The sequence below is a fragment of the Ciconia boyciana genome, chromosome 30 (assembly GCF_034638445.1).
Source record: "Ciconia boyciana chromosome 30, ASM3463844v1, whole genome shotgun sequence".
In the NCBI taxonomy this organism is placed as follows: domain Eukaryota; kingdom Metazoa; phylum Chordata; class Aves; order Ciconiiformes; family Ciconiidae; genus Ciconia; species Ciconia boyciana.
The window spans coordinates 1638463-1762326 of NC_132963.1; the positions used below are offsets into that span (position 1 = coordinate 1638463).

At 70.0% G+C, this 123864-nt stretch overlaps 9 protein-coding genes and 1 long non-coding RNA gene across 23 annotated transcripts; 7 read left to right on the top strand and 3 right to left on the bottom strand.

Annotated features, from left to right (window-relative positions):
• The first annotated feature begins 10988 nt into the window (after nt 1-10988).
• Nucleotides 10989-14904, top strand: ERFL (ETS repressor factor like). Its single transcript, XM_072848189.1, has 5 exons — nt 10989-11052; nt 11446-11680; nt 13941-14130; nt 14218-14341; nt 14621-14904. Exons 1-5 carry the CDS (start codon nt 10989-10991, stop codon nt 14902-14904), a joined length of 897 nt encoding a protein of 298 aa, XP_072704290.1.
• An 831-nt stretch (nt 14905-15735) lies between these two features.
• Nucleotides 15736-26837, bottom strand: ARHGEF1 (Rho guanine nucleotide exchange factor 1). Of its 7 annotated transcripts, none has more exons than XM_072848223.1 (34): nt 26652-26836; nt 25724-25907; nt 25240-25317; nt 25031-25120; nt 24821-24934; nt 24426-24524; nt 24270-24312; nt 23832-23937; nt 23624-23764; nt 23075-23104; nt 22726-22828; nt 22514-22607; nt 22280-22318; nt 21870-22031; nt 21679-21793; nt 21474-21482; nt 20846-20926; nt 20470-20654; nt 20257-20403; nt 20099-20181; nt 19591-19716; nt 19368-19482; nt 19162-19262; nt 18993-19070; nt 18832-18907; nt 18578-18745; nt 18278-18365; nt 18089-18190; nt 17922-17992; nt 17670-17822; nt 16798-16989; nt 16561-16712; nt 16358-16438; nt 15736-16164 (listed from the first exon to the last, which is right to left on the bottom strand). In XM_072848223.1, the coding sequence occupies exons 3-33, from the start codon at nt 25264-25266 to the stop codon at nt 16364-16366; spliced, it is 3165 nt and encodes a 1054-aa protein (XP_072704324.1). In that variant the 5' UTR covers nt 25267-25317; nt 25724-25907; nt 26652-26836; the 3' UTR covers nt 15736-16164; nt 16358-16363. The 7 variants fall into 7 exon arrangements, with proteins under 7 accessions (XP_072704324.1, XP_072704323.1, XP_072704326.1 ...); XM_072848222.1 differs by having other exon boundaries at nt 21474-21485; XM_072848225.1 differs by lacking the exon at nt 22280-22318 and having other exon boundaries at nt 21474-21485; nt 26652-26837.
• Nucleotides 26838-26885: 48 nt separating this feature from the next.
• Nucleotides 26886-28941, top strand: CD79A (CD79a molecule). Of its 2 annotated transcripts, none has more exons than XM_072848233.1 (5): nt 26886-27365; nt 27778-28236; nt 28310-28428; nt 28524-28589; nt 28678-28941. In XM_072848233.1, exons 1-5 carry the CDS (start codon nt 27305-27307, stop codon nt 28789-28791), a joined length of 819 nt encoding a protein of 272 aa, XP_072704334.1. In that variant the 5' UTR covers nt 26886-27304; the 3' UTR covers nt 28792-28941. The 2 variants fall into 2 exon arrangements, with proteins under 2 accessions (XP_072704334.1, XP_072704333.1); XM_072848232.1 differs by having other exon boundaries at nt 26899-27365; nt 28521-28589.
• PRR19 (proline rich 19) lies at nt 28883-33380 on the top strand. The gene is made up of 5 exons (XM_072848231.1): nt 28883-29023; nt 31349-32038; nt 32112-32251; nt 32348-32416; nt 32488-33380. The coding sequence occupies exons 2-5, from the start codon at nt 31357-31359 to the stop codon at nt 33325-33327; spliced, it is 1731 nt and encodes a 576-aa protein (XP_072704332.1). The 5' UTR covers nt 28883-29023; nt 31349-31356; the 3' UTR covers nt 33328-33380.
• Nucleotides 33381-33717: 337 nt separating this feature from the next.
• LOC140644998 (uncharacterized) lies at nt 33718-36657 on the bottom strand. Its single transcript, XM_072848190.1, has one exon. The coding sequence runs from the start codon at nt 36655-36657 to the stop codon at nt 33718-33720; it is 2940 nt and encodes a 979-aa protein (XP_072704291.1).
• A 1008-nt stretch (nt 36658-37665) lies between these two features.
• On the top strand, nt 37666-45133 carry TMEM145 (transmembrane protein 145). Its single transcript, XM_072848191.1, has 15 exons — nt 37666-37839; nt 38982-39056; nt 39125-39202; nt 39735-39821; nt 39903-40004; nt 40072-40156; nt 40444-40515; nt 40582-40650; nt 40736-40816; nt 41005-41083; nt 41373-41466; nt 41542-41714; nt 44060-44180; nt 44249-44449; nt 44762-45133. The coding sequence occupies exons 1-15, from the start codon at nt 37666-37668 to the stop codon at nt 44987-44989; spliced, it is 1719 nt and encodes a 572-aa protein (XP_072704292.1). The 3' UTR covers nt 44990-45133.
• Nucleotides 45134-46085: 952 nt separating this feature from the next.
• On the top strand, nt 46086-76493 carry MEGF8 (multiple EGF like domains 8). The gene is made up of 43 exons (XM_072848220.1): nt 46086-46177; nt 48278-48489; nt 49188-49351; nt 49605-49814; nt 50416-50596; nt 51095-51183; nt 51266-51479; nt 51733-51913; nt 52170-52315; nt 52524-52643; nt 53293-53456; nt 54410-54517; nt 55859-56006; nt 56128-56291; nt 56372-56572; nt 57148-57348; nt 58460-58699; nt 60045-60163; nt 60242-60373; nt 61610-61723; nt 61842-62090; nt 62852-63099; nt 63193-63403; nt 65546-65774; nt 66303-66429; nt 66509-66720; nt 66904-67014; nt 67901-68019; nt 68099-68303; nt 68387-68558; nt 68758-68921; nt 69228-69372; nt 69603-69837; nt 70023-70158; nt 70237-70447; nt 71840-72054; nt 72877-73084; nt 73287-73449; nt 73875-74067; nt 74264-74434; nt 74636-74766; nt 74860-74992; nt 75344-76493. Exons 2-43 carry the CDS (start codon nt 48318-48320, stop codon nt 76373-76375), a joined length of 8088 nt encoding a protein of 2695 aa, XP_072704321.1. The 5' UTR covers nt 46086-46177; nt 48278-48317; the 3' UTR covers nt 76376-76493.
• Nucleotides 76494-78759: 2266 nt separating this feature from the next.
• Nucleotides 78760-88597, bottom strand: LIPE (lipase E, hormone sensitive type). Its single transcript, XM_072848281.1, is given in 11 exon segments — nt 78760-80225; nt 80545-80642; nt 80645-80811; nt 81204-81353; nt 83207-83339; nt 84609-84903; nt 85243-85428; nt 85623-85768; nt 85845-85905; nt 86488-87001; nt 88567-88597. Coding segments are annotated over 10 exon segments (3168 nt in total). The 5' UTR covers nt 87001; nt 88567-88597; the 3' UTR covers nt 78760-78806.
• A 3157-nt stretch (nt 88598-91754) lies between these two features.
• On the top strand, nt 91755-106510 carry LOC140645000 (uncharacterized; the record flags this gene model as incomplete). The annotated part of the gene is made up of 15 exons (XM_072848192.1): nt 91755-92080; nt 92352-92717; nt 93344-93619; nt 94285-94542; nt 94675-94950; nt 95479-95739; nt 95895-96130; nt 96175-96460; nt 100252-100423; nt 101501-101609; nt 102016-102224; nt 103866-103953; nt 104203-104280; nt 104775-104942; nt 106439-106510. Coding segments are annotated over exons 1-15 (2913 nt in total), but the record flags the coding sequence as incomplete, so codon positions are not given.
• Nucleotides 106511-114752: 8242 nt separating this feature from the next.
• On the top strand, nt 114753-120388 carry LOC140645016 (uncharacterized). 7 transcript variants are annotated; one of them, XR_012039901.1, is made up of 6 exons: nt 114780-114844; nt 116719-116792; nt 117399-117520; nt 118713-118811; nt 119185-119322; nt 120364-120388. It is a non-coding gene; the product is annotated as an uncharacterized lncRNA (long non-coding RNA). The 7 variants fall into 7 exon arrangements; XR_012039902.1 differs by having other exon boundaries at nt 119213-119322; XR_012039895.1 differs by having other exon boundaries at nt 114781-114844; nt 119182-119322.
• Nucleotides 120389-123864: the final 3476 nt, after the last annotated feature.

Consider the following 123864-nt stretch of genomic DNA (forward strand, 5'->3'; position numbering starts at 1 on the left):
GGAGCCGGTGCGCGGCCGCCCAGAGCCCGATCGATCGGCGCGAGAGTTGCATCTTGTCACAATAATTTATTGCTCTCATCCCGCCTGATCGATGCTGGGAATTAGCGCCCGGCTCTCGGCGTTACCCTCCGCCACGGCCCCCCGGCACCACCGGGACCCTCCAGCACCCATCGGCACCCCCCAGCCCGAGCGCTGCCGGGGCCGCTTGCCCCTCCGGCACTGACAGCCGGCACCGGGGCGCTGCCGGAGCCCCCCCCACCCCGTGCCGCAGCCGAACCCCGAAACAGTCGGTGCCGGGCACCCACAGGCAGCAACGCTTGGCCCCAGTCCCCCCCGCCGGCACCTCATCGGCGCACCGGCACCTTGGCTTTACACCGGTGCCTCGGCTTTGCGCCGGTATCTTGGCCCTGCACCACCTTTGCTTTGCACCACCGCTGCGGCTTCGCACCGGTGCCTTGGCTTTACACCGGCATCTTGCTTTTGCACCGGCATCTTGATTTACACCATCACCTTGGCCTTGCGTCGGTGCTTTGGTTTTTGCACCACCACTGCGGCTTTGCACCGTGCTGTGGCTTTACACCGGCACCCTGGCCTTGCACCGGCATCTTGGCTTTGTATCGGCGCCTCGGTGTCGTACCGACCAGCAGCTCGCTTTTGCACCGGCGTCTCGGCATTGCACCGGCATCTTGGCTTTGTATCGGTGCCTCGGCTTTGCACCGGCATCTTGGCTGCGCGCTGTCAACTCGCCTTTGCCCCGGCATCCCGGCGTTGCACCAGCACCGTGTCTTTGCTCCGGTTTCTCGGCTTCGCGCCACCGCGGCTTTGCACTGGTGCTTCGCCTTTACGCCGGCACCTTGGTCTCGCGCCGGCATCTTGCCTTCGGTTCGGCTTTGCACCACCGCCCTGCCCTTGCACCGCTTGCCCTTGCACCACCGCCCCGGCGCGCCAACAAGCCGCTGGCGGGCGAGCGAAGGGCGCGGGTGTCCCCGGGGCCGGGGGGGGGGCGCACACGCCGGTTCCCCCCCGGCGGCAGCGGCTTCGTCTCGGGCCGCACACGCGAAACGCTTAAATAAAAGCGGTGTCAGGAATAAAGTGGCTCCAAATGAAGAAATATGGAGCCGGGGCCGGCTGCGGCACCGCGGCACGGCCGGGAATTCTCCATCTCGCAGCCGGGGGACCCCCGGGGCCGCGGGGGCTGGCGAGGGGTCCGTGACGGCCGCGGGCCCTACGGGCACGTATGGACCCGGCAGCCAGGGGTCAAGGGTCGCCTGTGCCGGCACGGCCTAGGCCTCACGGCGTGTCGCACGCCCCCGTGCACAGCGTTCGGTGCCGGCTGTGGGGTCCGGCGTGTGCACGCGTGTCGGCGTGTGGGCGCCCGTGGCCGGGTGTGACCACGCGTGGGGTTAGGCCACGCGTGGGTGCACGCCTGCACCTGTGTGCCGGGAGCCGTGCCGCCGCGCAGGCGCTCCCGACACGCGTGCACACGCGTGTGCGAGGGGACGCTCGCCCCTCCGGCCCCTGCCCACCCCTTAATTAGCGCCTTAACGGCCTCTGCCGGGGAGGGCTCCCGCCAAACGGGGTCCCCCGGGGGGGACAGCGCTGACCCCCCCCGTGGGTGTGTCCCCCCCCTCTGCACACGCGTGTGCAATCCTCCCCCCCCGCCCCGTGCAGGCTTCCCCCGCCGCATTAATCACCCGGTAACGGCTAATTACGGCGGCCCCGTCAGCCCCGCCCCCCGCTCCCCCTCCCCCGCACCCCTCCCGGGAGCCGCCGAGCGCAAACAGCCCCCGGCCACGCGTGTTCGCGGCGCGGCGGGACCGGATCCACCCGGCGGCGGCGGCGCTTTGGTGGGGCGGGCCCCGGGCCCCCGCCCCTCCCCCATAGGGACCCGCTCCTGGCGCCCGCACCGTCCCCTATGCAGGGCCATATGTCCCCCCGTGCAGGGGCCGCATGGGCACGCTGCCACTGCTGCCTGCACCCCCGATGCATGCTCCCCCACCCCTATGCACCATCCGTACGGTCCCCCCATCCCATATGCGTGATCTGTACGGCCCCCCATCCCCTATGCACCATCCGTACGGTCCCCCATCCCCTATGCGTGATCTGTACGGCCCCCCATCCCCTATGCACCATCCGTACAGTCCCCCATCCCCTATGCGTGATCTGTATGCTCCCCACATCCCCTGTGCATGATCTGTATGGTCCCCCCATCCCCTATGCGTGATCTCCATGCTCCCCACATCCCCTATGCACAGTCCATACAGCCCCCCATCCCCTATGCACCATCCGTATGGTCCCCCATCCCCTATGCGTGATCTGTATGCTCCCCCACCCCTATGCACCATCCGTATGGTCCCCCTATCCCCTATGCGTGATCTGTACGGCCCCCCATCCCCTATGCGTGAGCTGTACAGCCCCCCATCCCCTATGCACAGTCCATACGGTCCCCCATCCCATATGCGTGATCTGTATGCTCCCCACATCCCCTGTGCATGATCTGTATGGTCCCCCCATCCCCTATGCGTGATCTGTATGCTCCCCACATCCCCTATGCACAGTCCATACAGCCCCCCATCCCCTATGCACAGTCCATACGGTCCCCCCATCCCCTATGCGTGATCTCTATGCTCCCCACATCCCCTATGCACAGTCCATACAGCCCCCCATCCCCTATGCACCATCTGTATGGTCCCCCATCCCATATGCGTGATCTCTATGCTCCCCACATCCCCTATGCACAGTCCATACAGCCCCCATCCCCTATGCACCATCCGTACGGTCCCCCATCCCCTATGCGTGATCTGTATGCTCCCCCATCCCCTATGCACAGTCCATACAGTCCCCATCCCCTATGTGTGACCTGTATGCTCTCCACATCCCCTGTGCATGATCTGTACGGTCCCCCATCCCCTATGCATGATCTGTATGCTCCCCACATCCCCTATGCACAGTCCATACAGCCCCCCATCCCCTATGCACCATCCGTATGGTCCCCCATCCCCTATGCGTGATCTGTATGGCCTCCTCATCCCCTATGCACTGTCCATACAGTCCCCCCATCCCCTGTGCATGATCTGTACAGCCCCCCATCCCCTATGCATAATCTGTATGCTTCCCCCATCCCCTATGCACCATCCATATGGTCCCCCCATCCCCTATGCATGATCTGTATGCTCCCTGCATCCCTTATGCACAGGCTATACAGCCCCCCATCCCTTATGCATGATCTGTACTGTCCTCCCATCCCCTATGCTTGGTCCTTATGGTCCGTACAGACACTCTGCTATCACCATCCCTGTCCCCTATGCATGATCTGTATGGTCTCCCCAACCCCTGTGCATGGTCCATACGGTCCCCCCATCCCCTGTGCATGGTATGTATGGTCCCCCCATCCCCTATGCATAGTCCATACGGTCCATATGGACATGCTGCTATCACCAACCCCATCCCTTATGCACAGTCCGTATCCTCGTCCCCTACGCATGGACACGCTGCTATCACCATCCCCTATGCACAGTATGTATGGACACGCTGCTGTCACCATCCCTGTCCCCTATGCACAGTCTGTATGGTCTGTATGGACGTGCTGCTACCACTGCCACCTTCCCCTACGCACAGTATGTATGGACACACTCCTATCACTGTCCCCATCCCCTATGCACAGTCCATACGGACATGCTCCTGTCCCCGCCGTCCCCGTCAGCTCTATAGGGTCCACAGGGACGCATCCTTGCCGCCGGATGCTCCAGCTGAGCTGCAGGAGCAGCCCTCGATGTAGGCGCATCCCGGCAGCCGCAGTATAGAGACACCTATACAGTGCGTATGCCGCCTTTGCGGGAAAACAGAGGGGCCGGGGCTCCCGCATCGATGCCGGCACCTCAACAGCCTGCACGCGCGTATATAGGGGAAGGGATATTCGCTCTGTAGCCATCCCTATAGGACTGGGGGTTTATATCAATGCCTACGTTTATGTTGGCTATACGGACGCATCTCATACAGACCCAATGTACAGCGGCTGCTCAGCCCCTGCAGCCAGCTACAGCCGAATTGTATAGGGGACACGTTTCCCGCGCAGATCTCCCGGCTCTCGGCTGTTGTTTCTGAAGAAAGACCTATAGGAGCATTACATAAATACTATGGCTATACCGGGACGTGCGGTACTGGCTGCGCTCTCCCACCTCGGTGTGTTCGCAAGGCACGTATAGGCATGGTGCTCGAGCAGCCGTGCTGCCCGCGGGATGTTATCCCTCTGCAAATAGCTATAGGGTACGACTCCTATAGCGATATCTCTATTTATGCTGTTTATTCAGAGCGCAGGCAGAGGCGCTACGGAGAGCCGGTGCCCTCTATAGAGGGATGTATAGCTGCTGCGGGCATTCACCTTCATCCTCCCCTTAAAGATATATTTATATAGGCACGCTTCCTCTATAGGCTGATGCTCTTTCTGTACCAGTATCTATGTTTACAGAGTGTGTGATAATACACTGCGTATACAGGCTGCTCATCCTGTTCGGTATAGACTGCTCCATTCCCCTATAGACACGCCATATGGACCCCTCGTGCCGCTGTCGCTGCGTCCCTGCAGAGCTCTGGCCGCGCACGCTTGCCCGGTGGGGCTGTATACCACTATATGGAGGGGCTGCATATCTGCATATAGTGGGGCTGTATACCACGGTATGGTGGGGCTGCGTATCTGCATATAGCGGGGCTGTACATGGCCGTATAGCGGGGCTGTATACTGCTATATGGTGGGGCTGTATATCTGCATATAGCGGGGCTGTATACTGCTGCACGGTGGGGCTGTATACATCTATATGATGGGGATGCATTGCCTATATATAGCTGGGCTGCACAGCTCTATAGGGGTGCTATAGGGGTGCCCACGCTCCCCTCGGGGTGCCAGTTCCCCTCGCGGCTCAGAGCCAAGAATCTGCCCCGTGCTCACGTGTGTGCACACACGTGCCCGGTGTTGTGGGTTGTTGCACACCCATGCCAAGCATTGCACGGTGTTGTACACGCGTGCCGAGCACGGCAGGACCCTGCACACGCGTGCCCAGCGTTGCACACACGTGCCTGGCGTTGCTCGGCGTTGCACACCCGTGCCAAGCACTGCAGCACTCCGCACACGTGTGCCCGGCGTTGCACACCCGTTCCGAGCACTGCAGCACTCCGTACACGCATGCCTGGCGTTGCTCGGCGTTGCACACCCGTGCCGAGCACTGCAGGACCCTGCACACTTGCGCCCAGCGTTGCTCGGCGTTGCACATCCGTGCCGAGCACTGCAGCGCTCCGCACACGCGTGCCCAGCGTTGCACACCCGCTCCGAGCACTGCAGGACCCTGCACACGCGCGCCCGGCGTTGCACGGCGTTGCACACCCGTGCCGAGCATTGCAGGACCCTGCACGCACGTTCCCGGCGTTGCACACCCGTTCCGAGCATTGCAGGACCCTGCACGCACGTTCCCGGCGTTGCACACCCGTTCCGAGCATTGCAGGACCCTGCACACGCGTGCCCGGCGTTGCTCGGCGTTGCACACCCGTGCCGAGCACTGCAGGACCCTGCACGCACGTGCCCGGCGTTGCACACCCGTTCCAAGCATTGCAGGACCCTGCACGCGCGTTCCCGGCGTTGCACACCCGTTCCGAGCATTGCAGGACCCTGCACACGCGTGCCCGGCGTTGCACACCCGTTCCAAGCATTGCAGGACCCTGCACGCGCGTTCCCGGCGTTGCACACCCGTTCCGAGCATTGCAGGACCCTGCACGCACGTGCCCGGCGTTGCACACCCGTTCCGAGCATTGCAGGACCCTGCACACGCGTGCCCAGCGTTGCTCGGCGTTGCACACCCGTGCCGAGCACTGCAGGACCCTGCACGCGCGTGCCCGGCGTTGCACACCCGTTCCGAGCATTGCAGGACCCTGCACACGCGTGCCCGGCGTTGCTCGGCGTTGCACACCCGTGCCGAGCACTGCAGGACCCTGCACGCACGTGCCCGGCGTTGCACACCCGTGCCGAGCACTGCAGGACCCTGCACACGCGTGCCCGGCGTTGCACACCCGTTCCAAGCATTGCAGGACCCTGCACGCGCGTTCCCGGCGTTGCACACCCGTTCCGAGCATTGCAGGACCCTGCACACGCGTGCCCGGCGTTGCACACCCGTTCCAAGCATTGCAGGACCCTGCACGCGCGTTCCCGGCGTTGCACACCCGTTCCGAGCATTGCAGGACCCTGCACGCACGTGCCCGGCGTTGCACACCCGTTCCGAGCATTGCAGGACCCTGCACACGCGTGCCCGGCGTTGCTCGGCGTTGCACACCCGTTCCGAGCATTGCAGGACCCTGCACACGTGTGCCCGGCGTTGCTCGGCGTTGCACACCCGTGCCGAGCACTGCAGCGCTCCGCACACGCGTGCCCGGCGTTGCACACCCGTTCCGAGCATTGCAGGACCCTGCACACGCGTGCCCAGCGTTGCTCGGCGTTGCACACCCGCTCCGAGCACTGCAGGACCCTGCACACGCGTGCCCGGCGTTGCACACCCGTGCCGAGCACTGCAGGACCCTGCACGCACGTGCCCGGCGTTGCACACCCGTTCCAAGCATTGCAGGACCCTGCACGCGCGTTCCCGGCGTTGCACACCCGTTCCGAGCACTGCAGGACCCTGCACACGCGTTCCCGGCGTTGCACACCCGTTCCGAGCATTGCAGGACCCTGCACACGCGTGCCCGGCGTTGCACACCCGTTCCAAGCATTGCAGGACCCTGCACGCGCGTTCCCGGCGTTGCACACCCGTTCCGAGCATTGCAGGACCCTGCACGCACGTGCCCGGCGTTGCACACCCGTTCCGAGCATTGCAGGACCCTGCACACGCGTGCCCAGCGTTGCTCGGCGTTGCACACCCGCTCCGAGCACTGCAGGACCCTGCACACGCGTGCCCGGCGTTGCACACCCGTGCCGAGCACTGCAGGACCCTGCACGCACGTGCCCGGCGTTGCACACCCGTTCCAAGCATTGCAGGACCCTGCACGCGCGTTCCCGGCGTTGCACACCCGTTCCGAGCATTGCAGGACCCTGCACACGCGTGCCCGGCGTTGCTCGGCGTTGCACACCCGCTCCGAGCACTGCAGCGCTCCGCACACCCGCGCCCGGCGCGGCAGGACTCCGCACACGCGTGGGGCCCCCGCGCCCCCGCCGGGGCTCGCCGGGCTGAGGACAGAGGCGGCGGGGGTCGCCCCCCCGCCCCTCCCCCCGCCCGGGGCGGCCCCTCGTTATCCTGCCGGGGCCGGCGGATCAAAGCGGCCCCATTGATCCCCGCATCGATCCGGGCCGGGCCGGGCCGGGCCGGGGGGGCCGGGGGGGCCGGGGGGGGCCGGGCCGCGCTCCCATCGCCGCGGGTCATGAAACAACGAGCCCAGGCGGGCCGGCGGCCGGGCGCTAATTGGGGCCATGAATAATGCAGGGCCGGGGGGGGCTGGGCGGGGGGAGGGGAGGGTTGGGGGAGGGGGAAGGCAAATCACCCCCCGCCGCCCCCCCCCCGGCCCCGTGCGGCCCACGCGTGGGCACAAGTGCGTACGGGGCGGGGGGGGGCGTGTGGCTGAGCGTATAGGGGTGTATGTGAAGGGGGTGAGGGTATGGGGGGTGCACGTGCAGGGAGTGAGCGTATAGGGGTGTATGTGAAGGACCTGAAGGTATAGGGGTGTACGTGAAGGGCTGAGCATATAGGGGTGTACGTGAAGGATTTGAGGGTAGAGGGAGTGTACGTGCAGGGACTGAGTGTATAGGGGTGTACGTGCAGGGACTGAGCATATAGGGGTGTATGTGAAGGGGGTGAGGGTATAGGGGTGTACGAGAAGGATCTGAGGGTATAGGGGGTGTACGTGCAGGGAGTATGTGCATAGGGGTGTATGTGAAGGATCTGAGTGTATAGGGGTGCATGTGAAGGATCTGAACATACAGAAGTGTACACAAAGGGCTGAGCGTATAGGGGTGTATGTGAAGGATCTGAGGGTATAGGGGTGTACATGAAGCATCTGAACGTATAGGGGTGTACGTGCAGGGACTGAACGTATTGGGGTGTACGTGAAGGATCTAAGGGTAGAGGGAGTGTACGTGCAGGGACTGAGCATATAGGGGTGTATGTGAAGGGGGTGAGGGTATGGGGGGTGTACATGCAGGGAGTGTGTGCATAGGGTGTATGGGAAGGATCTGAACGTATAGGGGTGTATGTGCAGGAGCTGAGCATATACAGGTGGACATAAAGGATCTGAATGTATAGGGGCTGTACATGCAGTGAATGCCTGCATAGGGGTGTATGGGAAGGATCTGAACATATAGGGGTGTACGTGAAGGATCTGAGGGTATAGGGGGTGTACGTGCAGGGACCGCGTGGGTAGGGGTGTCTGTGAAGGATCTGAATGTATAGGGGTGTACATGAAGGGCTGACTGTATAGGGGTGTATGTGTCGGGGTGTGCGCATGCTGTGCTGCCCCTCTGCGCAGGGGCTGCGTACGGGGGGGGGGGTGTCGGTGAGTGTATAGGGTGTGTGCACAGCGCGTATGCAGCGTGCGTATAGGGGACGTGTCTGCAGGGACAAGCGGTGTGCGTGACCGTACATGCAAGGGATGTCCGTGGAGTGTATAAGGTGTGTATAAGGTGCGTGTCGTGTCTATAGGGACGTGCGTGGCGTGTCTGGGTGCATGTCTAAGGGCTGCCCGTGCGTACCAGGGCGTGTGCCGGGTGTGTCAGGTGTGTGTGCATTGGGAATGAGCATGGCAGGTATGAGGAGTGTGTATAAGGGCTGGGTGTGTATAAGGGATGTGCATATGAGGGAGATGTATGGCTATAAGGGAGGTGTATAAGTGTATGAGGGAGGTGTGTGTGAGGCAAGTGTGTATAAGGGACGTATGTGTAGAAAGGTGGTGTATATGTGTATAAGTGGTGTATATATGTATAAGGGAGGTGTACAAGCGTGTGAGGGAGGGGGGTGTGTGCTGGGAAGGGGTGCGGGGGGGTATAAGGGGCACATACACGTGTAAGGGAAGCGAGCGGGTGGCAGGAGTAGAAGGGAGGGGTGTGTGCAAGGGACACATACACATGTGTAAGGGCGGTGTCTATGTATGTGTAGAGGGGCTTGTGTGTATAAGGGATGTGTGCATAGGGGCTTGTGTGTGTAAGGGATGTGTGTAAAGAATGTTTGTGTAAAGGATGTGTATATAAGGGATATGTGTATAAGGGCTGTGTATATAAGGGCTGTGTGTTTAAGAGCTGTGTGTATAAGGGAGATGTGTATAAGTGCTGTGTATATAAGGGAGATGTGTATAAGGACTGTGTGTATAAGGGCTGTGTATGTAAGGGCTGTGTGTAAAAGGGCTGTGTATATAAGGGATATGTATATAAGGGCTGTGTATATTAGGGAGATGTGTATAAGGGCTGTGTATGTAAGGGCTGTGTATATAAGGGATATGTGTATAAGGGCTGTGTATATAAGGGAGATGGGTATAAGGGCTGTGTGCATAGGGGCTGGGGGGGGGGTGTGTGTCTGCAAGGGCCGGGTGCGGGTGTAGGTGTCGGCAGCGGGCGGGTGGGATGTGAGCAGTGAGGATATCTGTGTGTATCATGGATGTGCATATAGGGGCTGTGCATATAGGGGATGTGTGTATAAGGGCTGTGTGTACATGGGGATGTGTGTGAGGGATGGGTGCCAGCAGCGGGCGGGTGGGATGCGAGCAGAGGGGAGATGTGTGTGTACCATGGATGTGCATGTAGGGGATGTGTGTATAAGGGCTATATATATACGGGCTATATATATAAGGGCTGTGCGTGTAGGGGCTGCGTGTGTAGGGGCTGTGTGTGCAGGGGGGTGCGCGTGCGAGGGCCGCGTGCGGGCGTAGGTGCCGGCAGCGGGCGGGTGGGATGTGAGTGGGATGTGTGTGTGTGTGTGTATCATGGATGTGCACATATGGGATGTGTGTGTAAGGGCTGTGTGTATAAGGGCTGTGTGTATAGGGGCTGTGTGTGCAGGGGGGTGCGCGTGCGAGGGCCGCGTGCGGGCGTAGGTGCCGGCAGCGGGCGGGTGGGATGTGAGTGGGATGTGTGTGTGTGTGTGTATCATGGATGTGCACATATGGGATGTGTGTGTAAGGGCTGTGTGTATAAGGGCTGTGTGTATAGGGGCTGTGTGTGCAGGGGGGTGCGCGTGCGAGGGCCGCGTGCGGGCGTAGGTGCCGGCAGCGGGCGGGTGGGATGTGAGTGGGATGTGTGTGTGTGTGTGTATCATGGATGTGCACATATGGGATGTGTGTGTAAGGGCTGTGTGTATAAGGGCTGTGTGTATAGGGGCTGTGTGTGCAGGGGGGTGCGCGTGCGAGGGCCGCGTGCGGGCGTAGGTGCCGGCAGCGGGCGGGTGGCCGCGGGCCGCAATTCCCAGCGCTGCTCGTTAGTGCGGGCTGCGGGAGCCGCCGCCGAGTTGAAAGCGCCGAAACCCGAATCAAAACTAACAAGGAAACGAGCCGCTGCCGGGGGGCAGGGGAGGGGGCTGGGGGGGCAGGAAGTCTCCCCGGGCCCTAAATCCTCCCCGCGCCCCATCCCTGCACCCCGAATCCCCCCGTGCCCCGGCCCTGCACCCCCGAATCCTCCACGCACCCCCAAATCCCCCCGCCCCCGTCCCTGCACCCCTGAATCCTCCACGCACCCCCAAATCCTCCACGTACCCCATCCCTGCACCCCGAATCCTCCCTGAACCCCGTCCCTGCACCCCTGAATCCTCCCCGCACCCCCAATCCTCCCCGCACCCTGTCCCTGCACCCCTGAATCCTCCCCGCACCCCCAATCCTCCCCGCACCCCCAAATCCTCCCCACACCCCGTCCCTGCACCCCTGTCCCTGCACCCCCAAATCCCCCCAGCCCCGCAGCCCCTTTGTCCCCGCTCGCCCCCCAGCAAGGCTGCACCCCCAAAACCTGCCCTCGCCCCCCCGCAGGTGTGACCTGCGCCATGGACTGCAGCTGTGTCTCCGACCTGCTCCTCACCTCCCCGGTGCCGGCCCTCTGGACCCCAGGTACCCCCCGGCACCGCGGACACACGGACGAGGGGACGGACACCGTCGGGGACCCCGCTGCATCCCCGACCCCTGCGCGGCACCAGCTCCCCCCTCCCTGTACGCAGCGCGGCCCCCACTTGCGGCGCAGCTGGCGGCGGGGAGCGGGGACACGCGTGGCAGACGGGGACCTCGGCCGGGGAAACCTGCTGCCACCGGGGCCCATGGGGACGTTGTTACCCAGCGTCTCCCAGGACCCATGGGGACACCATCCCGGGCACCGCCCCCTTGTCTGGGGAACGCTGCTGGCACATGGGGACATTGTCCTGGGCACCCCGCTGTCCCCCAGCACCCCCAGGCCCCCACTGTCCGGTCACGCAGCCCCCACCCACGGTCTGTTGTCCCCCTCCGCAGGCTTCGCCTTCCCGGACTGGGCGTACAAGCCGGAGTCGAGCCCGGGCTCGCGGCAGATCCAGCTCTGGCACTTCATCCTGGAGCTGCTGCGGAAGGAGGAGTACCGGGAGGTGATCGCCTGGCAGGGCGACTACGGCGAGTTCGTCATCAAGGACCCCGACGAGGTGGCCCGGCTCTGGGGGGTCCGCAAGTGCAAGCCCCACATGAACTACGACAAGCTCAGCCGGGCCCTCAGGTGAGACCCCCCCGGGACGCCAGTCTGGGCCCGTGAGGCCCCTCGTTGCTGGGGACGAGGGCGGCAGGCGCTGGGGGTTAGTGGCAGGGGAGCTGGGGGATGCTAGGGTGACTGGGTGCACTGGGGGTACTGGAGATGCTGGCGGTGCTGGAGATGCCGGGGCACTGGAGATGCTGGAAGTACTGGGGATGCTGGCAGCACTGGAGATGCTGGGGGCATGGGGGATGCTGGCAGCACTGGAGATGCTGAGGGCCCTGGGGATGCTGGGAGTACTGGAGATGCTTGGGGGCACTGGAGATGCTGGGGGCACTGGAGATGCTGGGGGTACTGGAGATGCTAGGGGTACTGGGGATGCTGGGGGCACTGGGTATGCTGGGAGTACTGGGGATGCTGGGGGCACTGGAGATGCCGGGGGTACTGGAGATGCTGGGGGTATTGGAAATGCTGGCTGCACTGCAGGTACTGGAGATGCTTGGGGGCACTGGATATGCTGAGGGCACTGGAGATGCCGGGGGTACTGGGGAACTGGGGGCACTGGGTATCCTGGGAGTACTGGGGATGCTGGGGGCACTGGGGATGCTGAGAGTACTGGGGATGCTGGGGACACTGGGGATGCTGGGGGCACTGGGGATGCTGGGAGTACTGGAGATGCTGGGGGCACTGGGGATGCTGGGAGCACTGGGGATGCTGGGGGCACTGGAGATGTTGGGTGCACTGGAGATGCTGGGGGCACTGGGTATGCTGGTGGCACTGGAGATGCTGGGGGCACTAGGGGTCCTGGGGAGTACGGGGGGCAGCGGGGGGCACCAGGGGTACTGGAGATGCTGGGGGCACTGGAGATGCTGGGGGCACTGGGGATGCTGGGGGACACCGGGGGGCACCAGGGGGTACTGGAGATGCTGGGAGTACTGGGGATGCTGGGGGCACTGGGGATGCTGGGCGTACTGGACATGCTGGGGGCACGGGGTATGCTGGGAGTAATGGGAATGCTGGGAGTACTGGGGATGCTGGGGGACACTGGGGGCACCAGGCGGTACTGCAGATGCTGGGGGCACTGGAAATGTTGGGAGTACTGGGGATGCTGGGGGCACTGGAGATACTGGGGGCACTGGGGATGCTGGGAGTACTAGGGATGCTGGGGGCACTGGGGATGCTGGGAGTACTGGGGATGCTGGGTTTACTGGAGATGCTGGGCGCACTGCAGGTACTGGAGATGTTGGGGGGTACTGGGGATGCTGGGGGTACTGGAGATACTGGGGGTGCTGGGTATGCTGGGAGTACTGGGGATGCTGGGGCGCACTGGGGGGTACGGGGGGCAGGGGGAGGCACCAGGGGGTACTGGGGATGCTGGGGGAACAGGGGATGCTGGGATTACTGGGGATGCTGGCAGCACCGGAGATGCTGGGAGTACTGGGGATGCTGGGGGAACTGGGGATGCTGGGACTACTGGCGATGCTGGGGGTACTGGAGATGCTGGGGGCACTGGGGATGCTGGGAGTACTGGGGATGCTGGGGGCACTGGGGATGCTGGGGGCACTGGAGATGCCGGGGGGCACTGGGGGGTACGGGGGGCAGCAGGGGGCACCAGGGCATACTGGAGATGCTGGGAGTACTGGGGATGCTGAGGGCACTGGGGATGCTGGGAGCACTGGGGATGCTGGGGGCACTGGAGATGCTGGGCGCACTGCAGGTACTGGAGATGTCGGGGGTACTGGAGATGCTGGGGGAAGTGGGTATGCTGGAAGTACTGGGTATGCTGGGGGACACTGGGGGCACCAGGCGGTACTGCAGATGCTGGGGGTACTAGGGGGCACGGGGGCAGCCGGGGGCACCAGGGGTACTGGAGATGCTGGGAGTACTGGGGTGCTGGGGGCCCTGGGGATGCTGGGAATACTGGGGATGCTGGGGGCACTGGAGACGCTGGGGGCACTGGGGATGCTGGGAGTACTGGGAATGCTGGGGGTACTGGAGATGCTGGGGGGTACTGGGGATGCTGGGGGTACTGGAGATACTGGGGGTGCTGCGTATGCTGCGAGTACCGGGGATGCTGGGGGGCACTAGGGGGTACTGGGGATGCTGGGGGCACTGGGGATGCTGGGCGCACTGGAGATGCTGGGGGCACTGGGGATGCTGGGGGACACCGGGGGGCACCAGGCGGTACTGGAGATGCTGGGGGGTACACTAGGGGGTACCGGGGGGCACGGGGGGCAGCGGGGAGCAGCGGGGACCCCCGGCGCCCCCAGCCCCGCGCCCCCCCCAGGTACTACTACAACAAGCGGATCCTGCACAAGACCAAGGGCAAGCGCTTCACCTACAAGTTCAACTTCAGCAAGGTGGTGCTGGTCAACTACCCGCTGCTGGACGTGGCCGGCGGGGCCCCGCTGCTGCTGGCCCCCGGGCCCTTTCCCGGGGGGGGGCACGGCCCCGACTGCGCCCCGCTCACCCCCGAGGTACGGGGGGGGTGGGGGGGGGCACCGGGCCGGGGAGGGGGGGGCACGGGGTGCCTCCCCCCGCCCCGCTCACCCCCGCCTCCGCAGACGCTGCAGTCGCTCTTCTGCGGCCCGCGCCCCGCCGACCCCCCCGGCCGGCCCCCGCTCTTCGAGCGCCAGCCCGAGGCCGAGAAGCTGCGGCTGGAGGTGGCCATGCCCTTCCTGGGCTCCGGTGAGCGCGGGGCGGCGGCGGCGGCGGGGCCGAGGATGGGCGCGGGGCGGCGGCAGGGGCAGCGGGACGGGGAGGGGGAGGCGGGGGTGGGCGCGGGGGGAGAGACCCCGGTCCCGGCCCAGGGAGGCGGCGGCGGCAGCGGGCCCCGGCCCGGGGGAGTGCGGGCGGGTGCGGGCCCCGGCCCCGGCCCCGGCCCCGGCCCGGCGAGGCCGCGGGGGCCAGGAGGGGCGGCAGGGCCCCCCCCGTGGCCGCCCCGCCGCTGACGCCCCCCCGCCGCAGGTCTCTCCGGCTACTCGAAGGCGCCGGCGCTGCTGGGGGCCTACGGGCGGCCGCCGGTGCCCGAGTACCCCTGGGGCTGGGGGCCGTACGTGCCCGGGGCGCTGCCGCTGCCCGGCTCCAAGCTGCCCGCCGCGCTCTACCCGCCGCCCTTCTACCCGCCGCTGCCGCCGCCGCCGCCGCCGCCGCCGCCGCCGCCGCCGCGGCCGCCGCCGCCGCCCCGGCACCGGTACCGGAGCCGCCGGGGCGGCCGCTGGAGCCGGGCTCCGACTCGGAGCTGGAGGTGACGGACGGCGGCGGCAGCAGCTCGGGGGACGAGGCCGGCAGCCCCCCCCCGCCGCCCCCCGCCGCCCGCGGCGGGGGCCCGGCGCGCAGCTGAGCGGCCCCCGGGAACGCGGGGGGACCCCGGCCCGCGGGCCGTGACCCCCCGAGGCGGGGGACCCCCCAGACGCGGAGGGACCCCAGCGCCCGGCCCCTGACCCGCCATGATCGGGGGCGGAGGGGGGCGCCTGGCGCACAGGGCCTGACACCCCCCGTCCCCGTCCCCGATGTGGGGGGACCCCAGTGCCCGGGGCCTGACTCCCCCACCCCATGATCCGGGGGGACACCCCCCAGCGTCCAGGTCCTGACCCCCTGCACCCCACGGGGGCAGGGCCCGGGGGGGGGCCCTACCCCCCGCCCCCCCAGGTGTCCGTGCTGTTTGGGGGGGGGGGGAAGGCCGCAGCGCCCCCCCCTTTTAACCCCCGGGCGCAGGAGACGTCGCCCCCGCCACTGGAAGTGCAATATCGTCTGTGCCCCCGTGCCCCCGCTTGTGCGTCGTTGTGCTGGAGGAACGAGCCCCCCGCGCCCCCTGTAAATACCCCCGGCGTGTGTCCGAGGCGGCCCCCCGCCGCCCCCCGGCGGCTGCTCAAGCAATAAAGTCACCTCGCTCGGCCTCGCCTCCGCTCTGGGGGGGCACGGGGGGACCCGCGGCCGGGGGGGGGCACCCAGGCGGCCGGGGGGGCCCTGCGGAGCCCCCCCCCCCAAAAGGACCAAGCAGGGCAGAAGCAACGACGGTTTATTTGGCATTTTCCCAGATTCTTTGGTTCTCCACCCGACGCACCCCAAAACCCCCCGGGCTCGGGGGAGCGGGGACAGACACCCCCACCCCCCCCGGCGCCTGCTGACAGCGGGGGGGTCTGGGGTCCCTGCGGTAGCAGGGGGGGCCGCCTCGAGGCCCCCCCATTTTCTGTACAAAGGTTAAAAAACCCCAACCGGCCCCACAGCTCGGGGGGCCCCCCGCCCCCTATATGGGGGCCCCCCCAGCGCCCCCACCCTGCTGCATTCCCATATATATATATTTATATAAAATCCCAACAAATGTATAAAACCGAAAAAACCAGCTTAGGGGTGGGGGAGGCGCGGGGGCCCCCCAGAACGGTACCGGGCAGGTGGGGCGTCCCCGGCGGCGTGGCGCAGGGCTGCAGACGAGTCGGGATACGGCCCGCGGCCCCGAGCTGCTGCCCCACGGCGTGGGGCGAGGGGGGCCCCGAATCCGCCGGGGGGGTCTGGGGGGAGAGAGACAGAAACGGGTCACGAGCCCCGCGGCGTGATGTGCCCCACGTGAATCACGTGCCCCACGTGAATCAGGCACCCCACGGCACACGGCAGCCCCCTTTCCCTCCCGCTGTGAGGCAGCCCGCCCCACGGCACCCCCAGCAGTCGCCCCACGGCAGCCCCAGCCCCACGGCAGCCCCTTACCTGCCCTCATGTGAAGAGGCAGCCGGCGGAGCTGCGCTTGGCCAGGAGCTCCTGGAGCTGCCAGTAATGCTCCTCGATTTCCTGGGGACCCAGACCCACGGCCGTTAGTTGGGGGTCCCGACCCACACCCCGCTGAGGGGGGGCGCAGCCCCACACGCCCCCTTAGGGGGACACAGCCCCCCACTCCCCCTGCCGCCCCTCACCTTCAGCCGCTGCAGCGTCTCCTCCAGGCCCTGCAGCTCGTCCCCCAGCCAGGCTGCCTGCTGGGGCGGGAGCGCCAGGGGGGGCACGGGCCCCCCCGCCTCGGGCAGCTGGGACCCCCACTGTGGGGAGCGGGGGCCGTTGGGGGTGCCCCCTGTGAGGGAGAGAGGGAGCGAGGGGGAGGGTTACACCCCAAAGTCCTCTCGTGCCCCCCCAAACCCCGTCCCCCCCACCCGTACCTGCGGCCCCCCCCTCGGGGCGCTGCCCGCGGCCCTCGCCCTCGCTCTCGGCCCCATCGCCTGCGTCACGCCGCTCGTCCTCGGGGGGGGCCAGGCCGGGGCCCCCCCAGGCGTCCTCGGGGGGGGAGGCGGCCCCGTCACCGTCCCCTGCCGCCGGCATCGACCCCGGCAGCAGCTGCCTCAGCGCCGACACTGGGGTGGGGAAAAGGAAGGGTGAGGGGGCAGCGTGGGGAGGGGGGGGCGTGGGGAGGGGGTGGCCACAGAGACTGGGGTCTGGGGACACAGCAGCAGGGTGGGGGTCTGGGGGGGGGTCTGGGGGCACAGCAGCGGGGTTGGGGTCCGGGGCACAGCAGCAGGGTGGGGGTCTGGGGGGGGGTTCTGGGGGCACAGCAGCGGGGGTTGGGGTCCGGGTTGGGGTCTGGGGGCACAGCAGCAGGGTGGGGGTCTGGGGCTGGGGGCAGAGCAGCAGGGTGGGGGTCCGGGTTGGGGTCTGGGGGCACAGGAGCAGCGTGGGGGTCCGGGGGCACAGCAGCAGGGTGGGGGTCTGGGGGGGTTCTGGGGGCACAGCAGCGGGGTTGGGGTCCGGGTTGGGGTCTGGGGGCACAGCAGCAGGGTGGGGGTCTGGGGCTGGGGGGCAGAGCAACAGGGGTTGGGGTCCGGGTTGGGGTCTGGGGGCACAGCAGCAGGGTGGGGGTCTGGGGCTGGGGGGCAGAGCAGCAGGGTGGGGGTCTGGGGGGGGGTCTGGGGGCACAGCAGCAGGGTGGGGGTCCGGGTTGGGGTCTGGGGGCACAGGAGCAGCGTGGGGGTCTGGGGTTGGGGGGCACAGCAGCGGGGGTTGGGGCGGGGTCTGGGGGTCCGCACATCCGTCTCACCTCTGCCCAGCGCGGCGGCGGCCAGGCCCCCCTCGCCGCCCGGCCGGGGGGGTCTCCGCAGGGCCAGCAGCTCCGCCAGCGCCCGCTCGGCCTCCCTCTTCTCGGGGCTCCCCTCGAACTCGGTGCCCTCCACTGCCCCGTCCTTCTCGCGCTCTGGGGGGGTGCGGCCCGTCAGACCCCCGCTGCCCCCCCAGACCCCGCATGGGGCGAGGCCACCCCCTGGTGGCGCTGCGCCCCCGGACCCCCGCTCACCGTCCAGGGGCAGCGGCTCCTTCAGGGACCCCCCGTTCTCCGAGCTGCTCAGCAGCGGCTCCCGGTAACCGCTGGGGGGGAGGAAGGAGGGGGCTCAGCAAAGAGCTCGTGTGTCCCCCCCCGCACCCCAAAACCACCCTCCGCCCCCCAAAACCACCCCCACTCACTAGATGGGGCTGTGGGGGCTCTGCCCCACGCGTGATGTCTTCGCCCGGTGGGACCCCGGCAGCTTGAGGGAGCCGGCCGTCTCGCTGATCATGGCGCACCAGCTGGGGGAGAGACGCGGGGTGAGCGCCCCCAAAATCCCCCGCCCCCCAGAATCCCACGCCCCCCCCAAATCCCCCGCCCCCACTCACTTCTTCCTCTCTGAGACCGTCTGCGCCACCAGCTCGTAGATCTGGGCCCCGTTCTCCCAGCTGATGATGACGTAAAAGGCCTTGTGGTCTGGGGGCAGCAAAGGGGGGTGTCGGGGGGGGCATTTTGGGGTGCCCCCAGCCCCCACACTCCGCTCTGCCCCACACGTGTGCCCCGCAAGCACTGCCGGCGAGCCCAGTTCCTGCCACTCCCGTGGGGGCCCAACAGCCCTGCGCCCCCCTTGCCCACACAGACACCCCGCGCCCCCAAACCGGCCCCGCGCCCCCAAACCGGCCCCGCACCTGTGGCGACCTCGCGGGTCATGGCGGAGCTGAGCTTGATGATGGGGCTCAGCATCTGCTTGCCGTCGGGCGTGGGCGTGATGGTGCGGCTGTGGCAGCGCAGCACCAGCCGCTCCTCCTGCCGCTGCAGCAGCACCAGCAGGTCGTCCAGCAGCAGCACGTGCACGTCTGGGGGGACCCCAAAACCCCGGGGGGGGTCAGCGGGGTGCCCCGCTACGTCCCCGTCCCGTCCCCCCACGGCCCCCCTCGCTCACCCACGGCCTTGTCCCGGGTGACGCGCCAGGTCAGCGGCCCCTCGTGCACCAGGTTCCTCTTGGTGATGTCCGTGTTCTGGGGAGAGCGGGGAGTTGGGGGGGGCTCAGGGGGGGGTTGGGGGCGGGACCCCCCGAACCCCGCAGCAGCCCCCCCACCTCACCTTGAACTCGCTCAGCAGCGGGTCCATGCTCTGCTTCAGGTTGGAGAGGTCCAGGCGCCGCTGATAGTCCTTCAGCTTCTGCCAGGGGGAAGGCGGAGTGAGGGGGGAAGGGGGAGTGGGGGGAGAAGGGGGAGCAGGGGGACATGGGGGGACACGGGGGGGCCCTTACCATGAGGTTCTCCATGTCCCGCACCTCCTGGTTGACGTGGTTGAGGATCTGGCGGCAGCACTCGGCCGCCTGCTCCACCTTGGCCCGCTCGCCCGCGGCCTCTGGGGGGGACAGATGGACGGATGGGGGGGCGGACGGGCCGGCGGGCGGGGGTGGAGGGGGTTTGTGGGTGCGGCGCGGCCCCCCCGGCCCCCCGCCCCCCTCACCAGTGCACTTGGTGATGTTGTGCAGCAGCAGCGGGTACTTGGTGAGGCGCTGCATTTGGGTGGGGATGATGTCCTTCAGCTGCAGCCGGCGGCAGCGGGGCTGGCTCTCCGCCTCCTGGGGGACGGGACAGCGCTGGGGGCGTGGGGACGCCGGGGAGTGGGGGGGGAGCGGGTCTGGGGTTCAGGGACCCCACAGGGGAGCATGGAGCATGGGGGGCGGTACCTGGATGAACTGGCTGAAGCGGGTGTCCTTGCGCTGCTTGGCCTTGAGCTGCTCCAGGGCGAAGGACTGGCGGCTGCAGAAGCGCGCCGAGATCTTCTGGAACCAGCTGCCCTCCGTGCCCTCGAACTGGGGGGGGACGCGGACGGACGATGACTCACGTCAGCCCCGCACGCTCGTCCCGCGCGCTCCTCCGTGCCCCGCACGCCTACCCTGCGCGTTCGCCTCAGCCCCGCACGCTCGCGTCAGTCGCGCGCGTTCGCGCCGCGCGCTCGCCTCAGCCCCGCGCGCTCAGGCGAATCCCGCGGGCTCGCGCGCGTCTGCTCGCACGTGCCCCGCGCGCTCCCGCGAGTTCGCTCCCCTCAGCCTCGCTCGCTGCCGTGGGTCCTGCGCGCTCGCGCCAGCCCCGCGCGCTCCCGTGAACCCGCTCGCGCCGGCTCCTCCCGCTCCAGCGGCTCCGCACGCGTGCCGGCGCGACGCCGCGGGCTCGCTCTCGCGCACGGCCCCTCACCCGCGCCAGCAGGACGTCCCCGATCTCCGAGATGACGTAGCCGCTCTCCTCCCGCAGCTTCTTCAGGCTGTCGAGGAAGACGGCTGGGGCAGGGCGGGGGTCGGACCCCCCGGCCCCCCCCGCCGCCGCCGCCGCCCCCCCCGGGCCCCCCGACTCACTGTGCACCTCCACCAGGTCCTCCAGGCTGGGGAAGATGTTGGAGAGCTCGTGCTCGTCGAAGAAGGCCTCCCGCAGCATGGGCTGGTAGAAGACCTCCAGCAGGACGCGCAGCATGCGCACGTGGGCGTGCTCCGTCAGGAACAGCTCTGGGGGGCGGCGGGGGTCAGCCCGGCGGGCGCGGTGGGGGCGCGGCGGGGGGGGCGGGGGCTCACCGTTGATGACTTCTTGCCGCTTGACTTCGCTCTTCTTCAGCCTGAGGAGGGCGTCGGGGGCGGCGAGCTGCCGCCAGGGCGGCGGCTCCAGCTCCAGCTCCGCAACGCGCGGCTCATTCTCCTCAGGCTGGGGAAGCAGAAAGGACTGCGGGGGCTCGCCCCCCCCCGGCCCCCCCGGCTCCAGGCTGGGGGGACAGAGAGGGAGGGGGGCTTCAGCGCCGCCGGAGAGGGCGGGCGGCGACCCGGGGGCCCCCACCCTCCCACCCCGAGCCCCACGGTGGGGGGGGCGGCCGGGCAGCGGTCCTGGGGTGCTCTCCCCCCACCCCCAGAGCCCCCCCGCGGGGCGGGGGGGGGCTGCAGGGCGCTCGCCACCTACGTGGGTCGGCGGCGGCCGGGCTGGGGCGCGGGCCCCTCCTCCGGGCGGGTGGCGTGGGTGGCCGCCTGCAGGTCGACGTCGCTGCGGGAGCGCGGCTGCTTGCCCTTGGCCGAGCCGCGCTGGGAACGCTTCCGCTCGTACACGCGCAGGCTCTCCGAGCGCCCCAGCTTCCCCGGCAGCCTGCGGGGCGCGGCGGGGCGGGGGCGAGGGGGGCGGGGGGGCGCCCGCGGCGGGCGGGAAGCCAAGGGGCGGACGCGGACACGCGGACACGCGTCCCCAGCGGGACGGACGGACGGATGGACGGGGACAGGCAGCACAGAGAGCACGGGGGGAGCGGCGCCCGGGGCGGGGAGGGGGAGCGTGCGTGCACAGACGGGGTGGGGGAAGAGAAACGGCGTGAGATCTCCTGGGGGGCCGTGCATCCGATTCGGGGGTGTGCAGAGCCATGCGTCAGCCCGGGCGGGGGGCCTGGGGGAGGGAGGGGGCCGGGGCGCCCCACCGGCGCTTGGGCCGGGCCGTGGGGCTGGGGGGCCCGGTACTTAGCTGAGTCGGCGGGTGGCTCTAAGTGACCGTCCCCCGGCACCGTCGCGCCCCCCAGGCATGCAAGGGGGGGCCGGGGGTCACCAACCTGATCCGTCTTCTGGGGAGAGAGAGCGGGTTAGGGGTGGGGGCAGCAGCCAAGCTTGGGGGGGGGCAGGAGAGGGCCCCCGCACCCCCCTTCTCCCCACAGCCTTCAGCCCGGGCGGGGGGTGCTCATTTCAGGTGTCGCTCGCTGAATCGGGGATGGGGGCACGAGGTGCCCTCCCCCCCCCGCAGAAACGGGGGCGTCTCACCTCTCGTTCTCGGCCCCCTCCTCCGTGGGGTGCTGCTCACCGACGGGGGGCTCCGTGGGGCAGAGGCCTCGCGGGGACGGGTCTCCCAGCTCCGAGGGGCCCGGGGGCTCCGAGCCTACGGGGCGGGAGGGGCGATGAGCTGGGGGAACGCGGAGGGCCCCCCCCCCGCCAAGCCCGCAGGCCCCCCTCACCTGGATCGCCCTCGGCGCCCTCCCCCGGCGGGGGGTTGATGGTGACAGCCACGCTGGGGGGGTCGGGGGCCCCGGCCACCCCCACTCTGGGCCGCGCGGCTCCCCCGTCCGTCTTCTCGGCGGCCTTCGGGCCCTTCCTCTCGGGGTGCGGCACCTTTTCGGCTGGGGAGGTGCCAGGGTGGGCATCAGCAAAATCCCTGCACCCCCCCCAGATATCTTCTCCGAACCCTGCCCCCGAATACGGCCCCCCTGCCCCCGAGGACCCAGGCGGCGAGGGACGGGGTGTCGGCATGCGGGGTGGGGGTTAGTGTATGACGGGGGACAGCTCTCGGCCCCCTGGGGGCAGGGGTTAATGGGGTGAGGGGCTGAGCCCCCGGGTCGGGGGTCCCATGCGGGGGCGGGAGGGGTACCTTCGCCCTCAGGGACTTTGCTTTGCCTGAAATCGGCATCTGCAAGAGAGAAAACGGGGAGGGGGAGCTGAAGGGGCGGGGGGGGCGGGAGGGGGGCCGGGCTGAGCCCCCCGGCGTGTCCCCCCCGGCTTGCAGCGGGGGCCTCCGGCGCGCGGCTGTGGGGAGAAATGGGGGGTGTGTGTGTGTGTGTGCGAAGAAGGCGGGACGGGGTCCCCCCTGCAGCCCCCCACTTACTGTGGGCATCCCGGCCCCAGAGGGCCGCCCCCGGCAGGCTGAAGCCCTTCCGTGACTTCGCCTGCAGCTCGTCCGCCTTCTTGCTCCCCGAAATCTGCGGGAGAGGGGGGGTCAGTGGGAACTGGGGGGGGTCAGAGGGGATTGGAGGGGGTCAGGGGGAATTGGGGGGCCCTCTGGCCCTCCCTGCCCCGGGGGGGGGGGGCGGGTCTCACCTTTTTGCGGAAGAAGTTGGACTTGGACTTCTTGCCATCGCCCAGTTTGGTTTTAACCCCCAGGTACTTCATGTAGGTGACGATGGCGCCGAAGATGGCGGAGCTGGGAGAGGGCAGGCGTCAAGAGAGGCGGGGAACAAATGTTGCCCCCCACGTCCCCGCAGCCTGCGACCCCCACGAGGCTGGGGGACAGAGAGCACCCCCGCTCTGTCAGGGGCCCCTCAGGAGCTCCGCAACCCCCATACAGCCCCCCCCTCCTCACAGCCCCCCAGATGTCTCCAGCGGCCCCCCAAGAAAGGACCCCCCCCCCCAAGCCGACCGTCTCTGTCCCCCGTAACGCTTCCCTCACCTTTTCTCCTCGTCGGAAGAAATGGTGAGGCTGGAGAAAGGAGGAAAGCGTGAGCCCAGGCGTCCGGGGAGCCCGACCCCCCCCCAAATCCCGCCTCAGCCCCCCCTTGTCCCGCGGCAGCAGCGGGGTCCCCCCGCCGGCCCCTCACCGGCAGGCCAGCCCCATGTCGGTGTGTCAGCGCCGGGCGCCGGAGCATGATCTGGTGAGGGGACGCGTGCGTGTGCTGGGACGGACTGGGACGGACTGGGCTGGGGTGGGGGGGGGCGGGGGGGTTTATACCGAGCCGGGGCTGATGCAATCGGGAGCAATACCCAGGAAAAGGGGGAGTGGGAAGGAAAGGGGGAGTCTCCCCCCCCCCAGCCCGCCACAGCTGGCTCAGCTGGCTCTGGTCTGGGACCGGCGCCCGGCAGGGGAGGGCCGCCAGATGTGGCAGAGGGAGGGGACTGCCGGGACGGGGCTTCGGGGAGGGTACCCAGCTCGGGGGGGCTACTCGGCATCGGGGGGGGGGGTTACCCGGTTCCGGGGGGGTCCCCGGGGCGCCCCACTCACTGCATCTCCTCCAGGCGGGCCAGCAGCACCTCCGCCAGCTGCTTCTCCTTGGCCTCGCGGATGCCGTGGTCCCGGGTGCGGTAGGACTCCAGCTCCGTCAGCTCCTGCTCCCCCGGCGTCATCCCCATCAGCCGCTTGGACCTGCGGGAGGGGGCGTCAGCCGGCGGGGACCCCCCGAGCCCCCCACCCCTCCCGGGGCCTCCCCCACCTGAAGTCCTCCAGCTGCCGGGAGATCTCGGGCTCCTGGAAGGCCTGGATCTCCTGCAGGTACCGGCGCTGCACCTCGTCCGACAGGAGCTCGGGGCGCGTCCGGTCTGGCGGGGAGGGGGTGTCAGCCGACGGCGCCCCCCGCTCCGACCCCTTGGGGGGACCCCCGCCGCCCCCCGGGAGGCGGTGCTGCCTCGCGCCGCCGGCCCCCCCGGCCCCCCCCTCGGAGCCGCGGCCCCATGAGCTCACCCTGGCTGGGGCTTCCCAGGCGGCTTCCGGCCCCGGCCGCAGCCAGCTGGGTGCGGCGGGTGGAGGAAGGGCTGGGGCGGCGGGTGCTGGGGGGCGCTGGGGGCCCCCCCTAAAGGAGGGGGGGCTTCGGGGGGGGCGGGAGGCCGCGCCGCAGCCTCCCTACCCCGGCGGGGGCGGGGGGGTCACTCACCCAGTTCAAACTGCACCTGGTGGGGGACGGGCACCCGCAGCAGCTGCGAGAGAGGGGGGTGAGGATGGGGGTGTCCCCCTGCCGAGGCCCCCGCGGGGCGGGGGAGGGGCTGGCGGTGTCAGGGGGGTGTCGAGGGGGGCTGCAGGGGACACTCACCCCCGCCTTGTCCAGGAACATGTGGCAGAACTCCAGGAACTGCTTTTTGCCCTCCTTGGGGTTCATCCTGCGCAGCATGTCCACGTGCAGGTAGCAAAGCTGGGGAGCGGAGGGGGGGGCACGGGCAGGGGTGAAGGCAGGGCGACGCCTCCCTGCCCCCCCCCCCAAACCCCCAGACTTCCCCCTCCCCAGTATTTTACCTCAGCTCCAGCCCCTGCCAGCGGGGAGGGGGGAACAGAGAGAAGAGGTTATTCGAGGGGAGGCGGGGGGGGGGGCAGCCGCCCACCCACAGGCACTCCCCTGGGGGCGTTCGCACACTTGTGGGGGCCCCTCCGGCACCCCCGCCACGGTGACCCCCCCCGGGCCGCGGTGACCCCCCCCCGGGCCGCACTTACCACGGGGCAGGAGTCGAACTGTAGGACGACGTGCTGCAGGAAGGCCATGAGATAGGCCGGGTGCTGCCGGACCAGCTCCAGGCTCTGGAACAGGCTGTTCTGGTCGTCGGGGTTCTGGGGGGCGAGGGGGAGTCAGGCTCTGGGGGACCCCCAGCCCTGACGGGGTGCACAGTGCCCGCCCCCCGGCAGCGTTCCCCCGCCCCAGCTCACCGGCTCGATGTCATTCTCAAAGTCTTCGTCTTCGGCGCCGATGATGGCCACGACCGAGCTGCCGGCACCGCGAGCACCCGCCGCCGGGCTCTGGGGAGAGACGGGGCGCTGTGCGGGACATTCGGGGGGCCCGCCCCAGCGAGACCGGCCTCTCGGGGGGCCCCGGGTCCCCCCTGGAGCACGGCACCGGGGTGGGGGCCACCACTCACCCCGTTAAAGGCCTCCTCCGGCTCCATGCTGCCCCCGGGGCGCGGGGGGGGCCCGCCCTGCGGCTCGCGGGGTCAGAGCTGCGGGCGGAGAGGGCGTCACAGGGCGGGGGCACACTTGAGATGAGTTTGCGGGGTCTCGGCCCCCCCCCCCTCCGCAGCAGGCGGGCGGTTTGGGGGTGCGGGCGGGCGGAGGCGCTCTCCCCGCCCCGGGGCCGGGGCCTGGGGGGGGCCGGGGGCGGCGCCCGCTCTCAAAGGGGCTCTGTGCCGTACAAAGGGCCCCATTGAGAGCCCCGCGGCGGGGGGGCCCGCGCCGGCCCCCCTGCACTCACGCCCGCCCGTGCACCCCTCTGCTGCGCCGGCTGGGGGACGGCGCTTCGGGGGGCAGCCCCTGGGGGGGGGGACACTTTGGGGGGCACACCGGGGGTGAGCCAGCGCTGCCCCCCCCCCCCCCCCCCAAAACCCCCTCCCCCGCCCTCCAACTTACCTGCTTCCGAGCTGGCGAAACGGATCCCGGCGGGGCAGGAAATGTGGCAACCCCCGCCCCGGCCCCGCCGAGCAGGGGGGCGACCCCGAGGAGCGGGGGTGGCGGCAGCGGGGGGCAGCAGCGGGGGGTCGGGCTCTTCGGGGCGTCCTCCCGTCGCCCCAGGGCGGAAAGGCGTCTCCCCGGGCTGTAAAACAAAGCGGCGGCCCCCAGATTATTTACGGAGCGAGCGAGGCTTCCTGCAGGAAGTGATGTGCAGCGCGGTGGCAACAGCCCCCAGCCTCCCCCCCCACGGCGCCGTGGGGCTGCGCCGTGGCCCCCGCGCGCCCCTGCCCCACGGCACCCGCTCCCACCCCACGGCGGCGACGGGGCCTCGGCCCACGGCGTGGCAGCGCCCCACGGCTGATGGGACCCCCGGTCCTGCCCCGCACCTCTGCCCCACAGCCCGGCTGGCGGCGGTGCGGCCGCTGCCCTGTCCCCGTTGGCCGCTGTCCAGCCCGGGCCGCGGGGGGGTTGGCGGCGAGGCCCCCCCCCCCTTCTTGCGGGGGTGTGTGTGTGTGTGTGTGTGTCCGGGAGCGTGGGGCAGGGTGGCGGTGTCACTCGGGGGGGACAGGCCCGGCCACCCCCCGCTGGGACCCCCGGCACTGCCGGGCCGCGGGAGAGGGCGAGAGCCGCGGCCCCAGCCCAAACCGGGGGGCGAGTGTCCGTCCCGTCCCCCCCTCCCTCCCGCGGGGAGCGCCCCCACCTCCACTGGCGGCGGGCATGGGGGGGCGGCCCCAGCGACGCCCCAGATGTCCCCCTTGCGTGGGACACCCCACAAGCGCTTCCCCCGGCCCCCACGCGTGTCCCCCGTGTCCGTCCGTCCGTCCCCCCCCCCGGCGCCGCGGAGGCCCGGCAGGAAGCGGCCGCTTCCGCCGCCTCGGGCACTCACCGGGCGGGCCGGGCCGCGCTCCGCTCCCCGCGCCGGGCCGGGCCGGGCTGTAGCGAGCGCGCCGGGCCGGGCCGGGCTGTACCGGGCGGGCCGGGCCGGGCCGCACCGGGCTGTACGGGGCCGTGCCGGGTCCGGCCGGGCCGTGCCGGGGAGCAGGAACCCGCCTCCCGCTGCGGCGGGCCCCGCCGTCCGCCCCTTCCCGGCGCTTCCTGCGGGAGGAGCGAGGCCGAGCCCGCCCCTGCGCCCCGCCCGGGGCCGCGCACCCCCGAGCCCGGGCCGCCCGGCGTGCAGGGGACGATCCCCGGGATCCTGGGGCAAGCGGGGACGCCGGGAGCCCCCAGCCCCTCAAACCCCCGAGCCGAGCCCCCAGGACCCCCGAAACCCCAGGACCCCCTAACCTGGCGCCCCAAACTCGCGTGCCCCCAGACCCCCCGCACCCCAGACCTGCCCGCCCCCCCGCCAGGTCCCACGGGTGACCCCGCAGACCCCCCCCGCCCCCCGTCTCTGGGGCGGGCTGCGGGGTGACGCTGGGGACGACGCCGTGGGGCCCACCCCGCTGCGCGCCCCGCCTGCCACGGCCCCCCCAGGAGGGCGGGCGCGGGCACCGGGGCGCATCTCCTGCGGCGGGGCCCGGTGCAGACGGCGGCAGCGGCATGGCGGGCGCTCCCCCAAAACGGGGCTCCCCGCTCGCCTTCCTCCTCTGCCTCCTCCCAGGTAGGGGCCGGCGGGGAGGGGGCGCGGGACCACGGCGGGACGGGGGTCTCGGGGTACGGGCGCACGGGTGGGGGGATCCCACGTATCCCCCCGCCGCACACCTCTCATGGGGGGAACCGCGCCGGTTCCCTGCACGCCCCGCGGCAGCGGTGACCCCCGCAGGGCGGCCAGCCGGAGGGGGTTTGGTGCGGCACCCCGAAAGGCAGCGGACCCCGCGGACCCCCGTTTGCCAGCGTGTCCCCCGAGACGCCCCGGAACAGCCCGGCCTGGCCCCGGCGCTTCCTGTCAACAGCGCCTGGCGGAGGAACCGAAACCGGCCCGGGGCTGGGGGTGTCGGGGCGGGGCAGGGCGGGACCCTCGCCCCCACGCCGGGGGCTCGGGGGGCCGCGGTGACCCCCGTTGCCACCCACAGGGCACCTCTGCTGGCCGTCCACCACGACGTGCGGGGGGCGCGAGTGCATGGTGCCGCCCCCGCTGGGCCCCTCCCGGCTGTCCCCGAGCCCCCTGACCGTGGAGAGCAACGGCAGCACGGTGGCCTGCTGCTCCCCCGGGGCCGATGCCGAGGTGGTGACGGTGGAGGCCGGCCCCACGTCCCGCACCGCCACCGTGGGGGACCACCTCAGCCTGGAGTGCCTCTTCCAGGCCCCCGGGAACGCCCGGGTGACCTGGTACCAGGTGTGCTCCTACAACTGCACCCACCGCTACGCCCTGGTCAAGACCAGCCAGCGCGGCCGCCAGCTGCAGCAAGAGGAGGGCCGCGCCACCCTCACCTTCCTCCGCCTCGCGCACAACGACAGCGGCCTCTACTACTGCCGGGTGGAGGCCGGCCGGGCCGTCGGGCAGTCCTGCGGCACCTTCCTGCGGGTGCGCGGTGAGTGCCGGGGGGCGCGGGGGGCGGGGCGCGCAGGGGGCCGGGGCTGACCCCCACCCTCCTCCCACGGCAGACCCCATGGCCGTGCCCTTCCTCAACATCAAGGAGTCCACCAAGAACCGGATCATCACGGCCGAGGGCGTCCTGCTGCTGCTCTGCGCCGTGGGGCCCAGCCTCTTCCTCCTCTTCAGGGTGAGGGGGCGCGCAGGGGGCTGGGGGGGTGGGGGGGGGGGGCTGGGGGAGCCCCCGCCCTGCCTAACTCTGCCTCTGCCCGGCGGCCGCAGAAGCGGTGGGCCAACGAGCGGCTGCTGCAGATGAAGAAGAGCGCCTACGAGGAGGAGAACCTCTACGAGGTGAGCCGGGGACCCCGCGCCCGCCGGGGGGGCGGGGAGGGGGCTGGCGCCCACCGGCCTGAGCCCCCCGCCCCGTCCCCCTCCCCAGGGGCTCAACCTGGACGAGTGCTCCATGTACGAGGACATCTCGCGGGGGCTGCAGCCCACCTACCAGGACGTGGGCAGCCTCCACGCCGCCGACGCGCAGCTGGAGAAGCCCTGAGGGGCGGGGGTCCCGCCGGACCCTCGCCCCCGCGCCCCCCCCCCCCCCGCGCTCCTCAAGGCTTCGCTTCGTTAGCACGAGGTTTGCTCGGCATGCCCCGCCCCCCGGGGGGTCACGACCCTCCCGCCCCAATAAAGCTAACGAGCTGCCCGCCGGGGTCTGTGGGATGTTGGGGGGGGCCGCGCTCCACAACCAGGGAAACCGCTGCCCCCGCCGCCTCCCTCCGCCCCAGGTATTAATAAAACATTCGTCGGGAGGATAAACAGAGCGCGGGAGAGAGGCAGCGAGCGTGAAGCTTCCTCCGCTTCCTGCCGGCCCGCCACAGGCCGTGGCGCAGCGTGGCGGCTGCCGGGGGGGCTCCTGTTGCCGGGCGGCGGGGAGCAGCACGCCGGGGCGCGGGCCGTCCTCCCCCCTCGGCGCAGCTTGGCCGTCTTTGGGGGGGGTCGGTGGCTCCCGTCCCCTGCACGAAGCCGTCTCCCTCCCACCGTGGCTCCTCACCTTCCCTCGTCTGCGGGGCAGGCGCCCTGGGCAACTGGGGCTGGCGGTGCTCCCTGCATCCGTGGGGCCTCTGTGGCACTGGGGCTTCACGGGGGGTCCTCGGTGCGGGGGCTGTGCCGGGTGACAGTCCCCTCAGCCCAGGTCCCTGTGGGCTCAGTGTCCCCTCAGCCCAGGTCCCTGTGGGCTCAGTGTCCCCTCAGCCCGGGTCCCTGTGGGCTCAGTGTCCCCTCAGCCCCGGGTCCCTGTGGGCTCAGTGTCCCCTCAGCCCGGGTCCCTGTGGGCTCAGTGTCCCCTCAGCCCGGGTCCCAGTGGGCTCACTGTCCCCTCAGCCCGGGTCCCTGTGGGCTCAGTGTCCCCTCAGCCCCGGGTCCAAGTGGGCTCAGTGTCCCCTCAGCCCCGGTCCCTGTGGGCTCAGTGTCCCCTCAGCCCGGGTCCCTGTGGGCTCACTGTCCCCTCAGCCCGGGTCCCTGTGGGCTCAGTGTCCCCTCAGCCCCGGGTCCCTGTGGGCTCAGTGTCCCCTCAGCCCGGGTCCCTGTGGGCTCACTGTCCCCTCAGCCCCGGGTCCCTGTGGGCTCACTGTCCCCTCAGCCCGGGTCCCTGTGGGCTCACTGTCCCCTCAACCCGGGTCCCTGTGGGCCCAGTGTCCCCTCAGCCCCGGGTCCCTGTGGGCTCAGTGTCCCCTCAGCCCAGGTCCCTGTGGGCTCAGTGTCCCCTCAGCCCGGGTCCCTGTGGGCTCAGTGTCCCCTCAGCCCCGGGTCCCTGTGGGCTCAGTGTCCCCTCAGCCCGGGTCCCTGTGGGCTCAGTGTCCCCTCAGCCCCGGGTCCAAGTGGGCTCAGTGTCCCCTCAGCCCCGGGTCCCTGTGGGCTCACTGTCCCCTCAGCCCGGGTCCCTGTGGGCTCACTGTCCCCTCAGCCCAGGTCCCTGTGGGCTCAGTGTCCCCTCAGCCCCGGGTCCAAGTGGGCTCACTGTCCCCTCAGCCCAGGTCCCTGTGGGCTCACTGTCCCCTCAGCCCCGGGTCCCTGTGGGCTCACTGTCCCCTCAGCCCGGGTCCCTGTGGGCCCAGTGTCCCCTCAGCCCCGGGTCCCTGTGGGCTCAGTGTCCCCTCAGCCCGGGTCCCTGTGGGCCCAGTGTCCCCTCAGCCCCGGGTCCCTGTGGGCTCACTGTCCCCTCAGCCCGGGTCCCTGTGGGCTCAGTGTCCCCTCAGCCCCGGGTCCCTGTGGGCTCAGTGTCCCCTCAACCCAATCCCGCCGTTCACCTCAGGGCTGCGGCGCCTCTCCCGGTGCGCGAGCCCCTCCCGCCTCCGCGCCCCCAGCCAATCAGCGGCGGGCGCCTCGAGGCGGCGGGCCAATCCGCCGGCAGCGCGGGAAAGGCAAACGCCCCCGGGGCTCACGCGCGCCGGCCGCTGCTTACCAACGGCCCGAGGCGCGAGGAGCGGCCCCGCCGCGCGCCGCCCGCAGGCCCCGCCCCTCTCGCCGGTGGGCGGGGCCTGTGGGGCCGTTGGCAGCGGTCGGAGGTGGGGGGCACTGGGGATACTGGGGGGCACTGGGATACTGGGGGCACCGGGGGAACGGGGTCTCCGGGCGGTCCTGGGGCCGTGAGGGGCCCTGGGGATACTGGGGGTGCCTGAGGGGGAGATGGGGGCCCGTGAGGGGGCCCTGGGGATATTGGGGGGCCTGAGGGGGAAATGGGGGTCCTGGGGATACTGGGGAGTCCCTGGGGGGAATGAGGGGCCCTTGGGGGAGCCTCAGGGAAAATGGGGGTGCTGGGGGTCTGATGGGGAGACCTTGAGGGGGACTTGGGGATACTGGGGGTCCTGAGGGGGAAGTGGGGAAATGGGGGCCCCTTGAGGGGTGCCTGAGGATATTGGGAGGGGTTGAGGGGGAAATGGGGGTGCTGGGGATACTGGAGGGGTCCTGGGGGGAAAATGGGGGCCGTGAGGGGGGTCGTCATTAACAGGGTGCCCCCAGTCCTCCACCCTCGGCGCCTGCTGGGCGCTTCTCCCCCACCCTGCCCACCCTTTGCTAAAAGACCCTTTTTTTCCTGTTTTCCCCGTCGGCAGCCAGTGCCATGAGCCACCGCAGCGGCAGAGGGGACGTCAGGGATGCAGGGGACCCCCGCCCGCGGGGGGACCCTCACCCCACCGGGCCCAGACCCGGCCGCATCAAGCGCCGGAAAACCAAGCGGGAGCGCGACTCCGCCAAATTCGGCAGGAAGGTCCCCGGCGGGGGGTGGCGGGGGGCCGGACCCCCGCCCTGCAGGCTGCCACCCCCATGGGGGGCTCGCCCCCTCGCCAGCCCCCTCCCAGCCCCCAAAACCGTCGTCATCAGCCAGAACCGCCTGTGCCAGCACCGGGGCATGTTCAACCGGGAGGTGAAGTCGGTCGACGTCGAGCGGCTGCTGAGCCCCGGCCCTGGGCAGGACGCGGCCCCCCGCAGCGAAACCCCGCTCCTGGGGGGCCCCTCCGCAGCACCCCAGGGAGACCCCCGCCCCGCGGAGCAGCCGCCGCCGATCCGCCCCGGGGCGCCCCGAAGCGAGGGGGAGAAGGGGGTCCCCGCGGAGCCGCCCCCGCGGGAGCTGGCCGGCCAGCTCTGCGCCCTCCTGGGGGGCACCCGCGCCTTCCCGGGGCGCGATCTGGTGGGTGAGCGGCGCCGGGCCGTCCTGGCCGCCCTGCTCCGCCGGCACCGGGCCCTGCCCGACCTCTCCGTCCTCCTGGCCCACCGGAATCGGGGGGCCGACGCCGGGCCCCCAGGTACGGCAGCCCGGCGGGGGGGGCTGGGGGTGGTTCCCCCCCCCCCGAATCTCAGCCGTATCGCCCCTCGCAGGTCGCTGGAGCCCCCGGACCCCCGAGCGGGAGCTGAGTGGGAGCGCAGAGCAGGGTGATTTTGGGGAGCAGAAACGGAGCTGGGACCCGACGCCTCCCTACAGCAGCACCCCCGGCCCCCTGCAAGGCATCGTGAATAGGGTGAGTGCCCCAAAACCCACCTTTCCTCCCCGAAACGGGGACGTCCTCTCCCTCCCGCCCCTTCACCGGCTGCAGCCCCACGTTCTTCCCCGGCAGACCCCGACCTACCCTGCCGGGCCGGGCACCCCCAGCCCCATTTTCGGAGGTGACGGGAAGAAGAGAGAGGTGAGTCCGAAAGCGGGGTGACGGCCTCGGGGGACCCCCGGGGGGTTTATTGACCCGCCGCCTCCCCGCAGACCCCCTTCTCCTGGACCTCGGGCGAGGAGGACGACCCACGCCCCGACAGCCCGTCCCCGCTGTTCCAGCCCCGCGGAGAGAGGACGCCATCCTGGGGGGATCCCTGCCGGCATGAGGGCTCCCTGCCCCACGGCGGGCTCCTGCCCGGCTCCCCCCCCACCCGCTTCCCCCCCGGCTGCACCTGCGGGGGTCCCTCCTGCGCGCGGCCCCGCACCGGCCCGCAGCCCACCCCGGCGGCTTTTGGGGAGGATGCCGGCGAGGGCTGCAGCTGGAGCCGCTGGCCGCCCATCGCCCCGCCGGCTTTCAGCCCGCTCACACCACGGCATCGCCATCCACCCCGCCGCTCCTTTGCCACGCTGTTTGCTCCCCGGTGCCCGGACCTGTGCCGCGGCGCCAACCCGGACCCCCAGACCCCCGACGCCTGGAGTCCAGAGGCTTCGTGCCAGCCAGGCTTCGCACCGGGCTGGCCTTATGCCGAGGGCCACGTGCCACGCTGCCGCCAACACCCGCGCCGGCACGACCCGCGCCAGCACGACCCGCTCCGGCACGGCTCCCACCGCCTCAGGCGGCCGTCGGCACCCCCGAGCCCCGGCACCTGCTGCCGGCAGCGGTCGCTGGGGCACGGAGCCCCCCCAGAAAGCCGCCGGCGGCGGGACTGGGAGGACTGGTGGGACGCGCCGGAGCCGGGGTGCCGGCGGGGCCGGGGGGAGCCGGGCTGGCTGCGGGCGCTCCGGCGCCTGCCCCTCTCCTGCTTCCCCCCCTCGGAGGTGCTGGAGCGGGACGGCTCCCCCCTGCCCAGCCCCGAGACCTGGGGCTGCCCCTGCGCCGGGCTGTACTGAGGCGGGGGCCCTCGCGTTCTCGGGGCGCCCCACGGCGCAATAAAGGCTGTTTCTCTCGACCACGGTGTCACCGCTGTTCCCTCCGGGCACCCCCAAACCCGCGCCGGGAGCCCCCCCGACGCCTCCGCGGCCCCACGGTGAGAGGAGCTGCAGGGTCGGGGCTGGATGCGCCCGGGAAGGGAAGCGTGGCTGGTGGTTTGGGGCGAGAAAAGCCCTTCCTGGGCTGTTTCCCGGGGCTCGGAGGGGAACCGGCGGGTTTGGGGCACCCGGCAGAAAGCCATTTCCCCTTTCCAGCACCTCGGCTCGCGGCCGGCCCCGGCTTCGTCGGCCGGCGCCGCGCTGGAGGCGACCCCGGTGTCTCCGGGGGTCGGGAGAAGGGGTGTCCCTGGCTCACACCGGGGGGGGCCCGCCCTGGGGCAGCTTGCCGCTCTCCCCGCAGCCTTCCTCCTCCTCCTCCTCCTCCTCCTCCTCGCCCGCGGCGTAGCCGCTCCGGAGGGCGCGCTTCAGCTTGGCCCAGAAGAGCCGCCGGGCCTGGGGCTCGGGGGGCCAGCGCAGGTAGGTCCGCTTGAGCAGCACCCGGCGCATGCGGTGGTAGGCGGAGAGCTCAGCGTCGGGGATGGCCTCCAGGAAGACGAGGACCAGGACGTCCCTGAGCTCGTCGAAGAGGCGGTAGCTGGCCAGCTGGATCTCCAGGGAGCACCACTCGCTGCGCAGGTAGCTGCGGCTGACCACGCAGACCGTCTTGCGGCTGTTGTAGATGCTGTCGACGATGTTGTCGATGATGGCCCTGCCCGGGCTGAAGTCGCGGTGGTGCAGGCAGAGGCGCAGGGAAGCCCGCTCCAGCTCGGGGACCAGCTCTCCCAGCACCCAGCCCTCGTCGGCCGAGTTGTAGGAGACGAAGCTGTCGTAGGCGTAGCGGCGCTCCTCCCGCCGCCAGCGCCCGTTGGCCCAGGCGCGCAGCAGGTAGAAGTGGTACCGGAGGCGCCAGTAGGCACGGTGGTGCAGCAGCGGCAGCGCCAGCAGCAGCAGCACCGCCGGGGCCGTGCCGGCGAAGAGGTAGAGCCCCACATCCAGGAAGCAGACGCGGGTGTCGAAGCTGTGCAGGTAGGCGGGTCGCCCGCCGCCGCCGCCGCCGCCGCAGCTGTAGTTGTAGAGGTAGACCACCTGCACCCGGCTGCGGCCCAGCCAGCCCGGCAGCCAGGCGTTGGCGCAGGCGCAGCTCAGCGGGCACTTGCGCAGGTCCAGGTAGCGCAGGGCGGGCAGCTGGCCGTCCAGGCGCTGGTCGATGGTGCGCAGCTCGTTCCTGGCCAGCTGCAGCTGCTCCAGCCGGCTGAGGTTGCCGAAGACTTCGGGGCCCAGGCTGCGCAGCCCCGCGTTCTCCAGGTCCAGGCTGCGCAGGCTGCTCAGGTTCTTGAAGATGCCGGCGGGCAGGTCGCCCATCCCGCCGCTGCTGTCGGCCAGCGTCAGGTAGCGCAGCTGGGCCAGGTCGTCGAAGGCGTCGGCGGGGATGGCCAGCAGCCAGTTCTGGGCCAGGAAGAGGGAGCGGAGGGCGGTCAGGCCCTGGAAGAAGCGGTGGGGGATGATCCTCAAGCCGTAGGGCTGCTGCGCCTGCAGCTTCAGGTCGTAGAGGCGCTGGAGGTGCCGGAAGGGCGGCTGCTGGCGCGGGCGCTGGCTGATGTACCGCAGGGCGTTGGCGCGCAGGTCCAGCACGCCCAGGGAGGCCTGCACCGGGCGGAAGGCCTCGGCGCTCACCTCCTGCAGCCGGTTGCGGTCCAGGTAGAGGCGGCGCAGCTTGCCCAGTCCCCGCAGCGCGGCGGCCGCCAGGTGCCGCAGGTTGTTGCCCCCCAGGTCCAGCGTCTGCAGCCGGACCAGCCCGGCGAAGGCGCCGGGGAAGAGGACGGAGACGCGGTTGTTGCGCAGGTTGAGGGTGCGCAGCCGGCCCAGGTCGGCGAAGGAGCCGGGGTAGAGGTCGGTCAGCAGGTTGTTGTCCAGCCGCAGCTCCTGCAGCTCCCGCAGTCCCCACAGCGCCTGCCGGTCCAGCCGCGCCAGGCCGTTGACGTCGAGGCGCAGCACCCGCAGGCGGGGCGCGTAGGCGAAGGCCCGCGGCCCCACCGTCAGGATGCGGTTGAAGCGGAGCGAGACGTTGTGCAGGCTGCGCAGCGCCGGCTCCGCCTGGCAGGAGGGCAGCCAGCGCAGCAGGTTGTGCTCCGCCACCAGCCCCGCCAGCTCCTGCCGCTGCCTCGGCCCCAGCAGCCGCCCCACGCAGCCCAGCCGCCGCAGCCGGTTCCCGGAGAGGTCCAGCGTGCCGACGGCCGGGCAGGCGGCCAGCGCCCCGTCCGGCAGCGTCCCGATGCCGTTGCGGCGCAGCCGCAGGCGCCGCAGCCGGGGCCCCGTCAGGCGCCGGCACACCTCGGCCACCCCCCCGGGCCCCAGCTGCAGCCCCGAGAAGTCCAGGCTGCGCGGGCGCACGTCCGAGACCTCCAGCAGCTGGAAGACGTCCAGGGGGTTGCCGGCTAGCCGCAGCCGGCTGAGGTTGCGCAGGCGGAGCTGGCTGAAGGGCGCTGCCTCCGAGATGTTGTTGTAGGAGAGGTCGAGCGCCCGCAGGGCGGGCAGCAGCCCGGGGGTCCCGCCAGCCAGCCCCCCCAGCGAGTTGTTGCAGAGGCGCAGGGTGAGCAGCGAGGGCGGCAGCGGCGGCCCCGGCCCCAGCGCCGACAGGTTGTTGCCGCAGAGGTCCAGCAGCTGCAGCCGCGGCAGGTGCCGGACGGCCAGGGCCACCGGCCCCAGGGCGGGCAGGCGGCCACCCCGCAGGGAGAGGCAGCGCAGGTTGGCCAGCGGCAGGAAGGCGCCGGGTGCCAGGCCGGCCAGCGGGTTGCGGTCCAGCCGCAGCGAGGAGAGGTTGCCCAGCCCGGTGAAGGTGCCCTCGGCCAGCCCGGCCAGGCGGTTGTGGGACAGGTCGAGGGTGGCCAGCGCCCCCAGCCCGGCGAAGGCCCCCGGGGCGATGCTGGCCAGGCGGTTGTAGGCCAGGTCGAGCGTCCGCAGCAGGGGCAGGCGGGCGAAGGCGGCGGGCGCCAGGCAGTGGAGGCTGTTGTGGGAGAGGTTGAGGGCGGTGGCGGCCGGTGGCAGGTCATCCACCGCGCCGGTCACCGACTCCAGGAAGCGCTGGATGCAGCGGAAGAGTCCGGGGTCCCGGGGCGACTGGATGCAGTTGCGGAAGCCGTAGGCTGAGCCCCCCGGCACCGCCAGCAGCAGCAGCAGCAGCGGCGGCGGCGGCGGTGGCAGCAGCGGCGGCAGCGGTGGCAGCCGGTGCGGTGGCGGGACGGGGGGACGCATCCTGCCCCGCGCCCAGGGGCGGCCGGCCGGCCGGGTCCCCCTGGAGAGGAGGAGGGCGATGGGGACGGGGGTGCTTGGACGGGGGGGTGGGGACGGGGACCCCGCTGCGGGCAGGACGGGGGGGGATGGGCACCCTCTCCCCCCGCTCTTTGGGGTCCTACCGTGCCGTCCCCGTGCCAGCTCCCCTCCTCTTCAGGCGTTCTCGCTTGTTCGGGGCAGAAAAGGGAAGTGTGGGGTATCGCTTCTTGTCACCGCTGCCCCCTCCCCGGTGACGTGGGCGGGGGGTGGCCCCTCCCGGGCCGGGCACAGGGGTCCCGGGGGGTCTGGGGGGGACGAGGCCACACGTCTGGGTCACCCCCCCCGTGCGCAGGGGCCTGCGGACCCCCAGGGGACAGGGCTGTCCCCGTGCCCCCCGGCCCTGTGCCCCCCCACCCCGTGCCCCCCAGCCCCCCCGTGCTGCTCTCGCTTCCCCTTCCCCCCCACCCCCCCCCCCGACGCCCAGGCCCCCACCCCGTTTTGGTTCCCCCGTGGGGGGGTTGGGGAGGCACCGGGGCACTGGGGTTCATACTGGGACGGGGCCAGGGCCTTGTACTGGGCTGAGCAGGTGGGCTAGGGCGAGGTGCTGGGTTGTACTGGGCCCTACTGGGAAGGAAGAGCTCTGGGGTGCGTGGGGGGGGTGCGGGGTTGCACGGTGTTATACTGGGCGATACTGGGTGGCACTGGGCGATACTGGGAGGAGGGCGCTGTGCTGCACAGGCCTGCCCGTGTTATACTGGGCGATACTGGGTGGCACTGGGCGATACTGGGAGGAGGGCGCTGTGCTGGCAGACTCCCCCGGGGCTGCCTCGCTGCCGGTGCCGCTGCCGGTACCGGGGTGGGGGGGCGTGGCCTGTGCCGGGGGCGGGGCCGCTGCCGGTACCGGGAGGGGCGTGGCCTGTGCCGGGGGCGGGGCCGCTGCCGGTACCGGGGGGCGGGGCCGCGCCCGGGAGCGCGCACGGGCCGGGGGCGATGGGGCTGCGGCGGCGGCGGCGGCGGGGGGGCGCGGGGGGGCCGCGGCCCGCGGGGGGGCCCCGGGGGGCCCCGGTGCTGCTGCCGCTGCTGCCGCTGCTGCCGCTGCTGCTGCTGCTGCTGCCCGCGGGCGGCGGCGCCAAGTACGTGCGGGGCCGCATCAGCACCAAGGAGGTGAGCGGGGACCCCCGCGCTGCACCGGGACCCCCCCGGTTGGCACCGGGACCCCCTTTCTGCGCAGGGCCCCCTCCCCGGGATGCACCGAGACCTTCTCTCTTTTGCACCGGGATCCCCTTTTTGCATGGCGACCCCCACCCCTTTTGCGCCGCCACCCCCCCGTCCCCGCTTTGCGTCGGGGCCTCGTTGGCACCGCGACCCCCTTTGGCACCGGGACCCCTCCCCGATCTGCACCGGACCCCCCCTCCCGGTTTGCAGCGGGACCCCCCCGTTTTGCGCCGCGACCCCTCATTTGCACCCGCCCCCTGTTTCTCTTGGCGGGGGTCCTGGGAGGCTGTGGGGCCGGGGGGCTCTGGGGTCCGGGGGTCGGGGACACCCCCCCCGGCTCCCACCCGGGCCCGCTCGGCCGTTGCCGTGGAAACCCGGAGCAGGGCCGTTGCCGTGACAACGGCGGGGATGCAGGGGGTCCTGGGGATGAGGGTGCCCCCCGGACCCCCTCGTGTCCCCCCGTCCCCCGTGGGGCCCCCGGGCCCTGCCGGGACGCCGTGTCGCCATGGCCACAGCCGGATCGGGTGGCACCCGGGCGCCTGGGTCCCCTAGGGATGGGGGGGCGGAGAGGGGGTCCCCGGGGCTGGGGGGACTCTGGGGTCCCTGGGGTCCCTGGGGTGCAGCAGGGGAGTCCTGGGGGCAGAGGGGCTCCCGGGCACCTGGGTCCCCTGGGGATGGGGGGTGGAGAGGGGGTCCCCGGGGCTGGGGGGGCCCTGGGGTCCCTGGGGTGCAGCAGGGGAGTCCTGGGGGCAGAGGGGCTCCCAGGCGCCTGGGTCCCCTTGGGATGGGGGTGGAGAGGGGGTCCCTGGGGCTGGGGGGCCCTGGGGGTCCCTGGGGTGCAGCAGGGGAGTCCTGGGGGGCAGAGGGGGCTCCCGGGCGCCTGGGTCCCCTTGGGATGGGGGGGCGGAGAGGGGGTCCCCGGGGCTGGGGGGGACTCTGGGGGTCCCTGGGGGTCCCTGGGGTGCAGCAGGGGAGTCCTGGGGGCAGAGGGGGCTCTCGGGCGCCTGGGTCCCCTGGGGATGGGCGGGGAGGGGAGCAGGGCTGGGGGTCCCGGACACCGGGGCCCCCCCTGACCGCCCGCTGCCCCCCAGGACTGGGTGTTCCTGACCCGCTTCTGCTTCCTCTCCGACTACGGGCGCCTCGATTTCCACTTCCGGTACCCCGAGGTGAGTGGGGGGCTCACGCCTGCCCCGATGTTGGGGTCCCCCCGCGCCGCTGACCCCCGACCCCCCAGGCCAAGTGCTGCGAGAATATCCTGCTCTACTTCGACGACCCCTCCCAATGGCCGGCCGTCTACAAGAAGGGCAACAAGGTGGGATGGGGGCCGGGGGGCTACTGGGGTCTGGGGGCATAGGGGTCTGCAGGGATTGGGGTGCATCAGGGTCTGGGGGGTTTATTGGGGTCTGGGGGGGCCTGGGTGCTATGCAGGGATTGAGGTGCATCAGGATCTGAGATATATTTGGGTCTGGGGGGTTTATTGGGATCTGGGGGTATAGGGGTCCGGGGGAGTCGAGGGGGTGTGCGGGGATTGGGGTCATCAGAGTCTGGGGGTTTATTGGGGTCTGGGGGTGGTCTGGGGGAGTAAAGGGGTGTGCAGGGACTGGGGTCCTCAGAGTCTGGGGGTTTATTTGGGTTGGGGGGCTTTATTGGGGTCTGGGGGGGTATATTAAGGGGTCTGGGGGGCAGAGGGGGTCTGCAGGCATTGGGGTTATAATGTGGTCTGGGGGGATTATGGTGGGGTCTGGGGGTACGCCGGGGTCTGGGGGCTCCGGCTGCATCGGGGTGCAGGAGGCCCGGGGGGGTCTGGGTGCTGGGGGGGTCCGTGCCCACGCTGTGCCCCCCAGGACTGCCTGGCCAAGGAGTCGGTGATCCGCCCCGAGAACAACCAGGTCATCAACCTCACCACCCAGTACGCCTGGTCGGGCTGCCAGGTCCGGGGGCCTGGGGAGGGGCCGGGGGGTGCGGGGGGTCCCGGGGGTCCCGGGGGGTCCCTGGCTGACGCTCTCCCCCAGGTGCTGCTGGAGGACTCGGTGCGGTACCTGAGCTGCGCCAGCGGCCGCAGCTTCCGCTCCGTCCGCGAGCGCTGGTGGTACGTGGCCCTCAGCAAATGCGGGGTGAGTACCCCCCCGGACCCCCCCCTTGCCATGCCCAGGGCCCCCCCTGACGCCGGGACCCCCCCAGGGCGACGGGCTGGAGCTGGAGTACGAGATGGTGCTGACCAACGGGAAATCCTTCTGGACCCGGCACTTCTCCGCCGATGAGTTCGGTGCGGCCTCAGCCGGGGGGACGTGCGGGGGGAATGTGGGCGTGCAACGCGGGGCGGTACAAGGGGGTTGCAACATGGGGGGATAGGGGGGATATGGGGGCTGCAGTGCAGGCGGGGACGTGGGGGACTGCAATGTAGGGGAGGAAATGGGGGCTGCAGCACAGGGCGGGTGGGAATGGGGGGCTGCAGCGCAGGGGTGACGGGGGGTATCTGTGGGGTGCCCTGGTCGGTGTTGGGGGGCTCATGGGGGATGCGCAGGGGTAAATCACCCCCCACCCCACCCCCAGGCATCCTGGAGACAGACATCACCTTCCTCCTCATCTTCATCCTCATCTTCCTCGTCTCCTGCTACTTCGGCTGTGAGTGGGGGGGCTGGGGCGGGCCGTGCCGGGGGGGGTGACAGGGCTGATGCCCCCCGCCCCCAGACCTGCTGAAGGGCCGGCAGCTGCTCCACACCACCTACAAGATGTTCATGGCGGCCGCCGGCGTGGAGGGTGAGGGGGGGGCCGGGGGAGGCCAGGGTGTGTGTGGGGGCCGGGGTCCCCACGCTCACACCCCCCCCCTCGGCCCCCCCCCCAGTCCTCAGCCTGCTCTTCTGCTGCGTCTACTGGGGCCAGTACGCCTGCGACGGGGTCGGCAGCGGCAGCCTCAAGATCCTGGGTGCGTGGCACGTGCACGGCTCCTCGTGCGACGCACGAGGGGGCTGCACGGCTCCTCGTGCGTGGGTGCGCGTGCACGGCCCCTCGTGCGCGGCCCCTCGTGCGCAGGCGTGCGTGCGCGGCCCCGGCACGGGGCGGCGTCGCAGGGGCACCCCGGCACGTGCTGGTGCAAGCTCTGCTCTCCCCCAGCCAAGCTGCTGTTCTCCGTCAGCTTCCTCATCTTCCTCCTCATGCTCATCCTCCTGGGCAAGGGCTTCACCGTCACCAGGTACCGGGGCGGCCGTGGGGCTGCCGTGGGGTGGCTGTGGGGCACAGGGGACAGCTATAGGGTACCAGGGGCAGCCGTGGGGTGGCTGCGGGGCACAGCGGACAGCTATAGGGCACAGGGGACAGCCATGGGGGCGGCCATAGGGGCCCAGGGGACAGCCGTGGGGTGGCTTTGGGGACACAGGGAAGCCCCAAGCCGCCGAGGCAGAGCCCGCCACAGCCGTGGGGCCGCTGTGGGGCTGCTGTGGGGCTGCTGCGGGGCTGCCCCCCCACCGCCGGTGCCCCCCCAGGGGCCGCATCAGCCACGCGGGCTCGGTCCGGCTCTCGGTCTACATGACGCTCTACAGCATCACCCACGTCGTCCTCCTCACCTACGAGGCCGAGGTGAGACCCCCGGGCCCGGCCCCCCCCTCGCCCCGCCGGGTGCCCCCCGGCCCCACTGACCCGGGGGGGGGGCAGTTCTTCGACCCCGCGCAGGTGCTGTACACCTACGAGTCGCCGGCCGGCTACGGGCTGATCGGGCTGCAGTTCCTCGCCTACCTCTGGTTCTGCTACGCCGTCCTGGTCACCCTCAAGCAGGTCCCCGAGAAGCAGCCCTTCTACCTGCCCTTCTTCGCCGCGTACACCCTCTGGTGAGCGCACGCCTCGCACGGGCCTTGCACGAGGGTGGGGGGCAGCCCGGGTGTGCACGGGGCGCACGGGGAGCGGGAGGCGGCGAAGGGATGGGACTGGCACGGGGAGGCGAGGCGGGACAGGCGTGCGAAGGGCCGGGGGTTGCGCAGGACGGGGTTTGTGCGGGGCTGGGGGTTGCACGGGGACGAGGTTTGCACGGGGCTTGCACGGCTGGATAGGTGTGCGCAGGGACGGGGTCTGCACGGGGATGGGGTTGGCACGGGGCTTGCACAGCTGCATGGGCGTGCAAAAGGACAGGGTTTGCACGGGGATGGGGTTTGCACGGGGCTTGCACAGCTGCATGGGCGTGCAAAGGGCCGGGGTTTGCACGGGGATGCAGTTTGCACAGGGATAGGATTTGCACGGGGATAGGATTTGCACAGGGCTTGCACGGCTGGATAGGTGTGCGCAGGGACGGGGTCTGCACGGGGATGGGGTTGGCACGGGGCTTGCACAGCTGCATGGGTGTGCAAAGGGCTGGGGTTTGCACGGGGATGGGGTTTGCACGGGGCTTGCACAGCTGCATGGGCGTGCAAAGGGCCGGGGTTTGCACGGGGATGCAGTTTGCACAGGGATAGGATTTGCACGGGGATAGGATTTGCACGGGGCTTGCACGGCTGGATAGGTGTGCGCAGGGATGGGGTCTGCACGGGGATGGGGTTGGCACGGGGCTTGCACAGCTGCATGGGCGTGCAAAAGGACAGGGTTTGCACGGGGATGGGGTTTGCACGGGGCTTGCACAGCTGCATGGGCGTGCAAAAGGACAGGGTTTGCACGGGGATGCAGTTTGCACAGGGATAGGATTTGCACGGGGATAGGATTTGCACGGGGCTTGCACGGCTGGATAGGTGTGCACAGGGACGGGGTCTGCACGGGGATGGGGTTGGCACGGGGCTTGCACAGCTGCATGGGCGTGCAAAAGGACAGGGTTTGCACGGGGATGGGGTTTGCACGGGGCTTGCACGGCTGCATTGGTGCGCAAAAGGACCGGGGTTTGCACGGGGATGCAGTTTGCACAGGGATAGGATTTGCACGGGGATAGGATTTGCACGGGGCTTGCACAGCTGGATAGGTGTGCAAAAGGACAGGGTTTGCACGGGGCTGGGGGTTGCACGGGGACGAGGTTTGCAGAGGGCTTGCACGGCTGGATAGGTGTGCGCAGGGACGGGGTCTGCACGGGGATGGGGTTGGCACGGGGCTTGCACAGCTGCATGGGTGTGCAAAGGGCTGGGGTTTGCACGGGGATGGGGTTTGCACGGGGCTTGCACAGCTGCATGGGCGTGCAAGGGGCCGGGGTTTGCACGGGGATGCAGTTTGCACAGGGATAGGATTTGCACGGGGATAGGATTTGCACGGGGCTTGCACGGCTGGATAGGTGTGCGCAGGGATGGGGTCTGCACGGGGATGGGGTTGGCACGGGGCTTGCACAGCTGCATTGGTGCGCAAAAGGACCGGGGTTTGCACGGGGATGCAGTTTGCACAGGGATAGGATTTGCACGGGGATAGGATTTGCACGGGGCTTGCACAGCTGGATAGGTGTGCAAAAGGACAGGGTTTGCACGGGGCTGGGGGTTGCACGGGGACGAGGTTTGCAGAGGGCTTGCACGGCTGGATAGGTGTGCGCAGGGACGGGGTCTGCACGGGGATGGGGTTGGCACGGGGCTTGCACAGCTGCATGGGCGTGCAAAGGGCCGGGGTTTGCACGGGGATGGGGTTTGCACGGGGCTTGCACAGCTGCATGGGCGTGCAAAAGGACAGGGTTTGCACGGGGATGCAGTTTGCACAGGGATAGGATTTGCACGGGGATAGGATTTGCACGGGGCTTGCACAGCTGGATAGGTGTGCAAAAGGACAGGGTTTGCACGGGGCTGGGGGTTGCACGGGGACGAGGTTTGCAGAGGGCTTGCACGGCTGGATAGGTGTGCGCAGGGACGGGGTCTGCACGGGGATGGGGTTTGCACGGGGCTTGCACAGCTGCATGGGTGTGCAAAGGGCCGGGGTTTGCACAGGGATGCAGTTTGCACAGGGACAGGATTTGCACGGGGCTTGCACACCAGGATGGGTTTTAAGGGGCCGGTTTCGCACAGCGCTCGCACGCCAGGACAGCTTTGCACGGGGCTCGCACGCCCGGCGAGCGTGCAAAGGGCCGGGGCTCACACGGGCCTCGCACGCCAGGGGTTGGCACGGGGCTGCGGCTCGCAGGGGCTCCCACAACGGGGCGGGCGTGCGAAGGGCCGGCGCGGGCGCGGGGGGCTCGCCCGAGCCTCGCGCGGGCGTCGCACGAGGGCCGCTCCCGCCGCCGCAGGTTCTTCGCGGTGCCGGTGACGGCGCTGATCGCCAACTTCGGGATCCCCAAGTGGGCGCGGGAGAAGATCGTCAACGGGATCCAGCTGGGGATCCACCTCTACGCCCACGCCGTCTTCCTGGTGAGCCCCGGGGGGGGGCCCCGTGGCAGGGGGGGACCCCCCTCACCCCTGCCCTGTGCCCCCCCCAGGTGATGACGCGGCCCTCGGCCGCCAACAAGAACTTCCCCTACCACGTGCGGACCTCCCAGATCGGCTCCGCGGAGGGGGGGGCGGCCGCCAAGTTCCCCCCCCGGCACGGCTACGGCAACGTCACCTTCATCAGCGACTCCGTCCCCAACTTCACCGAGCTCTTCTCCATCCCCCCCCCCGGCCCCAGCGGATCGCCCGGCGTGAGTCGGGGCCCCCCCTGCCGCCGGACGGCTCCTGGGGGGCGGGAGGGGCCCCCCCAAACCCAGCTGGGTCGCAGCGGTGGGAGAGGACCGCCCCCAAAACCATCCGCATCCCGGGAACAGGAGGGGGGATCCCCCAGAACCCTCCGGGCTCCAGGGAGGAGGGACCCCCCAAACCAGCCGGGCACTGGGGGTGGGAGGGGACCCCCCGAAAGCGTCTGGGTCCCAGCATGTGGAGGGGACCCCCCCCAAACCAGCCGGGCACGGGGGGTGGAAGGGGACCCCCCCGAAAGCGTCTCCGTGCCCCCCCAGCAGGCGCGGAAGCAGGTGGAGGAGACGCCGGCGGCGGAGCGGGGACCCCCCCCCGGGCGCGTGGTGACCACGACGGATCTGGGGGCCCCCCGCGCCCCCCAAAAGAGTGCCGGGGCGGGGGGCGAGGGCCAGGGCCCCCCCTCCCAGCTGCAGGCGCCCCCGCCCCACGCCCACAACGGCTACACCGAGTACTTCAGCATGCACACGGGCGGGGGGCGGCACTTGTAGCCCCCTGCGGCGGGGGGCAGCCTGCCCCACAGCCACCCCATCCCGCCCGCGGGGACCCCAAGTATCGCCCCACAGGGACCCCAAATCCTGCCCCACAAGGACCCCAAGTATTGCCCCAGGGGGACCCCAAGTATCGCCCCAGGGGGACCCCGAAACCTGCCCCACAAGGACCCCAAGTATTGCCCCACAGGGACGCCAAATCCTGCCCCACAGGGATCCCAAGTATCGCCCCAGAAGGACCCCACATCCAGCCCCGGGGGACCCCGAGTCCTGCCCCACAGGGACCCCAAATCCTGCCCCACAGGGATCCCGAGTATCGCCCCACAGGGACCCCAAATCCTGCCCCACATGGACCCCAAGTATCGCCCCACGAAGACCCCAAATCCTGCCCCACAGGGACCCCAAGTATCACCCCACAAGGACCCCAAATCCTGCCCCGGGAGACCCCAAACCCTGCGCCAGTGGGACCCCGAATCCAGCCCCACAGGGACCCCAAGTATTGCCCCAGGGGACCCCAAGTATCGCCCCACAGGGACCCCGAACCCTGCCCCCCAGGGACCCCAAGTATCGCCCCAGGGGGACCGCGAATCCAGCCCCGGGGACCCCGAATCCTGCCCAGCGGGACCCCGAATCCAGCCCCCAGGGACCCCAAGTATTGGCCCACAAGGACCCCAAATCCAGCCCCAGGGGGACCTGAAGAGCCCCCGGGCCCCGGGCCCCGTCCCTGCGCCCCCGCCGCCAAGGGTGGGCCCTCGTCTCCCCGCCCCCCGGCCGCAGCGGGTCCCTCCGCGCCCCCCGGTTTCTGGGGAGAAGGATTTTGCCAAAATAAAGCGATTTCTCGTGTTTCCACGGGCTGTGGAGTGACGGGGGCGGGGGGGGCCGGGAGCCGCCGGAGGCCGCGTCGGGAGCCGCTCTGGCCGCTCGTCTCGCTGGTGCGGCGGCGCACTGGCCAGCTCGTCCCCCCTCCTTTCGCTGCCCCCGGCGGCACCGCTCTGGCCGCGCGTCTCGCTGCTCCGCTCCTCCGCGCCGCCGCCGTAGCCCCGCCCCCGCGGTGCGGCCGCTCTGGCCCCTCCTCTCTCTGCTCCGCAGCGCCGCTCTGGCCCCGCCCCGCCCTGGCCGCTCTGGCCCGTCGTCTCGCTGCTCCGGGCCCGGGATTCCGCCTCCGCCCTGAGGAGCCGCCGCCAGCGGGTGAGGGGCGGGGGGGGGGGATGTATAAGGGCCCTATAGGGGTCCTATAGGCGCTCTATGGCGGTCGGGGGGACCCCGCAGAGCCCCCCAGCGCCTCGGCACCCCTCCGGACCCCCCCCAGCCCCTTCAGACCCCGGCCGAGGCCTGTGGGACCCCCCAGCCCCCGTGGGCCCCGTGGGGGTGCGCGGGGCCTGGAGTGCCCCGTGGGGGGCCCCGCTCCGCCCCACGGGGGGACCTGGGGGGCTGCAGCATCCTATAGCGGTGGGGAGGGGCCCCATAGCATCCCTTGTGAAGCTGGGGGGTCCCTGTGGGGCAGGGTGTCCTCGTGGGGTCTCCTATGGGGCTGGGGGGTCCCTGTGGGGCAGGGTGTCCTCATGGGGTCTCAGTGGGGCTGGGGGTCCCTGTGGGGCAGGGTGTCCTCATGGGGTCTCAGTGGGGCTGGGGGTCCCTGTGGGGCAGGGTGTCCTCGTGGGGTCCCAGTGGCGTTGGGCGGTCCCCGTGGGGCAGGGTGTCCTCGTGGGGTCTCCTATGGGGCTGGGTGGTCCCTGTGGGGCAGGGTGTCCTCGTGGGGTCCCCAGTGGGGCTGGGGGTCCCTGTGGGGCAGGGTGTCCTCGTGGGGTCCCCAGTAGGGCTGGGGGTCCCTGTGGGGCAGGGTGTCCTCATGGGGTCTCCTATGGGGTTGGGTGGTCCCTGTGGGGCAGGGTGTCCTCGTGGGGTCCCCTATGGGGCTGGGGGGTCCCTGTGGGGCAGGGTGTCCTCATGGGGTCCCAGTGGGGTTGGGTGGTCCCTGTGGGGCAGGGTGTCCTCGTGGGGTCCCCTATGGTGCTGGGGGTCCCTGTGGGGCAGGGTGTCCTCGTGGGGTCTCCTATGGGGTTGGGGGCCCCTGGGGGGCAGGGTGTCCTCGTGGGGTCCCCAGTGGGGTTGGGTGGTCCCTGTGGGGCAGGGTGTCCTCGTGGGGTCCCCAGTGGGGCTGGGGGTCCCTGTGGGGCAGGGTGTCCTCGTGGGGTCTCCTATGGGGTTGGGTGGTCCCTGTGGGGCAGGGTGTCCTTGTGGGGTCTCCTATGGGGCTGGGGGTCCCTGTGGGGCAGGGTGTCCTCATGGGGTCTCCTAGTGGGGCTGGGGGTCCCTGTGGGGCAGGGTGTCCTCGTGGGGTCCCCTATGAGGCTGGGGGGTCTCTGTGGGGCAGGGTGTCCTCATGGGGTCTCCTAGTGGGGCTGGGGGTCCCTGTGGGGCAGGGTGTCCTCATGGGGTCCCAGTGGGGCTGGGTGGTCCCTGTGGGGCAGGGTGTCCTCGTGGGGCCCCCAGTAGGCCGGGGGGGTCCCTGTGGGGCAGGGTGTCCTCGTGGGGTCCCAGTGGGGTTGGGTGGTCCCCGTGGGGCAGGGTGTCCTCATGGGGTCCCAGTGGGGTTGGGTGGTCCCTGTGGGGCAGGGTGTCCTCGTGGGGTCCCCAGTGGGGCTGGGGGTCCCTGTGGGGCAGGGTGTCCTCGTGGGGTCCCCAGTGGGGCTGGGGGGTCCCTGTGGGGCAGGGTGTCCTCGTGGGGTCTCCTATGGGGTTGGGGGTCTCTGTGGGGCAGGGTGTCCTCGTGGGGTCTCCTATGGTGTTGGGGGTCCCTGTGGGGCAGGGTGTCCTCGTGGGGTCTCCTATGGGGTTGGGTGGTCCCTGTGGGGCAGGGTGTCCTCGTGGGGTCCCCAGTGGGGCTGGGGGTCCCTGTGGGGCAGGGTGTTCTCGTGGGGTCCCCAGTAGGCCTGGGGGGTCCCCGTGGGGCAGGGTGTCCTCATGGGGTCCCAGTGGGGTTGGGTGGTCCCTGTGGGGCAGGGTGTCCTCGTGGGGTCCCCAGTGGGGCTGGGGGTCCCTGTGGGGCAGGGTGTCCTCGTGGGGTCCCCAGTGGGGCTGGGGGGTCCCTGTGGGGCAGGGTGTCCTCGTGGGGTCCCCTATGGGGCTGGGGGTCTCTGTGGGGCAGGCTGTCCTCGTGGGGCCCCCAGGGGACAGGATCTCCCCACGGGTCCCTACGCTGCCAGCGCTCCCCGTCAGGTCGCTGTGGGGCCAGGGCCCCCCCCCGTGGGGCGGCTCCCCCCGGGCTCACCCCCGTGGCCCCCGCAGGCGGCATGGCCCTGCCCCGGCGCTGAGCCCACGCCCCGCCATGGCGGCCCCCCCGGCGCTGCTGGCGCTGGCCCTGGCGCTGAGCGGGGTGCGCGGGGCCGGCGCCGGCGACTGCAAGGGGCAGCGGCGGGTGCTGCGGGGCCCCTCCGGCTTCGTCACCGACGGCCCCGGCAACTACTCGGTCAACGGCAACTGCGAGTGGCTGGTGGAAGGTGAGGCGGGGACGGGGCCCCAGGGCGCCCCGGGGCCCCCAGTGCTCCTGTCACCCCCGGGGCACCCCAGAGCCCCCCCCCCAGCACCCCTAAAGCCCCCCCAGAGGCACCGCAGACCTCCTTGGGGCACCCCAAGGAACCCCCAGTCACCCTAAAGCCCCCCCCGAGACACCCGGAGCACCCCAGAGACCCCCCCCGGTATCCCTCTAGTCCCTCCTGAGACACCCCAGGCCCCCGGGGGCACCCCAAGGTCCCCTCAATATTCCTACAGCTCTCTCCGGGACCCCCAGGCCCCCGGGTAACGCAAGTCCCCCCTGATATTCTCATCGGGCTCCAAGGACGCCCCAGGCCCCCTTGGGGCACCCCAGGTCCCCCTCCCGTGTCCCTGTAAGCCTTCCCCCAGTGTCCCTGGGGCGCCGCAGGGCATCCCAGCCACCCTAAAGTCCCCCCCGAGGCACCCCAGTCCCCCTGGGCCACCCCATCCCGGGTCCCCTCGGTTTGGGGGGCGGGCAGCGTCACGTCCGTGTGGTGTGGGGGGCGTTGGGCTGGGTCCCCGGGGGCTGGGGACCCCCCTCATCGCCCGGTGTGCGGGGTGGGGACCCGCTACCCCCATCCCGGGGGGCTCGCCCGCCCTGGGGCCCTGCTGCCCGTCCCCGTCCCCGGGGTCTGGGGTCCCCTCTGACACCCCGTCCCCCCAGCCCCCAGCCCGCGGCACCGGGTGCTGCTGACCTTCACCTTCATGGACACGGAGTGCACCTACGACTACCTCTTCGTCTACGACGGGGACTCCCCCCGCAGCCCCCTCCTCGCCAGCCTCAGCGGCAGCACCCTGCCCGCGCCCCTCGAAGCCACCTCGGGCAAGGTGCCCCCGGGCGGGGGGCCGCGGGGGGCGGCTCTGAGGGGCGCGGGGGGGGCCGCGGGGCGGCTGTGGCGCGCGGGGAAGGGCTACGCGCCGGTTGCGGGGCGCGGGGGGAGGCTGCGGGGCGGCCGCGGGGCGCGCGAGAAGAGGTCGGGGCGCGGGGGGAGGCTGCGGGGCGGCCGCGGGGAGGTGTGGGACGGCGGTGGGGTGCAGGGGGCGGCCGCGGGGTGCCCTGACCCCTCTCCGCCCCCCCCAGATGCTGCTGCACCTCTTCAGCGACGCCAACTACAACCTGCTGGGCTTCAACGCGACCTACAGCGTCTCGCTGTGCCCGCGGGGCTGCTCGGGGCGGGGGGACTGCGACCCCCAGGGCCGGTGCCAGTGCCAGCCCGGCTGGGGGGGCCCCGACTGCGCCCGGCCCCACTGCGCGACCTACTGCCAGGCCCACGGCGGCACCTGCAACCAGGTGGGGACCCCTGACCCTGGGGGGCTGGGGCTGGGAGGGACCCCAGACTTGTAGGGATGGGGATGGGAGACCCTTAAACCCACAGGGATGGGGCTGGGGGCCCCCTAAACCTGTGGGGATGGGGATGGGAGACCCTTAAACCCACAGGGATGGGGCTGGGGCCCCCCTAAACCTGTGGGGATGGGGATGGGAGACCCTTAAACCCACAGGGATGAGGCTGGGGGCCCCCTAAAACTATGGGGATGGGGATGGGAGACCCTTAAACCCACAGGGATGGGGCTGGGGGCCCCCTAAACCTGTGGGGATGGGGATGGGAGACCCTTAAACCCACAGGGATGGGGCTGGGGCTTCCCTAAACCGATGGGGATGGGAGACCCCAGACTCCTGTATCCCCAGGGATGGGGCTGTGGGACCCCAGACTTGCAGGGATGGGAGACCCCCAAACCCACTGGGAGACCCCCAGCCATGCTGGAGGTGGAGCTAGGGGACCCCCAAACCTGCTGGGCCCCCCCGCAAGCCCCCAGGGATGGGGCTCTGGGACCCTCCAGGCCAGAGCCTGCTGGGGCCGGGGCCTCCCCCCACGTCCCCCCGTCGTCCCCAGGTCACGGGGCGCTGCGAGTGCCGGCCGGGCTTCGTGGGGCGGGCGTGCGACCTGGCGCTGGGGGAGAACCGGGGGGGCGGCCGCTGGTACAACGTCAGCGAGGGGGACCCCGGCTTCCCGCCCCGCACCGCCGCCGCCGGCGCCGTCCTGCCCCGTGCCGGCGCCCTCTACGTCTTTGGGGGTGAGCCGGGGGGCGGCTGGGGGGCTATAGGGGGCTATGGGGCGGGATGCGGGATCCTGGGGACCTCTGGGGAGGGGTGTGGGATCCTGGGGGCTACAGAGGGCTATGGGGTGGGATATGGGGCTGTGGGGGCTGTTAGAAAGCTATGGGGAGAGTTGTGGGGCTGTAGGGGAGTTACAGAGAGGTAAGGGGGGATATAGGGCCATGGGGGTTATAGAGGGCGGGGGGGGCTGTGGGGGGTTATGGGGGGGATGTTGGACCGTGGGGCGGCTGTAGAGGAGGATGGAGAGGTGATGCGGGGCTGGGGGGCTGCAGAGAGCTGCGGGGAGGGATGTGGGGCTGTGGAGGTCTGTAGGGGGACACGGGATGTGGGAGGCTGTGGGGAGGCTGTGGGGCCAGGCACTGCCGTCGGAGGGCTTCGGGGGGCCGGCACCGAGACGCGGGCAGCCGGGGGGCTGCAGGGGAAGGGGCCGGGCCCTGATGTGGGGTCCCCCCCAGGCCTGGACCTCAACACGGCGCTGGGCGACCTCGTGGTTTACAACTTCACCACCAACCGCTGGTCCCGGCTGGAGCTGACCCCGGCCCCGGTGCGTGTGTCCGTCCCGTCCCCCCCGACCCCGGCCCCCTCAAGCGGGGGGTCCCCGTCCCCCCACTGACGCCTCCCCGCAGGCCCCCCGGCACTCGCACGTGGCCGTGTGCTGGCGCGACGCCCTGGTGCTGAGCGGGGGCGAGCTGGCGGGGGGGACGCTGGCCCGCGACGTCTGGGTCCTCGACCCCCTGCGGGGGGGCTGGCGGGAGCTGCAGCCCCAGAACGGCACCCGGCCCCCCGGGCTGGCCGGCCACGCCGCCGCCCTCGTCGACGACTGGCTCTACGTCTTCGGAGGTGGGGGGCGCCGGGGGGGCTGGGGGGCCGCGGGCCGGGGTCCCCTGTGGCGGCGGGGGGGCTGTGGGGCTGGTGGGGCTGGACTGTCCCTCCGAGCTCTGGGGCCCGTGGGTCGGCCCGTGGGGCGCTGCGGGGCTGGATACTGAGGTGCCTCCCGTCTGTAGGGCGCGTGGGGGGCAGAGGGGCCGCGCACCCCACGGTGGGGGTCCCGGACGCCGGGGTCCCCGTCTGAGCGTGGTCCCCCCGCGCCCAGGTCGCACGGCCGAGGACGTCTTCTCCTCCCAGCTCTTCCGCTTCCACCTGGAGACGTGGGGCTGGGAGCGGGTGGTCCCGTGGGGTGGGAAGCCCCCCGCCGCCGCCGGCCACTCCATGGTCTTCCACCCCCCCTCCCGCACCCTCCTCGTCTACGGGGGGCACCGGCCCTCCACCGCACGGTAGGGGGGGACGGGGGGGGCGGCATCGAGGGGGCTGTGGGGACCCTGGGGGCCACGGGGGGGGGATCTGGGGGGTCCTGGGCCAGGCCAGGGCGCTCCGGCGTGCCCGTGGCCGCGGGGGGACCCCGCGGGGGGGCCCCGCATCCCATCCAGCCCAGCGTCCCCGTGCCCCATCCTGTTCCCCCGTCCCTGCGACCCACGGCGCTGTCCCCACGTCCCCCCGACCCCCGGCGCTGCCCCCACGCCTGCCCCCCAGGTTCAGCATGCGGGTGAACACGACCGACCTCTTCCACGTCGACCTGCGGCACTGGACCACGCTGCGGGCCCGGGACGGCGCCCGCGGCCCCCGCGAGCGCGCTTTCCACACCGCCACCGTCATCGGCGACTACATGGTGGTCTACGGTGAGCGGGGACCCCCGGGGACCCCCACGGCGGTGGCGGCGCGGTCCAGGGCGAACCCCGAGACCCCCAGGGACCCGCCTGCCGTCGCTGTGGTGGTGGTGGCACACGGTGAGCGGGATCCCCGGTCCCCGCTGCTCCCCGGGGGGCCCCCACCCCCCCCAGATGGGGGTCCGGCCCCCCGGGGTCAGCCCCCGCCCCGTCCCCGCAGGGGGTAACGTCCACATCCACTACCACGAGGAGAAGTGCTACGAGGACGAGATCTTCTTCTACCACCTCGGCTGCCACCAGTGGGTCCCCAGCGCCGAGCTGGCCCACGGGCTGCCCCACGGTGAGGGGGGCGGGGGGCTGCCCCACGGCGGGGGGGACACGATGTGGGGCTGCCCCACGGTGAGGGGGCGGGGGCTGCCCCACGGTGGGGGGGACACGAGGTGGGGCTGCGCCACGGCGGGGGGGGACACGACGTGGGGCTGCCCCACAGTGAGGGGGCGGGGGCTGCCCCACGGTGGGGGACACGACGTGGGGCTGCCCCACGGTGGGGGGACACGACGTGGGGCTGCCCCACGGTGAGGGGGACACGACGTGGGGCTGCCCCACGGTGGGGGACACGACGTGGGGCTGCCCCACGGTGAGGGGGCGGGGGCTGCGCCACGGCGGGGGGACACGACATGGGGCTGCCCCACAGCAGCGGGGGACGCAGGGGCAGGTCCGATGTGGGGTGCAGGGGACACCGGGGTGTTGGGGATCGGGGGGGGAGGGGGGGGGGTCCCATGATGCCGATGCGTGCCCCCAGGCCGGGGGTCCTGGGAGGTCTGGGGGTCCCGGGGCGTCCTGGGGTCCCTCCGTGCCGACCTGTGGCCCCAGACCAGGGGTCCTGGGGGTCCCACGGTGCTGACGGGCCCCCACACAGGGGGTCCCAGGAGCTCCGGGGATCCCTGAGAAGGGTTTGGGGGTCCCTCGATGCTGACGTGTGCCCCCAGACCAGGGGTCCCGGGGGTCCCCGGGGCAGGGCCGCTACGCCCACGTGGCCGGGGTGCTGCGGGGCAGCGTGCTGCTGGTGGCGGGGGGCTTCAGCGGGGCCCCGCGAGGCGACCTCCTGGCCTACAAGGTGCCGGCCTTCGTCTTCCAGGTGCCGGCCCAGAACGTGAGTGCCCCCCCGCCCCGGGGTCCCTGCACCCATCCGGGGGGGTCCCTGGGGCCCCCAGCCCCCCCCAGGGTCCCTGCACCCATCCAGGCGGTCCCTGGAGCCCCCAGTTCCCCCCAGGGGTCCTTGAGCCCATCTTGGGGGTCCCGGGGTCCCTAGTTCGTCTGGGGGTCCCTGCTCCCATTTGGGGGGTCCTTCACCCATCCGGGCGGTCCCTGGGGCCCCCAGCCCCCCCCAGGGTCCCTGCACCCATCCAGGCGGTCCCTGGAGCCCCCAGTTCCCCCCAGGGGTCCTTGAGCCCATCTTGGGGGGGTCCCGGGGTCCCTAGTTCGTCTGGGGGGTCCCTGCTCCCATTTGGGGGGGTCCCTTCACCCATCCGGGGGGGTCCCTGGAGCCCCCAGCCCCCCCCCGGGGTCCCTGCACCCATCCGGGGGGTCCCTGGAGCCCCCAGCCCCCCCCTGGGGTCCCTGCACCCATCCGGGCGGTCCCTGGAGCCCCCAGTTCCCCCCCGGGGTCCTTGAGCCCATCTTGGGGGGGTCCCGGGGTCCCTAGTCCGTCTGGGGGGTCCCTGCTCCCATTTATGGGGTCCCTGCACCCATCCGGGCGGTCCCTGGAGCCCCCAGTTCCCCCCAGGGGTCCTTGAGCCCATCTTGGGGGGGTCCCGGGGTCCCTAGTCCGTCTGGGGGGTCCCTGCTCCCATTCGGGGGGGTCCCAGATCCCCCAGCCCACGCCAGGGATCTCCGGCCAGTCGGGTCCTCGGGTCCCCCAGTCATCCTTGGTGGGGGGGTCCCCAGGTTCCCCAGTCCATCTGTGGGGTCCCAGCTCCAGTCCGGGGGGGGGTCCCCGGGTCCGCTAGCCCCTTCCACCCCTCCCTGTGGGGTTCGCGATCCCCCCCGGGCCGTGGGGTCCCCGGCCCCCCCGTGCCGAGGGTCTCGGTGCCGCTGTCCCCCCAGTACCACCTGGACTACTGCTCGCTCTACGCCGAGAGGGGCACCTGCGCCAAGGACCCCCAGTGCGCGTGGTGCCCCGGGGGGTGCCAGAGCCCCGCGCCCCACAGCAACGTGAGCGCGGGGGTCCCGTGGGGGAGTGGGGGGTCATCGACCCCGGGGGAAATGGGGGGGTCATGGACCCTGGGGTCCTGCGGAGAAATGGGGCGGTCATTGACCCCGTGGGGAAATGGGGGGGTCGTGGACGCTGGGGTCCCGTGGGGGAGTGGGGGTCATCGACCCCATGGGGAAATGGGGGGTCGTGGACCCTGGGGTCCCTTGCGGAGAAATGGGGCGGTCATTGACCCCGTGGGGAAATGGGGGGATCATGGACGCTGGGGTCCCGTGGGGGAGTGGGGGGTCATCATTGACCCCGTGGGGAAATGGGGGGTCATGGACCCTGGGGTCCTGCGGAGAAATGGGGCGGTCATCGACCCCGTGGGGAAATGGGGGGATCATGGATGCTGGGGTCCCGTGGGGGAGTGGGGGTCATCGACCCCATGGGGAAATGGGGGGTCGTGGACTCTGGGGTCCCTTGGGGAGTGGGGGGTCATGGACGCTGGGGTCCCGTGGGGAAATGGGGGGGTCATGGACGCTGGGGTCCCGTGGGGGAGTGGGGGTCATTGACCCCGTGGGGAAATGGGGGGGGCATGGACCCTGGGGTCCTGCGGAGAAATGGGGCGGTCATTGACCCCGTGGGGAAATGGGGGGTCGTGGACCCTGGGGTCCCGTGGGGAAGTGGGGGGTCGTGGACGCTGGGGTCCCGTGGGGAGTGGGGGGTCATCATTGACCCCGTGGGGAAATGGGGGGATCATGGACGCTGGGGTCCTGTGGGGAAATGGGGGATCATTGACCCCACGGGGAAATGGGGAGGGGTCGTGGACCCTGGGGTCCCGTGGGGGAGTGGGGGTCATCATTGACCCCGTGGGGAAATGGGGGGTCGTGGACGCTGGGGTCCCTTGGGGAGTGGGGGTCATCGACCCCATGGGGAAATGGGGGGTCGTGGACCCTGGGGTCCCTTGGGGAGTGGGGGGTCGTGGATGCTGGGGTCCCGTGGGGGAATTGGGGGGTCGTTGACCCCGTGGGGAAATGGGGGGATCATGGATGCTGGGGTCCCGTGGGGGAGTGGGGGTCATCATTGACCCCATGGGGAAATGGGGGGTCGTGGACTCTGGGGTCCCTTGGGGGAGTGGGGGGGTCGTGGACGCTGGGGTCCCGTGGGGAATTGAGAGGGAGCAGCGTGGGGGTCAGGGCGTTGGGGTCCCCTTGGTGGGGGCAGCTGAGGGGCCAGGGCCCCCGGTCCCGTTGCGGGGGGGCGGTTTGGGGGGCGGTTTGGGGCCAGGATGCGCGGATGCAGGGGGAGGCAGCGCCCGCGGGGGTGCGGGGGACCCCGCCGAGCCCCGCGCCCCCCCGCAGTGCCCCAGCACCGGCTGCCTGGGCCTGGCCCGTCTGCTGGTGGACTGCGAGTCCTGCCTGGCCTTCGGGGGGGCCGGGCCGGGCCCCCCCCGCGCCCCCGGCCCCTTCGGCTGGTGCGTGCAGAACGACACCTGCATGCCCGTGGCCGGTGAGTGGGGGTCCGCGCTGGGACGGGGCGGGGGGATCGGAGGGGCAGCCGAAGGGATGGGGGGGGCTGCAGAGGGGACGCACCCCCCGCCCCCCCTTTCCCCCCCCCGGCGTCCCCCCAGAGCAGAGCCGCTGCCGCGTGGGGCAGATCTCGGGGACCTACGGCTGGTGGGGCCCGCGCCCCGTCTTCGTCACGGCGCTGCAGCACTGCCGCACCGCCAACTTCCTCCCCGGCCTCCACCTCGTCACCTACCAGCAGCCCCGCAACGACTCCCAGCCCGACAAGGTGGGTGCCCCGCGCCCCCCACCCCGGGCTGCCCCGCGTCGGGGCCGGGGGTCCCGGCGGCAGCCCCCCCCCCCTCCCAGGTCTCCATCGTCCGCAGCACCACCATCACGCTCAGCCCCAGCGGCGACACCGACGTCTCCCTCGTCTACCGGGGCTTCATCTACCCGCTGCTGGGACCCTCCCCGGCCCCCGGCCCCGACCCCGGCCCCAGCGTCTGGGCCCGCATCCAGCGCCTCTACGTCGTCGCCCGCCTCGGCCGGCACCCCAACTCCCCGGAGCTGGTAATGGGGCGCGGGGGCGCGTCCAGGGGGTCTGGGCCCCCTCCGCGCGGGGGTGTGGGAGGGGTCCCGGGGGGGTCGGGGTCCTCCCCTTGCAGGAAGAGGTAGGATAAGGGGCTTTGGGGGAGTTTGGGGTCCTCCCCATGGGTTTGGGGTCTCCCTCGTTCGCCCTTGCAGGAGGAGGTGAGGCGCTGTGCTGGGGGTCCTGGCAGGGCTCAGGGTCCCCCCCCGGGTTTTGGGGTCCCCCTCGCAGGAGGAGGTGGGCTGTGGGTCCGTGCCGGGGGTCCCGGCAGGGCTCAGGGTCCCCCCGGGTTTTGGGGTCCCCCTCGCAGGAGGAGGTGGGCTGTGGGTCCGTGCCGGGGGTCCTGGCAGGGCTCAGGGTCCCCCCCCGGGTTTTGGGGTCCCCCTCGCAGGAGGAGGTGGGCTGTGGGTCCGTGCCGGGGGTCCTGGCAGGGCTCAGGGTGTCCCCCCCCGGGTTTTGGGGTCCCCCTCGCAGGAGGAGGTGGGCTGTGGGTCCGTGCCAGGGGTCCCGGCAGGGCTCAGGGTGTCCCCCCCGGGTTTTGGGGTCCCTCTCGCAGGAGGAGGTGGGGCGCTGGTCGGTGCAGCAGGAGCGGGAGACGCGTCCCCTGCAGCGCCCGCGCCCCGAGCGCCTTTTCCGGGCGCCCGAGCGGGGCAACAAGTACGCGGTGCAGGTGGAGGGGCACTTCAACAGCTCGGGCAGCGGGCAGAGCAGCGAGCTCACCCTGGTCTGGGACCGCACCGGCGTCCCGGGGGGCAGCGTGAGTGTGGGGCGTGGACCGGGGCGGGCGGTCTGCAGGGGTGTGGGTTGAGGCAGGGGGTCTCTGTGGGGTGCTCCCGTGGGGCGCGGGTGGGGCTGGAGGTCCCTATGGGGGTGCGGGTTGGGGTGGGGGGTCCATATGGGGGTGCGGGTTGGGGTGGGGGTCCATATGGGGCTGTGGTTTGGGGTGGGGGGTCTCTGTGGGGGTGCGGGTTGGGGGAGGTCCTGTGGGGGTGCGGGTTGGGGTGGGGGTCCATATGGGGCTGTGGTTTGGGGTGGGGGGTCTCTGTGGGGGCGCAGGTTGGGGTGGGGGTCCCTGTGGGGGTGCGGGTTGGGGTGGGGGTCCATATGGGGCTGTGGTTTGGGGTGGGGGTCTCTGTGGGGGTGCAGGTTGGGGTGGGGGTCTCTGTGGGGGTGCGGGTTGGGGTGGGGGTCCATATGGGGCTGTGGTTTGGGGTGGGGGGTCTCTGTGGGGGTGCGGGTTGGGGGGAGGTCCTGTGGGGTGCGGGTTGGGGTGGGGGTCCATATGGGGCTGTGGTTTGGGGTGGGGGGTCTCTGTGGGGTGCGGGTTGGGGTGGGGGTCCATATGGGGCTGTGGTTTGGGGTGGGGGTCTCTGTGGGGGTGTGGGTTGGGGGAGGTCCTGTGGGGGTGCGGGTTGGGGTGGGGGGTCCATATGGGGCTGTGGTTTGGGGTGGGGGGTCTCTGTGGGGATGCAGGTTGGGGGGAGGTCCTGTGGGGGTGCGGGTTGGGGTGGGGGTCCATATGGGGCTGTGGTTTGGGGTGGGGGTCTCTGTGGGGGCGCGGGTTGGGGTGGGGGTCCCTGTGGGGGTGCGGGTTGGGGTGGGGGTCCATATGGGGCTGTGGTTTGGGGTGGGGGCTCTCTGTGGGGGTGCAGGTTGGGGGGGAGGTCCTGTGGGGGTGCGGGTTGGGGTGGGGATCTCTGTGGGGGGCAGGTTGGGGTGGGGGTCCCTGTGGGGTGCATAGGGGGCTGCGTGGGGCTGCGGGCTGCGGCAGGGGCTCCCTTCGGGGTGCCCTCTCCGGCCGGGGGCCGCGGGTCGGGGGGGCGAGTGCCGTCCGGGGTGCCCCCTCCCCGACACCCCCTGCCCCCCAGGAGATCTCCTTCTTCTTCCTGGAGCCCTTCCGCTCGCCCCCCGGGCGCTGCCCCTCCTACCCCTCCTGCCTGGCCTGCCTGGCCGACCAGGGCTGCGGCTGGTGCCCCCCCAGCGCCTCCTGCCACGGCCGCCTGCACCCCCCGGGGGGGCTCTGCGGAGGGGGGGGTCCCCGCCTCGTCCTGGCCCCCGCCAACTGCGTCCTCTGCGAGGACTACCGCGACTGCCACGCCTGCGCTGCCGTGAGAGCTGGGGGCTTGGGGGGCCGGGGAGGGGGGTCTGCAGGGGGCTGGGAGGGGTTCCGGGGTGCAGAGGGGTTTGGGGAGGGGTTTGCGGGGAGCAGAGGGGTTTGGGGAGGGGTTCGGGGGTGCAGAGGGGTTTGAGGAGAGGGTTTGGGGAGGGGTTTGGGGGAGCAGAGGGGTTTGGGGAGGGGGTTCGGGGGTGCAGAGGGGTTTGAGGAGAGGGGTTTGGGGTCTGCAGGGGGCTGGGAGGGGTTTGGGGGAGCAGAGGGGTTTGGGGAGGGGTTTGGGGGAGCAGAGGGTTTGGGGAGGGGTTCGGGGGTGCAGAGGGGTTTGAGGAGAGGGTTTGGGGAGGGGTTTGGGGGAGCAGAGGGGTTTGGGGAGGGGGTTCGGGGGGTGCAGAGGGGTTTGAGGAGAGGGTTTGGGGAGGCGGTTTGGGGTCTGCAGAGGGGCTGGGAGGGGTTCTGGGGTGCAGAGGGGTTTGGGGAGGGGTTTGGGGGAGCAGAGGGGTTTGGGGAGGGGGTTCGGGGGTGCAGAGGGGTTTGAGGAGAGGGTTTGGGGAGGGGTTTGGGGTCTGCAGAGGGGCTGGGAGGGGTTTGGGGGAGCAGAGGGGTTTGGGGAGGGGTTTGGGGGAGCAGAGGGTTTGAGGAGAGGGTTTGGGGAGGGGTTTGGGGGAGCAGAGGGTTTGGGGAGGGGTTCGGGGGTGCAGAGGGTTTGAGGAGAGGGTTTGGGGAGGGGTTTGGGGTCTGCAGAGGGGCTGGGAGGGGTTCGGGGGGTGCAGAGGGGTTCGGGGAGGGGGTTTGGGGGAGCAGAGGGGTTTGGGGAGGGGGTTCGGGGGGTTTGGGGGGTGCAGAGGGGTTCGGGGACAGGTTTGGGGCCTGCAGAAGGGCTGGGAGGGGTTCTGGGGTGCAGAGGGGTTCGGGGAGGGGTTTGGGGGGAGCAGAGGGGCTTGGGGAGGGGTTCGGGGGTTTGGGGGGTGCAGAGGGGTTCGGGGACAGGTTTGGGGCCTGCAGAAGGGCTGGGAGGGGTTCGGGGGTGCAGAGGGGTTTGGGGGGTGCAGAGGGGTTCGGGGACGGGTTTGGGGCCTGCAGAAGGGCTGGGAGGGGTTCGGGGGTGCAGAGGGGTTTGGGGAGGGGTTCGGGGGTGCAGAGGGGTTTGGGGGGAGGGGTTTGGGGAGGGGGTTTGGGGCCTGCAGAAGCGCTGGGAGGGGTTCGAGGGTGCAGAGGGGTTTGGGGAGGGGGTTCGGGCTCTGCAGGGGGCTGGGAGGGCTGGGGCCTGCAGAGGGTTTGGGGAGGGTGTGCAGGGGGGCCGGGCGGGGTTGGGGTGCGCAGGCGCTGACCCCCCCCAGGACCCCTTCTGCGAGTGGCAGGTACACAGCAGCAAGAAGGGCGACTTCGTCTGCAGCCGCCGCGGGCGGCAAGCGGGGGCCGTCCGCGCCCCCCAGCACTGCCCCAGCCTCTGCAGCCAGTGAGTGCGGGGCGGGGGCCGGGGGCGGCGGGCCGGGGTCCCGGGGGGGGCGGGGGTCCCACGCTGCCCCCTCCGCAGGCGCCGCTCCTGCTCCGCCTGCCTGTCGGGCTCCAGCCAGTGCGCCTGGTGCCAGTCCACCCGCAGCTGCTTCTTCTTCGCCGCCTACCTGGCCAAGTACCCCTACGGGGACTGCCGGGGCTGGTACGACAGGTGAGGAGGGCCGGGGGGGGCCGGGGGGTCCCGGGGGTCCCGGGTGTGCCCTAGAGGGGCCCTGGAGTCGTCCCAGGGGTCGTGGGCGTGTCCCGGAGGGCGCTGGGGGACAGAGGGATGTCCTGGGGGGCATGGGGAGGTCCTGGGGACGTCTTGGAGGGTGCTGGGGGACAGAGGGATGTCCTGGGGGGCATGGGGGGCGTCCCGGGGGTCCCGGGTGTGCCCTAGAGGGGCCCTGGAGTCGTCCCAGGGGTCGTGGGTGTGTCCCAGAGGGTGCTGGGGGACAGAGGGATGTCCTGGGGGGCACGGGGAGGTCCTGGGGTCCTCCAGGACACGTCTTGGAGGGTGCTGGGGGACAGAGGGATGTCCTGGGGGCACGGGGGCGTGAGGTCCTCCAGGGGACGTCTTGGAGGGTGCTGGGGGACAGAGGGATGTCCTGGGGGCATGAGGGGTGTCCTGGGGTCCTGGGTGTGCCCTAGAGGGGCCCTGGAGTCGTCCCAGGGGTCGTGGGCGTGTCCCGGAGGGCGCTGGGGGACAGAGGGATGTCCTGGGGGGCATGGGGAGGTCCTGGGGACGTCTTGGAGGGTGCTGGGGGACAGAGGGATGTCCTGGGGGGCACGGGGGGCGTCCTGGGGGTCCCGGGTGTGCCCTAGAGGGGCCCTGGGGACGCAGGGACGTCCCAGGGGTCGTGGGTGTGTCCCGGAGGGCGCTGGGGGACAGAGGGATGTCCTGGGGGGCACGGGGAGGTCCTGGGGGTCCTCCAGGGGACGTCTTGGAGGGTGCTGGGGGACAGAGGGATGTCCTGGGGGGCATGAGGGGCGTCCCGGGGGTCCCGGGTGTGCCCTAGAGGGGCCCTGGGGACGCAGGGACATCCCAGGGGTCGTGGGTGTGTCCCGGAGGGCGCTGGGGGACAGAGGGATGTCCTGGGGGGCACGGGGGAGGTCCTGGGGGTCCTCCAGGGGACATCTTGGAGGGTCCTGGGGGACAGAGGGATGTCCTGGGGGGCATGGGGGGCGTCCCGGGGGTCCCGGGTGTGCCCTAGAGTCCCTGGAGTCGTCCCAGGGGTCGTGGGCGTGTCCCGGAGGGTGCTGGGGGGCACAGGGGGCGTCCCGGGGGTCCCGGGGAGCAGGGGGACATCCTGGGGCCCTGGGGACATCATCTTGGAGGGCCCTGGGGGGCCCGGGGGACGCCCTGGGGGTCCCGCAGCTGGGCGGGTGACCCCGGGGGTCCCGGCAGCGTCCACTCGACGCCCCAGTGCCTGGACTGCTCCCGCTTCAACACGTGCCGCGAGTGCCTGCAGAACCTCGAGTGCGGCTGGTGCGGCGACGCCGACAACCCCACGCTGGGACGGTGAGGGGGGGACCCCGGGGGGCCGGGTGGTCCCCCGAGAGCTGGGGGGGGGGGGGGGGTGAGGGTACCTCCGAGACCTGGGGCACGGCGGCTGAGCCCCCCGTCCCGTCCCCCCCAGGTGCCTGGAGGGGGACTTCTCGGGGCTGCGGGGCTACCCCAACTGCTCGGTGGCCCTGGGGGAGCCGGGGGGACTGCCCCCCGGGCGGGCGGCCGCCTGGTCCTACGGGCAGTGCCCCGACGTGGACGAGTGCCGCCTGGGCATGGCCGCCTGCCACCCCTTCGCCGCCTGCCACAACACCCCCCAGGCCTTCGAGTGCCGCTGCCGGCGCGGCTACGCCGGGGACGGGGTCACCCACTGCAACCGCACGTGAGCCGGGCACGGGGGGCGAGCGGGGCGGCCGGCCCACGGGATCGGGGGTTTGGGGCGCAGGGGGGATCGGGGGTTTGGGGAGCGGGGACCGCGCACGGCCGTGCCGCGGGATCGGGGGGTTTGGGGGATCGGGGGTTTGGGGGCGCGGGGACCACGCATGGCCGTGCCGCGGGATCGGGGGTTTGGGGTCGCGGGGACCGCACACGGCCGTGCCGCGGGATCGGGGGTTTGGGGGGGGATCGGGGGGTTTTGGGGGCGCGGGGACCGCGCACGGCCGTGCCGCGGGATCGGGGGGTTTTGGGGGCGCGGGGACCGCGCACGGCCGTGCCGCGGGATCGGGGGGTTTGGGGGGATCGGGGTTTGGGGGCATGGGGACCACGCACGGCCGTGCCGCGGGATCGGGGGTTTGGGGGGATCGGGGGTTTGGGGGCGTGGGGACCGCGCACGGCCGTGCCGCGGGATCGGGGGTTTGGGGGCACGGGGACCGCGCAGGGCTGTGCCGCGGGATCGGGGGGTTTGGGGGGGGATCGGGGGGTTTGGGGGGCATGGGGACCGCGCACGGCCGTGCCGCGGGATCGGGGGGTTTGGGGGGGGATCGGGGGGTTTGGGGTCGCGGGGACCGCGCACGGCCGTGCCGCGGGATGAGGACATCTGGGGGACACGGGAGCTGGCTCCCGCCGTCCCGGTGCTGGGGGGACGTGTGGGGACACGGGTGCCGCTGTCGGGGGTCCCCACGTCCCCCTGCGTGTCCCCCCCAGGTGCTACGAGGACTGCGGCCACGGCTACTGCAGCGGGGCCCCCAACTACACCTGCGTCTGCCACCTGGGCTGGACCTCGCCACCGGCCAACGCCACCGGCCTCGGGGACGCCACGGGGGACACGGCCGTGGGGGACACGGCTGGGGACACCGCGGGGGACGCGGCCCCCCTCTGCTCCGTGGACTGTGGCTGCCACTTCCACAGCAGCTGCGAGACGGCCGGACCCGGTGTCTGCGACCGCTGCCAGAGTGAGTCCCCCCCGCGTCCCCCTGTGTCCCCCCCGCGTCCCCCCGCGTCCCCCCGTGTCCCCACACGTCCCCACACGTCCCCTGTCCCCGCAGACTGGACCCACGGGGAGCGCTGCCAGCTCTGCCGCCCCGGCAGCTTTGGGGATGCCACGGGGCCGGGGGGCTGCCGGCAGTGCCGGTGTCACGGCCACGGCCTGCCCGAGCGGGGACATTGCCACGGGGCCACCGGCGCCTGCTTCTGCGCCCCCCCCACCGAGGGGCCCCACTGCGAGCGCTGCGCCCCCGGCTACTTCGGGGACCCCAGGTGAGGACGGGGGGGCAAAGCCCCAGTTCACTGGCCCCAGACCCCCCATACCAGCCCCCGACCCGCGTGTAAGCCCCCAGCCCCAATTCCCTGGCCCCTGACCCCCATGTAAGACCCCAACCCCAGTTCATTGGCCCCAGACACCCCCATGCAAGCCCCCAGCCCTAATTCACTGGTCCCAGACCTCCATACACCAGCGCCTGACCCCCATGCAAGGCCCCAGCCCCAATTCCCTGGCCCCAGATCCCCCTATGGAAGCCCCCAGCGCCAGTTAACTGGTCCCAGACTCCCGTGTAAGCCCCCAACCCCAATTCCCTGGCCCCAGACCCCCCATGCAAGCCCCCAGCCCCAATTCACTGGCCCCAGATCTCTGTACACCAGCCCCTGACCCCCATGTAAGCCCCCAGCCCCAATTCCTGGCCCCTGACCCCTGTGTAAGACCCCAACCCCAGTTCATTGGCCCCAGACACCCCCATGCAAGCCCCCAGCCCTAATTCACTGGTCCCAGACCTCCATACACCAGCCCCTGACCCCCATGCAAGGCCCCAGCCCCAATTCCCTGGCCCCAGATCCCCTATGGAAGCCCCCAGCCCCAGTTAACTGGTCCCAGACTCCCATGTAAGTCCCCAACCCCAATTCCCTGGCCCCAGACCCCCCATGCAAGCCCCCAGCCCCAATTCACTGGTCCCAGATCTCTGTACACCAGCCCCGACCCCCATGTAAGCCCCCAGCCCCAATTCCTGGCCCCTGACCCCTGTGTAAGACCCCAACCCCAGTTCATTGGCCCCAGACACCCCCATGCAAGCCCCCAGCCCTAATTCACTGGTCCCAGACCTCCATACACCAGCCCCTGACCCCCATGCAAGGCCCCAGCCCCAATTCCCTGGCCCCAGATCCCCGTATGGAAGCCCCCAGCCCCAGTTAACGGGTCCCAGACTCCCGTGTAAGCCCCCAACCCCAATTCCCTGGCCCCAGACCCCCCCATGCAAGTCCCCAGCCCCAATTCACTGGCCCCAGATCTCTGTACACCAGCCCCGACCCCCATGTAAGCCCCCAGCCCCAATTCCTGGCCCCTGACCCCTGTGTAAGACCCCAACCCCAGTTCATTGGCCCCAGACCCCCCATGCAAGCCCCCAGCCCTAATTCACTGGTCCCAGACCTCCATACACCAGCCCCTGACCCCCATGCAAGGCCCCAGCCCCAATTCCCTGGCCCCAGATCCCCTATGGAAGCCCCCAGCCCCAGTTAACTGGTCCCAGACTCCCGTGTAAGCCCCCAACCCCAATTCCCTGGCCCCAGACCCCCCATGCAAGCCCCCAGCCCCAATTCACTGGTCCCAGATCTCTGTACACCAGCCCCGACCCCCATGTAAGCCCCCAGCCCCAATTCCCTGGCCCCTGACCCCCATGTAAGACCCCAACCCCAGTTCATTGGCCCCAGACACCCCGTGCAAGCCCCCAGCCCTAATTCACTGGTCCCAGACCTCCATACACCAGCCCCTGACCCCCATGCAAGCCCCCAGCCCCAATTCACTGGCCCCAGACCCCCCGTGCAAGCCCCCAGCCCCAATTCCTGGCCCCAGATCCCCCTATGGAAGCCCCCAGCCCCAGTTAACTGGTCCCAGACTCCCGTGTAAGCCCCCAACCCCAATTCCTGGCCCCAGACCCCCCCATGCAAGCCCCCAGCCCCAATTCACTGGTCCCAGATCTCTGTACACCAGCCCCTGACCCCCATGTAAGCCCCCAGCCCCAATTCCCTGGCCCCTGACCCCCATGTAAGACCCCAACCCCAGTTCATTGGCCCCAGACACCCCCATGCAAGCCCCCAGCCCTAATTCACTGGTCCCAGACCTCCATACACCAGCCCCTGACCCCCATGCAAGCCCCCAGCCCCAATTCACTGGTCCCAGGCCCCCCGTGCAAGCCCCCAGCCCCAATTCACTGGTCCCAGGCCCCTCCGTGCAAGCCCCCAGCCCCAATTCACTGGCCCCAGACCCCCCGTGCAAGCCCCCAGCCCCAATTCACTGGCCCCAGCCCCCGTGTACTAGCCCCAGAGCCCCGTGCACTGGCCCCGACCCCCTGCAGCCCCCTGACCCTCATGAAGCCCCGAACCCCGCTCAGCCCCCCCCATCTCGCCCCCTAGGGACGGGGGCACGTGCTACCGGGAGTGCGGGGGCCGCTCGCTGCTGGCCAACCTCTCCTCGCCCGTGGCCCTGGGGTCCCGGCTGGCCGGGGGGCCCGGCGGACGCGGGGGCCTCTCCTACTGCGTGTGGGTGCTGTCGGCCAGGGGGGGCCTGGAGCCGTGCCCCCCCGGGGAGCCCTGCCCCACCGTCAGCCTGACCCTGCAGCCCGACCTGCGCACCCCCTGCATGGTGAGGGGGCACGGGGCGGGGGGGCCTGGGGGTGCTGGGGTCTGGGGGGCATGGGGGTGCACGGGGGTGCTGGGGACTTGGGGGTGCACGGGGGGCGCATGGGGGGCATGGGGGTGCTGGGGCCTGGGGGTGCACAGGGGCATGCTGGGGGCATGGGGGTGCAGGGGGTGCTGGGGCCTGGGGTGCACGGGGGCATGGGGGTGCATGGGGGGTGCTGGGGCCTGGGGCGTGCATGGGGTGCACGGGGGTGCTGGGGGCATGGGGGTGCATGGGAGGGTGCTGGGGACTTGGGGTGCACAGGGGGTGCACGGGGGTGCTGGGGACTTGGGGTGCACGGGGGTCTGGGGGGTGCATGGGGGTGCACAGGGGGTGCTGGGGACTTTGGGGATGCACAGGGGGTGCTGGGGCCTGGGGGTGCACGGGGGGGTGCTGGGGACTTGGGGGGTGCTGGGGAGATGGGGCACACAGGGGGCACACGGGGGTGCTGCCGGTGCCATGCTCCCCCGACCCCCGTGCCCCCCAGACCAGCTACGCCACGCCTTCGACGGGGTGCCGGCCTTCCTGGACAGCGGGGTGCTGCAGGGGGACCCCACGCTGCTGGGGGCCTTCTGCGGGCACGGCCGCCCCGAGCCCCTCACCCTGGAGGCCCACTCAGGTAGGGGGGGAGCGGTGCGGGTTTCGGGGGGGGCCGGGGTGCCCTGGGACCCCCCCCCGACCCGCCGTGCCCCCCCCAGGGGTGCTGGTGCTGTACTACGAGGCGAACGGCAGCGAGCCGACGGGGTTCAACGCCAGCGTGGGGGTCCAGAGCTGCCGCCCCGCCTGTCCTGGGGGCCAGGAGTGCCGGGGGGGCCGCTGCGCCTGCCGGGGGGCACGGGGGCCCGGCTGCCGCCAGCGCCTCTGCCCCGGGGACTGCGGTGCCCACGCCGGGCACGGCGCCTGCAACGCGGTGAGGGGCGGGATGGGGGCAGGAGTGGGGTGGGGGCGAAGGGGGTGCTGGGGGAGGCAGGGGTTTTGGGACGCGGGGGGTGCAGGGGGCTGCAGGGGGGCTGCAGGAGGGTACGGGGGGGACAGAGGGTCTGGGGGTGCAGGGGGGCTGAAGCCCGGCAGCCCCCCCTCACCCCCGCCCCAGACCCTGGGGCTCTGCGTCTGCAGCGAGGGCTTCGCTGGCCCCGACTGCTCGGTGCCGCTGGGGCCGGGGAGCATCGTCTGGGAGACCCTCGTCGACGGGCACCTGGCATCTGTGAGTGCCCCCGCGCCCCACACTTGGGGGGCCAGGCACCGCCCTCTGCCCCAGAGGAGCCCCCGAGGGGGGTCGGAACCCCCCAAATCCCCCTTCTGCCCCCACGGATCCTGCCTCACCGGTCTGGGGGGCCCCTTGTCTCCTTCCCCAGTGCCCCATAGACCCCCGGTGCCCCCCCAGGACTGCCCCCATCGCCCCCCCCGGTGCCCCATAGGCCCCCGATACCCCCCAGGACTGCCCCCGTTGCCCCCCGGTGCCCCATAGACCCCGATACCCCCCAGGACTGCCCCCATCGCCCCCCGGTGCCCCATAGACCCCTGATACCCCCCAGGACTGCCCCCATCATGCTCCCCGGTGCCCCATAGGCCCCGATACCCCCCAGGACTGCCCCCATCGCCCCCCGGTGCCCCATAGACCCCGATACCCCCCAGGACTGCCCCCGTTGCCCCCCGGTGCCCCATAGACCCCGATACCCCCCAGGACTGCCCCCATCATGCTCCCCGGTGCCCCATAGACCCCGATACCCCCAGGACTGCCCCCATCGCCCCCGGTGCCCCATAGGCCCCCAATACCCCCTGGGACTGCCCCCATTGCCCCCGGTGCCCCATAGACCCCGATACCCCCCAGGACTTCCCCATCGCCCCCCAGTGCCTCATAGACCCCGATACCCCCAGGACTGCCCCCATCGCCCCCCAGTGCCCCATAGACCCCCAATACCCCCGGGACTGCCCCCGTTGCCCCCGGTGCCCCATAGACCCCGATACCCCCCAGGACTGCCCCCATCATGCCCCCCAGTGCCCCATAGACCCCTGATACCCCCCCCGACCGCCCCCATTGCCCCCTCCGGTCCCCCAGGGGCTGACCCCGCTGTCCCCATGCCCCCCAGGACACGGCCAGCCGGTTCCTGCATCGCCTGGGCCACAGCCTGGTGGAGGGTCCGGAGGGGACGCTCTGGATGTTCGGGGGGCTCTCGCTGTCCCAGGGGCTGCTGGGAAACGTCTACAGGTCAGCCGGCCCCCCACGGCCCCGCCCTGGCCCCGCCCCGGCCCCGCGCCCCCAGGATCCCCTTTACTCTGCCCCGCAGGTACTCCATCCCCGAGCGCCGCTGGACCCAGATGCTGGCGGGGGCGGAGGACGGGGGTCCCGGCCCCTCGCCCCGCTACTTCCACGCGGCCGCGCCCCTGCCCGCCCGCCGCGCCATGCTGGTGCTGGGGGGGCTGACGGCCGCCGGGGTGGCCAGCGACGCCTGGGTGCTCAACCTCACCACGCTGCAGTGGCGGCAGGAGCAGGTACGGCCCGCCGGCCCCCCGGCCCCCGTGCTGGTCCCGGGGGGCTCGGTGTCACCTGCGCCCTCCAACCCCGTCCCTGCCAGGCCCCGCTGCTGCCGGCGGTGGCGGGACACACGCTGACCCCCCGGCGTGGGACCTCGCTGCTGCTCATCGGGGGGTACTCGCCCGAAAACGGCTTCAACAAGAAGCTGCTGGAGTACCGGGTGGAGACGGAGAGCTGGGAGGTGGGGCAGCAGGCCGGGACCCCCCCCACAGGTAACGGGGACCCCAGGTCTAGACGGTGGGCGGTGACAAGCTGGGACCCCCAGGCAGCGCGGCTGGGACCCCCAGATCCTTAGGGTAACGGGTACCAAGCCAGCACCCCCTGGGTGACGGGGCTGGGCCCCCCCGGTGCCGCCCGGCCCCCCCCCTCCCCCCCCACGCTGGCCCCAGCCCCATCTCGCCCCCTCCCCAGGCCTCTACGGCCACTCGGCCGTCTACCACGAGGACACGGATGCTGTCTACGTCTTCGGGGGCCACCGCTTCCACGTGGAGACCGTCTCGGCCTCCCCGGAGCTCTACAGCCTCTACTGCCCCAACCTCACCTGGAGCCTCCTCGCCCCCTCCCAGGGCCACAAGGTGGGGGCTAGGGGGCCTGGGGGCGTCTGGGGGTCCTTTGGGGACATCTGGGGGCCTTGGGGGCTGTCGGGGGGTCTTTGAAGGGGTGTTAGGGCATCGATGGGGCATCTGGGGGGTATTGGGAGATGGGGACCGCGTTGGGGGCATCTGTGGGGCGCTGGAGGGGATCCGTGGGGCACCCACGGAGCACTGGGGGCCCCTGTGGGGTGTCTGGGGGGCACGTAAGGGGCATCTCTTTGGCGTTGAGGCATGCGGGGCTTTTGGGGGGGGGGAGGCCTCTCTGTGACCCCCGGGTCCCCCCCCCAGCCCCTGCCCCACTTCTTCCACGCAGCGGCGGTGGTGGGGGATGTGATGGTGGTCCTGGGGGGCCGGACGGAGACCCACGACTTCAGCAACCACCTGCTGCTCTACCAGCTGCGCTGCAACGCCTGGGTGCTGCCCCCCCACACCGGTGAGGGACCCCGAGACGGGGAGGGGGCCCCGGAACCGTGGGGCGTGCGACTGCACCCTCAGTAATGGGGGGAGTGGGGCTGGGGACCCCGCAAGGGGATCGGAGGCCCCGAAACGCTCGGGGAGCGGGTACTCCCTGGGGAAGGGGCTGCAGCCCGGGACAGGGGGACCCCAGAGGGGCTGGGGACCCCAGGACTGACGCCGTCCCTCCGTCCGTCCGTCCGTCCCCAGAGCCGGCGGTGGTGGGCGAGCCCATGAACCGGTCAGTGGCCCACGCGGTGGCGGTGGCGGGGGGCCGGGTCTACGTCTCGGGGGGCTTCAACGGGGTGGCCCTGGGGCGGCTGTCGGCCCTGCGGCTGCCTGCGGACCCCTGCCTGTCCCTGCCCGGCCCCGAGGCCTGCAACCGCTCGGGCGCCGCCTGCGCCTGGTGCCACGGCAGCTGCCTGTCCGCCGACGCTGCCCAGCGGTGGGGGGCTCGGGGCGGCTGCGGGCCGCGAGGGGCGAGGCGTGGGGCGCGGCGTGGGGCGTGGGGGCAGCTGTGGGGCGGAGGGGCGCGCAGGGCGCCGCGGGCGGGGGCGGCCGTGGGGGCGGGAGGGGGGTGCCGCGCCGTGGGGCGAGCGGGGCGTGCGAACGGGATGCGAACGCCCCCAGGTTGGACTGCGCCCCGGGCCCGGCCGCCTGCTCCCCGACGCCGCGCTCCCCCGAGGACTGCCGGCGCCTGCGGACCTGCAGCGAGTGCCTGGCCCAGCACCCCCGCGCCCTGCAGCGGGGTGCAGCGGGCGTCCCGGTGAGCGGGGGCGGGGGGGCGGCCCGGGACGGGGCTGGGGGACCCCAGGGCGTCCCTCACCCCGCGCCCCGCTCCCAGGCCCCCCCGCAGTGCAAGTGGTGCACCAACTGCCCCGAGGGAGCCTGCATCGGCAGCGGCGGCAGCTGCACCTCGGAGAACGACTGTCGCATCAACCAGCGGGAGATCTTCGCCGCCGCCAACTGCTCCGAGGTGTCGTGCGAGGCCTCCGACTGCCCCAAGTGCACGGCGTCCGGCAAGTGCATGTGGACGCGGCAGTTCAAGCGCACGGGTACGGGGCTGGGGGTTGCCACGGGGCTGCGAGTGGGGCGCGGCGGGGCTGCGACTGAGGGTGCAATGGGGCTGCGAGTGGGGTGCGGTGGGGCTGAGACTGAGCGTGCAATGGGGCCGCGAGTGGGGCGCGGTGGGGCTGAGACTGAGGGTGCAATGGGGCTGAGATCAGAAGGTGCAGTGGGGCTGGGAGTGGGGTGCGGTGGGGCTGCGACTGAGCGTGCAATGGGGCCGCGAGTGGGGCGCGGTGGGGCTGAGACTGAGCGTGCAACGGGGCTGCGAGTGGGGCGTGGTGGGTCTGAGACTGAGCGTGCAATGGGGCCGTGAGTGGGGCGTGGTGGGGCTGAGACTGAGCGTGCAGTGGGGCCGGGAGTGGGGCGCGGGGGGGCTGAGACTGAGCGTGCAATGGGGCCGCGAGTGGGGCGCGGTGGGTCTGAGACTGAGCATGCAACGGGGCTGCGAGTGGGGCGTGGTGGGTCTGAGACTGAGCGTGCAATGGGGCCGCGAGTGGGGCGCGGTGGGGCTGAGACTGAGTGTGCAATGGGGCTGCGAGTGGGCTGCGGTGGGTCTGAGACTGAGTGTGCAACGGGGCTGCGAGTGGGGTGCAGTGGGTCTGAGACTGAGGGTGCAATGGGGCTGAGATCAGAAGGTGCAGTGGGGCCGGGAGTGGGGCGCGGCGGGGCTGCGACTGAGCGTGCAACGGGGCCGCGAGTGGGGCGCGGTGGGGCTGCGACTGAGCGTGCAACGGGGCTGAGATCAGAAGGTGCAGTGGGGCCAGGAGTGGGGTGCGGTGGGGCTGCGACTGAGTGTGCAATGGGGCCGCGAGTGGGGCACAGTGGGGCTGCAACTGAGCGTGCAACGGGGCTGTGAGTGGGGTGCGGTGGGTCTGAGACTGAGCGTGCAATGGGGCTGCGAGTGGGGCGCGGTGGGGCTGCGACTGAGCGTGCAATGGGGCTGAGATCAGAAGGTGCAGTGGGGCCAGGAGTGGGGTGCGGTGGGGCTGCGACCGAGTGTGCAATGGGGCCGGGAGTGGGGCGCGGTGGGTCTGAGACTGAGGGTGCAATGGGGCCGGGAGTGGGGCGCGGTGGGTCTGAGACTGAGGGTGCAATGGGGCTGAGATCAGAAGGTGCAGTGGGGCCGGGAGTGGGGCGCGGTGGGGCTGCGACCGAGTGTGCAATGGGGCCGCGAGTGGGGCGCGGTGGGGCTGCGACTGAGGGTGCAACGGGGCTGAGAGCGGAAGGTGCAGTGGGGCCGAGATCAGGAGGTGCAGTGGGGCCGGGAGCGGGCTGCAGCAGAGCTGGGCCGGGGGGGCTGCACTGAGACCTGGGGGGGGGTCAGCAGCTGGTTGGAGGGCACAGCGTGGGGCACCCCACCAGCCCCCCGCGCCCCCCAGGCGAGACCCGCCGCATCCTGAGCGTGCAGCCCACCTACGACTGGACCTGCTTCAGCCACTCGCTCCTCAACGTCTCCCCCATGCCTGTGGAGTCCTCGCCCCCCCTGCCCTGCCCCACGCCCTGCCACAACCACAGCTCCTGCCCGCTCTGCCTGGCCTCCAAGGGGGCGGACGGGGGCTGGCAGCACTGCGTCTGGAGCGTCAGCCTGCAGCAGGTTGGGGGTTCGGGGGCACTTGGGGCGGGGAGGTGGGGGTCCGAGTAGGGTGGTCCTGGGGTCCGGTTGTGGGGTGTCTGGGGGCGCTTGGGGGCAGAGAGGTGGGGGACCGAGGACGGGGGCTTGGGGCACCAGTTGTGGAGTGTCTGGGGGCGCTTGGGGGCGTGGGGAGGTGGGGGGTCTGAGCAGGGGGGGTCCTGGGGGTCCAGTTGTGGGGTGTCTGGGGGCGCTTGGGGGCGTGGGGAGGTCTGGGGGTCTGAGCAGGGGGGGTCCTGGGGGTCCAGTTGTGGGGTGTCTGGGGGCGCTTGGGGGCGTGGGGAGGTCTGGGGGTCTGAGCAGGGGGGTCCTGGGGGTCCAGTTGTGGGGTGTCTGGGGGCGCTTGGGGGCGTGGGGAGGTCTGGGGGTCTGAGCAGGGGGGTCCTGGGGTCCAGTTTTGGGGTGTCTGGGGGCACTTGGGGGCATGGGGAGGTCTGGGGTCTGAGCAGGGGGGTCCTGGGGGTCCAGTTTTGGGGTGTCTGGGGGCACTTGGGGGCGTGGGGAGGTCTGGGGGTCTGAGCAGGGGGGTCCTGGGGGTCCAGTTGTGGGGTGTCTGGGGCGCTTGTGGGCGGGGAGGTGGGGGAACACCGAATACGGGGCTTGGGGCACCCAAGTTGGGGGGTGTCTGGGGGCATGGGGGGAGTTGGGGGTGCCATGGCACCAGGGGGTGACTGGGGGAGCAGGTGTGGGGTGCTTGGGGTGGGCTGCGGGGCACGGGGGGCGGTTGGGGGGCCTGGGGCAGGCTGTGGGGCACAGGGCCCCCCATCCCCTTCTCTCCCCCCTCAGTGCATGAGCCCCAGCTACGTCCCCCTGCGGTGCGCGGCCGGGGCGTGCGGGCGGCTGCTGCGCGGGGCCGAGAGCTGCACCCCGGGGTGCGCGGGGGCCCCCCAGTGCTCCCGCTGCCTCCGCCAGCCCCGCTGCGGCTGGTGCGCCCGCCGGGGGCACAACGGCAGCGGCCGCTGCCTGGAGGGCGGCCTCCACGGCCCCCGCCACGGTATGCTGTGGGGCAGGGGCGGGGGGCTGGGGGGGGCGCTCTGGGGCGCTCGAGGTGAGCGCTGGGGTGCCTGGGGGTGGGCTGTGGGGTGCCTGGGGCAGGGACAGAGGGCTGGGGGTGGGTTATAGGGTGTTGGGGGGGGCTGTGGGGCAGGGGAAGCCACGTTCCCCCCCCCTCCCCAGCCCCTTCCCTGCCACCCCAGGGCTGGCGCAGGCGTGTGGGGCAGAGGCGGAGTGGGCTTTCCTGGGCTGCCCCCCCGAGAACGAGTGTCTCAACGGGCACCACGACTGCAACGAGACCCAGGACTGCCACGACCTCCTGCACGGCTACCGCTGCGCGTGCAAGAGCGGCTACACGCTGGACAAGTGAGTGGGCGTGCGAGGGGCGGGCGTGCGAGGGGCGGCTGCTGCAAATCCCCCCCTAAGTGCGCGCCCACGGGGATTTGTGCTGGATCTGGTGCGTGCGCAGAGCAAACGGCCCTTGTAAGCGTGCACGGGTGAGCTTGCACGAGGGCGTTGCACAAGTCGTGCTGGGTGACCAACCTGAAAAGCGCGCGGCTTTTGCGCTGCCGTGGTGCCGCCCTCGTGCCAGCGAGCCCCGTGAGCGTGCAGGGAGCGACTCCGCACACGAGGCGCCCCGTGCATCCTCGTGAGCGGGTTTGCACGCACAAGGCGCGCCGTGCCTCCTCCCGAGCGTGCAGGGAGCCGGTTCGCGCGCGCGGGGAGCCCCCCGGGAGTGCGAGGGGCACCCCCTTGGGTCCTCCGTGCCCCCGTGCGAGCTCTCCCCGCAGCGCCACGGGGCTGTGCCGGCCGGTGTGCGAGCAGGGCTGCGTGAACGGGACGTGCGTGGAGCCCAACCGCTGCCGCTGCCACTTCGGCTACGTGGGGCACAACTGCTCGGTGCAGTGCCAGTGCAACGGGCACAGCAAGTGCCTCGGCCCTGCCGCCCGCGACCAGTGCCTCCAGTGCTTCAACAACACCAAGGTGGGGCGGCTGTGGGGCAGGGCGTGGGGTTGGGGGGGGGTGTGGGGCGGCATGGGGGCGCTGCTTGGGGCAGGGATGAAGGAGGGGAGGCGGGAGGGATGTGGGGCTGGGTGGGGCGGGATGCAGGGGGGGCTATGGGGCACGCATGGAGGGTGTGGGGCAGGCTGCAGCGCGGGCTGAGCCTGCCCCACGGCAGGGCCCACAGTGCGAGCGGTGCCGGCCCCTCTTCGTGGGCTCGGCGCGGGCGGGGGGCTCGTGCCGGCCCTGCCGCAGCTTCTGCCGCCACAACGCCGCCGTCTGCATCTCGCGGGAGGAGTACGAGCGCGCCCGCCGCGACCCTGCCCGCTTCCCCCTCGAGCCCGCCATGGTCAGTGGGGCGCCCCACGGCGTGGGGCAGGGGGGAGGAGGGGTCCCCACCGCAACGGGGCGGAGGGGTTCCGCTCACCGGTCCCGCGTCCTGGGGTTTAGGGGGCGTCCCCGTCACCAGCCCCACGTCCTGGGGGGGTCCCCGTCCGTCCCTCCCTCCCGTGGGGCGGCCGTGCCGCCCGCCCACCCCGCTGCCCCCCAGATCCCCACGTGGGTGTCGGAGGGGCCGAGCGAGGAGGCGGCCGTCTGCGTCAACTGCCAGAACAACAGCGTGGGCGAGCGCTGCGACGGCTGCCGGCCCGGCTTCTTCCTGCTCGATGGCGCCTGCACCAAGTACGGGGTCCTCGTGCAAGGGGGGGGGGAGGGACCGGACCCTCGTGCAAGGGGGTCCCCTCGTGCGAGCCTCGTGCGACGGCCCCCCCCCAGGTGCCAGTGCAACGGGCATGCGGACACGTGCAACGAGCTGGATGGGACGGGGTGTCCCTGCCAGAACAACACCGAGACGGGCAGCTGCCAGGGCAACAGCCCCGCCGACAAGAAGGACTGCTACAAGCAGCAGGTCAGGGCTCCGGCGCCGCGTCGCCGTCACCCCCTCCTGCACCCCCGCCTCGGCCCCACACCCGTGTCCTCGCGCCCACGTCCCCGTCGTCCCCGCACCCGTGTCCCCGCCTCGGCCCCACACCCACGTCCTTGCGCCCCGGTCGCCGCCGTCCCCGTGCTCACGCCGCCGTCCCCGTGACCGTCCCCGTGCTCCTGTCCCTCCCCGCACCCGGCACCCCGGTGCCGTCCCGCGCTCCCGTCCTGCTGCTCCTCTCCCCCGCGCGCCCGTCCCCGCGCCCGACGTCCCGGTGCCGCTCCCCCTGCACCCGCGGTGCTGACGCCCCGTGTCCCTCCACGTGTCACCCCTCAGTGCGCCAAGTGTCGCGACTCCTTCCACGGGCACCCGGTGGGGGGACAGCAGTGCTACCGGCTGATGGCGGTGGAGCAGGAGTACTGCCTGGACCCCACCTCGCAGAGCAACTGCTTCCACCAGCCCCAGCTCCAGCACCTGGGCCCCGGCCGCACCGTCCTCTTCGGCGTCCAGCCCAAATTCACCAACGTCGACATCCGCATCACGCTGGACGTCACCTTCGGCGGCGTCGACCTCTTCGTCTCCACCGCCTACGACACCTTCGCCGTCGACGTCGACCCCGCCACCGGCCGCCACCTCGTCCGCCTCCAGACCCCCCACCCCGCTGCCGCCGGCGCCGCCAACGCCACGCGGCTGCGGGAGGAGCGCGCCGGCGGGCTGGTGACCTACCTGACGGTGCGGGAGGCGGCGGCGGCGCTGGTGGTGCGGGGGGTGCGGGACCGGCTGGTGCTGACCTACCCCCACGCCCTGCACCCCCTCAAGTCCAGCCGCTTCTACCTGCTGCTGCTGGGCGTGGGGGGCCCGCGGGGCGGCCCCTCGCAGGGGCTGCTCTTCTTCCGCCAGGACCAGGCCCACATCGACCTCTTCGTCTTCTTCTCCGTCTTCTTCTCCTGCTTCTTCCTCTTCCTCGCCCTCTGCGTCCTGCTCTGGAAGGCCAAGCAGGGGCTGGACGCCCGCCACGAGCAGCGCCGGCACCTCCAGGAGATGAGCAAGATGGCCAGCCGCCCCTTCGCCAAGGTCACCGTCTGCTTCGAGCGGGGGGCGCCCCCCGGGCCCCCCCGCCGCCGCCCCGCCGGCACCCCGGCCCCCCCTCCGCCCGGTGCCGGGCCGGTGACGCTGGAGCCCACCGAGGACGGGGTGGCGGCGGTGGCCACGCTCCTGCTGCAGCTGCCGGGGGGGCCGCGGGGACCCCACCGCGCCGCCCTGGCCTCCGCCCTGGTGACGCTGCGCCAGGGGCTGCAGGAGTACGGGGGGGGCCCCCCGGCACGCAAGGGGGGGCTGGCCCACGAGCTCACCTCCATGGCGCTCTGAGGGGGGGGGAACCCCGCTTTCGGGGCGGCCCTGGACGTGGAAGGGGGAAGGGGGTGCTGCTCCCCACATCTGCTGGGTGCGGCACCCCCCGATTTATGGGGGGCACCCCCTATCTGGGGGGGATGGGAGGCCAGAGGACGGCCCGTCGTGTTGGGGGCGATGGGGGTGCCGCACCCCCGTATTCGCAGGGAGACACGGGGCACCCCTCCCCCCCCAGTATTTTGGGGGTGGGTGCGATGTGTTACCCCAACATTTTGGGGGGGCCAGTGGCTGCCCCCACCGTTGTCCTGCACAGCACCCCTGGATGGGGGAGGGGGCAGCGCATCACCCCTATTTGGGGGGGCAGGGGCTGCCCCCCCTTCACGACACAACACTCCGGTATTTATTGGGGGGGGCAGCGTGTTGCCGCCTTTTTGGGGGGGTGTGGGGTGTGTCAGGGTGCTGCTCCCCCCCATTTATGCCTGTATTTATTGGGGGATGGGGGTGCTGCCTCCGGCCCTTTGCCATGGGGGTCATGCCAGGCTTTGGGGGGGGGGGGGGGCCCTCCTTGCACTGTTTTGTGCCCCCCCCTCCCCCGGCTGTCGGGGGGGGGGGGGTTAATAAACACCCTTTGCCCCCCCCCCCCCCGTATGTCCCTGAAATCAACCAGGACCCAGAGGTCAGGGGGTTTATTGGGGGGCTGGGGGGGGCAACATGCCACATTTTGGGGTGAATGTCCCCATTTCAGGGTGTCTCTGCCTCCGCTGTCCTGGGGCGGTGCCACGCCCCGTTTTTGGGGCAAATGCTCCCTGTTTGGGGTCAGCAGGAGCCCTGCAGCTCGGTGGCCGTCTGGCAGACAGCGGCCCAGCCCTCCAGCATGCAGCCCTGGAGGGACGGGGGGGTCACCCCCAAAACCCCTCGGTGTGCCCCCGTTCCCCCTGGAGACCCCAAACCGTCCTGACCTCGGAGGAGGGGACACCCCAAACCCTTTGCTCTCCCCCACTCCAACCCCTCCTGTCCCCACCCTGGACACCCCAAACCCCTCCTGCCCTTGGGGGGGGGGGGGGAACGGGGACGGGACACCCCGAGCCCTCCCCTAGAGCCGCCCCAAATCCTCCTGCCATTCATGGGAACCCCCAAACCCTCCAGCCCTGGGTTAGGGGAGCATCCAACACCCCCCCCCCAAGGATGCCCAAGCCCCCTGCCCTTGGGGGGGGGACCCCAAACCTCCCGCCCTGGGCCGCACCCGACCCCGGAGCTGCTGCCGCAGGGGGGACGCGGCGCCGCCATCGCCCCGGGCAAGTGGCAACTTGGGGGGGACCTCCCACCCCCCCCGGCGAGGGCAGGACGGGCAGCGGAGGGCAGTGGGCCGCGCACGGGCCCCCACGCAGGAGGAGCGGCTGCTCTGGACACGTGGGTCCCTGAGAGCCCGGGGGGGGGGCGGCGTGCGGGGTCCCCACCCTTCGCGTGGGCCGTGGGCCGTGGGCCGTGGGTTGGGCCCACCCCGGTTCCCCCAGCCCGCCCCACGGGGGTGCCCCCACAGAGCCCCAGGGCTCCCCCTGTACGGCCATGGGGCGGGGTAATGCGGAGGGCTCTGTGGGGGGCTGCGGGGTCTCCCCGCCGTGGGGCAGCCGGTGCAGCAGCTTCAGCCCCGGGTGATCGGGGGGGGCAGCCCGGACACCCCCGCCCCGCTCCCACGCCGCTGGCGCTGCGACCGCCACCTACCCTACGCCGTTTGCGTGGCGGCTACGCCGCTTGCGTGGCGGCAACGCACAACTCCCGTTCCTACGCCGTTTGCGTGGCGGCAATGCACAGCTCCCACGCTTCCGCCGTTTGCGTGGAGGGTACGCCGTTTGCGTGGCGGCAACGCACGGCTCCCACTCCTACGCCGTCTGCGTGGCGGCAACGTACGACTCCCACTCCTACGCCGCTTGCGTGGCGGCAACGTACGACTCCCACTCCTACGCCGCTTGCGTGGCGGCAACGCATAACTCCCGTTCCTACGCCGTTTGCGTGGCAGCTACGCCGTTTGCGTGGCGGCAACGCACGGCTCCCACTCCTACGCCGTCTGCGTGGCGGCAACGTACGACTCCCACTCCTACGCCGCTTGCGTGGCGGCAACGTACGACTCCCACTCCTACGCCGCTTGCGTGGCGGCAACGTACGACTCCCACTCCTGCGCCGTTTGCGTAGCCGCCCCCCCCTCCCCCCCCGCCAGCGGCTCCGCGCCGCCACCTTGGGGCGGCACCGCCGGGACTCTTTGGCGCGGGATCCCTCCGCGGGGCGGGGCCAAGGGCGGATCCCTCCGCGCGGGAGCTCTGCTTCGTCCCCCCATAGAGACGGGGGCGGCTCCTGGGCTCGCAGCACCCCCCCCCCGCGGGCACAGGGAGGCCTCCGTGGTGTCAGCGGGTCTTTATTCCCCCCGGGGGGCCGGGCCCCCCACCCCGGGGGCTCAGGACCCCACCTCGCGCCCCGCGGGGCCGCTGGGGCGGCGGGCGAGCGCCTGGGCTCCGCTGTGCCGCTGGCCGGGGGGCGGCCGGGCGGGGCCGGCGCCGTCCGGGGGGCGGGGGGAGCCCCCAGAGGCCGGGGCCCCGCAGCACGGGGGCGGCTGGGCCGAGGGGCGCCGGGGGGGGGCCCCGGTCTCGGGGGCGGGCAGGGACCCCGCGGTCCCGTGGGTCAGGGCGGTGCCGTTGCCGTGGGTCGAGGAGGCCCCGGTGCCGTGGGGCAGGACGGTGCCGTTGCCGTGGGTCGAGCCGCTGCTGGTGCTGTGGGTCGAGGAGGCCCCGGTGCCGTGGGGCAGGACGGTGCCGTCAACATGGGTCAGGGCGGTGCCGTTGCCGTGGGTCGAGCCGCTGCTGGTGCTGTGGGTCGAGGAGGCCCCGGTGCCGTGGGGCAGGACGGTGCCGTCAACATGGGTCAGTGCAGCACTGTGGCCGTGGGTCGAGGTGGCCCCGCTGCCGTGGGTCGGGGCAGCGCTGCTGCCTTCAGCCCCAGTGCCGTGGGCCGGGGCAGTGCCATTGCCGTGGGTCGGGGCGGTGTCATCGCTGTGGGTCGATGTACCCTCCACGCCAGGGTTGGCTGCAGCCACTGAGCCGTGGGTCGGGGCAGCTCCAGGGCCCCCCACATCCCCCATGCTGTGGGTCGCAGCAGCCAGGGAGCCAAGGCTTGCTGTGCCCCCCACGCCATGAGTTGCCAAGCTCTCCTCGCAGCCCCCCAGCAGCAGCGACCCGTGGCAGGGACCTTCTTGTGGGGCCGTGCTGTCCCGCCGCGCCCCCAGCAGCAGCGACCCACGGCGGGGGCTGTCCTGGGGGGTCAGGCTCTCCCTGCGAGACCCCAACAGCACCGACCCACGGCGGGGGCTGTCTTGGGGGGCCAGGCTCTCCCTGCGGGACCCCAGCAGCAGCGACCCCCGGCGAGGGCTGTCCTGGGGGGCCAGGCTCTCCCTGCGGGACCCCAAGAGCACCGACCCCCGGCGGGGGCTGTCCTGGGGGGCCAGGCTCTCCCTGCGGGACCCCAGCAGCAGCGACCCCCGGCGGGGACTGTCCTGGGGGGCCAGGCTCTCCCTGCGGGACCCCAGGAGCACCGACCCACGGCGGAAACCGTCCTGTGGGGCCAGGCTGTCCCTGCGGAGGCCCAGCAGCAGCGAGCCCCGGCGGGGGCCGTCTGGGGGGGCACTGGGGGGCTGGAGGATGTCGCGGATGAGGCGGGTGCAGATGGCGGTGGCCTGGCGGGTCTCGGGGCTCAGGGGGCCCAGGCTGAGGAAGCCGTGGGGCAGGTCGGGCACCACCCGCAGCGTCACCGGCCGCCCCAGCGCCCGCAGCCGCCGGGCCAGCGCCACCGAGTCGTCCAGCATCGGGTCCAGCGCGCAGGCCTGGGGGTGGGGGCAGGGGTCAGGGGAGGTGGGGGGTGGGGGCACACGGGGTCGGGGGGACACGGGCGGTCAGGGGGTGTCGGGGGCACGGGGACACGGGCTGTCGGTGGGGACGTGGGCACGTGGGGCACGGGGGTGTCGGGGGCACACGGGATGTCGGGGGACGTGGGGTGTTGGGGCACGTGGGGGTGTCAGTGGGAAGGGGCTGTCGGGGGGAAGATGGGGGTGTCCGTGGGGACGCGTCAGGGGCCTGGGGGGTCCGTGTCCCATCCCGCGCCCCCGGGGCAGCTGCGGGAGGCCGGGGGTCTCGGGGACTCACCACCAGGTGGACGGGGGGCAGCCCCCCCAGCATGCCGTCGGGGGCCAGCAGCCGGGACATGGAGGGGTTCCTGGCCAGGGGGGCGGGGGGCAGGGGGAAGCAGGCGGGGGCCCCCGGCTGCGCAGGGGCTGGAACTCGTCTGGGTACTCGAGCGCATCCCCCCGTCCTCGGGGTCCCCTCGCCGTGGGGGGCCCCCGGGGGGCAGCCGGGGGGACTCCTCCTCCCGCGGTGCCCCCGCCGCCTCCGAGATGCTCGTGCGCGCTGCGTCTGCGGGGTGGGAGCCACAAATCCTCTCCCCCTGTGTCCCCAAGTCCCCCCCGTGTCCCCAAACACCCCGGGGTCCCCAACGCCCTCCCAGTGTGCCAAGCACCCCCCACGTCCCCCCCATGTCTCCAAATCCCCTCCCTGTGTCCCTCAAAACTCCCGGTGTCCCACCCCCACCCCCCGTCCTCAACACCCCCCCGTCCCCTGATGCTCCCCGTGACCCCAAATGCCCCCAGTGTCCCCAAATTCCCCCTGCCCACATCCCCGCCCCGTGTCCCCAACACCCCTCTGTCCCCAAATCCCCTCCCACTGCCTGCAAGCCCCCGGTCCCGCCGGTGCGGGGCAGGGTTTGCCCCCATCGCCCCCCAGCCCGCTCCCCCATTCCCCCGCCGCACCGGGGTGGGCGGGGGGCCCGCGGAAGAGCCCCCCCAGCCAGGCGGCCGCCCCCCGGCGCAGGGCGCGCAGCAGCAGGGCCGTGTCGCGGCGCAGCAGCCGCGTGGGGCTGAGGGTCTCCAGGGCGGGGGGCTCGGCCTCCCCCTCCATGCCTGGGGGGGCAGGGGGCCCCCACCTGGCCCCAGCAGCCCTGCGGGGGGGGGGGGGGGGGCAGCACGCCCGAGGGCTGCCCCCACCCCCACATCCTGCGTCCCCCCATGTCCCTCCAGCCCTCCCAGGCCGTCCTGTGCCCCCACCTCCCCCAGCCCCCCACGTCCCCCCAAACACCCATCTCCCCAGCCCCCTGACCCCCCATCTCCCCAGGCCCCATCTCCCCTGACCCCCATCTCCCCCAGCCCCCATCTCCCCTGACCCCATCTCCCCAGCCCCCGTGTCCCCCCTGACCCCCATCTCCCCCAGCCCCCCATCTCCCCCTGACCCCCCCATCTCCCCCAGCCCCCCGTGTCCCACTGACCCCCCATCTCTCCCCAGGCCCCATCTCCCCCTGACCCCCCATCTCCCCCAGCCCCCATCTCCCCTGACCCCCCATCTCCCCAGCCCCCATCTCCCTGACCCCCCATCTCCCCCAGCCCCCATCTCCCCCGACCCCCCATCTCCCCCAGCCCCCCGTGTCCCCCCCGACCCCCCATCTCCCTCTCCCCAGCCCCCGTGTCCCCCTGACCCCCCATCTCCTCCAGCCCCCATCTCCCTGACCTCCCCATCTCCCCCAGCCCCCATCTCCCCTGACCCCCCATCTCCCTCAGCCCCCCGTGTCCCCCTGACCCCCCATCTCCCCCAGCCCCCCGTGTCCCCCTGACCCCCATCTCCCCCAGCCCCCCTCTCCCCCAGCCCCCGTGTCCCCCTGACCCCCCATCTCCCCCAGCCCCCATCTCCCCAGCCCCCATCTCCCCCAGCCCCCATCTCCCCTGACCCCCATCTCCCCCAGCCCCCATCTCCCCCAGCCCCCGACCCCCATCTCCCCAGCCCCCAACTCCCCTGACCCCCCATCTCCCCCAGCCCCCGTGTCCCCCTGACCCCCATCTCCCCAGCCCCCATCTCCCCCTGACCCCCATCTCCCCCAGCCCCCATCTCCCCTGACCCCCCATCTCCCCCAGCCCCCCGTGTCCCCCCTGACCCCCCATCTCCCCCAGCCCCCATCTCCCCCTGACCCCCATCTCCCCAGCCCCCATCTCCCCCTGACCCCCCATCTCCCCCAGCCCCCATCTCCCCCGACCCCCATCTCCCCAGCCCCCGTGTCTCCCCCTGACCCCCCATCTCCCCCAGCCCCATCTCCCTGACCCCCCATCTCCCCCAGCCCCCATCTCCCCCTGACCCCCCATCTAGCCCCGTGTCCCCCTGACCCCCCATCTCCCCCAGCCCCCGTGTCCCCTGACCCCCCATCTCCCCCAGCCCAGCCCCCGTGTCCCCCTGACCCCCCATCTCCCCAGCCCCATCTCCCCCAGCCCCATCTCCCCATCTCCCCTGACCCCCCATCTCCCATCTCCCCCTGCCCCATCTCCCCCAGCCCCCTCCCCCTCCCCATCTCCCCAGCCCCCATCTCCCCCAGCCCCCATCTCCCCCTGACCCCCCATCTCCCCAGCCCCCATTTCTCCCCTGAACCCCCATCTCCCCCAGCCCCCATCTCCCCCTGACCCCCCATCTCCCCCAGCCCCCATCTCCCCTGATCCCCCATCTCCCCCAGCCCCCGTGTCCCCCTGACCCCCCCATCTCCCCAGCCCCCATCTCCCCCAGCCCCCATCTCCCCTGACCCCCCATCTCCCCCAGCCCCCTGTGTCCCCCTGACCCCCCATCTCCTCCAGCCCCCATCTCCCCTGACCTCCCCATCTCCCCTGACCCCCCATCTCCCCTCAGCCCCCGTGTCCCCCCCGACCCCCCATCTCCCCCAGCCCCCATCTCCCCTGACCCCCCATCTCCCCCCACCCCCCATCTCCCCAGGCCCCCCCACCTGCGTAGGCGCTGAGGCACTTGCAGAGGACGCCGAGGGGCAGGAGCGGGTCCAGCAGCGTCAGCAGGCGGGAGGGGGACACGGCCGCCTGCACCAGCGTGACCGGGTAGGCCGCCACGATGCCGTCGGGTGCCTGCACCCCCACGGCCGCCGCCCGCATCGACACCGTCAGGCAGAGGTTGCCGCCCGCGCTGTCCCCCGCCAGGCACACGCGCTGCGCCGTCGAGCCTGCGGCGCGGACGGACGGACGGACGGACGGTCACCCCGCCGGCCCTGCCGGGGCGGGGGGGCTTCGCCCCGGCAGCGGCACCCGAGGGTGCCGGCCGCGCAGCCGGGGTGGCGGCGGCACGGCTGCGGTGGGGTAGTGGGGGGGCTCTGCCCCACGGGAGGGGCTCCCCCAGGTCACCTGCAGCACCGCAGGGGCCTCCCCACATCCTGCTCTCCCCGCGGCAGCCCCCTCACCCCCCTGCTCCCCAGCAGGTCCCCTGCACGCCCCCCCAGGCCCCCAGCAGCCCCCCAGTGGACCCCCAGCTGCCCCCCCAGACCCCCCGCAGCCCCCAGTAGACCCCCAGCAGCCCCCCAGGCCCCCCGCAGCCCCCCAGTCCCCCAGTGGACCCCCAGCTGCCCCCACAGGCCCCCCCAGTCCCCCAGTAGACCCCCAGCAGCCCCCCAGACCCCCAGCTGCCTGCCCCAGACCCCCGCAGCCCCCCAGCAGCCCCCCCCAGGCCCCCAGTGGACCCCCAGCAGCCCCCCCAGGCCCCCAGCTGCCTGCCCCAGACCCCCAGCTGCCCCCCAGGCCCCCCGCAGCCCCCAGTAGACCCCCAGCAGCCCCCCAGACCCCCAGCAGCCCCCCAGACCCCCAGCTGCCCGCCCCAGACCCCCGCAGCCCCCAGAAGCCCCCCAGGCCCCCAGTGGACCCCCAGCTGCCCCCCAGACCCCCCACAGCCCCCAGTAGACCCCCAGCAGCCCCCCAGGCCCCCAGTGGACCCCCAGCTGCCCCCCAGACCCCCGCAGCCCCCAGTAGACCCCCAGCAGCCCCCCCAGACCCCCAGCAGCACCCCAGTCCCCCAATGGACCCCCAGCAGCCCCCCAGGCCCCCAGTGGACCCCCAGCTGCCCGCCCCAGACCCCCGCAGCCCCCAGCAGCCCCCCAGGCCCCCAGTGGACCCCCAGCAGCCCCCCACAGGCCCCCCGCAGCCCCCCAGTCCCCCAGTAGACCCCCAGCAGCCCCCCGACCCCCAGCAGCACCCCAGTCCCCCAATGGACCCCCAGCAGCCCCCCCAGGCCCCCAGTGGACCCCCAGCTGCCCCCCCAGGACCCCGCAGCCCCCCAGAAGCCCCCCCAGGCCCCCAGTGGACCCCCAGCAGCCCCCCCAGGCCCCCCGCAGCCCCCCAGCCACCCACCCAGCAGGCGGCAGTTGCGCAGGGCCCAGCAGTAGGCGTAGAAGCACTCCTCCAGGGCCCGGGGGAAGGGGGCCTCGGGCGCCAGGGCGTAGTCGACGGAGAGGATGGGGGCACCCAGCTCGCGCGCCCACCCCCGCAGGTAGGGCTCGTGGGAGCGGGAGGTCTGCGCCACGAAGCCCCCCCCGTGGAAGTGCACCAGCAGGGCGGGCGAGGGGGGCAGGGGGGGCCCCCGCCACCACCGCAACGGCGCCCGCGGCCCCTCGGCGTGCGTCAGGGCGCTCAGCGCCGCGCTGTCCTGGGGGAGCGGGATGAGCCGCGCTGTGGGGGCCCCCGCGGCAGGGACCCCCACGGTGCCCCCCGCCCCGCGCCCCACGGCAGGGATCCCCACGGTGCCCCCCGCCCCCCACGGCAGGGACCCCCACGGTTCCCCCTGCGGACGGCCCCCACCCCGCGCCCTGCGGCAGGGATCCCCACGGTGCCCCCCGCCCCACGGCAGGGACCCCCACGGTTCCCCCACGGTGCCCCCGCCCCGCGCCCCGCGGCAGGGACCCCCATGGTGCCCCCGCGGACGGCCCCTCCCAGCAGGTCCCCCGCATCCCCCTCATAGCGGGTGCCCCCCCGCGCCCCCCCTCACCTGCCCCTCGCGCAGGTGGTAGGAGAGCAGCCGCATGTGGACGGGGCCCGGGCCGGTGTGTGCCACGGGGGGGGCGATGGTGACGGTGACGGAGGGGTCGGCCGCCAGCGGCAGCTCCAGGGGCTCGGGGGGCACCGTCAGCGCCCGGCACACCCCCACCTGCGTGGCCGTCATGCTGGCCACCGACTGCGGGGAGGGGGGTCAGGGGGCTCGGGTCCCCCCAGGCCCCCTGGCAAGGCAGCCCCCGGAGCGGGGACCCCCGTAGCAGACAGCCCCTTCCCTCTGCCCCCCACGGTGGCACCCCGTGCCCCCCAGCAGGCCGCTGTGCCTGGCGGGGGCCGGGGGGCTCAGGGGGGTCCCGGGGAGGGGTCCCCGCTCACCGCCAGCAGCTCGGTCTCGGTCAGGTTCCAGAAGCTCTTCCAGAAATGCACGTCCAGGTTCTGCGTCAGGCGCTCGAACTCGTCCCCCCGCAGCTCGGGGTCGATGGCGAACTTCCCGCTGGTGAAGAGGGACCCGGCCGCCACCCCTGGGGGGGACAGGGGGGTGACAGGGCCGGCTGGCACCCGGGAGCCCCCCCGGCCCCCCCAGCTGCCGGCGCTCACCCAGCCCCATGTCGTTGCGCTTGTAGTTCTCCCCGAAGGAGACGAGGCCGATGGCGATGGTCTGCAGGAAGGGGCGGATAGAGGGGGCAAACTGCGGGGATGGCACCGCGTGTCACCGCTTGTCACCGCCTGTCCCTGTGTCCCCGCAGGCTGGCCGTCTGAGCCCGGCGCTGCGGGAACCCGCCCCGTCCCCACGCGTCCGTGAGCCCTGGCGGCCACGCTCCCCCGTGTCCCCACGTGTCCCCACGTCCCCGTGCCCCAGCACGCCTGCAGCCCCGGGCAGCGTCTGAGCCTAATGCCACCTCCCGGCACGTCCCCACACGTCCCCTGGCTCCGAGGCACCGTGTCCCCACGTCCCCGCCCGCCACAAACCCAAGGCCCCGTGCAAGCTCGTCCCCGCGTCCCCACGTCCCCGCGTCAACCTGTCCCCGTGTCCCCGTACAGGGCTGTTCCCACGTCCCCGTGCAAACCCCTCCCCGCGTCCCCGCACCAACCTGTCCCCACGTCCCCGTGCAAACCCATCCCCGCGTCCCCACGTCCCCGTGCTCCACAGACCCAAACCCCCAGGCAAAGCCGTCTCGGCGTCCCCGCGCTGACCCGTCCCCACGTCCCCACGCCAAGCCGTCCTCAGCGTCCCCGTCACCTGGAAGCCGAGGCAGCGGCCGTAGAAGCAGCCGTTGTGCATGGTGCTGTACTCGCGCAGCACCAGCTCGCTCAGGCCGTCCTCCTCGGGCGGGAAGAGGCAGCCGGGGCGGTTGTGGGCCAGCAGCCGCTGGGCCAGGCAGAGCAGGGCACGCAGCTGGGCCAGCGCCGCGCAGTAGGCCTCCAGCTCGGCCACGTTGTGCCCGGCGCGGAAGAAGACGCTGCGGCGGTGGGCAGCCACGTAGCGGCTCTTGTGGACGGCGTGGGCCAGGCAGCACCGCGCCGTCTGCACCAGGCTGCGGTAGCCGTTGCCCGGCGTGGCCTCGTCCAGGTCGAAGCGATGGTAGAGGCGGGCGAAGTGCCGCAGGGCCGGTTCCAGGCGCCGGCCGTGCTCCCGCAACGCGGCGAAGGCGGCGGCGAAGCGGCGGCCGCTCTCGGTGCCGCTCCGTTGGAAGAAGGAAGCGTTGTCCTCCGCCAGCGCTTGCAGCGACTGGAAGAGCGGCCGGGCGTCCATGCTGCCGGGGCGGGAGGGTCAGGGGGTGCCCGCAGCCCCTTATGAACCGGCCCCTCCGCCCCGGGGAGGAGCGGGAGGCCGGGGGGCTGGCGGGGGGGGGCCCCGGGAGGCGGCCGGGGCTGGGCCGGCCGGGGTCGGGAAGGGCGGTGGGGCAAAGAAGGGCTACGGGGCCAAGGCAGTGGGATGAGGGCCAGTTATGGGGCCAAGGGAGTGGGGCAGAGGGGTCGGGCAGGGTTACGGGGCCAAGCAGCGGGGCAGGAGGGGTGAGGGTCAGCTACGGGGTGCCAGTGCCCCGCTGTAAAACGCCGGCTGCCCCCCAAGGAGGAGGAAAGGACGTGGGACTGGGGGGGGGCTGGTTCTGGGGGCCCCAGGGGGTGTCTGGGCCGAGCAAGTGGGGCAGGGGCCACGAGGAAGGGCTATGGGGTGCCGGCAGCCCCTTATAAAGCGGCAGCTCCGCCCCCGGGGGAGCCTGGTGTTGGGGGCCCCAGGGGGTGTCTGGGGCAGGGGCCGGCCGGGGGTTGAGCAAGGGAGTGGGGCAGGGGGACGGGACGGGCCAGGGACACTGGGGCAGGGGGACGGGGACGGGGGTGGCTGCGGGGACGGGGACAGGGACGTTCCCGTGCGACCCCAGACTGGGGCCGAGGGCGGGGGGGCGAGCCCAGTCGGCTGTGGGGTGGCTGTGGGGGAACTGTGGGGCAGCGGTGGGGCACGGGGACGTGCCTGGGTGACCGTGGGGTGGGCGCGGGGCACCGGCACATGCCTGAGCAGTCACAGGGCAGCTGTGGGGCAGGCATGGGGCTGTTGTGGGGCACAGGGACGTGCGTGGGTGGCTGTGGGGCGGCCGTGGGGCACAGGGAGGTGTCGGGGTGACGGGGGTGACCGTGGGGTGACAATGGGGCACAGGGAGGTGTCGGGGTGACCGTGGGGTGGCCCTGGGGTGACAATGGGGCACCGGGAGGTGTCGGGGTGACGGGGAGGCGACCGTGGGGTGACAATGGGGCACCGGGAGGTGTCGGGGTGACCATGGGGCGACTGTGGGGCGACCGTGGGGTGACAATGGGGCACCGGGAGGTGTCGGGGTGACCATGGGGCGACCGTGGGGCGACCGTGGGGTGACAATGGGGCACCGGGGGCTGACGGGGGGGCGACCGTGGGGCGACCGTGGGGTGACAATGGGGCACCGGGAGGTGTCGGGGTGACGGGGGGGCGACCGTGGGGTGACAATGGGGCACCGGGAGGTGTCGGGGTGACCGTGGGGTGGCCCTGGGGTGACAATGGGGCACCGGGAGGTGTCGGGGTGACCATGGGGCGACTGTGGGGCGACCGTGGGGTGACAATGGGGCACCGGGAGGTGTCGGGGTGACCGTGGGGCGGCCCTGGGGTGCGGGGCCCACCCCGGGCCCGTCACCCCCCGGTCACAGCCCCCCGTTTCGGGCCTGGCGCCCCCGCCCCCACGCGTTGGGGTGCTTCACCCCCGTTTCGGGTCCCCCCCCAGTTTCGGGTCCCCCCCCAGTTTCGGGGTCCCCCCCCCCGTTTCGGGTCCCCCCGCCCCGGGCTCTCTCCCACCTGCGCTCCACCGCCCCGCCCCGCCGCTTCCGACCACGTGACTCGCGACGCCCAATCGCCGCCGGGCGCCGCGCGCGTCGCCCTGGCAACCGTCACCGTCCCCCAGCCGCGCATGCGCGCCGGCCCCTGACCGCCCCCAGCCCGCCCCGCGGGGTCGCGCCCCCTGACCCGGCGCGGCGGAGTCGGCGCGTTGCTGAGGCCTTTATTGGGGCGACCCTGACCCCCAGGACTGCGGGGTCAAGGGCGGCCCCGGCAGTCAGAGGGGGCGGGGGTTAAAGCGGGGTCGGGGGTAAAGGGGGCGCGGGGCGTCGGGGGTTCGGGGGGTAGAGGGGGGCCGGGGTTAAAGGGGGTCATGGGGGGGTCACGGGGGCCGGGGGCTCAGGAGGGGTAAAGGGGCGGTCCGAGGTTAGAGGGGGTCACGGGGGGTTACGGGGTTAACGGGGTCACGGGGGTTCGGGGCATGAAGGGGCGGTCCGGGGTTACAGGGGGTCACGGGGGTCACGGGGGTCACGGGGTTCAGGAGGGTAAAGGCGCGGTCCGAGGTTAGAGGGGTCACGGGGGTCACGGGGGTCACGGGGGTCGGGGGTTCAGGAGGGGTAAAGGCGCGGTCCGAGGTTAGAGGGGTCACGGGGGTCACGGGGGTCACGGGGGTCCGGGGCTGAAGGGGCGGTCCGGGGTTACAGGGGGTCACGGGGGTCACGGGGGTCACGGGGGTCACAGGGGGTTCAGGAGGGGTAAAGGCGCGGTCCGAGGTTAGAGGGGTCACGGGGGGTCACGGGGTTAACGGGGGTCACGGGGGGTTCGGGGCATGAAGGGGCGGTCCGGGGTTACAGGGGGTCACGGGGGTCACGGGGGGTCACGGGGGTTCAGGAGGGGTAAAGGCGCGGTCCGAGGTTAGAGGGGGTCACGGGGGTCACGGGGGTCACGGGGGTCGGGGGTTCAGGAGGGGTAAAGGCGCGGTCCGAGGTTAGAGGGGGTCACGGGGGTCACGGGGTCACGGGGGTTCGGGGATGAAGGGGCGGTCCGGGGTTACAGGGGGTCACGGGGGTCACGGGGGTCACAGGGGGTTCAGGAGGGGTAAAGGCGCGGTCCGAGGTTAGAGGGGGTCACGGGGGGTCACGGGGGTCACGGGGGGTTCAGGAGGGGTAAAGGCGCGGTCCGAGGTTAGAGGGGGTCACGGGGGTCACGGGGGGTCACGGGGGGTTCAGGAGGGGTAAAGGCGCGGTCCGAGGTTAGAGGGGGTCACGGGGGTCACGGGGGTCACGGGGGGTTCAGGAGGGGTAAAGGCGCGGTCCGAGGTTAGAGGGGGTCACGGGGGGGTCACGGGGGTCACGGGGGGTCCGGGGCTGAAGGGGCGGTCCGGGGTTACAGGGGGTCACGGGGGTCCGGTGGGGCTGGGGGCAGAAGGGGGGCGCGGGGGGGTCGGGAGGGCATCGGGGGGCACAGGGGACCTGCGCGGGTCGGGGGTGTCCGAGGAGGGGGTCCGGGGGTCCACGCGGGTCCGGGGTCCCTACAGCGGCAGGGAGAGCCCCTTGGTGGGGCGCGCGGGCGGCAGCGCGGGGGCACCGTCCCCGCCGGCGGCTCCTGGGGGGCGAGAGGACCCTGGGCGGCAGAAGGGGTCAGGGGGTCCCCGGCGACCCCCCCCCCCCGGCGCTGCCTCACCCTTTCTCCCGCAGGCACACGGCCGTCCGGGGGGCCGCCGGGCCGCCGGCGCGGTGAGCGGCCCCGGGGCCGGGGGGCAGCGCCGGGGGCGCGATGCGGGCGGGGCGGCCCCCCCGCCCCCCCAGCAGCGCCGGGAGGCTCCGGGGGGGCCGGGGGGCGGCGGGGACCCCCAGCAGCAGCAGCAGCAGCAGCAGCGGCAGCGACGGAGCCATTTTGCTCCGGGGGGCCCCGCCGCGCCTTTATCCCCCCCCGCCCGCAGCCCCCCACCCCCCCGCGCGGGGCGGCGCTGCCGGGAAGCACCTGGAGGGGTTTGGCGGGGCGCCCACCGCCGCGCCCTCGCCGGCACCCCCGAAACGGGCTCCGGCCCCCCGCCCCTCCGGGAAGCGGCCGGGGCTCTGTGGGGTCTGGGCTCACCCCACAGCCGCCCCCCCCCCCCCCACCCCGGGGTGTGGCGGGGCCCCCCGGCGCTGGGGGGGCCGGGGGGGCCGGGGTGCACCCTCTGCGGGCGGGTGGGAAGGGGGGCCTGGCGGCCGGGGGGCGGCAGGATGGGGGGGGCGGCCGCTGGTGGCGGGTGGGGGACGGTGGCACCGGGACCCCCGCACCGGCCCCGGGACCCCCTGTTCCTGCCCGGGGCCCCCCGTGCCCCCCCCCCCAGCTGACGGAGCCTCCTTCCCCACAGCCGCCCCTCCGGGCTCCTGCCCCCGCTGTGGGGCCGGCCCCCCCGCCGGGACCCCGACGTCGCCCAGGAGCGGGGGACGTCACCTTCGCGCCGTGACGCCCCGCGCGTGGGGTGAGTGCCCCCCGCCCACCCCGCGTCCCCGTGGCCGACCCCGGCCCTGCCTCCCCCCTGCCGTCCCTGTCCTCGTGTCCGCCCCCGCTTCCTTTTGCCACCCCTGTCCCCTCCCCGTGTGTCCCCATCCCCGTGTCCCCCACGCTGTCCCCCTGCGTGTTCCCTTGTCCCCGGCGCCGTCCCCGTGTCTGTCCTTACGTCCCCTTGTTCCCCCTGTGCTGTCCCCACGCCCGTCCCTGTTGCTGTGTCTGTCCCCGTGCCCCCCACGCTGTCCCCAGGTCCATTCCTGTCCCCATGTCCCCTGTGCTGTCCCCATGTCCCCCAACCCGGCCCTGTCCCCCTGTGTGCTGTCCTCACACTCATCCCCGTCCCCGTGCTGTCCCCATGTCCGTCCCCGTCCCCACGTCCATCCCCGTCCCCGCATGCTCACGGTGTCCCCATGCCTATCCCTGCATCCCCTGGGCTGTCCCCACATCCATCCCTGTCCCCACGTGCTCACGGTGTCCCCGTGCCTATCCCCACGTCCTCTGGGCTGTCCCCACATCCATCCCCGTCCCCGCATGCTCACGCTGTTCCCGCGTCCCCTGGGCCGACCCCATGCCCGTCCCCCTCCCCATGTCCCCACGCCGTCCCTGCCTCCCTCCCCGTCTCCCTCGTGGTCTTTCGGAGCAGCCCCCGTCGCAGGCCCTGGTTTGGGGGGGCCGTCGGGGCACCCTGATGGCAGCCCCCACCGCCCGTCACCGGCCCCGGCCTCTTTCGCCCCAAGCCCCCAGGCCCAGCGGTGCCCCCGGGGGGGTCCGTTCCCCGGGGAGGGGCCGCGGCCGTGCCGGGCGCCCGGGCTCCCCGCCGCGGTGACGCCGGCGGGCCCCGGTGCATGTGCCACCGCGGGGCCGGCGCGGGGAAGCCCGTCCCCCGGGGAGGGCCTGGCCGTCCCCTCCCTCTCACCCGCCTGGCTGCAGGCGCGGCCGCCGTGGCGGAGGACCCGGGCGTCCGGGCGAGCCGCCATGGGCCACCGAGCGCCGGGCCCCCGCCGCAGCCCCTGGAGCTCCGCCGTCCTGGCAGGTGGGGGCGCGACGGGGCCCCTCTGCCTTCGGGGCCCTCCCGGGGTCCCTCGGGGGTCCCCTCCGACCCCGGGGTCTCCCCCGGGGCTTCTCTTGGTTCCTCTCCGCCCCAGGGTCTCCTCGGGGTCTGTCGGGGGTCCCCTCTGTCCTGGGGCCCACCTGGGGCTCCGTCTCGGGGTCCCCTCCAGCCCCGGGGGTCCATCCCCGTCCCGCCATGAAAACCCACCCGGGACGCATCCCCCGGGGCTGACGCCGCCTCCTCCCCCCCGCAGCCGCCCTCCTGCTCTCCTGCCCCCCGCCGGCGCGGGGCCAGGCCCCCCGCTTCGCCCTCCGCCAGGACCCCCAGGCCGCCCGCGCCGGGGGGGACGTCTCCTTCGCACTGGAGCCGGTGCCCGGCGGGGTCGTGTTCTGCTCCTGGCACCGGGCGCCCACCGCCGACCTGGACCTGGAGATCCTCAGCTACTTCACGCAGCCGGAGCCGGCGCAGGAGAACGGGCCGGCACACACCGGGCGGGAGACGGGCGCCGCCGACTGCTCCCTGCGCATCAGCCGCCTGCGGCTGAACGACACCGGCGTCTACACCGTGGCCGTGCGACACCCCAGAGTCGCCACCGCCAGCATCAGCCTGACCGTCCACGGTGAGTCCCCGCCGCCCGCGGTCCGTCCGTCCGTCCTTCCTCTTGGCCGTTGACCCGCCCCGGTGAGCGCCAAAACCCCCGAGCGAAGGGCGCGGGGAGGGTGGGGACCAGGACGTGCCCGGGGGCCTTTGCCCACGCTACGCGCCTGCCTGCTGTGCCGTTTCGGGGTGCCGGAGGCGTCCCCGTCCCGTCCCCGTCCCCCCACCGTCCCGTCCCGTGCCCCCCACCGGCAGCGTCCGGCGAATCATTAACCACCGGCCACGCTTCCGCCTTCCTGCGCCGCCCTGGGCACGAGGGGTGTGGGGGGGCTGGGGGCCACCCCGACCGGGGCCTGCGCGCGTCCCCCTGGGGCAGCGTGGGTGGGGGAACCCCCGGGGCGGCGGGCGGGGACGAGCCCGGGGTTTCTGCACGGGGGTGCGGGGACACCCCCAGCCCCCCGGGGCTTTCAGGACGGGAACAGGGTGGCACTGGGAGGGGGGAGCACCCGGACACGGGGGGGCACTCGGGACCCCCGCCGCTGTGCCCGTCCCCGCGCAGGGCAGCGCCACCTCGATCCCGACCCGTCCGTCCCCGTTTCCCCCGCCGGTGTCCTCAGGCCCCGGTGACACCATCTGTCCCCTGCACAGCCCCACTGACGCAGCCAGCGGTGACGCCGGACAACGTGACGGTGACGGAGGGCGACACCGTCACCCTGACCTGCCACAGCCCCCCCAGCACCCAGACGGTGGCCTGGCTGCGCGCCGGGGCTCCGGTGTCGGCCGGGGGCCGCCTGTCCCTGTCCCCGGACAACCGCACGCTGACGGTGCGGCCAGCGCAGCGGGGTGACGCCGGTGCCTACGCGTGCCGGGTCAGCAACGCCGTCAGCACCAACCACAGCAACAACGCCACTGTCACCGTCCTCTGTGAGTCCCCACGGCGTCCCTGTCCCCCCTGCTGGCCCCGTGCCCGTGCCTGTGTGCCCTGCGCTCTCCCGGTGTCCCCGGCACCGACCCCATGTTTGTTCCCATGTCCCCTGCGTGGTCCCCGTGTCTGTCCCCGTGTCCCGATCGCCGTTCTTGTGTCCGTCCCCACGTCCCCAGTGCTGACCCCACCTTCACCCCCGTGTCCCCGGTGTCGACTCAGTGTCCGTCCCACGTCCCTCTGCCGTCCCTGTGTCTGTCCCTATGTCCCCAGCACTGTTGTCAGCCCCATCGTCGTGACCCCGTGCTGTGCTTGTCCGCACGTCCCCCATGCCGTCCCCACGTACATCCCCATGTCCCCAGCGCCCTCCCCACGTCCGTCCCCACGTCCCCGTGCCGTCCCTGTGTCACCCAGCATCGTCACCATCCCCACCCCCGCAACCTGGTGCCACCCCTGTCCCCACGCTGTCCCTGCACCGTCCCCACGTCCATTCCCATGTCCCCAGCGCCCTCCCCCTGTCCCCTCGCACCGTCCCTGCGTCTGTCCCCACGTCCCCAGTGCCGTCGTCAGCCCCGTCCCCGCGACCCTGTGCTGCCCCTGTCCCCACGTCGGTCCCTGCGCCGTCCCCCCAGTGCCCCACGCAGCCCCTGACCCCTCTCCCCCGCAGACGGTCCCGCCGCCGTCACCGTCACCCCGCCGGGGCCCCTCGACCTGCCGGCCGGGTCCCCCCTGACGCTGACCTGCACTGCCACCGCTCTCCCGGACCCCCGCTACACCTGGTTTTTCGGGGCAGCCCGGCACCCCGGGGCCACCTGGATCCTCGGGCGCCTGTCCCCGGCGCACGGGGGGAGCTACGTCTGCCAGGCCCTGAACCCCCTCAGCGGCCACGGCCGGAACAGCTCCCGGCTGGAGCTGCGGGTCTGGGGTGAGTAGCCGGGGCTGCCGGCGCCACCGTCCCCACCGACGCCACCGTCCCCGCCACCGCGCTGCGCAGCGAGGAGCGAGCCGTGGGGGAGCGGTGTGACCCCCTGAACCCCCCGTGCCCGTCTGCTTGCAGAGCTGCTGGCGCAGCCGGTGGTGACGCCGGACAACGTGACGGTGACGGAGGGCGACACCGTCACCCTGACCTGCCACGGCCCCCCCAGCACCCAGACGGTGGCCTGGCTGCGCGCCGGGGCTCCGGTGTCGGCCGGGGGCCGCCTGTCCCTGTCCCCGGACAACCGCACGCTGACGGTGCGGCCAGCGCAGCGGGGTGACGCCGGTGCCTACGCGTGCCGGGTCAGCAACGCCGTCAGCACCAACCGCAGCGATGACGTCGACATCACCGTCCTCTGTGAGTCCCCACGGCCTCCCCGTCCTCACGTCTGCCGCGCCGTCCCCGCCTCCCCTGTGCCGTCCGCATCCCCCCCATCCCCGCGTGTCCCGGGCTGTCCCTGTCCTGTCCCCCATGCTGTCCCCATCGCTGCGTCCCCCGTGTCTCTCCCCATCCCCACGTCCCCCACGCCACCCTGTCCCCACATCCCCTCTGTCCCCATCCTCCCGCACCATCACCGCCCCCTGCGTCCGCCCCCATCCCCGTGTGTCCCGTGCTGTCCCTGTCCCGTCCCCCACGCCGTCCCCATCCCCGCGTCCCCCGTGCCTGTCCCCATCCCCGTGCCTCCATGCCACCCTGTCCCACGTCCCCGTCCCCACGTCCCCCACGCCACCCTGTCCCCATGTCCCCGGCCCCTTGTGCCATCACCACCCCGCGTCCCCCGCCGTCCCCGTGTGTCCCGTGCTGTCCCTGTCCCGTCCCCCACGCCGTCCCCATCCCCACGTCCCCCGTGTCCCCCCGCTGTCCCCGTGACCCCTCCGCCCGCAGACGGCCCCGACGGCGTCACCATCGCCCCGCCGGGTCCCCTCCGGCTGCGGCTGGGCTCCCGCCTGGATTTGTGCTGCGCCGCCGCCGCCGCCCCCCCGCCCCTCTTCGCCTGGACCCGCGGCAACGCCAGCCTGGCCGCCGGCAGCTGCCTGCGCCTCGACTTCGAGGACCCCGGCCAGGCCGGCGAGTACCGCTGCCGGGCCACCAACCCCACGCTGGGCCGCGCCGCCGAGGCCGCCGCGCTGCTGCTGCAGGACGAGGGTGAGCGGGGCCGGGGGGCCCGGGGCGGCGGGAGCCGGGGGGGGGACCCCGGCACAGGGCGGGCGTCCCCGACGCGGCGGGGCCTCGGCCACGGGCGCCCCCGCTCCCTCGCTGCCGGGGCCCCCCCCTTGGGGCGCCCCTCCGCCTCCCCGCAGGTCTCGGCAGCGGGGCCGTCGCCGGCGTCGTCGTGGGGACGCTGCTGGGCCTGGGGCTGCTGGGCGCTGCCGGGTTCCTGCTCTGGCGCCACATCGGCAGGCAACGGGACGGGACCCCCGGGCCCCCCCCGCGTCCGGGCCCCGCCGCCCCGCTCAGGGCTCCCTCCGCCCCTAGGTCCTCTGCTCCCGCCTCCCTCAACACGGCCAAACCCAGCGCCCCCCGCGGTGAGTCGTGTGTGCCCCCCCCCCCAGCGTCTTGGGGTCTCGTGGGGACCCCCAGGCCCTGGGGGGGGCTCGTCTCACCCCCCGTCTTCCCCGCAGAGAGCCCGGCTGCAGACGGCCTAGACGGCACGGTGAGGGGCTCGGGCGGTGTCTGGGGGGCCCGGATGCCTGCGGCCCCCCCCTCCCCGTTCCCGGGGGGCCGCGGGGCCCGGCCGCGGGGGTCCCCGACGCACGGTGCTGCCTTGCAGGAGGACGTCAAGTACTCAACCCTGGCCTTCAGGGTCCGGGGGGGGCCGGCGCCCCACAGCCCCCCCCGGCTCGACGGCGGCACCGTCTACTGCGAGGTCAGGTGGAAATAGGGGGCCGCCCCGCACGCCTGCGTCCCCCACGGGGCGTCGGGGGTGTCGGGGCCCCCCGGCTGGTCCTGGGGGCCTGGGGTGCCCCACGCGGGGCCGGCTCTGCAATAAAGGAGGTGATGGGCGGAGGCACTCCGGCGCGCGCGCGCGACACGCACGCGGTCCCTCGCGCACGCGTGTCACACGCTCGTGGTCCTGCGTCCCCCCCGCCCCGCGTAAAACGTTTCTTCCTCGTGTCCACCTAACCCTGCCTACCTTTGCCTAACTCTACCTTAACCCTGCCTAACCCGGCCTAAACCCGGCCTAAACCCAGCCTAAACCCGGCCTAAACCCGGCCTAACCCAGCCTGAACGTGGCCTAAACCCGGCCTAACCCAGCCTAAACCCGGCCTAAACCCCCTTCTCCCCGTACCCCTCCCCTCGCCCCGCCTGGTGCCTTCCCTTGCCTTACCTTGCCTTCCCCTTCCCCTTGCCTTGCCTTGCCTTCCCCTTGCCTTCCCCTTCCCCTTCCCCTTGCCCTTCCCCTTGCCTTCCCCTTCCCCTTGCCCTTCCCCTTGCCTTCCCCTTCCCCTTCGCCTTGCCTTCCCCTTCCCCTTGCCTTGCCTTCCCCTTCCCCTTCCCCTTGCCTTCCACTTCCCCTTGCCTTCCCCTTCCCCTTCCCCTTGCCCTTGCCTTCCCCTTCCCCTTCCCCTTGCCTTCCCCTTCCCCTTGCCTTCCCCTTCCCCTTGCCTTCCCTTCCCTTCCCCTGCCTTCCCCTTGCCTTCCCTTCCCTTCCCTTTCCCTTTCCTTCCCTTCCTTCTTCCTCTTCCCCTTCTCTTGCCTTCCCTTCCTTCCCCTTCCCTTGCCTTCCCTTCCCTTCCCCTTCCCCTTGCCTTCCCTTCCCTTCCCTTCCCCTGCCTTGCCTTCCCTTGCCTTGCCTTGCCTTCCCCTTCCCCTTCCCTTCCCCTTCCCTTCCCCTTGCCTTCCCTTGCCTTCCCTTCCCCTGCCTTCCTTGCCTTCCCTTGCCTTGCCTTCCCCTTGCCTTCCCCTTCCCCTTCCCCTCCCTTCCCCTTGCCTTCCCTTCCCTTCCTTCCCCTTCCCCTTGCCTTCCCCTTCCCCTTGCCTTCCTTCCCCTTCCCCTTGCCTTCTTCCCTTCCCTTCCCCTTGCCTTCCCTTCCCTTCCCTTGCCTTCCCTTCCCTTCCCCTTGCCTTCCCTTCCCCTTCCCTTCCCCTTCCCCTTCCTTCCCTTCCCTTCCCCTTCCCTTCCTTCCCCTTCCCTTCCCTTCCCCTTGCCTTCCCTTGCCTTCCCCTTCCTTGCCTTCCTTCCCCTTCCCTTCCCTTTCCCCTTCCCTTCCCTTCCCTTCCTTCCCTTCCCCTTCCCCTTCCCCTTCCCCCGGGCAGAGGAGGACGAGTTGGGCGGGTGGCGGCGGCGGCGCTTTAATGCCGGGGGGTCAGGGCCCCCGGAGCGGGGCTCCCTGAGCGGCCCCCGCGCAGCGCCGGCCGGGGGCGGGGCGGGGGCGGGGCCGGCTCGGGGGCGGGGCCGCAGCGCCGGGGGCGGCGACTCCTCCTCCCCTGCGGGCACCCGCGCCGGGGGGGGGGCCGCGGCGTCCGGGGGGGGGCGGCGGGGACCCCGGCGTCCGGCTCCAGCCTTCGCCCGCGTGGGCGGCCGTGGGCTTCCTCCCTCCCTGCGGGCCGCTCCGCCGGTCCCTGCGAAGAGCCAGGGGGAGCCTGGGGGGACCCCCGCGTCCGGGGGGGACCCCGGCGTCCGGGGAGCGGGCAGAGCAGCCCGGGGGGAAGCAAGCCCGGGCGTCCGGGGACGGGGACCGGGGGGGGACCCCGGCGTCCGGGGGGCGGGGGGGGAGCCCCGGCGTCCAGGGGGGGACCCCGGCGTCCGGGCGGCCTTACCCTGGGTGTCGCGTGTGGGGCCGGACCCGCCGGTGGACCATGGCGGCCGCGAAGGCCCCGGCCAGCAGGACCCCGACCAGGGCCCCGGCCACCACCCAGGCCAGGAACGGGGGCGGCCCGGCCGGCCCCGAGGCCGGCGCCCCGGTGGGCGCGGGGGTGCCGGGGGGCGTCGCGGAGGGCGAGGCCGGGGGGGACGCGGAGCCGGGGGGTCCGGTGGCGGCGGGGGGCCCCAGCTCGGCTGCCCACGGGGGCCCCATGGCCACGGGAGAGGCGCCCCGAGCCGCCAAACCCGTCGAGCCTGAGTCACGGGGCGGCGGGAGCGGGGGCAGGCCCGGTCAGGCGTGTGCACACGCGTGTGCGCGCCAGGGCAGGCGTGTGCGGGCAGGCGTTTCAGCAGGGCGGCTGCTGGCGGGGCAGCGGCTCCCTGCACGCGCACGTGCGAGGGGCGTGCGAGGCGCACGGGGGGCTTCACACAGCTCCCAGCGATTGAGGGGCGGGTGAGGGGCGTGTGGGGAGCACAGGGGCCTTTGCACGGCCCCCAGCGTGCGAGCGGCGTGCGAGGGGCGCGCGAGGGTCACAGGGAGCTTTGCAGGCCCTGAGCGAGCGAGCGGTGTGCGAGGGGCGCGCGAGCGAGGGGCGCGCGGAGCTCCACACAGCTCCCGGCGTGCGAGGGGCAGGGGGGTCTTCACGCAGCTCCCGGCGATTGAGGGGTGTGTGAGGGGCGTGTGGGGAGCACAGGGGCCTTTGCACGGCCCCCAGCGTGCGAGCGGCGTGCGAGGGGCACGCGAGGGGCGCGCGAGGGGCGCGCGGAGCTTCACGCGGCTCCCGGCGCGCGAGGGGCGCGCGAGGGTCACAGGGAGCTTTGCAGGCCCTGAGCGAGCGAGCGGTGTGCGAGGGGCGTGCGAGCGAGGGGCGCGCGAGGGGCGCGCGGAGCTCCACACAGCTCCCGGCGTGCGAGGGGCAGGGGGGTCTTCAGGCAGCTCCCGGCGATTGAGGGGCTTCCCGCGGCCCCGAGCGAGCAAGGCGTGTGCGAGGGCGTGGAGGGTGGCGGGGGCTCCGCTCTCCGCCGCCTGTGGCCGCAGCGGGGCTCTCCGGGGCTCAGCCGCCGGCGCGGAGCGGGGACCCGGGGCCAGCCCGGACACGCGTGGGGGCGGCGGGGCGCCCGCCTGCCCCGCCCAGCCGCCAGGGGGCGGTGCGGCACCCGCACGCCGCTGTCCCCGCCCAGGGGCGGGGCCGCTCGCGGGGAACCCCCCGCCCCCCCCCGGGGTCCCCGGGGCGTGGCCGGGGCGGGGGGCGGCCCCGGGGCCCCCCCCGGCGGAGGCGGCCCCGAAAGTCCCGTCGCTGCCGGCCGGCGGGGAAGTCCCGGGGTCGCTTCCGCTCCGCAGCGGGACCCCGGCGGCCGGGAGGGGACGCAGGCGTCCGGGGGGGACCCAGGCGTCCGGGGGGGGCACTCCGGTCCGTCCCCGTGTGTGCCCCCCCCCCCCCGCCCCGCCATGGCGGAGGAGCTGCCCGTGGACCTGCGGACGCGGCGCGGGGCCCCCCCCGGGCCGGGGCCCCCCGAGGCGTCGCTGCCGCTGCGGAAGCGGCGCTCGGCGATGCGGGGGGCGATGGGGACCACCCCCCTCCCGGGGCAGGGGCCCCCCCGGGGCAGGGCCCCCGGGGAAAGCGCCCCGCGGCGCCCCCAGCGCCTCCCCCGCCGCCTGCGCCCCCGGCCTCGGCCTCGGCTTCCCCCGCGCCCGCCGCCTTCTTCTCAGGTGAGACCCCCCCGGGCCTGTTTGTCCCCGTCCCCGGGCCTGCTCCCCCCCCCCCCCCCGGCGTCCCGGGGTCCCTCGTGGGTGGGAGGGGGGTGAGGGTCCCCCGGAGGCCGGGGTCCCCTCGCTGACACCCACCGCGCAGGGCTGCGGGGGGAGCTGCCGCTGCCGCTGCTGGGGGGGTCCGCAGCGGGGTTGGCGGCCCCCCCGGGGGTCCTCGCCCTCGCCCCCGCCCCCCTGGCCCTGCTGGGACCCCCCGAGACCCAACTGGCCGCCGATATCGCCGCCGCCACCGGGCAGGACGAGGACGGTGACACGTGAGTCGAGGACACCCCCCGCGTGGGACCCCTCCGTGGCCCCCCCCGGGGGGGACCCCCAGTAAGGGCCCCCCAGGAGGACCCTCCTGATCGACCCCCGCCATGGAGCCCCCGTAATCAACCTCTTCCTGGGCGCCCCCCGGTGGGACCCCCCCCCCCCTTGGGGACCCCTCCAAGGAGACCCCCGATGGGGACCCGGCCCGTGGGACCTGTCGAACGGCTCCCCGGTGGGGCACCCCCTCATGACCCCCTAATGACCCCCCGGGGGACCCCTCGGGGACCCCTCGCTGCCCCCGCTCCCTCCCCCGCGGGGAATCCCCGGCCCCACCGGGCTGCCCTGGCCCCGCCCCGCCGCCGCTTGACGTCACCGCCCCGGCCACGCCCCTTTACTGGAAGCGCGGGGGGGAGGGGCGGCTTCCTCCTCCCCCTCCCTCCCAGGTGCCCGTGACCCCCCTCCGCATCCCCTCGTGTCCTGCGTCTCCCCAAACCGCTCGTGCCTCCCCGGTGACCCCTCCGTGTCCCCCAGGGCGCTGCACATCGCCGTGGTCCCCCCCGCCCCCCATGTCCCCTGTGACCCCGTGGCTCCCCACGCCCCCCCCCCCGTGACCCCGTGTCCCTCCCAGGGTGCTGCCTGTCGCCGTGGCCCCCCACGCCCCCCCCCGTGTCCCCTGTGACCCCGTGGCCCCCACGCCCCCCCGTGACCCTGTGTCCCTCCCAGGGCACTGCCCGTCGCCGTGGCCCCCTGTGCTCTCTCGTGTCCCCCACGCCCCCCGTGTCCCCTGTGAACCCGTGGCCCCCCCGCCCCCCCGTGACCCCGTGTCCCCCCAGGGCGCTGCCCATCGCCGTGGCCCCGTGGCCCCCTGTGTTCTCTCGTGTCCCCCACACCCCCCGTGACCCCGTGTCCCCCCATGTCCCCACGTCCCCCAGGGCGCTGCACATCCCCGTGTCCCCCTCTGTTCTCTCGTGTCCCGTCCCCCCCCGTGACCCCACGTCCCCCCAGGGCGCTGCACATCCCCGTGTCCCCCTCTGTTATCTCGTGTCCCCCCACGCCCCCCCATGACCCCGTGTCCCCCCCAGGGCGCTGCACATCGCCGTGGCCCAGGGGGCCCTGGGGGCCACCCGGCGCCTGGTGGGGCTGTTCCTGCCGGGGGGTCGGGAGCTGGACGTCTACAACCGCCTGCGGCAGGTGGGGCAGGGTGGGGGACGTGGGGGGACACGGGGGGACACGCGGGAGTATGGGGACGTGGGGGCACTCGGGGCTGCGGGGGGACGTACGGGGGGGCCGGACGTTGCAAGCCCCGCGCGTGCCCTCGCACGCCCCTGACACCTTGCGCGCCCTCGTGCGCCCGTTCGCGAGCCCCGCGCGCCCCGTGCGTGGCCGCGGCCTGCCCCGTGGGCCCGCTGCCCCGTGCCCTCGCGCGCCCGCGACGGCTCTCGCACGCCGCCGCCTGCCTCGCCCGCGCCTCGCGCCCCCTCGCACGGCTGGCGCGCGCCCGGGCAGGGGGTCTCGCACGGCACCGGTGCCCGCCGGAAGCCTCCGCGCCCCGGGCACGCCCTGACACGCGCTGACACGCCCCGACGCGCCCGCGCAGACCCCGCTGCACCTGGCGGTGATCACGGGGCAGCCGGGCCTGGTGCGGCTGCTGGTGGCACACGGGGCCTCGCCGATGGCGCTGGACCGACTGGGGCGCACGGCCGCCCACCTGGCCTGCGAGAGCCGCAGCCCCCGCTGCCTGCGCGAGCTGCTGCGCCCCGGCCCCCGGGGGGGCCCCGACCTGCAGGCCCGCAACTACGAGGGTGAGCACCCCGAGGCGGGGCGGGGGTCCCCCGGCTGCAGGCACGGGGCTCCGAGGGGCCGCGCCCCGAAAGGGGGGCGTGGGGATGGATGGGGACACAGCGGTGGGGCACGTGGGAGTGGGGGTGGACGGAAATGGGGGACAACGGGGGGCACGGAAAGGGGGCGCACAGAAATGGGGGGGAATGGGGGGCACGGAAAGGGGGGCACCAAAATGGGGAGGAATGGGGGCACAGAAATAGGGGACAATAATGGGGGCACAGAAATGGCGGACAATGGGGAGGCACGGAAAGGGGGGCACCAAAATGGGGGAATGGGGGGCACAGAAAGGGGGACAATAGGGAGGCACGGAAAGGGGGCACGGGGCACCAAAATGGGGGGAATGGGGGGCACAGAAAGGGGGACAATGGGGAGGCACGGAAAGGGGGGCACCAAAATGGGGGGAATGGGGGCACAGAAAGGGGGGACAATGGAGGGGCACAGAAAGGGGGCACCAAAATGGGGAGGAATGGGGGGCACAGCAATGGGGGGCACAGAAATGGGGGACAATGGGGGGCACGGAAAGGGGGGCACAGCAATGGGAGACAATAATGGGGGGCACAGAAAGGGGGGACAATGGGGGCACGGAAAGGGGGCACCAAAATGGGGGGGAATGGGGGGCACAGAAAGGGGGACAATGGGGGGGCACGGAAAGGGGGGCACCAAAATGGGGGGGGAATGGGGGGCACAGAAAGGGGGACAATGGGGGGGCACGGAAAGGGGGCACCAAAATGGGGAGAAATGGGGGGCACAGCAATGGGGGGCACAGAAATGGGGGACAATGGGGGCACGGAAAGGGGGGCACAGCAATGGGAGACAATAATGGGGGGCACAGAAAGGGGGACAATGGGGGGCACGGAAAGGGGGGCACCAAAATGGGGGGGAATGGGGGGCACAGAAATGGGGGACAATGGGGGGCACGGAAAGGGGGGCACCAAAATGGGGGGGGAATGGGGGCACAGAAAGGGGGGACAATGGGGGGCACGGAAAGGGGGCACCAAAATGGGGGGGAATGGGGGCACGGAAAGGGGGGCACCAAAATGGGGGGGAATGGGGGCACGGAAAGGGGGCACCAAAATGGGGAGGAATGGGGGCACAGCAATGGGAGACAATAATGGGGGGCACAGAAAGGGGGGACAATGGGGGGCACGGAAAGGGGGCACCAAAATGGGGGGGGGAATGGGGGCACAGAAAGGGGGGCACCAAAATGGGGAGAAATGGGGGGCACGGAAAGGGGGGCACCAAAATGGGGAGAAATGGGGGGCACGGAAAGGGGGCACCAAAATGGGGGGGAATGGGGGCACAGAAAGGGGGACAATGGGGGGCACGGAAAGGGGGGGCACCAAAATGGGGAGGAATGGGGGGCACAGAAAGGGGGACAATGGGGGGCACGGAAAGGGGGGCACCAAAATGGGGAGGAATGGGGGCACAGAAAGGGGGGCAATGGGGGTCAGAGTGGGGGGTGCACAGAAAGGGGTGCACCACAACGGGGGCCAATGGGGCTGTCAAAATGGGCTGTGCTGCCCCAAACCCGCGTGGGACCGGGGGGCTCAGGGGCCGGTCCCCCCCTTAGCCCCCCGTCCCCCGCCTTGAGCCCCGGTCCCCCAGGCCTGACCCCCTGCACGTGGCCGTCAGCTCGGGTGCCCGCGAGAGCGTCCTGCTGCTGCTGGAGCACGGGGCCGACATCGACGCAGTGGTGGGGTTCGGGGGGCCCTGGGGGCTGGTGGCAAAGAGGGGAGGTCCGTGGGCTGGGGGCGGCGGGGGTCTGGGGGGCTGCGGGGGCCTGGGCTGCGTGGGCGTGGGGAGGTTGGAGGAGTCTGGGGGGGCCTCAGGGGGCTCGGGTGGGCCCTGGGGCAGCCAGGGTCTTGCGGGGGGCTGGGGCAGTCTTGGGGGTGGGGGTGTCGGGCGTTTGCCGTCCCTCACCCCCCACCCCGCGCTCCCCCAGGACATCAAGAGCGGCCGCTCGCCGCTGCTGCACGCGGTGGAGAGCAACAGCCTGGAGATGGCCGAGCTGCTCATCCAGGTGGGCTCGGGGGGCTCTGGGGGGCTGGGGGCTGGGGGCTGGGGGCTTCAGCGGGCTCTGGGGCTGCGGGGGGCTGTGAGAAATTGGGGGGCCTGGGGGTGGGGCGGGGGGCTGTGAGAAATTGGGGGCCTGGGGGTGGGGCGGGCGGCTGCGGGGGCTGTGAGAAATTGGGGGGCCTGGGGGTGGAGCGGGCGGCTGCGGGGGGCTGTGAGAAATTGGGGGCCTGGGGGTGGGGCGGGGCTGTGAGAAATTGGGGGCCTGGGGTGGAGCGGGCAGCTGCGGGGGGCTGTGAGAAATTGGGGGCCTGGGGGTGGGCGGGGGCTGTGAGAAATTGGGGGGCCTGGGGATGCGGCGGGGCGGCTGCGGGGGCTGTGAGAAATTGGGGGCCTGGGGTGGGGCAGGCGGCTGCGGGGGCTGTGAGAAATTGGGGGGCCTGGGGATGCGGCGGGCGGCTGCGGGGTCCGGGGGTCCCGGGCTGATGCGGGTGCCGGCAGCGGGGCGCCAGCGTCAACGCCCAGTCGTACGCGGGGTGCACGGCGCTGCACGCGGCAGCGGGCCGGGGGCTCCTGGGGGTCCTGCGGCTGCTGCTGCGCAGCGGGGCCGACTGCGCCCTCAAGAACTACCACAACGACACCCCCCTGGCCGTGGCCAGCAGCCGGCAGGTGGGGGGCTCCTGCTGGGGGCGGAGGGGCGGGGGGGGCAGTGGAGGGTAATGGGGTGTGAGGGTGGGGTGCTATGGGGGGTGGGGTGCAATGGCAGTATTGGGGTGCGGGAGTGGGGTGCTATGGGGTTGGGGTGCGGGAGTGGGGTGCAGTGGGAGTACTGGGGTGCAGGAGTGGGGTGCAATGGGGGGTGGGGTGCAGTGGGGTTATTGGGCTGTGGGAGTGGGGTGCTATGGGGTTGGGGTGCGGGAGTGGGGTGCAGTGGGAGTACTGGGGTGCAGGAGTGGGGTGCTATGAGGGGTGGGGTGCAGTGGGGGTATTGGGGTGCGGGAGGTGGGGTGCAATGGGGGTGGGGTGTGGGAGGGGGGTGCAATGGGGGTGGGGTGCAGTGGGGGTATTGGGGTGCGGGAGTGGGGTGCTATGAGGGGTGGGGTGCAGTGGGGGTATTGGGGTGTGGGAGTGGGGTGCTATGGGGTTGGGGGTGCGGGAGTGGGGTGCAGTGGGAGTACTGGGGTGCAGGAGTGGGGTGCAATGGGGGGTGGGGTGCAGTGGGGGTATTGGGGTGTGGGAGTGGGGTGCTATGGGGGGGGTGGGGTGTGGGAGTGGGGTGCAATGGCAGTATTGGGGGTGGGAGCGGGGTGCAATGGGGGGTGGGGTGTGGGAGTGGGGTGCAGTGGGAGTACTGGGGGCAGGGGGGTGCAGGAGTGGGGTGCAATGGGGGGTGGGGTGCAGTGGGGGTATTGGGGTGTGGGAGTGGGGTGCTATGGGGTTGGGGGTGCGGGAGTGGGGTGCAGTGGGAGTACTGGGGTGCAGGAGTGGGGTGCAATGGGGGGGTGGGGTGCAATGGGGGGGTGGGGTGTGGGAGGGGTGCTAGGAGGGGGTGGGGTGCAGTGGGGGTATTGGGGTGCGGGAGTGGGGTGCTATGAGGCGTGGGGTGGGGAGTGGGGTGCAGTGGGGGTGGGGTGCGGGAGTGGGGTGCAGTGGGAGTACTGGGGTGCAGGAGTGGGGTGCTATGAGGGGGTGGGGTGCAGTGGGGGTATTGGGGTGCAGGAGTGGGGTGCAATGGGGGTGGGGTGTGGGAGGGGGTGCTAGGAGGGGTGGGGTGTGGGAGGGGGGTGCTAGGAGGGGTGGGGTGCAGTGGGGGTATTGGGGTGTGGGAGTGGGGGTGCAATGGGGGTGGGGTGTGGGAGGGGGTGCTAGGAGGGGTGGGGTGCAGTGGGGGTATTGGGGTGCGGGAGTGGGGTGCTATGAGGCGTGGGGTGGGGAGTAAAGGGGTGCAATGGGGGTGGGGTGCGGGAGTGGGGTGCAGTGGGGGGTTTGGATGTGGGGGGTGGGGTGCAGCGAAGGGGCGCGGGGCACAGGGGGATGGACAGGGGGTGCAGGGGGAGGACCTGGGCGGGCGCCGAGGGGACCGGCAGCGTGGCCGAGGTGGGTTTTGGGGTGCAGGGGAGGAGTCTCGGGGGCCCCCACCCATGCTGACCCCGGCCTCCCCCCAGGTCATCGACATCCTTCGGGGAAAGGCCTCGCGCCCCCTCCGGCCCCCTCCAGCCCCTCCCCACCCCCGAGGGCCCCCGGCACCCAACGGTGAGGGGGGGGGGCTCTGCGAGTTCGGGGTTCCAGGGATTTTGGGGCGTGGCGAGGCGGGATTCTAGGGTTTTGGGGGTTGTCTCGGGGGGGGGGGTCAAGGGGGTCCCAAGGTTGTGGGAAGGTCCCTGGGGGTCTTGGGGGGGGGGGAAGTTTTGGGGAGCCTGGGGAGGGTTCCTGGGGGGTGAGGCTGTCGTGTGGGGGGGGGCATTGAGGGTCTTGGGGCATCGAGGGGGTCCTGGCGGTCCCATGGGGGGTCCCAGGGTTTGGGGGTCCCTGCGGGGGCCAGGGGTGTCCCCGGAGATGCAGGTGCTGGGGGTGGGGTCCCCCTGACCGCCCCGCTGTCCCCCCAGGACGAGCCTCCCCCGCGTCCCCCGGGCTCCCTCAGCCCCCCGGACCCCCAGCGCAGCCAATCAGAGGGTGGACTCCGATGAGCCGGCCAATGGGGTGCAAGGGCTGGGGCCCCGCCTAGGGGTGGAGCACGAAGTTGGCACCGGGCAGCCAATGGGATGCGTCGGTGGCCCTGCCCTCACCCTGCCATTGGCCGATGCCCACCTGGACCCTGCCTGTCTCTACCCAATGGCGTCGCCAGGCCGGGAGGCCACAGCCAATCCCCTCGTGCCACAGCTCTTCCACCGGCCAATTGTCTCACTGGGTCCGTCGGCCAATCAGGGGCCACTGCGGGCAGCCCAGATGGACCAATCACGGACGCTGGCGGAAGGGGGTACACACCCACCTGACCCCCCTCGGCTCCGCCCCCGGGAGGGGCGGGGCCAGGCGGGAGGGGGCAGGTGACCCCATGGGGACAAGGGGACCCCCACGGACTTCTCCCACGAGGGGACCCTGGCGTGCGGAGCCACCCCCTGTCCCCATCCACGAGCATTAACCCTCCCCCCCCGGCAGGGGTGGGGCTAGGCCTGTAATGACACAAATTAAAGCGATTTTGGCTACAAACCCTCCTGGGGAGGGGGCTGAGGCTGGGGAGGCGGGGCTGAGGCTGGGGAGGCGGGGCTAAGGCTGGGGAGGCGGGGCTGAGGCTGGGGAGGCGGGGCTAAGGCTGGGGAGGCGGGGCTAAGGCCGGGGAGGCGGGGCTGAGGCCGGGCAGGCGGGGCTGAGGCCGGGCAGGCGGGGCTGAGGCCGGGGAGGCGGGGCTGAGGCCGGGGAGGCGGGGCTGAGGCCGGGCAGGCGGGGCTGAGGCCGAGCAGGCGGGGCTGAGGCCGGGCAGGCGGGGCTGAGGCCGGGGAGGCGGGGCTGAGGCCGGGCAGGCGGGGCTGAGGCCGGGCAGGCGGGGCTGAGGCCGGGGAGGCGGGGCTGAGGCTGAGCAGGCGGGGCTGAGGCCGGGGAGGCGGGGCTGAGGCTGGGGAGGCGGGGCTAAGGCTGGGGAGGCGGGGCTAAGGCTGGGCAGGCGGGGCTGAGGCCGGGCAGGCGGGGCTGAGGCCGGGGAGGCGGGGCTGAGGCCGGGCAGGCGGGGCTGAGGCCGGGCAGGCGGGGCTGAGGCCGGGGAGGCGGGGCTGAGGCCGGGGAGGCGGGGCTAAGGTGGGCTGGGCGGGGCTGAGGCCGGGCAGGCGGGGCTGAGGCCGGGGAGGCGGGGCTGAGGCTGGGGAGGCGGGGCTGAGGCCGGGGAGGCGGGGCTAAGGTGGGCTGGGCGGGGCTGAGGCCGGGCAGGCGGGGCTGAGGCCGGGGAGGCGGGGCTGAGGCCGGGCAGGCGGGGCTGAGGGGCTTTTGTCTTCTCCTCCGTCTCGGTGTCCTCCAATCGGTCAGTGTCTGCCTGACGGCCTCTGTACTCTGTTCCAACCCTCTCTGGGTTAATGTAATCATCCTGTCCTCATGGCTTCTTTCGCCTCTCTGGCCCCCACAGGACCCCTCTACTTCCATCACGGTCCCTCCTGCAACCTTCCCGGTGTCCCAGTCGTGCAATTGCTTGTAGTGCAAGGGACCCCTTTGATCCCTCAGAACCCCTCCTCAGGCTTTCTTCGTGCCCCACAGCGGTCTTTGCTGTCAGCTCGGATGCCTCCATTCAATCCCTACCCGCCCTGAGAACAGCTGTACTCTCTTTGAATCCCCTCCCGATGTCAGTCCTTGTGTCCTTGAGCGTTCTTTGGTCTCCCTGGCCCCCGCAGGACTCTTCCACTCCCCTCACGGTCCCCCCGAGACCTTTCTTGTTCCCCACAGCCCTCTTTTTAACTCTGTTGGCAAACATCGGACCTCTCTTGTTCCCTTAGATCCCCTCTTCAGGCTTTCTTTGGGCCTCAGAGCGCTCTTGTCTTCCTCGATGCCTCTATTAGTCCCTGGCCCCCTACACACATCTGTACCCTCTTCAGATGCTTTCCCGAGTTTCTCATTGTCTCACCAGTACTTCTTCTGTCCTTCTGGTCCCTAGGGTCCCCAGTCCTCTCATTCCCTGATGCCTCCCGAGGCTTTCCTTGTTCCCTAATGCACTCTTCTAGCTCTTCGGCCCGCTTTGTGTCTTTCTTATTCAGACAGAACCCTTCCTGAGGCTTTCTTTATGCTCTAGAGCGCTGTTATTTTATTAGCAGCCATCTAGTATGTCTCCACTCGGTTGCTTGTCCCCTGAGGGCTTCTGTATGTTGCTGGGACACCACCTTGAGTTTTGCATTGTGTCCCAGAGCCGCCTTCTGTCTCTCTCATGCTCTTAGTACCGCACTACTCCTGTCATAATGCCTTTTGGGGCCCTCCTTGCACTCCACAGCCCCCTTTTGGCTCTGTAGCGCACTTTGCACCCTTCTTGCTCCCCGAGAACCTTTCCCTGTGTCCTGGTTTCAGCTGAGATTGAGTTAATTTTCTTTAGAGTGGCTGCTATGGGGCTATGTTTTGGATTTGTGCTGAAAACAGCGTTGATAATACAGAGATGTTTCAGTTGTTGCTGCACTAGCCAAGGACTTTTCAGCTTCCCATGCTCTGCCAGGTGCAGAAGAAGCTGGGAGGGGGCACAGCCAGGACAGTTGATCCAAACTGCCCAAAGGGCTATTCCATACCACATGACGTCATGCTCAGTATATAAAGCTGGGGAAGAAGAAGGAAGGGGGGGACATTTGGAGCGATGGCGTTTGTCTTCCCAAGTAACCATTACGCGTGATGGAGCCCTGCTTTCCTGGAGATGGCTGAACACCTGCCTGCCCATGGGAAGGAGTGAAGGAATTCCTTGCTTTGCTTTGCTTGCGTGCGCGGCTTTTGCTTTCCCTATTAAACTGTCTTTATCTCAACCCTCGAGTTTTCTTACTTTTGCTCTTCCGATTCTCTCCCCCATCCCACCAGGGGGGAGTGAGCGAGCGGCTGCGTGGTGCTTAGTTGCTGGCTGGGGCTAAACCACGACACTCCTTTTCGGTGGCGTTGCCTGCCGGTATCTGGAACGGTCTGTTGAATTAAGCCCTGCTCATCCTGAGCAGTGGTCTGAACAGCTTTGCCTTAAGGCACCAGTCAAGCGCCAGAAACACTAAAAGCTGGCAGGGGAGAGAAGAGGAATTGCTCGCACACAAAAGATGGAGCTGTCTCTCCAGGATCCAGCACTTAGCTCCTCTGCTTTCTCAAATCCTGGCGGCAGTGAAATCACTGTGTCAGCTGCCTGCTCCAGTCGGCCTGGATGTCAGCCTTTACAGTGGAGTGTATCATCCTAGTGCAAGCGGGTTCCAAGACAATATTGAACAATTATGCGCAGCCTGCTAGAAATGCTTGTGAGTTGTGCTGGTGTGAGGACAGAATGTGCCACCGAGTGACACGTCTCGGTGCAGCTGGGAGGGGTGTAGTCTTGCTGGGAGCTGGATGGTTGTGCAGCCTGTGAATCTCTTCGGCATTCAGTGTATCTAAGACCAATAGTAAAACGCAGGGGATCTACTTAGAACCCAGAGAGTCGTCGTGAACTTTTGTCATCTCGCTGAGTGTGTAATTCATCAAGAAATCAGTGTCCTGTAGGGGGTAGTGTAATTGGTTGAGCAGGAACCTAACTCCTGTTCCTGTCCTGAACAAAAACCCACAGCAGTGTCGCTGGTGAGGTTATGTCTGTTCGTCGTTAAAGTACAGTCCTGCATCTTTAGCTAAAGCTTTGTGTGGGCTGTGGGAATTCCCTGCTCCCTTTTGGATCATGGCAAACTGTGACTTGGATCACGGCAACCATCCTTTACTTCTTCTACGTGATTGTGTGTGGTAGGTACACAAGAGCCTGGTGACAGAATGCGTTGGAAACACATGGATGTGTCCAAAAGCACGCGTTCTTGTTGTTGCAAGAGTTTGCTGGAAGCAGGAGAAATCATTCCTTCACTAGGAGAACAAATCTGGGCAGTCGAAAAACGTGAACTTCTGGGCTGGTTTTGCTCCCATTACGTTTGGTGACAGTTATGGTCACTGGTAAAGTAGATTTAGACCTGAGTTTAGGACAAGAGTCAGTTTAGAGATCTGCTACTGCAGAGGATTTCTTATTGCTATAGAAAGGAGTAAAAGGTTGGGAAGAACGCCCAGTGTTATTTGAACACAAGGCCAGTTTCGAATAGCATTCAGAAGCGTACCTTTGCATGAAACATTTGTGTAAATTCCCATCTGGTTTACTGGAGATGAAGCAAATTTGAAATGTGTTAAAGTAAAAAAAAATAATAATGGGGGGGAGGGGTCCCTCCTACGTTTGTCATAGAGCATATTAATTGTAAAATCTGTGTTTTGACATCCGGCCATCTAAGAAATGGCCAAAAGTCCCATGCAGTGCATAGAAACATGTTGCTGGAAACCAGAAACAGTTTAGTAAGGAGGAAAGTTTATGTTCTTCCTCTTGGGTTGACCTTGGGCAGTTTAAATTTTGTGGTGGGAGAGAATTTGTGGTCAGACGTAGGAAGTCAGAGCCTGAGTAAGAGTGGTTAGCGAGGAGAGGCACTGGAGCAAAATCCTTGCAGATGGGCTGTCGGGCAGCTGATGTGCACGGCGACGGCCTCAAATGACATCGACGGTCCCGGCAAAGGAGTTCGGTCTGCTTAGCTGCCTTTGTTAGAGGCACAAGAGACTTGGCATGAAGTAACGGAATGGGTATTTCTGGCTGCCCCACGCCTGCTGACGTGGCTGAAGTGGAGAAAGCGCCCGTGCCTTAGGCGGTCTCCCTTCTGCTTGCTTTCTTGCTGCTCTTGGCGCATCTCCCCCTTTCAGCCCATGGGTTTTTGTGAGGGAGCTACAGGGGCTATTTGCTGTTTTCAAAAGTATAAAGAGGAACACGAGAGCTTAAAGTATGCCCTGAAGCCACTGATAATTATCATGGCTGCACTCCCGATTCATGCATCAGGTACCACACCTTGTATTATTTCAAATGCGGGGACACCTTTATTTTGAGCTGAGGGAGGGAACAGGTGTGCTGTCTGTGATCCAGATCGCCAGTCTCTGACAAGTACTTGTGTTTCTAAAGCAAACTTTGACAAAGAGCAAAGAGGAGGAAAATGGACTTTTGAGTGTGGTATGACCTCAGGAAAGCTTCAGTGCCTTCATCTGACTGAGTATTTCACGTGACAAGATCCTTCTGCTTCAGTAAAAGGGGCAGGCAGCCCCTGAAATCAGTGATGATGCAGCAAGCATAAATTTGATCCTTGTAATAATATTTTCAGATTTTCAATAGTGTTTTACATTTTGACATCAGTAGAGCTTAGATGATTTACATCTGCTGTAGGTCTGGAGCTAAATTTTTTTAATTATGGGTCTGCTCCAAAGGTGGTTGATGCCAGGAGGCTCTGGATGAGCTTTAGGCTTTCATAAGTACAACTTTTGGACAAGAAAACACTGTTTCTGGGATTACAGTGGGCGAACGCAGGAGCGTTCTTAGTCTGTAATTCTGAGCTGTTGAATTCGTATCTGCAAGGAAGAAGATTATATTTGGTACTGGCATGTGTTTTCTGCTTCCAAATGTGAACTCTGCAGCAGCAAGGCACAGTCTAAAGCCCTGTCTTTTCAAGGTCCTGCTCCTCCCTACTTTGTGGTAATAAATGTCTGATCCCTTTCTTGTCAAGGGACAGCACTGCGAACGGAAAGGTTAAAACTGGGAAAACTCTGTTGTGCTTTGTGGGCATATTGCTGCCCCAGCAGTCTGCAGATAGGACAGTGGGAACTACAGGCTCTAGGGCTTGTGTAATATGCTTGTACAGCTGTCCAGCTTGTATGTGCTGTCCAGGAAAGAGCGGAAAGTGAGAGCTGAGTTGCCTTAGAGTTATTTCAGCTCCTTCTCCCTTTCGTTGCAAGGAGGCACCGGCATGCTGCTTGCCTCTGTCTGCCGGGGCATCCCTCCCGCGCCTTCCCGCTTCTGCAGGCCGTCTGCTGGCACTTCCTTCTGCAGAAGCTTCGAGGGTCTTTGGGCAGCTCAGAGGAGTTGCAAACTTAAAGTTGAAACGGAAATGTTTAGGGCAGTGTTTGTTTTCTGAAGTATGTGTACGTATACACTTCAGAATATAGTTGGGTTACTCGCAGTACTGAGAAATGAATCAAATGATTCTGGAATTGCCAATCGCAGGCTTCAACAAGCACCAGCGTTGCTGAGAGCTGTGTGTGGTGCTGATGCAGGAGTGAGATGCCCAAGTTTGAGAGACCCTTCTGGCTTATTTCATGTTCTCTGGTGAAAGGGTTAAATCCCTGACAATCCCTAAGACCTTACTGTGATACATAGACTTGAATTGTTTTAGTTTCACTAGCATTCTTGTTCTCTTTTGTTCTCTTCCCCTGGAAATATAGTTTTAGTTACCTGCTGAGCAGAGTTGATGGTAGGACATTTCCTGTAACTTCTTACCTGATAGGACTAAACAGGCCTTGAGCAAGCTGGTTAGGCTTCCTAATTAAATCACTGATAACAGGAACTCAGGACGTTTGTGTGGAAGATAAGCACCAAAGAAGTAGTTCAAATGGACCCCTTGTAACATCCTGAAGGCGGAAGGACCAATGAGCTAACTCAATGACTATCTATGGACAAAGGAAGCCCAAAGTTCAACTAGTGAACAATGTGAGGAAGACTATGGAAGAGCAGTGGGAGGGTGAAGAGACCTTAACCCTAATTTTACTGCGCATGCTTGGACCATGTCAATGATTACCGGGAACTCATCCCCGTAAAACTGCCCTTTTAAGGAGATCTGATTAATATGTATGATTTTGCTGGGTATGAACTGATGTGTTGTGCTAACTTAGTGGAGCACTAGTGGCAGAGGGATCCCCAGTGCTGCCCAGCGCTGCAATAACAAATTCCTGCTTAATAGTCATCCCTACTATCAAGTCCTGAGACCGGCTTTTCATGGCAAGAGTAGCCAGATGTATTGCAGCACTGGGGATTTGATTCTCCCTTCCCCCCCCACCTCTCTACCCCTCTGTCCTGCTCGCTGACCCTGCCTTTTCTTGCTCCATCTCTCTGCAGGGCTTCTCGTCCCTGTTGTGTTTGATTTCTCTACCTCTCTGACCTTTTCTTTCGGCCTTTCATTCTCTGGCGGCACCTCAGTCTTCTCCCTTGTCTTCCTTTTCTCTTTCCAGTCCTCTGTCCTGCTCCCCATCCCTGTATGAAATAGGGGCGGGTGCAGGCTCTGTTCTCTTGGGACTGGCGGGGGAAAAAGCAGCCCTGGGCCGAGCGCTCTCCTGGGGTTCGTTGGGGGGTTTTGGGGCCGAGCCCGTGTGCGAGCGGGGGGAGTAGGGGCAGCCCCATCTGGCTCTCAGGTTCTGCTTGTGGAGCTGGGCAGCCTCTGCCGCTCCCGGCGCAGGTCGGGCAGCGGCGGCCCGGGGGGCTCCTGCGGCGCCGGGCGGGTGCCGGTGGCCGGAGTGGCGGGGAAGGGCCGCGGCTGCGGCGGGCGGGGGTTCCTGGAGGCGGCTGGGCCCGGCTCCCCGCGGGGGTGCTTGGGGCTGCGGGGGTTTGGGGTGCGGGCCCGGCACCCCCAACCAGTGCCGGAGAAAGCGAGCCGGAAGCAGCCGTGATAAAGCGATGCCCTGCCTGTGCTGGTGCGGCCCCGCAGAGGTGTGGGGCCGGGCCCTCCGCAGTGCCCAAGCGCTCCCCAAAAGTGCACGTGTGGCCCTGGGGGTGCAGGGCTGTGGGGTGGCTCCGCTCCCCCCGCCCCGCAGCATCACGCATGGGGACCGCAAAGGGGTCGGAAAGCAGAGAGGGTGAGCTGGTTTGGGGCCTGAAAATGGAGAGCGGGTCTTGTGTTCGCGGGGCTTGAAAAGAGGCTGAGGTGGCTGACTTTGGGGCTGAGAAACGGCTTGAGTTGTGCGTTTTCAGGACCTGCCAGAGGGGACCGAGCGGTACGTTTTTGGGCTGAGGAGCAGAGGTGAAGTGCTGCATTTGTGGGACTCGAGAACAGGCTGAGCAGGTGGGTTTGTGGGCTCAGAAATGGGAGCTGGTTTGGGGCCCAAAGCAGAAGCCAGTTTGGCTGTTTGCGCAGGGCGGGGGGAGGGCATTGGGGGCTGCGGGGGAAAGCAGAGGGTGGGCAGGACCCTCCCTGGAGGGTGGGGGTCTGGTCGCGTCGGAGCCCAGAGTTCGGGAGGCCGGCATGCCCCGGGCCAGCCTCTCGGTCTGAGGTGGTCTCTGGGGGGGGAGGGTGCTTTTCAGACCCCACACGCCCTCTTGGAGCCCAGCTCTTCTTTGTACGCTGCTGAGAATAGTTCTTAAGTACTTAATCGTACAAACTAATGAATCGGTATTTCCACAGCGTACAGCTGTGATGTTTAATAGTCATATTCCAGTTCTGACAGCGACCGCTTTCCGACCTTGTCGAAAGCCCAGACTGTGGCAAATAGCTGGAGCTCGTAAGGAGAAGGAGCTGAAATCCAGCGGAGCTTCGGTGCGGAGCTGGAGCTTCGGTTAGCCAGAGCTGTAGCGAGGAAGCTGGAAGGAGATGGGGTGTCCGCTGTCTGGAGCGTGCGTTAGCCAGAGGCAACGTTAGCTGAGCGGGGGCGGCCACGAGCAGGAGCGTCTATTCGCTGGAGCATCCGTCGGCCGGACTGCGCTCCCAGCGGGGCTGCAGAGCGGCCGGGCGCAGGCAGGGCTGTCCCCAGCAAGCGGCTCTGAGCAGCAGGGAGGCGAGCGGTCCTTCTGCCAGCGGGGAGCCTGGCCTCTTCCCTCGGGGATTAAATCCACGCCCTGCGCCCCTCCCTGCGTGGAGGGTGTCTCCCGGTCCCGTTCCTGGGGGTGGGGGAGAGGTGGGGGTGCCCCGGCTCTCCTGGGGCAGCCCCGCTGCGAGGGGGCACGGGCGAGGCGGCAGCGGGAGGCAGCGGTGTCTCCCCGGTACCTGGCAAAGGGGAGAGGGGCCGGTCGGTTGGAGCTCCCGAGGTGCACGGCCTGGCCCCGCAGGGCCCCTCTGGCAGAACCCTCCCCTGTGTTTTCCCCGTCGGCTGGGTGTGACAAACAGGATCATTTTTTGCCTCCTCTTTTCCCAGTGTCACCTTCGGCGTCACGTGCAGAAAATCCTGTGTGGTCGGTCCCGCTTGCCGCTCAGGGAATCGTGCGTATGGGGCCGGGGGAGCGGGGAGAAACCTTTGCGAGTTCAGGGACGCTACAGATGCTCCGCCTGAAACCCAGAGAAAAGGCAAATCTGCTGCCAGTGCAGAAAAGGTGATGAAGACTTGCGGGTAACAGAGCATGCCTCGTTCCTGGGTTGGTCCCTTGGCAGTTCCGAAGGTTCTCCTTTCGGGTAAAAGAATGAACTTTCATCTCGGATAAATGAAGAGCTGCCTGTTACCTTCTTCAGGGTCAAGTGTTTCTCTTCTGTTTGTTCAGACTGACTTTATGGGCAAGTTGGCAAGCGCCTTTTCTTTTTATATGCACAACTACACTGTTAGTGAACTATGGTGTCAGTAGAGTTAATTTTGGAGCACCTAGATGCCAGTAGAAATAGAATGAGTGAAATGTGATGGAAACTGACATTTCAACTTGATTTTTATTCCATTTTTTGGTTTTTTCATTAGAGTGTTGATGGCATGCTGTGCTGTGGGTCAATCCGCATTCTCTTCCGTGGAGCCTTCAGTCTAGGACTTTAAAAACAAAAGTTTGTCCTTCCAAAAAAGGACTAGTCATTCCTAGGCTTGAGGTGTAGACTTGGAGGGTCTCTGAAGTCCGTGATCAGGATTACAGCGTTGCTGCTCTTTGTCTTCACTTTCGTTAATTTCCCCACTGCTCGGTGGTGGTTGGGAGCCCCGAGTTGTCATTTTTTTTTTTCTGTCTCTAACACATTTTTTTTCCCCCAAGGAGACGCTGCGTTTAAAAGGGAATGAGTGTCCTGGTTTCGTCTGGGATAGAGCTAATTTTCTTCCTAGTAGCTGGTATAGTGCTGTGTTTTGGGTTTTAGGATGAGAATAATGTTGATAACACGGTGATGTTCTAGTTGTTGCTAAGAAATGCTTCCACTGGTCAAGGACTTTTGAGCTTCCCACGCTCTGCCGGGCGCACGAGCAACTGGGAGGGGACACGGCCAAAAGAGTTGATGGAAGCTGGCCAAAGGGCTATTCCGTGCCATCTGGCGTCACGCTCAGTATGGAGACTGGGGGGAGTTGGCCGGCGGATAGGGATCGCTGCTGGGGGAGTGGCTGGGCATCGGTCGGCGGGTGGTGAGGGCTTGCATCCCTTGTTTTTTCCTGGGTTTTGTTCCTCTCTTGCTCTCTTGTTGTTTTCCTTCTCATGATAATTCATTCTTCTTCTTATGTTGTTCCAATGATTCAACTCTTCTTATCTGAGGCCACGAGTTTTCTGAGTTTTGCTCCTTGGCTTCTTTCCCCCATCCCCCTGGGGGGGGAGGGTGAGCCAGCTGCTGGGTGGCACTTAATTGCCGACTGGGGCTAAACCACAACAGTTAGTTTCCTCCCAAACGTGTCCGTCGATACACTCGAGTGATGATGATTAAACCCACCAAAATGGCACCCGTCTTACAGATCTGGACTCCTTCTGAACACGTATCCATCGCACGCAAATGTCATTGGGCTACAGATCATCTGCACTTCACGCTTTGACAAGACGGCGTGCTGAGACAGGGATGAGCTCTGAAAGAAAAAAGGTACAAGGTCACGGGGTTTTTGGTCTGTTTTTTTGTGGGGGGGCACGTGTGTGTGGTTTAAAAAGAAGAGTGCGACGTTGAGTGGCGGCAGCCTGCAGAGCTCTCTTGCTGCCTGAGCTCTCCTTTTCTTCTCTCTCACTCCTCTTTCATGACTGTAATTGGAATTTGGACAACGGTAGAAGAGCAGGTAAGTGACTTGCCTGTGTAGACGTGCTGGTAATCCCAGGAAGGTCAATGCTTGAAGCCGTAGCGAATAACTTGGCCGCAAGTAGAATTTCCGAAGGAAGAAAAACAAGGGGAAGCAAATAGCAAGTTACCGAGCAATTTGCGTGGGTCCACCACATGGCAGTTTTATTGCCAAACGCTGCTGGGCAGTATGCTCCAAGCGGCTCTTTTTTTGGTAAACGTGAGTTTTCAGGAAGTTCAGGGTTGTGGGTGGCAAAACGTGTCCCTCTGTTTATGTATGCCGCTACGTAAATGTCCAGCGGCGGGGCTGTTGTTCCCTGCTCTCGATACTGCCACGGTAGTGCTGCGGTATTTAGACCCAAGAGAGGGCTTTAGGAAGGGAAGGAGAATGCCTGTTTCCTGTGAGGGCTACGAATGCTGACCCTTTTCTCTGCCGCTTTCCCGTGCGCGCGATGAAGCGGTGTTATTTTTCTCCCTTGTTCCTGGTCTAAATAGTTCTGAAGCTGTCGCTGCTGTGGGATTGCAAGTGGTGTTTCTAGGTTTTTGTGGGGTTCTAGTTACGGATCGCTTCTCCTGTGGCGAAGTGTCAAGATACGGTTTTCGGTGTAAAGCTTCAGAAACTACATCCGCTGAAATCGGCGTAGGTGAAAGTGATGTTGCGCGTGCAGCTGTGCTCGCAGGGATGCTCGGCGGCTCCTCATCAAAACAGCGAGGGGCGTGTGGCCGTCCGGAGGGTTGTGCTCTGGGTCTGAGGGCGTGCCGTCTTCTTGCTGCGCTTTTTGCTGCGTCTTTTTGCTGCGCAAACCAAAGCTGCCCGTGAGTCAAAAAAAGGCACGGTTGTCTAAAAAGCGCACAAGCTCTAGCGGCCTGTATCGTCAACTGTTCCGAAGACGATGCAAAACACTTTTTCCTCCGCTCAGTTGTAGTCTTCACCAAGCTTCACCAAAACAGGAAGCTTTAGATTCCTACCCAGCTTTATGCTAAAGGGTTTTTTTTCCTCTCTCAGCAGAATGTCAGCCGCCACCATTTCGCCGCGGTCGCCCTTTCTTCTGCCAGGAAAGTGCAAGACGGACGGAAAGGATCCGTAGTGGTCTGCAAGTCCACGGTATGTCTACGATGTGTGCCTGCGTTTTTCCTAAGGTACTCGTAGCGGGGACTTGAAAGTTAAGGTGAAGAATGTGCCACCTCTCCTCCTGTAGTTTTTCTGTGAAGTATTTCAACACAAATACTACGGATAGAAAAAGGCGTGTTCTGGAGCATGCCTACGCAAAGCTGACTTCCCTCCGTTTCTTTTCTCTTCCCGAAAGCGTAATCTTCTGTGCGCTTCCTATGAAATGATACTGTGAAAATAATTTTGTACTAAAAGAGGAAAGAAACTGTTGGGAAGAGTTCAGGTGTTCAGAAGAAAGAGCCTTTGTTTTCCTGGGAAAAGCTTTCTGCTTTTTCAGTCAGTAAGGTTTTAAAATGTCTTGTAGCAGTACTTGAAAAGCCTTACTGCGATCCTAGCATCCGTACGAAAAGCCGTCAAGGTCAAAGAAGAGACGTGGCCAAAACGGGACAAATGGGCGTCGCTTCCGCGTGTTTTCCAGGCTTTCCCAAGAAGCGTTAGCAGCCTTGTAAGTACCGCCAGTGATGTGGTTTTGGTGAGTTACTGCTTCAAGAAGGTCCTTTTTCCTGAAGCTACAGTGTGTAGTTTTTGACTTCAGTTGGAAAGAGATTTTCCCGACTGGCAATCCTTCTCATTCAAAGAAGTTGCATTTGATGAACTTCCCATCGGAGCGGCTGGACGTGCCAGTAGAAGTCATCAGCAACAAGACTTTTCACTCTCTTTACAAACACCCCAAAAAGTCAATTTCCTTCCAAGGACCCAAGCCCAGCACGTCTTCCAAAAGTTGATGGCATCGCTGGTCTTTGGTTCTCAGTTGTAACAGCCGAGATATGATCGAAAGGCGTTCCTCTGCATGCTTCGGTACAGCCAAAAGCATTAGCAAATCTGCCGGTCCCTTTTGGTAGCCTGATGTATTGCAGCACTGGGGATTTGATTTCTGCACCTCCCCCCGTCCTCCCCCCCCCCCAGTGAAACCGTCTGGGGGATCTCTTATCTCACTGACTTTTCTATCAAATGGAAACTTTAAAGAGAAGTTAAAACGGTGTCATTGACAAAGCGACTGGCACTGTTGAAACTGTAAGTGCCCAATAGCTGTGGCATGCAACTTAGGAGGTGTATTTCAGCAGTGAGGTATTTGTTCTCCATGTTTCAAGAGAGAGGCAACTGAACGTTACGGGGTTTTTCCCCGGTATTTTGACGGCGTGCTCGGCAGTACTTTATTTCTGCCCCTCTTTCCATGGTGCGTTTCCCTGGCGCTTCAGTAGCGTCTCTCTTGGGCAGCGCAGCTGGGCAGATGTCCCTCCTAGTGACATAGCGCACAACCCCCCCCGGTCACATAATAACCGTGCGTTTTGGAGAGAGATGATTTAACGGTATCCCAGCTGTGCAAGTTAAATGAATGCAAAAGGAAACTCACATGCTTTTCTAGTGTAAGTCTTGTTGTTGGATGTCTATAAACATACGCCCACCTTTTTAGGGTAGAGTGAATTACTGAGATGTGTTCTTTATTTTCCATGTTACTCTCTAAAGGTTTACACTTCCCTTTCAGCTTTCTTGACCGAGCGAGCAAGACGCGCAGCAGCAGCAGCGCGAGGGCCGTAGCCGTCGTGGTGGATCCGTAAGCGTAGATTCTGATGACGGTCCGGCCTTGTCCTGCAGCCTCACCGGGCTGTCTCCCTGCAGCAGTGCTGGAAGGAAGGGATGAGACGTTTTCCAAGAGCAGCAAGAGCGTTCGCTTGTAGGTGAAGAAGGTGTTGAAAATCCTACCACTTGGTCTCAATAGGGATTTGAAGCGTTGCAGTCAGTGTAGCTGTTAAAGCGTGCGCTGTATCTGGAGCGGACCCGTTTCCCTAGAATCCTGCTTTAGCTCAGCTCCTCTCCTATCCCTTATTCCGACTGAATCCCTGTACTTTCTGCTGTGGTGTTTTTTTTCATGTGCTGAAAGGGAATGTGGGGTTTTTGTTTTTCAGCGGTCTTGCTGTAAGCGTCTGGTGGTGCTCCCTAGATCCCGCCGGCCAGGTTTCCCTGCGGGTGGTGAAGCATGCTGAGGGTCAGGGGCCAGCCCTGTGGCTGGAGGCTCCTGGCTCTGTGTGCGGTGGGTGCCCCGCAGGTGGTGGGGAGAGCCCGGGGCCGAGAGGGACCGGGGCCGTTTGTTGCCCTGGGGAGTCGGTCGCAGCGCGGGAAGGGAGGGGGAAGATGGCGGAGCAGAGGCCGAGCGAGAGACGTGGCACCGTCCTCGGGCACGCTTCCCTATGGCGTGGGGCGGCTGCCAGGCTGCGGGACAGGGCCTGGGGGCTGCAAGCATTTGGGGGCTGCCCCCTTTATTTTTCTAGCGGAGCTCCCTTTTGGTGGGGCATGTACATATGTAAATGGCCTGACGAAAGTAAGGAGCTGGCAGTTGGGGCAGATTCTCTTGTTTTGTTTGTCTTTTGGGTGTGACGAAGAAGGGGGGAGGCTGGGGAGTGATGCTGTCTATTGGGGCACCCCGATGTCACTGGGGCGGAGGATGGTGATGTGGCAGAGGAGCAGGGTGAGTGGGGGGATGGGGGGGTCACGGGCCAGTTCACCCCCCCGAAAGGGGGGTGACAGCCCCCAAATGCCTGAGAATTGGTGGGGGAGGGATTAAATAATGAAAACCTGTAAATATGGGTGTGAGGCATGGAAGTAGAGAAAAATCTCTCCTTTTTATGTATATTGAAAAATTTTATGTATATATACGTCAAAAGATTTGACAAGAAAGCCCTCTGTCTACTCTCTTATAGAAAGGATGGTAGAATCTGAAAAAAATCTAAATCGAGGTATAGAGGGTTATAAAATAGAAAAAGAACTCATATATATGACTACAAAAAGGAGTTTAAAAGTGCATAAAAAGAGGATGTAGACGAAGAAATTTTAAATGGCAACAAGGCAGAGCGAGCTCTCCCCAGCTGCAGTGCCGACTTCTGTCCACACAGAGGCAGCAGCGAGCACAAAAAAAACCCCAACCCGCTATCGCGCATGCGCGGCTCCCCAGCTGCAGTACCGCCGTTGTTCCCCTGGGCGGCAGTAGAGAGCACGGGAAAATGCGGCACCGCGCATGCGCCGGGCCGCAGCAGCAGTACCGACATTTGTCCACGGGGCGGCAGGAGCGAGCACAACGAAAAAGCGGCACCGCGCATGCGCGACTCCTAGCTGCAGTACCGACGTCTGTCCGCACGGCGGCAGCAGCGAGCTCGGGAAAATGCACCACCGCGCATGCGCGGCTCCGCAGCTGCAGTACTGCATCCTGTCCACCCGGCGGCAGCAGCGAGCAGCAAAAAAAATTGCACCACTGCGCATGAGCGGCTCCCCAGCTGCAGTATCGACTTTTGTGCACACGGGGGCAGCAGCGAGTAGCAAGAAATTGCACCACTGCGCATGCGCGGCTCCCAGGCTGCAGTAACCGACTGCTGTCCACCGGGCGGCAGCAGCGAGCACTCGAAAGTCTGCCGCTGCGCATGCGCGGCTCCCTAGCTGCAGTACCGACCTTTGTCCACCGGGCGGCAGCAGCGAGCACCAAAAAAAATTGCCCCACCGCGCATGCGCACCTCCCCAGCTGCAGTGCCGACTTCTGTCCACACAGAGGCAGCAGCGAGCACAAAAAAAACCCAACCTGCTATCGCGCATGCGCGGCTCCCTAGCTGCAGTACCGACCTTTGTCCACCGGGCGGCAGCAGCGAGCACCAAAAAAATTGCCCCACCGCGCATGCGCGCCTCCCCAGCTGCAGTACCGACGTTGGTCCACTGAACGGCAGCAGCGAGCAGTTGAAAATGCACCACCGCGCATGCGCGGCTCCCCCCCTGAGGTACTGACGTTTGGTCGTCGGGAGGGTCGGAAGCCGCAACTGCAGCTCGGCACCGCGCATGCGTGTGCGCGCACCAGCGGATCAGCCATCCCGGAGGGAAGTCCTCGCGTCCGGCTCTGCTCTCGCACGCTGCCGGTCATCGGCAAGTAAAAATTCTGGGCTTGGCTTTGGCATTGTGCTGTAAGGGAAAGCTCTGTGTCGGGATGTCACTTGCTTACTTGCTGTGGAATGGTCGTGTTTTTCAGCAATCATTCCGAATAGAACGGGTTGGGTGGGGCAGGGCAGAGTAAGGGTCTTTGCAGGGACCTGGGAAGTAAAGTCTTGAACATAGAAAAGCTTAAAGCATTTGCTGGACAGGAGGTTTCTCTGTACCCACTACATCCGTTGCTTATTAGCAGTGGCTGATGTTTGTAAGAGTACCCTGTGGAAGCGTGAACGTTTATTACTGAACTAAAACTGCTTTGGTTCTGTGTAGAAAGCAGAGGAACTACAAAACAACATATTCCCCCATCCCCCCCCCCTTTATTTTTTTTTTGGTTAAACGTACCGTGTTTGCAGGGCCTTAGCTTTCTATTGCCAGACTGGGCAAAGCTTCCCAAGCTCTGTTCCCCCACAGTCACCAAAAGTCTCCCATAGTTGCCGGGATGGTGAGTTAGTTTTGGGCTTCTAGCCCTCTGTTCCGCCATTGTTTTAGTCAGATCCTGAATGCCGCTCAGTTCAAGACTCACGAGAATTGCTTAACGCTTGCATTTGGAATCATGCTTCAAACAATGTATTTTCAACAAAATTTTTTTTTGACACTAGTCAATGAACTCCTGTAATACTGGAGCAAAATGACATTTTTAGTGGTTGTTGAATCACAGAGCGATAACATCGGCATCCCTGTGTGAGCCCTTACCGCAACCGTTGCAACGTTTGTTTACAGACTGCTCGGTTCTTTTGTAAAGGTGCGTAGCTGTGGGAGGTGCGTTATTCCGAAGGTGCTACGGCGCCGATGCTCTGGCTGTTGGCAGGAATGGGCAAAGCGGAAGGCTCTGTGGCTAGGGGAGAACGGCGTGGACGTGCGACCGCTCTCTCTGTTGCTCCGGAATTTCGACGGCTGGGTCGGGCTGCTAAATCGATGGAACGACTGGAAGACGTTTCAGAAAAGTGAGTACTCTACTTCCCTTTATCTTTTAAAGTCGTCGTCTTTCTACAGACACCTGTCCACGGCTTAGATATTTGAT

What these genes read in the sequence shown, in the direction of transcription:
- ERFL (XM_072848189.1), top strand. Translation starts at nt 10,989, where the DNA reads ATGGACTGCAGCTGTGTCTCCGACCTGCTCCTCACCTCCCCGGTGCCG. An exon ending in GCCGGCCCTCTGGACCCCAG is followed by an intron (nt 11,053 to 11,445) that starts GTACCCCCCGGC and finishes CCCCCTCCGCAG; the next exon opens with GCTTCGCCTTCCCGGACTGG. An exon ending in AAGCTCAGCCGGGCCCTCAG is followed by an intron (nt 11,681 to 13,940) that starts GTGAGACCCCCC and finishes CGCCCCCCCCAG; the next exon opens with GTACTACTACAACAAGCGGA.
- ARHGEF1 (XM_072848222.1), bottom strand. Translation starts at nt 25,266, where the DNA reads ATGGAGCCGGAGGAGGCCTTTAACGGG. An exon ending in CGCTGCTGAGCGAGTTCAAG is followed by an intron (nt 18,908 to 18,992) that starts GTGAGGTGGGGG and finishes CGCTCTCCCCAG; the next exon opens with AACACGGACATCACCAAGAG. An exon ending in ACGGTCTCAGAGAGGAAGAA is followed by an intron (nt 18,191 to 18,277) that starts GTGAGTGGGGGC and finishes TCTCTCCCCCAG; the next exon opens with CTGGTGCGCCATGATCAGCG.
- CD79A (XM_072848232.1), top strand. Translation starts at nt 27,305, where the DNA reads ATGGCGGGCGCTCCCCCAAAACGGGGCTCCCCGCTCGCCTTCCTCCTC. An exon ending in CCTCCTCTGCCTCCTCCCAG is followed by an intron (nt 27,366 to 27,777) that starts GTAGGGGCCGGC and finishes TGCCACCCACAG; the next exon opens with GGCACCTCTGCTGGCCGTCC. An exon ending in GCCTCTTCCTCCTCTTCAGG is followed by an intron (nt 28,429 to 28,520) that starts GTGAGGGGGCGC and finishes CGGCGGCCGCAG; the next exon opens with AAGCGGTGGGCCAACGAGCG.
- PRR19 (XM_072848231.1), top strand. Translation starts at nt 31,357, where the DNA reads ATGAGCCACCGCAGCGGCAGAGGGGACGTCAGGGATGCAGGGGACCCC. An exon ending in GGCCGACGCCGGGCCCCCAG is followed by an intron (nt 32,039 to 32,111) that starts GTACGGCAGCCC and finishes CGCCCCTCGCAG; the next exon opens with GTCGCTGGAGCCCCCGGACC. An exon ending in TGCAAGGCATCGTGAATAGG is followed by an intron (nt 32,252 to 32,347) that starts GTGAGTGCCCCA and finishes CTTCCCCGGCAG; the next exon opens with ACCCCGACCTACCCTGCCGG.
- LOC140644998 (XM_072848190.1), bottom strand. Translation starts at nt 36,657, where the DNA reads ATGCGTCCCCCCGTCCCGCCACCGCACCGGCTGCCACCGCTGCCGCCG.
- TMEM145 (XM_072848191.1), top strand. Translation starts at nt 37,666, where the DNA reads ATGGGGCTGCGGCGGCGGCGGCGGCGGGGGGGCGCGGGGGGGCCGCGG. An exon ending in CGGCAGCCTCAAGATCCTGG is followed by an intron (nt 40,817 to 41,004) that starts GTGCGTGGCACG and finishes GCTCTCCCCCAG; the next exon opens with CCAAGCTGCTGTTCTCCGTC. An exon ending in TCCTCACCTACGAGGCCGAG is followed by an intron (nt 41,467 to 41,541) that starts GTGAGACCCCCG and finishes GGGGGGGGGCAG; the next exon opens with TTCTTCGACCCCGCGCAGGT.
- MEGF8 (XM_072848220.1), top strand. Translation starts at nt 48,318, where the DNA reads ATGGCGGCCCCCCCGGCGCTGCTGGCGCTGGCCCTGGCGCTGAGCGGG. An exon ending in CTGGCTCTACGTCTTCGGAG is followed by an intron (nt 51,480 to 51,732) that starts GTGGGGGGCGCC and finishes CCCCGCGCCCAG; the next exon opens with GTCGCACGGCCGAGGACGTC. An exon ending in AGCGGCTACACGCTGGACAA is followed by an intron (nt 73,450 to 73,874) that starts GTGAGTGGGCGT and finishes CTCTCCCCGCAG; the next exon opens with CGCCACGGGGCTGTGCCGGC.